Genomic DNA, 144,179 nt, shown 5'->3' on the forward strand with positions numbered 1-144,179 from the left:
AACTGTGTCTGTTGTTCTATAGAGCTGTATGGACCCTCACTCCTCATCACACAAACCAACAACAGTCACACCACTCTGTCCTGTTCTGTTACTGGACGACCTGTTCCTACAGTAACCTGGGAAGACACAGAAATTCTAGAAAATTCCACAATGGCCAATGTCACCCATCTCAATGGAACTGTCACGGTCACCATAACTTCTATGCTGGCAGCATTCAGTCTACCTGACAAAGACACCAGGGTTGGCTGTATGGTATCACTGTTCTCTGGAGGTGTCACCAAGAACGTATCCATGGTTATTCCAGCTAGAACTCAAGCTTCATTTCCTGGTGAGAAATGGTTCTATACATGCCTACAGTAACAATCAACATGCTGGTGTCATTCTGAAGTACTGTCTCTGTATGTTCTGTGCTAGATGTACCTGAGGTCACTGATGGTGACAGGATCAGAGGTAAGTCATTAATCTAATAACCACAACTAATCTCTGACACTTATGTGTGAATTGTACCATTCTCATCTTGTCATCTTTCACATGTAACCCAACAGGGATTGGTGCAGTGATGGGTTCACTGTGTTTCATTGCTGTGTGCTGTGGAGCTGCTGTGGCACTGTGGTGCAAACTGAGAAATAAAACAAGAAGGTAAGTTTTACTGTTCAAATGACAAAGAGAAAATACTGTATTACTTTGACATTGTTTTTGTAAGTTTGACAATCTTTAGCCCAAATCCCACAGCCAATGACAGAGAACAGGAAGAACCATCAACACTCAACCCTCAACATGATGACCCTGAAACAAGTTAACAGTGTTTGTACTTACTGTAGGTAATAGATTAGAAAACATTGAATTGCTATTCAGTATCAAATGCCCTCCCTGGAGAATATGTAACTGTAAATACCCACAATGCTGTTATATCAGTACACTACTACAACATGATCTGACTCTGATCAGTATCATTGATGTTAATATCTTTCAGGACCACAACAATATCCAGTACATTCTAAATGTGTTAGTACAACCTTATTGGATCATCCTGATAGTGCTTGAAACATAGATTGTAAATGTTAGAGTCATATTTCCTACCCAGGAAAATACTGTTTTTTGCTTTGAAATTTTACTTTAGTTTTGAGAGATGAGGTTTGTCAGTGAGGAAATATATTATATTAGAACACATGACCACCTACAATTGACTTTATGACACACCAGGAAGAAGACAGGGGAGAATATATTTGTATATGTTGGCCTTCTATTTAATTGAACTTGAATCCATTTAAACATGATTGACACAAGTGCAATGTGAGGTTTATGTTGTTATTATTACATACAGTACCTATAGTGATACATGGATGTTTTACCTCCTCTATCAATGTATGAATGTATTTCAGCCCTTAAAGTATAATGGTGATAACAATGTGTTGCACTTTGATTGTTTGATATAATGTACCTTGTTCACTAGATTTAATTGTATCACGTTTTAGTTCCTGTTTGTATTTATTCTGATCATGGATGTTGTGTTTGACCCCACTAGATTTAACACTGTTAATAAATCAGGTTATTATTCTCGCTTGATCTGTATGTTTTATATTGTTTAAGATTCAAAATCGTTCTTTAAATGTATTATGTGCTCCCCGTCACCTTGTTTTACAGTAACATCACCATTTAAAATCAGGGCTACTTTGTTATAGCTCAGTTTACAGTAACATCACAATCAGGACGAGGTTGTTTAATAGCGCTGCAACAGACTCCCTTGGCAATGTGTGTAATATGTCAGCTATCTGTTTTAAGAAGAGTTCAACTAATTAACCTTCTCAACTAAAACCGGTGATACACCAGCAGAGTTTACTTCCACTTTTAGTGTAGGGGAGGGTCCGTATGTGATAGGTCCATTCAAATCTGAGGGAAAATCATTTTCACCATGGCTCCTGCACTCCACAACTACCTGTTTATTCAGCTAATAGTCCTCCCTAAAGGTGAGTTATATCAGTTTTATGCATTATATACTGCATTAGTCCGCTTTTTATTTTAATTCATGAAGTGCTTTCAAATCAAATCAAAGTTTATCTGTGACGTGTGCCGAATACAACAGGTGTAGTAAACCTTACAGTGAAATGCTTACTGACAGGCTCTAACCAACAGTGCCATTTTTAAGTTAAAAAAAAGTATTAAGTGAACAATAGATAAGTCAATAAATAAAAAATAACAATAGCGAGGCTATATTCAGGCACCGGTTAGTCGGGCTGATTGAGGTAGAATGTACATGTATGTGTGGCGGGACCCAATTAGCCCGACTAACCGGTGCCCCCGCACATTGGCTACCCGGACTATCTGCATTGAGGTAGTATGTGCATAAATGTGTAGTTAAAGTGACTATGCATATATGATAAACAGAGAGTAGCAGCAGCGTAAAAAAACCCAGCCACCCCAGTCAGACTGTTCTCTCTCCTACCACGTGGCAAGCGCTTGCCATGTGGTAGGAGAGAGAACAGTCTGCGCTTGCCATGTGGTAGGAGAGAGAACAGTCTGCGCTTGCCATGTGGTAGGAGAGAGAACAGTCTGCGCTTGCCATGTGGTAGGAGAGAGAACAGTCTGCGCTTGCCATGTGGTAGGAGAGAGAACAGTCTGCGCTTGCCATGTGGTAGGAGAGAGAACAGTCTGCGCTTGCCATGTGGTAGGAGAGAGAACAGTCTGCGCTTGCCATGTGGTAGGAGAGAGGACAGTCTGCGCTTGCCATGTGGTAGGAGAGAGGACAGTCTGCGCTTGCCATGTGGTAGGAGAGAGGACAGTCTGCGCTTGCTATGTGGTAGGAGAGAGAACAGTCTGCGCTTGCCATGTGGTAGGAGAGAGAACAGTCTGACTGGGGTGGCTGGGTTAACCATATATATTTCAATACACTGCATTCATGATTTAATTTATCCTCCACTATACAGATATAAAAATATGTACAGATAAATGACATTATGAATGTAGTGAAAGTCACTGTCTAAACTGTAAACCAAAGGCCTCCTCCTATATACTGTAACACTTTCTATGAATCCCATATGCATGATGCATTATACAGCATTATACATATACTCATAATGCACTATGATAGGTTAATAATGCAGTATAAGTATAGTTATAGACACATAAAGACTCATTAAGTCTCTTAATTCAGTACACCAATAGTCCTAATGCATTATAATTATAACCATAAAGACTTATTTATTTATTTATTTCACCTTTATTTAACCAGATAGGCAAGTTGATGGCACTGTGATAGACTGCATCCAATATGTTGAGTAGGGTATTGGAGGCTATTTTGTAAATGACATCGCTGAAGTCGAGGATTGGAAGTATGGTCAGTTTTACAAAGGTATGTTTGGCAGCATGAGTGAAGGATGCTTTGTTGCGAAATAGGAAGCCAATTCTAGATTTAACATTGGATTGGAGATGTTTGATGTGGGTCTGGAAGGAGAGTTTACACCTAGGTATTTGTAGTTGTCCACGTATTCTAAGTCAGAGTCGTCCAGAGTAGTGATGTTGGACAGGCGGGCAGGTGCAGGCAGCGATCGGTTGAAGAGCATGCATTTAGTTTTACTTGTATTTAAGAGCAATTGGAGGCCACGGAAGGAGAGTTGTATGGCATTGAAGCTTGCCTGGAGGGTTGTTAACACAGTGTCCAAAGAAGGGCCAGAAATATACAGAATGGTGTCGTCTGCGTAGAGGTGGATCAGAGACTCACCAGCAGCAAGAGCGACATCATTGATGTATACAGAGAAGAGAGTCGGTCCAAGAATTGAACCCTGTGGCACCCCCATAGAGACTGCCAGAGGTCGGACAACAGACCCTCTGATTTGACACACTGAACTCTATCAGCGAAGTAGTTGGTGAACCAGGCGAGGCAATAATTTGAGAAACCAAGGCTGTCGAGTCTGCCGATGAGAATGTGGTGATTGACAGAGTCAAAAGCCTTGGCCAGATCAATGAATACGGCTGCACAGTAATGTTTCTTATCGATGGCGGTTATGATATCGTTTAGGACCTTGAGCGTGGCTGAGGTGCACCCATGACCAGCTCTGAAACCAGATTGCATAGCAGAGAGGGTATGGTGAGATTCGAAATGGTCGGTAATCTGTTTGTTGACTTGGCTTTCGAAGACCTTAGAAAGGCAGGGCAGGATAGATATAGGTCTGTAGCAGTTTGGGTCAAGAGTGTACCCCCCCTTTGAAGAGGGGGATGACCGCAGCTGCTTTCCAATCTTTGGAAATCTCAGACGACAATAAAGAGAGGTTGAATAGGCTAGTAATAGGGGTGGCAACAATTTCGGCAGATAATTTGAGAAAGAAAGGGTCCAGATTGTCTAGCCTGGCTGATTTGTAGGGGTCCAGATTTTGCAGCTCTTTCAGAACATCAGCTGACTGGATTTGGGAGAAGGAGAAATGGGGAAGGCTTGGGTGAGTTGCTGTGGGGGGTGCAGTGCTGTTGACCAGGGTAGGAGTAGCCAGGTGGAAAGCATGGCCAGGCGTAGAAAAATGCTTATTGAAATTCTCAATTATAGTGGATTTATCAGTGGTGACAGTGTTTCCTATCTTCAGTGTAGTGGGCAGCTGGGCGGAGGTATTCTTATTCTCCATGGACTTTACAGTGTCCCAGAACTTTTTTGAGTTAGTGTTGCAGGAAGCAAATTTCTGCTTGAAAAAGCTAGCCTTGGCTTTTCTAACTGCCTGTGTATATTGGTTTCTAGCTTTCCTGAAAAGCTGCATATCACGGGGGCTGTTCGATGCTAATGCAGAACGCCATAGGATGTTTTTGTGTTGGTTAAGGGCAGTCAGATCTGGGGAGAACCAAGGGCTATATCTGTTCCTGGTTCTGAATTTCTTGAATGGGGCATGCTTATTTAAGATGGTGAGGAAGGCATTTTTTTAAATAACCAGGCATCCTCTACTGATGTTATAATGTACAGCAACATAGTTAGTTCATAACTGCTGGTCACTTTGTCCTCAAGGATCATACATCATTATGATGACCATCAGTGTGATGCATTACTAACCCATACTGCAGTCCTCAAGGATCATACATCATTATGATGACCATCAGTGTGATGCATTACTAACCCATACTGCAGTCCTCAAGGATCATACATCATTATGATGACCATCAGTGTGATGCATTACTAACCCATACTGCAGTCCTCAAGGATCATACATCATTATGATGACCATCAGTGTGATGCATTACTAACCCATACTGCAGTCCTCAAGGATCATACATCATTATAATGACCATCAGTGTGATGCATTACTAACCCATACTGCAGTCCTCAAGGATCATACATCATTATAATGACCATCAGTGTGATGCATTACTAACCCATACTGCAGTCCTCAAGGATCATACATCATTATAATGACCATCAGTGTGATGCATTACTAACCCATACTGCAGTCCTCAAGGATCATACAGCATTATAATGACCATCAGTGTGATGCATTACTAACCCATACTGCAGTCCTCAAGGATCATACAGCATTATAATGACCATCAGTGTGATGCATTACTAACCCATACTGCAGTCCTCAAGGATCATACATCATTATAATGACCATCAGTGTGATGCATTACTAACCCATACTGCAGTCCTCAAGGATCATACATCATTATAATGACCATCAGTGTGATGCATTTTTATACATTTTTGTCAATGAGCAGAACATCATCTTTCTCATGGTGTGTTATAGCATACTTATTAGCCACTATAACAGGGGGACTCAACTACTATTTGAGGAGGTCCAGTCACACAACTTTCCGAGGTGACAAAGGTCCGGATGGATATTGTCATTTATCGGCATAGTAACAAACCCCAACCTCTACAACCCATGTGACCCCAAACTGTTCACAGCCCTCTTGTTGGTGGAGAGAACATTTAGAAGTTTTTAAGCTAATTTCCTGCAATTCTACACATTTTGCCATGTCTAATGTGTGTTCATATGATACTGTACCTGAGTGATTCAACAAAATGTCGGGCCCTTGGGGGTCGAGGCCCCTGGTTACTAAATCTGGCCATGACAACTACAAGATGTAGATAGCTGGTTAGCCTAACTTACCTATCTAGCTGACTTGGGCAAGTAGTTGATCAACTGGATATTTCTGACAGGTTAGAAAGAGCTCTGTCAGGGAATGACATAAGAGGAAAACTGTCCTTGCACTACAAACATTTTGAAATGGCACCTTGTTGATTCTGCTATTGCAGCAATCAACAGCACTAAGTTGAAAGCCTGACTGAGTTCCTAAAAAGATCTTGGGACTCCGGTCCGTATTGACCCTGTTCTAGGTGTGGTTCCGGACCGCGGTCCGTATTGACCCTGTTCTAGGTGTGGTTCCGGACCGCGGTCCACCAGTTGAGTCTGGCTGCAGTATAAAGTCATCTTTGACTGCTTTAGGTGAAGTGATGAAATGCCTCATAATAAAGTGATTGTCTGCTTTCAGTAAAGTGAAACTTTCTGCACATTTCATGATGACATCACAAACATGTTTCATTCTGTTTCACTCTTCTGTTTTCAAACAGTTGCATAACACAACGCTACGCATCGCAACACAACGCTACACAAAATAGCACTACAATACACTACACTACGCAACACAAATTGCCTCAAAATCATACAATTGGCAATTTGGCCCTCCTGCACATTGTATTAACATAAATAGTCAAAAACAGAAAAAGGCAAAGCCCAGTGCGATAAAATCTATAAATATATATTTAAAAAAAAATATGGCTTTTAGCTGACGCTTTTCTCCAAGAGACTTACATTTTTTTAATAATATGGGAATCAAACCCACAACACCACCATGCTCTACCAACTGAATGTGTGTGTGTGAGAGTTTGTAATGTAGTAAGTACTAAGTAGTGTATAACTGTCTTCATGCAGGGCTCTCTCAGTTGGTGAGAACACAGCAGGTTGTCACGGCAATCCTGGGAGAAGATGCAGTCTTAACCTGTGAGCTCATGACACCCAAAGACGTGCGGCAAGTCACCTGGCAAAAAGAGACAACTGAGGCGAATGAAAATGTGGCCACCTACAGCAAACGCGGTTCCCATGTCAACCCACCTTTTCAGAGGAACGTGGAGTTTGAAGACGAGGGTCTGCAGAGCTGCTCTATTGTCATCAGAGGAGTGTCAAGAGGAGACGAGTCCTGCTACAAGTGTCTGTTTAACGCCTATCCAGAGGGAGCTATCAGTGGAACCACCTGCCTCAAAGTCAATGGTAAAATGTGATAACATAATGTACTGTAAATGACTGACCCAGAACAACTTCTTCAGAACTTCAAGCAGCCATTTTATCAGATCATACATCCAATGTCTTGAAACCATTTATCAAAATGGAATCATTTAGTAAATCATGTAAATGGATTCATTTAGTAAATCATTTCAATGGAATCATTGTGGTCTCACTGTGAACTGTGTCTGTTGTTCTATAGAGCTGTATGGACCCTCACTCCTCATCACACAAACCAACAACAGTCACACCACTCTGTCCTGTTCTGCTACTGGACGACCTGTTCCTATAGTAACCTGGGAAGACACAGAAATTCTAGAAGATTCCACAATGGCCAATGTCACCCATCTCAATGGAACTGTCACGGTCACCATAACTTCTACGCTGGCAGCATTCAGTCTACCTGACAAAGACACCAGGGTTGGCTGTATGGTGTCACTGTTCTCTGGAGGTGTCACCAAGAACGTATCCATGGTTATTCCAGCTAGAACACAAGCTTCATTTCCTGGTGAGAAATGGTTCTGTACATGCCTACAGTAACAATCAACATGCTGGTGTCATTCTGAAGTACTGTCTCTGTATGTTCTGTGCTAGATGTACCTGAGGTCACTGATGGTGACAGGATCAGAGGTAAGTCATTCATCTAATAACCACAACTAATCTCTGACACTCTAATCTGTGAATTGTACCATTCTCATCTTGTCATCTTTCACATGTAACCCAACAGGGATTGGTGCAGTGATGGGTTCACTGTGTTTCATTGCTGTGTGCTGTGGAGCTGCTGTGGCACTGTGGTGCAAACTGAGAACTACAACAAGAAGGTAAGTTTTACTGTTCAGATGACAAAGAGAAAATACTGTATTACTTTGACATTGTTTTTGTAAGTTTGACAATCTTTAGCCTAAATCCCACAGCCAATGACAGAGAACAGGAAGAACCATCAACACTCAACCCTCAACATGATGACCCTGAAACAAGTAAACAGTGTTTGTACTTACTGTAGGTAATAGATTAGAAAACATTGAATTGCTTTTCAGTATCAAATGCCCTCCCTGGAGAATATGTAACTGTAAATACCCACAATGCTGTTATATCAGTACACTACTACAACATGATCTGACTCTGATCACTATCATTGATGTTAATATCTTTCAAGACCACAACAATATCCAGTACATTCTAAATGTGTTAGTACAACCTTATTGGATCATCCTGATAGAGTGGTAGTCATGGTGACCGCATACATGCAAATAAGTTGCATTGCTGCAGTGTTGTTCCAGTATGTTATTTGTATTTTGTATTTATTAGGGAACCCCATTAGCTGCTCTTCCTGGGTCCAAACATATTACAGTACTTACATTACATATAAAACATTATTACACCACTACATCTCTACAATACAACATGTTTAATACCACCATACAACAATATCACAATGTTTACACATGCATGTGTCTGTACCTTTGTGTCTTCACAGTCCCCGTTGTTCCAAAAGGTGTATTTTTACCTATTTTAAAAATCTGATTCTACTGCTTGTATTACATGATGTGGAATAGAGTTCCATGTCGTCATGGCTCTATGTAGTATTGTGCACCTCCCATAGTCTCTTTTGGACTTGGGTCCTGAAAAGAGACCTCTGGTGGCATGTCTTGTGGGGTATGCATCGGTGTCCGAGCTGTGTGCAAGTTTTTTAAACAGACAGCTTGGTACATTGAGCTTGTCATCACCTCTTACAAAAACAAGAAGTGATGAAGTCAATCTCTCCTCTACTTTGATCCATGAGAGATTGACATGCATGTCATTAATGTCAGCTCTCCGTGTACTTTTAAGGGCCAGCCGTGCTGCCCTGTTCTGAGCCAACTACAATTGTGGCACTTGACCACACTACTAACAGTAGTCAAGGTGCAACAAAACTAGCGCCTGTAGGACCTGCCTTGTTGATAGTGTTGTTAAGAAGGTAGAAACTATGGCCTGTAGGACCTGCCTTGTTGATAGTGTTGTTAAGAAGGTAGAAACTATGGCCTGTAGGACCTGCCTTGTTGATAGTGTTGTTAAGAAGGTAGAAACTAGGGCCTGTAGGACCTGCCTTGTTGATAGTGTTGTTAAGAAGGTAGAAACTAGGGCCTGTAGGACCTGCCTTGTTGATAGTGTTGTTAAGAAGGTAGAAACTAGGGCCTGTAGGACCTGCCTTGTTGATAGTGTTGTTAAGAAGGTAGAAACTAGGGCCTGTAGGACCTGCCTTGTTGATAGTGTTGTTAAGGAGGTAGAAACTAGGGCCTGTAGGACCTGCCTTGTTGATAGTGTTGTTAAGGAGGTAGAAACTAGGGCCTGTAGGACCTGCCTTGTTGATAGTGTTGTTAAGAAGGTAGAAACTAGGGCCTGTAGGACCTGCCTTGTTGATAGTGTTGTTAAGAAGGTAGAAACTAGGGCCTGTAGGACCTGCCTTGTTGATAGTGTTGTTAAGAAGGCAGAGCAGTGCTTTATTATGGACAGACTTCTCCCCATCTTAGCTACTACTGCATCAATATGTTTTGACCATGACAGTTTACAATCCAGGGTAACTCCTAGCAGTTTAGTCACCTTAACTTGCTCAATTTCCACATGATTCATTACAAGATTTAATTGAGGTTTATGGTTTAGTGAATGATTTGTCCCAAATACAATGCTTTTAGTTTTGGAAATATTTAGGACTAACTTATTCCTTGCCACCCTATCCGAAACTAACCGCAGCTCTTTGTTGTATAGTGTTGAGTCATCCGCGTACATAGACACACTGGCTTTACTCAAACAGCTGCCCTGGGTAATTCCTGATTCTACCTGGATTATGTTTGAGAGGCTTCCATTAAATAACACCCTCTGTGTTCTGTTAGACAATCAACTCTTTATCCACATTATAGCAGGGGGTATAAAGCCATAATACATATGTTTTTCCGGCAGCAGACTGAACGATAATGTCAAAAGCTGCACTGAAGTCTAACAAAACAGCCCCCATTATCATTTTATCATCAATTTCTCTCAGCCGCCTCCCAGGTGGCGCAGTGGTTAAGGGTGCTGTAGTGCAGCGCCAGCTGTGCCACCAGAGACTCTGGGTTTGAGCCCAGGCTCTGTCGTAACCGGCCGTGACCGGGAGGTCCGTGGGGCGACGCACAATTGGCCTAGCGTCGTCCGGGTTAGGGAGGGTTTGGCCGGTAGGGAAATCCTTGTCTCATCGCACACCAGTGACTCCTGTGGCGGGCCGGGCGCAGTGCGCGCTAACCAAGGTTGCCAGGTGCACGGTGTTTCCTCTGACACATTGGTGGGGCTGGTTCCGGGGTGGATGGCGCTGTGTTAAGAAGCCGTGTGGCTTGGTTGGGTTGTGTATCGGAGGACGCATGACTTTCAACCTTCGTCTCTCCCGAGCCCGTACGGGAGTTGTAGCGATGAGACAAGATAGTAGCTACTAAAATAATTGGATACCACGAAATTGGGGAGAAAAGGGGGTAAAATTTAAAAACAAACAAAAAAACAATTCTCTCAGCCAATCATCATTCATTTGTGTCAGTGCTGTGCTTGTTGAGTGTCCTTCCCTATAAGTATGCTGAAAGTCTGTTGTAAATTTGTTTACTATGAATTTACACTCTATCTGGTCAAATACCATTTTTCCAGAAGTTTACTAAGGGTTGGTAACAGGCTGATTGGTTGGCTATTCGAGCCAGTAAAGGGGGCTTTACTATTCTTGTGTAGTGGAATGACTGTAGCTTCCCTCCAGGCCTGAGGGCACACACTTTATAAAACCTTAAATTGAAGATGTGGCAAATAGGAGTGGCATTATCGTCCTCTATTATCCTCAGTCATTTTCCATCCAGATTGTCAGACCCTGGTGGCTTGTCATTGTTGATAGACAACAATCATTTTTTCACCTCTTCCAAACTGACTTTACGGAATTCAAAAGTACTATTCTTGTCTTTCATAACGTGGTCAGATATACTTGGATGTGTTGTGTCAGCGTTTGCTGCTGGCCTGTCACACATAAGTTTGCTTATCTTGCCAATGAAAAAGTCATTAAAGTAGTTGGCAATATCAGTTGGTTTTGGGATGAATGAGCCATCCGATTCATTGAATGATGGAGCTGAGTTTGCCTTTTTTCCCAATATTTAATTTAAGGTGCTCCAAAGCCTTTTACTATGATTCTTTATATAATTTATTTTTGTTTCATAGTATAGTTTTATTTCATTTAGTCATGATTTCTTAATTTGAAATACGTTTGCCAATCAGTTGGGCTGCCAGATTAATTGCCATACCTTTTGCCTCATCCCTCTCACCCATACAATTTTTAAATTCCTCAGCAATCCAAGGGGGTTTAATCGTTTTTACAGTAATTTTCTTAATGGGTGCATGCTAATTAGTAACTGGAATAAGCAATTTCATAAATGTGTCAAGTGCAGTGTCTGGTTGCTCCTCATTACACATCAAAGACCAGCAAATATAATTTACCTCATCAACATATGACTCACTATAAAACTTCTTGTATGACCTCTTATACACTATATTAGGCTCAGCCGTTGGAACTATTCTAAAATGGATTAAATAAAAGTGTAATGATCACTTTAATGGTACTGTATTTCAAACTCTCTGGTCAGTTATGTTTGTTTTAGACCATAGCTGTCAATACTTGACCGTTTTTACTTTTTTTGTTGTTATGAGAACTTGAGTGACTACTATACTGTCTCATACACATCTGTGTGGTTCAAAGACTGTTTCCATCCATAGGCATTGTGGGTACTGAATAGTGGACTGAATGGCTGACACACATAGGCCTGCTGTTTATTTTATACTTAAATACAGTCTGTATGTAAATATGTTTTGTAGTTGGTTAATGATGACACATGATGAATCCAAACTAGACTTATGTGTGGTTTTTATTCTTTACTGGGGGTTTTATAAATCAAATGTTAGGTACTTTCATGGTGTGGGTGGTTTTCTTAATTCTTCACTTTTTTAAATCAAATGCTGTAAGATACACAATGTTGTAATGTACTTTGTTGTGTTTTTGTTTTCTACTTTTATAAATAAAATGTTTAAACAATGTTGTGATTTACGTTGTGACATCGCTTGTTATACAATGTGTCATAAATCTATGGAGCCAGATATCTTCCTTGTGCGTATCGTAAGGATCGTAAGAAAATCCATTCTAAAGTGTTAGGATTGTAAGAATAGCAATACATGAAACATAAACGTGAACTTTCATCTGTGAACATACAAACAACATGTTACGATTACGGACTAACATTTTAGGCTTGTACAAGTCCTGTTGCAATTCTGATGTACAATAACACCTTTCAGAATGTTGGCAGTTTCATCTCACCAACAAAGAAAGCGTACACCAAACGGTCTGTGAGGAGTGCTACCCGAACAAGCATTACACAGTATAAAACAAGTCATGGAAACCGGAAAGAGGTATCCTGCACGTTTTCAAATGAAAAGTCTCCATTCTGTTATTGGCATCATTATTATTGGCATCATTTGGTTAACCCCAGTTTTTGGAATAAATTGAGGTCGCTGACAAACCAGACCATTGTCAAAGGTCTGCATAATAATGACGTCAGTGTATTCCAAACACTGGTGCCTGATGATCACAATCATTTGGATTATAAACTTTCTGGTATGTTCTATTACGAATTGTCTGGGACTCGTTATTGTTTCGTTGTTTACTACTGAAATATATTTTGCTTATTAAGTCAAATAAGACATTAACTGCAATACACTGATCTCAAATATATTTGCATAATTAAGCTAAACAGAGCCATGGCGGATCCATTGTAAAATTAGAGGCTTTTTATATTGTATTAAAACGTGTCCCGGTCCAACGTGCTAACTCTGCCCACTGCTTATGGAGGGCTCTTTAAAATACGCGCTTGTATCAATTTATTCCAACAGATCGAGTTCTCATCACACATGCACCCATTTGGACCCAATGTCAACTGGCAGAGGCTGTTCAAAGACGACTCAATGGAGAATCTTGCCACCTACAGCCCGGACTTGAAACAGGTCGAAATTCTCTGGAGAGACCTGGAAATAGCTGTGCAGTGACGATCCCCATCCAACCTGTCAGAGCTTGAGAGGATCTGAAGAGAAGAATGGAAGAAAGTCTCCAAATACAGGTGTGCCAAGCTTGCAACGTCATACCCAAGAAGACGAGGCTGTAATCACTGCCAAAGGTCCTTCAGCAAAGTACTGAGTAAAGGGTCTGAGTACTTAAAAAAAATATATATTTACAAACATTTCTAAAAACCTGTTTTTGCTTTGTCATTATGGAGTATTGTGTGTAGGTTGATGAGGGGGGAAAACATTTATCCATGTTAGAATAAGGCTGTAACAAAGTGTAGAAAAAGTCAAGGGGTCTGAATACTTTCTGAATGCGCTGTACGTCTTTACTACCTATAGCAAAGTCTAACCTTCACCTTCTCTCTGGCAGGTTACAGGCAAGCAGCAACCACAGCAGACGAGCAGGACGCTTTTGGGGAAAGTGTGTAAATGTTTGTCTGTGTTGATTGCTATACTTATGTACTTTAGCTGACAGAGGTTTTTATTGAGCATCGGAGCGCTGTTGGTATTTAGAGTTCGGTTGCAGAAGAGCCCAGTTCCTCAAGAGATGAGATCCACTAACACGTCTCAACCAGACTACTAATCCATCTTTAGAATATTACAGTATATTCTAATTGTTTGACAAAGATCATATTAAATGCATGGCGACTAGCAAGATACAGTACAACTATTCATGAATGAGGATGAGACTGTGTGGGAGTCTTGGGAGCATGAACAGTGTGGAGGCCTTCCTGTTCTTTATTAGTATTCTTTATTAGCCCAGCTCCTACGTTTAGAAGGATGTGGTTATGACAAACATTTCTAATGAGACAGGTAGATGCACTGTGTACTAGATACATATATTGAACCTTTTTGAGTTGTCTGTCACATTTCTTCCCCAGTCATATGTAAGCTAATTTATACCTGCACTATACATTATATAATGTCACAAATACTGTTTTTTGTTTTGAAATTTTACTTTAGTTTTGAGAGATGAGGTTTGTCAGTGAGGAAATATATTATATTAGAACACATGACCACCTACAATTGACTTTATGACACACCAGGAAGAAGACAGGGGAGAATATATTTGTATATGTTGGCCTTCTATTTAATTGAACTTGAATCCATTTAAACATGATTGACACAAGTGCAATGTGAGGTTTATGTTGTTATTATTACATACAGTACCTATAGTGATACATGGATGTTTTACCTCCTCTATCAATGTATGAATGTATTTCAGCCCTTAAAGTATAATGGTGATAACAATGTGTTGCACTTTGATTGTTTGATATAATGTACCTTGTTCACTAGATTTAATTGTATCACGTTTTAGTTCCTGTTTGTATTTATTCTGATCATGGATGTTGCTTGTTGTGTTTTTGCTTGTTGTGTTTGACCCCACTAGATTTAACACTGTTTATAACTCAGGTTATTATTCTCGCTTGATCTGTATGTTTTATATTGTTTAAGATTCAAAATCGTTCTTTAAATGTATTATGTGCTCCCCGTCACCTTGTTTTACAGTAACATCACCATTTAAAATCAGGGTTACTTAGTTATAACAGTTTACAGTAACATCACAATCAGGACGAGGTTGTTTAATAGCGCTGCACCAGGCTCCCTTGGCTATGTGTGTAATATGTCAGCGCCTATCTATTTTAAGAAGAGTTCAACTAATTAACCTTCTCAACTAAAACTAGTGATAGACCAGCAGAGTTTACTTTCACTTTTAGTTTAGGGGAGGGGCTTCTGCCAAAACGTCCTTATGTGACGACGGAAATCATTTATCATGGCGCCTGCACTCTGCAACTACCTGTTTATTCAGCTAATACTCCTCCCTAAAGGTGAGTAATATCAGTTTTATGCATGATCTACTGCATTTGTCAGCTTTTTATTTTAATTGATGAGGTGCTTTCAAATCAAAGTTTATTTGTGACGTGCGCCGAATACAACATGTGTAGTAAACCTGACAGTGAAATGCTTACTGACAGGCTCTAACCAACAGTGCCGTATAACAGTAGAATGAGATACCGGGTAGGGAGTGAGCTATGTAATTACGTTTTTCACTCACCACGTTTATTCTGAAAAAAATTATCTTCGTTCTAGTAGCCTCCACCATTTCTCATTCGTTGGTTTAGTTATTATTTCCGGTGTTCCTGCATTTGCGGGTGAACTCTGTTGTGCCTCAATTGGGGAATCGCTGTGGTTGAAATGTAACTAATGACCGCAAGCCCCAGTATTTTATTAGCTAGGTGGCTTGTACACAATTGTTACCGATGATACTGTATATACCTACTCGTACTACAGAAGCATGCATTGTATTTTGCCAAGTTCTCTCTGTGTTAATCCTTTTCCCCAAATATAGCAGGTAACTTGTGTCTATGTCGATGTTGTTGAGTTCATCTTGCCTAGTTAAATAAAGATAAAATAAATGAGAACATTTAAAATATATACTTTGACCTATTTCAGGTAACCCCAAGATGCTTGATTCACTACACCTGCTTTTGAATAACTTTCCAGTCGTTTTTGCTTTACATTCCGACTTTTGAACGTCTGTTTATTGGACATATATATTAGTGTCTCATAAAAAATAGCAACTTATGTAAAGCATCCCATCTGTATTAAGGTTAAAGTGTGTGTGTATATATATATATAATATATATATATATATATATATATATATATATGTGTGTGTGTAGTGTAGGTCTTCTTGATGTCCACTAGGTGTCAGCACAGCTTCAATAATGTCACACCAGGTTCACAACATGTTTTTCATGTGTAACAAATCAAATTGTATTTGTCACATGCGCCGAATACTACATGTGTAGACCTTACAGTGAAATGCTGAAATGAAGCCCTTAACCAACAATTTAGTTGTAAGAAAAATGTGTTAAGTAAAAAATAAGAAATAAAAGTAACAAATAATTAAAGATCAGCAGTAAAATAAAAATAGCAAGGCTATATACATGGGGTACCGGTGTTCCTTTCAAGTCCAGTGGTGTAAATTACTTAACAAAAATGTATTTAAACTACTCCACTACATTCTGTTTATATCTGGGGATTTTTTTGTATCTGTACTTTTACTCTTTCTTTTTCTTTACAACATTCAATTTTACTTTGCCACATTTTTAAAGAAATTAATATATTTTTTACTCCATACAGTTTCCCTGGCACCCAAAAGTACTTTATGCATTTGAATGCTAAGCCGGACAGGAAAATGGTCCAATTCACACACTTATCAAGAGAACATCCCTACTGCCTCTGATCTAGCGGACTCACTAAACACATGCTTCGTTTGTAAATTATGTCTGTGTGTTCCCATGGCTATTTCATAATTAAAAATACAAGAGAATTGTGCTGTCTGGTTTGCTTAATATATGGAAGGTCAAATAATTTATACTTTTACCACTGACACTTAAGTATCTTTTAGCAATGAGGTTTACTTAGTATTTTACTGGTTCACTTTCACTTTTACTTGAGACATTTTCTATCAACATATCTTTACTTTTACTCAAGAATGACAATTGGGTACTTTTTCAACCACTGTTCAAGACGTTTAGCACCCAATACCCAACATTCACTTGGTGGCTTGAAGTAGGAGTTCTGAACTAGGATCTGTTTAGCATTTGTGAGTAGAATGAATAACATTACTTTGACGGGGGGTGGGGGGTACTGATTCCAGTTCAGCATTCTTAGCCTGAGACATTTCATAAATGCATACAGAGGAGCACTTTTCTACGATCAGCTTTGCCTAGATCATTCTGAATCAGTTGTCTCTGGAATAACTTTATATGGACAGCGGTGGGTTTGTTTGTAGATCAGCACTCCTTCTCAACACCAGTTGCTGTACCCTAACATTTTATTATCCAATACCTCAAGTTAGCTCTTTCATGACAACAAAAGGCAACATCAAAAATGGCTGTCTAAAAAATGCTCTCCTCAGATTTGAACTCTCAAAGTCTGGTTTGGGGAGCAAATGCCATAACCACTACTCTACCAGAGAGACAGGGACTAGATGTTAAGGGGTACTTCAAAATGCACACATCAAAGACAACATTTCAGAGGTTAGAGAATGGTGTGGGGGCTTGTACTTCTTGGGTCCACCAACCGTTCCTCAATCTTCTTTTGATGACTACAAACAGAGATTATGAATCTTCAAAATCTACACTATATGATGGGTGTGTTTAGGAACGGGGGACGAAATTCGAAAGAGGCGTGTTTCCAACGACCAACAAATAGACCCTAGAAATGTTATTCCAAAATCTTAATATTGGAACTTTGGCCCTTCATTTGCCTACTACTGTCTATAAGCTATCATAACACGTGGGTTTTTTATTGGGGACAAGGTATCGGAACGCGTTTGAATGGTCTACAAAGCATGCCCCCAGGTCAAAGTTGGCTTTTGCAGACAAGGATAATATATTGTTACTCCACGACATAGTATGTTATCACAACTCTATTAAAATGACATTCTATTCAAGGTGTCAATTCAGTCCTTCTATTTGATGGGAACTACCCCCTACCCCCCAACAAACCTCAAGTTAGCTCTTTCATGCCAACAAAAGGCAACATCAAAAATGTCTCTCTAAAAAATACTCTCTTCAGATTTGAACTCTCAAACTCTGGTTTGGGGGGGCAAACACCATAACCACTACTCTACCAGACATGCTATAACCACTACTTTTCACATGCTATAACCTAACAACCTTATTCTAAAATCGATTACGTTAATATTTTCACTCAATCTACACACAATACCCTATGATCACAAAGTGAATATTGGGTTTATACATTTTAGCAAATGATTTACAAATTAAAAAACAGAAATACCTTATTTACATAATGATTCTTCCCCTTTGCAATGAGTCTCAAATTGAGCTCAGGTGCATCCTGTTTCCATTGATCATCTTAGAGCTGTTTCTACAACTTCATTGGAGTACACCTGTGGTAAATTCAATTGATTTGACATGATTTGGAAAGGCACACACCTGTCTATATAAGGTCCCACAGTTGATAGTGCATGCCAGGGCAAAAATCAAGCCAAATCAAATCCAATTTTATTTGTCACATGCGGCAAATACAACAGCTGTGGACCTTACCGTGAAGGTCTTACTTACAAGCCCAAAACCAACAATGCAGGTCAAGAAATAGAGTTAAGAAATTGTTTCCTAAGTAAACTAAAGTCAAAAAATTTAATAAATCCATAAGTAACACAAGACAATTACATAACAATAACGAGGCTATATAAATGGGGTACCGGTACCGAGTCAATGTGCGGGGGTACAGGTTAGTTGAGGTCATTTGTAAAGTGACTTTGCATTTATAATTAACAGTGAGTAGCAGCAGTGTAAAAACACTGGGGGGGTGGGGGCTCTTTGACTATTTTTTGGCCCTTCCTGTGACAACGCTTAATATATAGGTCCTTGATGTCAGGAAGCTTTGCCCCAGTGATGTACTGGGCCGTACGCACTACCCTCTGTAGCGCCTTATGGCAAGATGCCCAGCAGTTGCCGTACCAGGCGGTTATACAACCTCTCAGGATGCTCTCGATGGTGCAGCTGTAGAACTTTTTGAGGATCTGGGGATCCATGCTAAATATTGTCAGTCTCCTGAGGGGGAAAGGTTTTGTCGTGCCCTCTTCACAACTGTGTTGGTGTGTTTCGACCATGATAGTTTGTCGGTGATGTGGACACCAAGGAACTTGGAACTCTCGACTCACTCCACTTCAGCCCTGTCAATGTTAATGGGGGCCTGTTCGGCCCTCCTTTTCCTAAAGTCCATGATCAGCCCCTTTGTCTTGCTCACATTGAGGGAGAGGTTGTTGTCATCAGGCCAGGAAGTCCTGAGGCATGGTTCCAGGGCTCAGGTCCTCTGGGAGGGGAGGGAGAGGGAGAGAGAATTAGAGGGTGCATGAGACAGGAGAAATACTCCAGATATACAAGATTGACCCTAGCCCTCTGACACAAACTTTTGCAGCATAAATACTGGAGGCTGAGATACGAGGCGTAGGGAGACACTGTAGCCATGTCCTATGATTCCCCCGGACAGGGCCTATGATTCCCCCGGACAGAGCCTATGATTCCCCCGGACAGAGCCTATGATTCCCCCGGACAGGGCCTATGATTCCCCCGGACAGAGCCTATGATTCCCCCGGACAGAGCCTATGATTCCCCCGGACAGAGCCTATGATTCCCCCGGACAGGGCCTATGATTCCCCCGGACAGAGCCTATGATTCCCCCGGACAGGGCCTATGATTCCCCCGGACAGGGCCTATGATTCCCCCGGACAGGGCCTATGATTCCCCCGGACAGGGCCTATGATTCCCCCGGACAGGGCCTATGATTCCCCCGGACAGGGCCTATGATTCCCCCGGACAGGGCCTATAATCTAGTGGACCCTACCAGAAAACATTTAGTTACTTTTTGCATTTATTATGCTTTAAGTCTTACATATACACAAGAACAACACATTTCTCAATTTTGGTGAAAGTTGGCCATTAGCTAACCACAACTGTCCTGTCAAATACATTCATGACCTACAACTTGACGATCTGACAGTGTGGGGTAGAGAAATTCCAACTAACGGGTGAAAAAATTAACCAGGTTCTTTCTGTGTATATGCAGAACAGTATACAAATACACTAATAATACAACCAGTCTCTGCTTATTGGTGATACTTTCCATTCTGCCCTATTGTGACCTTTGACCCCTTGCAAAGGGCCTTAAATTTCCACATTATGGATGACATCCTGCTGAACTTTCATTGTTTGATCTAGCATGTGAAAAACAATTTCCCTCTCACTTGTCCCATGTGGGCTGACCTATGGTGCAGTTAGATGGAAAGGTGCTACTTGATGTAGACATGACATGTAATTTGGGATGAGGGGAAATGTCAATCAATGACAATTGAAATTGCTAATTTATTCTGCACATTGCTATATTTGTTCATGTAGACATTGAATATGTTTCATATGTGGGTGATGCATTTCATTTGTAGTCTTTTGTAATTTGTCCTTTTGAAATATATTTAACATCATTTGGTGGGATGTCTGTAAGACATCACTTATGATGATCAATATTTCAATTTAGTGTAATGACATCAAACACTCCCTTCTCCTGAAGGGCGTACATAATATGATTCACTATTCGCCATAAATGTAAAAGCATTAGATTGGCGTATGCATGGCCCAAAAGGTCTTTCCACCATATTTCCTGTTCATGCAGAGAATTGAAAGGGGGCACTTTGGGGGAACTGAAATGTTTGATACAAATTACTGAGCAACTCCTTCCTCCCTCCTTGAAGTAATCATTGCTTAGACAGGAATGGGCAGGTGAAACCAAGGGCTCCACTACATGGCTTTAACCTGTCTAGTCATTTCTAATCAGTGATTACTTCTAGGGAGGACAAAAGGAGGGATATATATAAAGATTGAGCGAGCTACTACTGTCAGCTACACAACCCAATCCTGTTATTTGCATATAATATACTTTTGACCTCTCACCTGTATATTGTCTGTAACCATTCCACAAATATCTTGTACAGTGGAAACACTTGAGCCTCTGCCTCGTCCACATCAGCAATAACTCATCACTCCTACTCCAGATAAATTCATTAGCATGAAGTTTGATACCCACATGACCCCACTCAACCCCAGGGGCCAAGTGTTAACATTCAATCTAACCTGGGGCCTTACGTATCAAGTGTCTCAGAGTAGGAGTGTCCCTCTCGGATCAGTTTTGCAGTTTACAACAAGAATAAGATTATAGACACATCCTAGATCAGCAATTACTGTGAGATGATTTGTGGATGAAGTCCCAGGTCCCCCTCTGTCCATGTTATGTTGTTCATTTGGATCTTAACATGGCTTTTGGGGGCCCTAACCAATATTTGGTTTGGGGGCTGCCCACCTCGCTGGCAAAGCGTTGTTGTGCCCTCCCCCCTCTTGACGGTGGAGAGAAATTGAAATTGTTGAATTATTTACATTTCAAATGTGGCCATTTTGCCATTGTGCAGGGAAAGGTTTTGCAATTTTGAATAGACCAGCGTGCTACCATCAGGAAAATGATTATTTTCTGTGCTGGTCATTGAACTGGAAAGGTCTAACACCCTCAGCTATCATTGTCAACTCTACGACGTGTGGAGGGAGGGAAGTATAGCCAATTAGCAACCCCCCTCCGTCTCCCAGATTGCCCCTACACTACCCCAGGTCCCTTGATCAAGGGATAGTATGCAGGGAAGGAAACACCAGGGCTCCCAAAAAAAAGGGAGTATGAGTTGCTGCATCAGCCTCATACTGTGCTAGTTCACTACTTTGGTTTCCGCTGTCCCCCACCGCCCCACGGCAACAGCCAACAGCAGCAAGCAAGGGATTTCATCTGATTGGCTCCCTCAATTACAGATGAAATGTCCAGGCGAAAGACTGAAACACCTGGAAAAGTATACTGACATGACCAATAACCCACCACCATCCCCAAATACATCATTCATGCCAGAGTACCAACCTCGCAACGTGGCACAAGTGAAGAACACAAATCAGTGAACAAAGTAAGAGGATTGATCTATAGCCATAGTTCCTTATATTCACTGATGTCCACACATTCTGTACTTTGTTACTTTAATAATTCAACACATGAACCCATACTGCTGTCAGTTACTAACCCATACTGCTGTCAGTTACTAACCCATACTGCTGTCAGTTACTAACCCATACTGCTGTCAGTTACTAACCCATACTGCTGTCAGTTACTAACCCATACTGCTGTCAGTTACTAACCCATACTGCTGTCAGTTACTAACCCATACTGCTGTCAGTTACTAACCCATACTGCTGTCAGTTACTAACCCATACTGCTGTCAGTTACTAACCCATACTGCTGTCAGTTACTAACCCATACTGCTGTCAGTTACTAACCCACTGCTGTCATACTGTTACTAACCCATACTGCTGTCAGTTACTAACCCATACTGCTGTCAGTTACTAACCCATACTGCTGTCAGTTACTAACCCATACTGCTGTCAGTTACTAACCCATACTGCTGTCAGTTACTAACCCATACTGCTGTCAGTTACTAACCCATACTGCTGTCAGTTACTAACCCATACTGCTGTCAGTTACTAACCCATACTGCTGTCAGTTACTAACCCATACTGCTGTCAGTTACTAACCCATACTGCTGTCAGTTACTAACCCATACTGCTGTCAGTTACTAACCCATACTGCTGTCAGTTACTAACCCATACTGCTGTCAGTTACTAACCCATACTGCTGTCAGTTACTAACCCATACTGCTGTCAGTTACTAACCCATACTGCTGTCAGTTACTAACCCATACTGCTGTCAGTTACTAACCCATACTGCTGTCAGTTACTAACCCATACTGCAGTCAGTTACAAATACCTATACTGCTGTCAGTTACTAACCCATACTGCTGTCAGTTACTAACCCATAACCCATACTGCTGTCAGTTACTAACCCATACTGCTGTCAGTTACTAACCCATACTGCTGTCAGTTACTAACCCATACTGCTGTCAGTTACTAACCCATACTGCAGTCAGTTACTAACCCATACTGGTGTCAGTTACTAACCTATACTGCTGTCAGTTACTAACCCATACTGCTGTCAGTTACTAACCCATACTGCTGTAAGTTACTAACCTATACTGCTGTCAGTTACTAACCCATACTGCTGTCAGTTACTAACCCATACTGCTGACAGTTACTAACCCATACTGCTGTCAGTTACTAACCCATACTGCTGTCAGTTACTAACCCATACTGCTGTCAGTTACTAACCCATACTGCTGTCAGTTACTAACCTATACTGCTGTCAGTTACTAACCCATACTGCTGTCAGTTACTAACCTATACTGCTGTCAGTTACTAACCCATACTGCTGTCAGTTACTAACCCATACTGCTGTCAGTTACTAACTCATACTGCTGTCAGTTACTAACCCATACTGCTGTCAGTTACTTAGCCATACTGCAGTCAGTTACTAACCCATACTGCTGTCAGTTACTAACCCATACTGCTGTCAGTTACTAACCCATACTGCTGTCAGTTACTAACCCATACTGCTGTCAGTTACTAACCTATACTGCTGTTAGTTACTAACCTATACTGCTGTCAGTTACTAAACATACTGCTGTCAGTTACTAACCTATACTGCTGTCAGTTGCTAACCTATACTGCTGTCAGTTACTAACCCATACTGCTGTCAGTTACCAACCTATACTGCTGTCAGTTACTAACCCATACTGCTGTCAGTTACTAACCCATACTGCAGTCAGTTACTAAAACATACTGCTGTCAGTTACTAACCCATACTGCAGTCAGTTACTAATCCATACTGCTGTCAGTTACTTAGCCATACTGCTGTCAGTTACTAACCCATACTGCTGTCAGTTACTAACCCATACTGCTGTCAGTTACTAACCCATACTGCTGTCAGTTACTAACCCATACTGCAGTCAGTTACTAACCCATACTGCTGTCAGTTACTAACCCATACTGCTGTCAGTTACTAACCTATACTGCTGTCAGTTACTAACCCATACTGCAGTCAGTTACTAACCCATACTGCTGTCAGTTACTAACCCATACTGCAGTCAGTTACTAACCCATACTGCTGTCAGTTACTAACCCATACTGCTGTCAGGTACTAACCCATACTGCTGTCAGTTACTAACCCATACTGCTGTCAGTTACTAACCCATACTGCAGTCAGTTACTAACCCATACTGCTGTCAGTTACTAACCCATACTGCTGTCAGTTACTAACCTATACTGCTGTCAGTTACTAACCCATACTGCTGTCAGTTACTAACCCATACTGCAGTCAGTTACTAACCCATACTGCAGTCAGTTACTAACCCATACTGCTGTCAGTTACTAACCCATACTGCTGTCAGTTTAAAAGCCACTTCATTCATAACTTCCTCCTACTGTACCTAGACTAGTTCTGTACTCCCCCCTGCTGACCATTCTGAGTACTACACCACTACATTATGTATACAGGGAATCCAGAAAGTATTCAGACTCCACTTTTTCCACATTTTGTCAAAACATGAACCCATGCTGCGGTCGTGTTAAAATCCCCTTCATGCAAGACTTCCTTTGGGCTCCTGAGTGGTGCAGCGGTCTAAGGCACTGCATCTCAGTGATCAACAGTGATTGTGAGTCCCATAGGGCGGTGCACAATTGGCCCAGCTTCGTCCAGGTTTGCCTGGGGTAGGCCGTCATTGTAAATAAGAATTTGATCTTAACTGACTTGCCAAGTTAAATAAAGGTGAAATAAATACGATACCTAGACTAGATTTTAGACTAGTAATGTACTTCCCCTTCTGACCATTCTGAGTACTACACCACAATATGTTGTGTGTATATATACTGCGTATTGGCTAAAACTTTCTATGAATTCCATATACATAATGCATTATACAACATTATACATGTACTCATAATGCACTATGATAGGTTAATAATGCAGTATAGACACAGACTCATTAAGTCTCATAATTCCATATACCAATACTCCTAATGCAAAACCGACTTTGCATACATTTTTTTATAATATGGTCCCAGCTGGAATCAAGCCCGCAACACACCATACTCTACCAACTGAGTGTGTGTGTGTGTGTTGCAGTACTAGTTTTAAGTAGTGTGTAACTGTCTTCATGCAGGGCTCTCTCAGTTGGTAAGAACACAGCAGGTTGTCACAGCAACCCTGGGAGAAGATGCAGTCTTAACCTGTGAGCTCATGACACTCAAAGACGTGCGGCAAGTCACCTGGCAAAAAGAGACAACTGAGGCGAATGAAAATGTGGCCACCTACAGCAAACGAGGTCCTGATGTCAACGTACGTTTTAAGGGGAAAGTGGAGTTTGAAGACGAGGGACTGCAGAACTGCTCTATCGTCATCAGAGGAGTGTCAAGAGGAGACGAGTCCTGCTACAAGTGTCTGTTTAACACCTTTCCAGAGGGAGCTATCAGTGGAACCACCTGCCTCAAAGTCAATGGTAAAATGTGACAACATAATGTACTGTAAATGACTGACCCAGAACAACTTCTTCAGAACTTCAGGCAGCCATTTTATCAGATCATACATCCAATGTCTTGAAACCATTTATCAAAATGGAATCATTTAGTAAATCATTTAAATGGAATCATTTAGTAAATAATTTCAATGGAATCATTGTGGTCTCACTGTGAACTGTGTCTGTTGTTCTATAGAGCTGTATGGACCCTCACTCCTCATCACACAAACCAACAACAGTCACACCACTCTGTCCTGTTCTGCTACTGGACGACCTGTTCCTACAGTAACCTGGGAAGACACAGAAATTCTAGAAGATTCCACAATGGCCAATGTCACCCATCTCAATGGAACTGTCACGGTCACCATAACTTCTACGCTGGCAGCATTCAGTCTACCTGACAAAGACACCAGGGTTGGCTGTATGGTGTCACTGTTCTCTGGAGGTGTCACCAAGAACGTATCCATGGTTATTCCAGCTAGAACTCAAGCTTCATTTCCTGGTGAGAAATGGTTCTGTACATGCCTACAATAACAATCAACATGCTGGTGTCATTCTGAAGTACTGTCTCTGTATGTTCTGTGCTAGATGTACCTGAGGTCACTGATGGTGACAGGATCAGAGTTAAGTCATTCATCTAATAACCACAACTAATCTCTGACACTCTACATTTACATTACATTTAAGTCATTTAGCAGACGCTCTTATCCAGAGCGACTTACAAATTGGTGCTTTCACCTTATGACATCCAGTGGAACAGCCACTTTACAATAGTGCATCTAGGTCTTTTAAGGGGGGGGGGGAGAAGGATTACTTTATCCTATCCTAGGTATTCCTTAAAGAGGTGGGGTTTCAGGTGTCTCCGGAAGGTGGTGATTGACTCCGCTGTCCTGGCGTCGTGAGGGAGTTTGTTCCACCATTGGGGGGCCAGAGCAGCGAACAGTTTTGACTGGGCTGAGCGGGAACTGTACTTCCTCAGTGGTAGGGAGGCGAGCAGGCCAGAGGTGGATGAACGCAGTGCCCTTGTTTGGGTGTAGGGCCTGATCAGAGCCTGGAGGTAGTGAGGTGCCGTTCCCCTCACAGCTCCGTAGGCAAGCACCATGGTCTTGTAGCGGATGCGAGCTTCAACTGGAAGCCAGTGGAGAGAGCGGAGGAGCGGGGTGACGTGAGAGAACTTGGGAAGGTTGAACACCAGACGGGCTGCGGCGTTCTGGATGAGTTGTAGGGGTTTAATGGCACAGGCAGGGAGCCCAGCCAACAGCGAGTTGCAGTAATCCAGACGGGAGATGACAAGTGCCTGGATTAGGACCTGCGCCGCTTCCTGTGTGAGGCAGGGTCGTACTCTGCGGATGTTGTAGAGCATGAACCTACAGGAACGGGCCACCGCCTTGATGTTATTTGAGAACGACAGGGTGTTGTCCAGGATCACGCCAAGGTTCTTAGCGCTCTGGGACGAGGACACAATGGAGTTGTCAACCGTGATGGCGAGATCATGGAACGGGCAGTCCTTCCCGGGAGGAAGAGCAGCTCCGTCTTGCCGAGGTTCAGCTTGAGGTGATGATCCGTCATCCACACTGATATGTCTGCCAGACATGCAGAGATGCGATTCGCCACCTGGTCGTCAGAAGGGGGAAAGGAGAAGATTAATTGTGTGTCGTCTGCATAGCAATGATAGGAGAGACCATGTGAGGTTATGACAGAGCCAAGTGACTTGGTGTATAGCGAGAATAGGAGAGGGCCTAGAACAGAGCCCTGGGGACACCAGTGGTGAGAGCACGTGGTGAGGAGACGGATTCTCGCCACGCCACCTGGTAGGAGCGACCTGTCAGGTAGGACGCAATCCAAGCGTGGGCCGCGCCGGAGATGCCCAACTCGGAGAGGGTGGAGAGGAGGATCTGATGGTTCACAGTATCGAAGGCAGCCGATAGGTCTAGAAGGATGAGAGCAGAGGAGAGAGAGTTAGCTTTAGCAGTGCGGAGCGCCTCCGTGATACAGAGAAGAGCAGTCTCAGTTGAATGACTAGTCTTGAAACCTGACTGATTTGGATCAAGAAGGTCATTCTGAGAGAGATAGCGGGAGAGCTGGCCAAGGACGGCACGTTCAAGAGTTTTGGAGAGAAAAGAAAGAAGGGATACTGGTCTGTAGTTGTTGACATCGGAGGGATCGAGTGTAGGTTTTTTCAGAAGGGGTGCAACTCTCGCTCTCTTGAAGACGGGAGGGACGTAGCCAGCGGTCAGGGATGAGTTGATGAGCGAGGTGAGGTAAGGGAGAAGGTCACCGGAGATGGTCTGGAGAAGAGAGGAGGGGATAGGGTCAAGCGGGCAGGTTGTTGGGCGGCCGGCCGTCACAAGACGTGAGATGTCATCTGGAGAGAGAGGGGAGAAAGAGGTCAGAGCACAGGGTAGGGCAGTGTGAGCAGAACCAGCGGTGTCGTTTGACTTAGCAAACGAGGATCGGATGTCGTCGACCTTCTTTTCAAAATGGTTGACGAAGTCATCTGCAGAGAGGGAGGAGGGGGGGGGAGGGGGAGGAGGATTCAAGAGGGAGGAGAAGGTGGCAAAGAGCTTCCTAGGGTTAGAGGCAGATGCTTGGAATTTAGAGTGGTAGAAAGTGGCTTTAGCAGCAGAGACAGAGGAGGAAAATGTAGAGAGGAGGGAGTGAAAGGATGCCAGGTCTGCAGGGAGGCGAGTTTTCCTCCATTTCCGCTCGGCTGCCCGGAGCCCTGTTCTCTAATCTGTGAATTGTACCATTCTCATCTTGTCATCTTTCACATGTAACCCAACAGGGATTGGTGCAGTGATGGGTTCACTGTGTTTCATTGCTGTGTGCTGTGGAGCTGCTGTGGCACTATGGTGCAAACTGAGAACTACAACAAGAAGGTAAGTTTTACTGTTCAGATGACAAAGAGAAAATACAGTATTACTTTGACATTGTTTTTGTAAGTTTGACAATCTTTAGCCTAAATCCCACAGCCAATGACAGAGAACAGGAAGAACCATCAACACTCAACCCTCAACATGATGACCCTGAACCAAGTAAACAGTGTTTGTACTTACTGTAGGTAATAGATTAGAAAACATTGAATTGCTTTTCAGTATCAAATGTCCTCCCTGGAGAATATGTAACTGTAAATACCCACAAAGCCGTTTGTATTTTGTATTTATTAGGGAACCCCATTAGCTGCTCTTCCTGGGTCCAAACATATTACAGTCCTTACATTACATATAAAACATTATTACACCACTACATCTCTACAATACAACATGTTTAATACCACCATACAACAATATCACAATGTTTACACATGCATGTGTCTGTACCTTTGTATGTGTCTTCACAGTCCCCGTTGTTCCATAAGGTGTATTTTTACCTGTTTAAAAAAATCTGATTCTACTGCTTGTATTACATGATGTGGAATAGAGTTCCATGTCGTCATGGCTCTATGTAGTATTGTGCACCTCCCATAGTCTGTTTTGGACTTGGGGACTGAAAAGAGACCTCTGGTGGCATGTCTTGTGGGGTATGCATCGGTGTCCGAGCTGTGTGCAAGTGTTTTAAACAGACAGCTTGGTACATTGAGCTTGTCAACACCTCTTACAAAAACAAGAAGTGATGAAGTCAATCTCTCCTCTACTTTGATCCATGAGAGATTGACAGGCATGTAATTAATGTCAGCTCTCCGTGTACTTTTAAGGGCCAGCCGTGCTGCCCTGTTCTGAGCCAAATACAATTGTGGCACCTGGCCACACTACTGAACAGTAGTCTAGGTGCGACAAAACTAGCGCCTGTAGGACCTGCCTTGTTGATAGTGTTGTTATGAAGGTAGAAACTAGGGCCTGTAGGACCTGCCTTGTTGATAGTGTTGTTAAGAAGGTAGAAACTAGGGCCTGTAGGACCTGCCTTGTTGATAGTGTTGTTATGAAGGTAGAAACTAGGGCCTATAGGACCTGCCTTGTTGATAGTGTTGTTATGAAGGTAGAAACTAGGGCCTGTAGGACCTGCCTTGTTGATAGTGTGGTTATGAAGGTAGAAACTAGGGCCTGTAGGACCTGCCTTGTTGATAGTGTTGTTATGAAGGTAGAAACTAGGGCCTGTAGGACCTGCCTTGTTGATAGTGTTGTTAAGAAGGTAGAAACTATGGCCTGTAGGACCTGCCTTGTTGATAGTGTTGTTATGAAGGTAGAAACTAGGACCTGCCTTGTTGATAGTGTTGTTATGAAGGTAGAAACTAGGGCCTGTAGGACCTGCCTTGTTGATAGTGTTGTTATGAAGGTAGAAACTAGGACCTGCCTTGTTGATAGCGTTGTTAAGAAGGTAGAAACTATGGCCTGTAGGACCTGCCTTGTTGATAGTGTTGTTATGAAGGTAGAAACTAGGACCTGCCTTGTTGATAGTGTTGTTAAGAAGGTAGAAACTATGGCCTGTAGGACCTGCCTTGTTGATAGTGTTGTTATGAAGGTAGAAACTAGGGCCTGTAGGACCTGCCTTGTTGATATTGTTGTTATGAAGGTAGAAACTAGGACCTGCCTTGTTGATAGTGTTGTTATGAAGGTAGAAACTAGGGCCTGTAGGACCTGCCTTGTTGATAGTGTTGTTATGAAGGTAGAAACTAGGGCCTGTAGGACCTGCCTTGTTGATAGTGTTGTTATGAAGGTAGAAACTAGGGCCTGTAGGACCTGCCTTGTTGATAGTGTTGTTATGAAGGTAGAAACTAGGGCCTGTAGGACCTGCCTTGTTGATAGTGTTGTTAAGAAGGTAGAAACTAGGGCCTGTAGGACCTGCCTTGTTGATAGTGTTGTTATGAAGGTAGAAACTAGGGCCTGTAGGACCTGCCGTGTTGATAGTGTTGTTAAGAAGGTAGAAACTAGGGCCTGTAGGACCTGCCTTGTTGATAGTGTTGTTAAGAAGGTAGAAACTATGGCCTGTAGGACCTGCCTTGTTGATAGTGTTGTTATGAAGGTAGAAACTAGGGCCTGTAGGACCTGCCTTGTTGATAGTGTTGTTAATTAAGAAGGTAGAAACTAGGGCCTGTAGGACCTGCCTTGTTGATAGTGTTGTTAATTAAGAAGGTAGAAACTAGGGCCTGTAGGACCTGCCTTGTTGATAGTTAAGAAGGCAGAGCAGTGCTTTATTATGGACAGACTTCTCCCCATCTTAGCTACTGTTGTATCAATATACATTTACATTTACATTTAAGTCATTTAGCAGACGCTCTTATCCAGAGCGACTTACAAATTGGTGCTTTCACCTTAAGACATCCAGTGGAACAGCCACTTTACAATAGTGCATCTAGGTCTTTTAAGGGGGAGGGGGGTGAGAAGGATTACTTTATCCTATCCTAGGTATTCCTTAAAGAGGTGGGGTTTCAGGTGTCTCCGGAAGGTGGTGATTGACTCCGCTGTCCTGGCGTCGTGAGGGAGTTTGTTCCACCATTGGGGGGCCAGAGCAGCGAACAGTTTTGACTGGGCTGAGCGGGAACTGTACTTCCTCAGTGGTAGGGAGGCGAGCAGGCCAGAGGTGGATGAACGCAGTGCCCTTGTTTGGGTGTAGGGCCTGATCAGAGCCTGGAGGTACCGAGGTGCCGTTCCCCTCACAGCTCCGTAGGCAAGCACCATGGTCTTGTAGCGGATGCGAGCTTCAACTGGAAGCCAGTGGAGAGAGCGGAGGAGCGGGGTGACGTGAGAGAACTTGGGAAGGATGAACACCAGACGGGCTGCGGCGTTCTGGATGAGTTGTAGGGGTTTAATGGCACAAGCAGGGAGCCCAGCCAACAGCGAGTTGCAGTAATCCAGACGGGAGATGACAAGTGCCTGGATTAGGACCTGCGCCGCTTCCTGTGTGAGGCAGGGTCGTACTCTGCGGATGTTGTAGAGCATGAACCTACAGGAACGGGCCACCGCCTTGATGTTATTTGAGAACGACAGGGTGTTGTCCAGGATCACGCCAAGGTTCTTAGCGCTCTGGGACGAGGACACAATGGAGTTGTCAACCGTGATGGCGAGATCATTGAACGGGCAGTCCTTCCCCGGGAGGAAGAGCAGCTCCGTCTTGCCGAGGTTCAGCTTGAGGTGATGATCCGTCATCCACACTGATATGTCTGCCAGACATGCAGAGATGCGATTCGCCACCTGGTCGTCAGAAGGGGGAAAGGAGAAGATTAATTGTGTGTCGTCTGCATAGCAATGATAGGAGAGACCATGTGAGGTTATGACAGAGCCAAGTGACTTGGTGTATAGCGAGAATAGGAGAGGGCCTAGAACAGAGCCCTGGGGGACACCAGTGGTGAGAGCACGTGGTGAGGAGACGGATTCTCGCCACGCCACCTGGTAGGAGCGACCTGTCAGGTAGGACGCAATCCAAGCGTGGGCCGCGCCGGAGATGCCCAACTCGGAGAGGGTGGAGAGGAGGATCTGATGGTTCACAGTATCGAAGGCAGCCGATGGGTCTAGAAGGATGAGAGCAGAGGAGAGAGAGTTAGCTTTAGCAGTGCGGAGCGCCTCCGTGATACAGAGAAGAGCAGTCTCAGTTGAATGACTAGTCTTGAAACCTGACTGATTTGGATCAAGAAGGTCATTCTGAGAGAGATAGCGGGAGAGCTGGCCAAGGACGGCACGTTCAAGAGTTTTGGAGAGAAAAGAAAGAAGGGATACTGGTCTGTAGTTGTTGACATCGGAGGGATCGAGTGTAGGTTTTTTCAGAAGGGGTATGTTTGGACCATGACAGTTTACAATCCAGGGTAACTCCTAGCAGTTGAGTGTTGAGTGTGTTGTGTTGAGTCATCCGCATACATAGACACACTGGCTTTACTCAAACAGCTACCCTGGGGAATTCCTGATTCTACCTGGATTATGTTTCCATTAAATAACACCCTCTGTGTTCTGTTAGACAATCAACTCTTTATCCACATTATAACAGGAGGTGTAAAGCCATAATACATGTGTTTTTCCAGCAGCAGACTATGACCGATAATATCAAAAGCTGCGCTGAAGTCTAACAAGACAGCCACCACAATCATTTTATCATCAATTTCTCTCAGCCAATAAGTCATTTGTGTCAGTGCTGTGCTTGATGAGTGCCCTTCCCTATAAGCGTGCTGAAAGTCTGTTGTCAATTTGTTTACTATGAATTTACACTCTATCTGGTCAAATACCATTTTTCCAGAAGTTTACTAAGGGTTGGTAACAGGCTGATTGGTTGGCTATTTGAGCCAGTAAAGGGAGCTTTACTATTCTTGTGTAGTGGAATGACTGTAGCTTCCCTCCAGGCCTGAGGGCACACACTTTATAAAACCTTAAATTGAAGATGTGGCAAATAGGAGTGGCATTATCGTCCTCTATTATCCTCAGTCATTTTCCATCCAGATTGTCAGACCCTGGTGGCTTGTCATTGTTGATAGACAACAATCATTTTTTTCACCTCTTCCAAACTGACTTTACGGAATTCAAAAGTACTATTCTTGTCTTTCATCATGTGGTCAGATATACTTGGATGTGTTGTGTCAGTGTTTGCTGCTGGCCTGTCACACATAAGTTTGCTTATCTTGCCAATGAAAAAGTCATTAAAGTAGTTGGCAATATCAGTTGGTTTTTGGATGAATGAGCCATCCGATTCAATGAATGATGGAGCTGAGTTTGCCTTTTTTCCCAATATTTAATTTAAGGTGCTCCAAAGCTTTTTACTAGGATTCTTTATATAATTTATTTTTGTTTCATAGTATAGTTTTATTTAATTTAGTCATGATTTCTTGATTTGAAATACGTTTGCCAATCAGTTGGGCTGCCAGATTAATTGCCATACCTTTTGCCTCATCCCTCTCGCCCATACAATGTTTCAATTCCTCAGCAATCCACAGGGATTTAACAGTTTTTACAGTCATTTTCTTAATGGGTACGTGCTTATTAGTAACTCGATTAAGCACTTTCATAAATGTGTCAAGTGCAGTGCCTGGTTGCTCCTCATTACACATCAAAGATCAGCAGATATTATTTACCTTATCAACATATGATTCACTACAAACTTCTTGTATGACCTTATACACTATATTAGGCTCAGCCGTTGGAACTATTCTAAAATGGATTAAATAAAAGTGTAATGATCACTTTAATGGTACTGTATTTCAAACACTGGTCAGTTATGTTTGTTTTAGACCATAGCTCAAATCAAATCAAATCAAATTTTATTTGTCACTTCCACATGGTTAGCAGATGTTAATGCGAGTGTAGCGAAATGCTTGTGCTTCTAGTTCCGACAATGCAGTAATAACCAACGAGTAATCTAGCTAACAATTCCAAAACTACTACCTTATACACACAAGTGTAAAGGGATAAAGAATATATACATAAAGATATATGAATGAGTGATGGTACAGAGCAGCATAGGCAAGATGCAGTAGATGGTATAGAGTACAGTATATACATATGAGATGAGTATGTAAACAAAGTGGCATAGTTTAAAGTGGCTAGTGATACATGTATTACATAAAGATGATATAGAGTCTGTAGTGGAAAATCGGTTCAAATATGACGCAATCAAGAACTGATGAATTCAATAGACTTTTAATACAAAAGTATCGCAAGCCGGAGTGGTCCGCGGAACACACACTTTTTCAGAGCACTCGCTCTGATTTTATACACACACACACCATATGAGTTCATCCTACATGCAAATGAAGTTACATCCCAATCCGTGCGTCCTGCTTGTTCAGCCCAATAATGCCCATATCTGCTTTCCGTCAGATTATAATGATGACAAGACCCTTGCTTTGCCCCTGCACTCAGCTCAATGCGTTCTTCTGTATGTGTGTTATCTAGGGTCAGTCAGCAGACTATGAAACCCCACCTCTTTAAGGAATACCTAGGATAGGATAAAGTAATCCTTCTCCCCCCCCCCCCCCCCCCCCCTTAAAAGACCTAGATGCACTATTGTAAAGTGGCTGTTCCACTGGATGTCATAAGGTGAAAGCACCAATTTGCAAGTCGCTCTGGATAAGAGCGTCTGCTAAATGACTTAAATGTAAATGTATGTGTCTCCTCTGTTTTTAGCGTGCTCAGCTATACTAAAAATACTATACATTCCTCTATTTTCTAGGCTTGCTTTGTCCCTGCACTTAGCTCAATGTGTGTCTTTATCTTGGATCAGCAGACTATGTGTCTCCCCTGTCATTCCTTCAGCATCTCCATGTCCTAAGAATATGTGAGTCATGTCTATAATCCATCAGTTGGTCATTTGGCTGACCCCCTCCTTTGTATATCCCTCTGACCTTTGTATGTCCAGCTGTCCTGGCGCCTGTGTGTCTCCTCTAGTTCTCCTCTCCTAGACAATAGACAATGCATTTTACCAGAATGGCAAATGCACTCTATAAGTGTATCTCTCTTTTGTGTTACATTATTTATGGTCTTCCATATATGTACATAATTTTTCCCATAAGTACAGTATATATGTATACATGGGGCGGCAGGGTAGCATAATGGTTAGAGCGTTGGACTAGTAACCGGAATGTTGCAAGTTCAAATCCCCGAGCTGACAAGGTACAAATCTGTCGTTCTGCCCCTTAACCCACTGTTCCTAGGCCGTCATTGAAAATAAGAATTTGTTCTTAACTGACTTACCTAGTTAAATAAAGGTAAAATATGAGATAAATAATGTAGGGTATGTAAACATTAAGTAGCATTGTTTAAAGTGGCTAGTGATATAATTCCCATCATTTCCCATTATTAAAGTGGCTGGAGTTGAGTCAGTGTGTTGGCAGCAGCCACTCAATGTTAGTGGTGGCTGTTTAACAGTCTGATGGCCTTGAGATAGAAGCTGTTTTTCATTCTCTCGGTCCCAGCTTTGATGCACCTGTACTGACCTCGCCTTCTGGATAATAGCGGGGTGAACAGGCAGTGGCTCAGGTGGTTGTTGTCCTTGATGATCTTTATGGCCTTCCTGTGACATCGGGTGGTGTAGGCCTCCTGGAGGGCTGGTAGTTTGCCCCCGGTGATGTGTTGTGCAGACCTCACTACCCTCTGGAGAGCCTTACGGTTGTGGGCGGAGGAGTTGCCGTACCAGGCGGTGATACAGCCCGACAGGATGCTCTCGATTGTGCATCTGTAGAAGTTTGTGAGTGCTTTTGGTGACAAGCCGAATTTCTTCAGCCTCCTGAGGTTGAAGAGGCGCTGCTGCGCCTTCTTCACGATGTTGTCTGTGTGGGTGGACCAATTCAGTTTGTCTGTGTAACTGACAGTTAGACTTACAGGTTATGTCGTTGTCTTTTGTTTGAATTGTTTACGTGTCCGCTGTGCGGGGGAAATTATAATACAAGCGGAACTACGTAGCTAATACTGTTGTAATGGGGATCCTTATTGTAGCACACTTTTGGAGGGAAGGCAATCCTGCGTTGCGTTAGCTAAGTTTTCATGTCATCGGGTGTAGTTCATAAAGGTTGAAGAGTGTATGTTAGGATGAAGTGTGAATTCATGCCAGGAATAATAAGTGTGAAGTTTGATTTCCTCCCTTCTGTAATAAGCAGCCAATGAGGTATTTGTTCCTTTATTCATGTGTTTAATCTGAACCCGTTATAACGCCGATTAAACTGTTATGTATGTAAGCACTTCAGAGTTATACCAAGCTAATAAGTCACTCGTAAGATACGGTTGTAAGAGTGTGCTTAACTGTATTTTTCATTTACTTTATAGTTCTCACGGAAGGTGATAATTCTGACTAAAACTACAGAATTAAGCCGCCAGTTAAAATCAAGGAACGGTTGTGCTCGTGGTTACTGAAGGGAGCTACAGTCTGTGATGTCAATACTTGACCGTTTTTACTTGTTTTAATCTTATAAAAGTTTTAGAGGGTTATGAGAACTTGTGTGACTACTATACTGTCTCACACACATCTGTGTGGTTCAAAGACGGTTTCTATCCATAGGCATTGTGGGTACTGAATAGTGGACTGAATGGCTGACACACATAGGCCTGCTGTTTATTTTATACTTAAATACAGTCTGTATGTAAATATGTTTTGTAGTTGGTTAATGACGACACATGATGAATCCAAACTAGACTTGTTTGTGGTTTTTATTCTTTACTGTTTTTAAAAAAATCTAATGTTTATAAATCAAATGTTAGGTACTTTCATGGTGTGGGTGGTTTTCTTAATTCTTCACTTTTTTAAATCAAATGCTGTAAGATACACAATGTTGTAATGTACTTTGTTGTGTTTTTGTTTTCTACTTTTATAAATAAAATGTTTAAACAATGTTGTGATTTACGTTGTGACATCGCTTGTTATACAATGTGTCATAAATCTATGGAGCCAGATATCTTCCTTGTGCGTATCGTAAGCATCGTAAGAAAATCCATTCTAAAGTGTTAGGATTGTAAGAATAGCAATACATGAAACATAAACTTTCATCTGTGAACATACAAAAAACATGTTACGATTACGGACTAACATTTTAGGCTTTTATACAAGTCCTGTTCAATTCTGATGTACAATAACACCTTTCAGAATGTTGGCAGTTTCATCTCACCAACAAAGAAAGCGTACACCAAACGGTCTGTGAGGAGTGCTACCCGAACAAGCATTACACAATATAAAACAAGTCATGGAAACCGGAAAGAGGTATCCTGTGCGTTTTCAAATGAAAAGTCTCCATTCTCTTATTGGCATCATTATTATTGGCATCATTTGGTTAACCCCAGTTTTTGGAATAAATTGAGGTCGTTGACAAAACAGACCAGACCAGATCAAAGGTCTGCATAATAATGACGTCAATGTATTCCAAACACTGGTGCCTGATGATCACAATCATTTGGATTATAAACTTTCTGGTATGTTCTATTACGAATTGTCTGGGACTCGTTATTGTTTCGTTGTTTACTACTGAAATATATTTTGCTTATTAAGTCAAATAAGACATTAACTGCAATACACTGATCTCAAATATATTTGCATAATTAAGCTAAACAGAGCCATGGCGGATCCATTGTAAAATTAGAGGCGTTTTATATTGTATTAAAACGTGTCCCGGTCCAACGTGCTAACTCTGCCCACTGGGGCGTGGCTTATGGAGGGCTCTTTAAAATACGCGCTTGTATCAATTTATTCCAACAGATCGAGTTCTCATCACACATGCACCCATTCGGACCCAATGTCAACTGGCAGAGGCTGTTCAAAGACGACTCAATGGAGAATCTGGCCACCTACAGCCCGGACTTGAACCAGGTCGAAATTCTCTGGAGAGACCTGGAAATAGCTGTGCAGTGACGCTCCCCATCCAACCTGTCAGAGCTTGAGAGGATCTGAAGAGAAGAATGGAAGAAAGTCTCCAAATACAGGTGTGCCAAGCTTGCAACGTCATATCCAAGAAGAAGAGGCTGTAATCACTGCCAAAGGTCCTTCAGCAAAGTACTGAGTAAAGGGTCTGAGTACTTAAAAAATATATATATTTACAAACATTTCTAAAAACCTGTTTTTGCTTTGTCATTATGGAGTATTGTGTGTAGGTTGATGAGGGGGGAAAACATTTATCCATGTTAGAATAAGGCTGTAACAAAGTGTAGAAAAAGTCAAGGGGTCTGAATACTTTCTGAATGCGCTGTACGTCTTTACTACCTATAGCAAAGTCTAACCTTCACCTTCTCTCTGGCAGGTTACAGGCAAGCAGCAACCACAGCAGACGAGCAGGACGCTTTTGGGGAAAGTGTGTAAATGTTTGTCTGTGTTGATTGCTATACTTATGTACTTTAGCTGACAGAGGTTTTTATTGAGCATCGGAGCGCTGTTGGTATTTAGAGTTCGGTTGCAGAAGAGCCCAGTTCCTCAAGAGATGAGATCCACTAACACGTCTCAACCAGACTACTAATCCATCTTTAGAATATTACAGTATATTCTAATTGTATGACAAAGATCATATTAAATGCATGGCGACTAGCAAGATACAGTACTACTATTCATGAATGAGGATGAGACTGTCTGGGAGTCTTGGGAGCATGAACAGTGTGCAGGCCTTCCTGTTCTTCATTAGTATTCTTTATTATCCCAGCTCCTACGTTTAGAAGGATGTGGTTATGACAAACATTTCTAATGAGACAGGTAGATGCAATGTGTACTAGATATATTGAACCTTTTTGAGTTGAGTGTCACATTTCTTCCCCAGTCATATGTAAGCTAATTTATACCTGCACCATACATTACATAATGTCACTAATACTGTTTTTTGTTTTGAAATTGCATTTTAGTTTTGAGAGATGAGGTTTGTCAGTGAGGAAATCTAATAGATTATATTGTAACACAGCACCACCTACAGTTGACTTTATGACACAACAGGAAGAAGACGGGAGAATATATTTGTATTTAATATAACTTGAATCTATTTAAATATGATGCACTTGTTTATGCTGTTATTACATACTGTATCTATAGTAATACAGATACATGGATGTTTTACCTCCTTTATATCAATGCAATGTATGAATGTATTTGAGCCCTTAAAGTATAATGGTGATAACAATGTTTTGAACTTTGATAGTTTGATATACTGTACCTTGTTCACTAGATTTAAGTGTATCAAGTTTTAGTTCCTGTTTGTATTTATTCTGATCATGGATGTTGCTTGTTGTGTTTGACCCCACTAGATTTAACACTGTTTATAACTCAGGTTATTATTCTCGCTTGATCTGTACAATGTTTTAGATTGTTTAAGATTCAAAAGCATTCTTTAAATGTATTGTGTTCTCTCCCGTTTGAAATAAAACTATATGCTGTAATTTAAAAAATCACCCATTGTCACCTTGTTTTACAGTAACATCCTCATTTAAAATCAGGGCTACTTTGTTATAACTCTGTTTACAGTAACATCACAATCAGGACTAGGTTGTTATAGCATGACAAGAGAGACAACACTACATAAAGAGTGGCCTAAGACAACAACATAGCATGGCAGCAACACATGGCAACACCACATGACAACAACATGATAGAAACACAAAACATGGTACAAACATTATTGTGCACAGACAACAGCACAAAGGCATGAAGGTAGAGACAACAATACATCACGTGAAGCAGCCACAACTGTCAGTAAAAGTGTCCATGATTGAGTCTTTGAAGAGATGGAGATAAAACTGTCCAGTTTAAGTGTTTGTTGCAGCTCATTCCAGTCGCTAGCTGCAGCGAACTGAAAAGAGGAGCAACCCAGGGATGTGTGTGCTTTGGGGACCTTTAACAGAATGTGACTGGCAGAAGGGGTGTTGTATGTGGAGGATGAGGGCTGCAGTAGATATCTCAGATAGGGGTGAGTGAGGCAAAGAGGGATTTATAAATAAGCATCAACCAGTGGGTCTTGCGACGGGTATACAGAGATGACCAGTTTACAGAGGAGTATAGAGTGCAGTGATGTGTCCTATAAGGAGCATTGGTGGCAAATCTGATGGCTGAATGGTAAAGAACATCTAGCCGCTCCTGTCGATCTATAAACTACGTCTCTGTAATCTATTAAAGAGTTCCCGAGTGGTGCATCGGTCTAAGGCACTGCATCGCAGGGCTAGAGGTGTCACTACAGACCCGAGTTCGATCCCTGGCTGTATCACAACTGGCCATGATCGGGAGTCTCATAGGTGGCACACAATTGACCCAGCGTCATCCGGGTTTGGCCAGGAGGGGGGGCTTTACAATAGGCCTGACATTGTAAATAAGAATGTGTTCTTAACTGACTTGCCTAGTTAAATAAAATAAAAAAATCTAGCATGGGAAGGAATCTGGTTTAGTATGATTTAATCAGTGAGCAAAGTAAGAGGATTGATAATAGTTCCTTATATTCACTTATGTCCACACATTCTGTAGTTTGTTTCTTTAATAATTCAATACATGAACCCATACTGCTGTCAGTTACGAACCCATACTGCTGTCAGTTACTAACCCATACTGCTGTTAGTTACTAACCCATACTGCAGTCAGTTACTAACCCATACTGCTGTCAGTTACTAACCCATACTGCTGTCAGTTACTAACCCATACTGCTGTCAGTTTAAAAGCCCCTTCATTCATAACTTCCTCCTACTGTACCTAGACTAGTTCTGTACTCCCCCCTGCTGACCATTCTGAGTACTACACCACTACATTATGTATACAGGGAATCCAGAAAGTATTCAGACTCCACTTTTTCCACATTTTGTTAAGTTACAGCCTTATTCTAAAATTGATTCAATAGTTTTTTCACTCATCAATTTACACACAATACCGCATAATAACAAAGCATAGAAAAGATTTTCAGAATTGTTTGCAAATTTATAAAAAATAAATAAATATGAAATATTGCATTTCTATACTACAGTACTTTGTTGAAGCACCTTTGGCAGCGATTACAGCCTTGAGTCTTCTTGGGTATGACACTACAAGCTTGGCACACCTGTATTTGGGTAGTTTCTCCCATTCTTCTCTGCAGATCCTCTCAAGCTCTGTCAGGCTGGATTGGGAGCGTCGCTGCACAGCTGTTTTCAGGTCTGACCAGAGATGTTTGCATTGTCTTGGCTGTGTGCTTAGGGTCGTTGTCCTGTTGGAAGGTAAACCTTCGCCCCAGTCTGAGGTCCTGAGCACTCTGGAGCAGGTTTTCATCAAGGATCTCTCTGTACTTTTGTCCATTCATCTTTCCCTCGATCCTGACTAATCTCCCAGTCCATGTCGCTGAAAAACATCCCCACAGCATGATGCTTCTACCACCATGCTTCACCATAGGGATGGTGCCAGGTTTCCTCAGAAGTGACGCTTGGTGTTCAGGCCAAAAAGTTCAATCTTGGTTTCATCAGACCAGAGAATCTTGTTTCTCATGGTCTGAGAGTCCTTTAGATGCTTTTTGGCAAACTCCAAGTGGACTTTCATGTGTCTTTTACTGAGGAGTGACTTCTGTCTGGCCACTCTACCATGAAGGCCTGATTGGAAGAGTGCTGCAGAGATGGTTGTCCTTCTGGAAGGTTCTCCCATTTCCACAGAGGAACTTTGGAGCTCTGTCAGAGTGACCATCGGGTTCTTGTCACCTCCCTGACCATGGCCCTTCTCCCCTGATTGCTTAGTTTGGCCGGGCAGCCAGCTCTAGGAAGAGCCTTGATGGTTCCAAACTCCTCCCATTTAAGAATGATGGAGGCCCCCTTCAATGCTGTAGACATTTTTTGGAACCCTTCCCAGGATCTGTGCCTCGACACAATCCTGTCTCTGAGCTCTACGGAGAATTCCTTCGACCTCATGGCTTGATTTTTGCTCTGAAATGCACTGTCAACTGTGGGACCGTTTATAGACAGGTATGTGCCTTTCCAAACCATGTTCAATCAATTGAATTTACCACAGGTGGACTCCAATCAAGTTGTAGAAACATCTCAAGGATGATCAATGAAAACAGGTTGCACCTGAGCTCAATTTCGAGTCTCATAGCTAAGGCTCTGAATACTTATGTAAATAAGGTTTGTGTTTTTTATTTTTAATACATTTCCAAACATTTATAAAACCTGTTTTCGCTCTGTCATTATGGGGTATATTGTGTGTAAACTGATGATATTTTTTGAAAAATATATTCCATTTTAGATCAAGGCTGTAGCGTAACTTTCCTAATGTACAGTATATACTGTATATACTCTAACACTTTCTATGAATCCCATATGTATTATGCATTATACAGCATTATATATGTACTCATAATGCACTATGATAGGTTAATAATGCTGTATAAGCATAGTTATAGACACATAAAGACTCATTAAGTCTCTTAATTCAGTACACCAATACTCCTAATGCATTATAATTATAACCATAATGACTTATAATGTACAGCAACATAGTGCTTCATAACTGCTGGTCACTTTGTCCTCAAGGATCATACAGCATTATAATGACCATCAGTGTGATGCATTACTAACCCATACTGCAGTCCTCAAGGATCATACATCATTATAATGACCATCAGTGTGATGCATTACTAACCCATACTGCTGTCCTCAAGGATCATACATCATTATAATGACCATCAGTGTGATGCATTACTAACCCATACTGCAGTCCTCAAGGATCATACAGCATTATAATGACCATCAGTGTGATGCATTACTAACCCATACTGCTGTCCTCAAGGATCGTACAGCATTATAATGACCATCAGTGTGATGCATTACTAACCCATACTGCAGTCCTCAAGGATCATACATCATTATAATGACCATCAGTGTGATGCATTACTAACCCATACTGCAGTCCTCAAGGATCATACAGCATTATAATGACCATCAGTGTGATGCATTACTAACCCATACTGCAGTCCTCAAGGATCATACAGCATTATAATGACCATCAGTGTGATGCATTACTAACCCATACTGCTGTCAGTTACTAACCCATACTGCAGTCCTCAAGGATCGTACAGCATTATAATGACCATCAGTGTGATGCATTTTTAATGGGTTTTTTTTGTCAATGAGCTGCACATCATCTTTCTCATGGTGTGTTATAGAATACTTATTAGCCACTATAACAGGGGGACTCAACTACTATTTGAGGAGGTCCAGTCACACAACTTTCCGAGGTGACAAAGGTCCGGATGGATATTGTCATTTATCGGCATAGTAACAAACCCCAACCTCTACAACCCATGTGACCCCAAACTGTTCACAGCCCTCTTGTTGGTGGAGAGAACATGTAGAAGTTTTTAAGCTAATTTCCTCCAATTCTACACATTTTGCCATGTCTAATGTGTGTTTATATGATACTGTACCTGAGTGATTCAACAAAATGTCGGGCCCTTGGGGGTCGAGGCCCCTGGTTACTTAATCTGACCATAACAACTACAAGATGTAGATAGATCGGTAAGTTAGGCTAACCAGCTATCTGACTTGGGCAAGTAGTTGATCAACTGGATATTTCTGACAGGTTAGAAAGAGCTCTGTCAGGGAATGACATAAGAGGAAAACTGTCCTTGCACTACAAACATTTTGAAATTGCACCTTGTTGATTCTGCTATTGCAGCAATCAACAGCACTAAGTTGAAAGCATGACTGAGTTCCTAAAAAGATCTCGGGACTCCGGTCCGTATTGACCCTGTTCTAGGTGTGGTTCCGGACCGCGGCCCGTATTGACCCTGTTCTAGGTGTGGTTCCGGACCGCTGTCCGTATTGACACCGTTCTAGGTGTGGTTCCGGACCGCGGTCCTTATTGACCCTGTTCTAGGTGTGGTTCTGGACCGCGGTCCGTATTGACCCTGTTCTAGGTGTGGTTCCGGACCGCAGTCCGTATTGACCCTGTTCTAGGTGTGGTTCTGGACCGCAGTCCGTATTGACCCTGTTCTAGGTGTGGTTCCGGACCGCGGTCCGTATTGACCCTGTTCTAGGTGTGGTTCCGGACCACGGTCCGTATTGACCCTGTTCTAGGTGTGGTTCCGGACCACGGTCCGTATTGACCCTGTTCTAGGTGTGGTTCCGGACCGCAGTCCGTATTGATAGAGGAATTCTAAATTCCTTTATGCTTTAATTGCCAAAACCAATTCGCACTCATTTCTAATTCATTAATGAATTGTAAGTTCATTAATTATGCATGAAGTAGATCGAGACCAGTCTTAAAAGCCAGGTAAAGAGCGTTTAATTCCAGAGAGTACTGAATGCTTACACGCATTTCCACAGGTTATAAACTGAAAATGACGTCAGCGTTTTCCAAACGTTCCATTTCACAAACAGAGGGCCCCTCTAGCTCTCGAGCCTTCGCGTTATCAGCACGAAGTCAAGGCCAGTCAGCATAAATCAACATTCCCGACAATCTGGAGATGGCCCGTTCCCACCACCTGGAGATTTGTACAACTGAATGAACTAAGGAACAGACCTTCATTGTTACTAACTCCTGACTACATTATATACAATTGGGAAAGGGAGCAAGAGAGAAAACTCACATGTACAGTACATTATAGCATTTGGACTAGTCAGTTTCTGATTGGAATGTATACATAATTAGTCATTTCAACCATATTTTCCTCTATCAATCCTCCCTTTGATCAAATATTATACATTCAAATCTACAAAATAAAAATATTATTATAAATGTTTACCCGACTCTTACCCATCATTAATCAAATCTAACCTTAACTCCAACTGTTTTTAAACCTACATCAGAATCATAACTCCTCTTTCAGGATTTTTTTTCTTTTTACAACCTTTATTAAAACACAGTTTAATCATTGAAACAAATTACAATCTAATTCCCCTTCATCTCAACACTATTCTCATCAAACATAAATTCCCCACAAATGACAGATCCAGATTCGTCCACTTCCTCTGTAGACATGCCTTCAGTCCTCCACGGGTCAGAACCTGGAATCGGCCCATAACGCACCATCTGTAGTGTCATTGATCTCTCCAGAGTCCTGGAAACAAGGCCTCGCACACAGGGAATTAGACAACAGCCGCATAAAATTAAAACAGTCATGCAGGTGGATACAGCCCAAAACACCACATTTTTCCATAAATACTGTCAACCCAATTTAGTTCAGAGAAGTATCCACCCCAGAGTTTCTGCCAACCCGTGAGCGAGGGTGGTCAAAACAGCTGAGGCTTCGGGCACTGATTCGTCCGGAGCTGTGCTACCTGGGATGTAAGACATGGTCCCGATTACCACGCCCACTTCCTCCTTTTATCTAATGCAATTCTATTCTGTCAGGTCTTCCAGCTGGTTGCTTCAGTCTGTTCTACAAAACCTTTAATAACACTTCTGGTAACTATAATTAATCCAGTCTACATTCTTATTGAGAGTAGACCACCAGAAAATGCTTAACTCTAATCCTGCTAGGATCTGATTTCTTGCTTTGACTCATCTGACACCTCGTGGAACCCCAATGTTATCAATATATACTCTGTCGTCAAAAGACCCAGATGGAGCATCTCTTCTCTCTCGTTTGGCTAACTTCATGTCTTGGTGTTGTATGAGTGTAAAAGGCATTCCTACCAGTCCAATCAGTCGGCAATACTGGCCACAAACTCATTCCCCCGCACAACCACCAGATGGCGACACTGGCCCATTTTATTTTATTGAAATCCCCAGAGTTCAACCAGCCTGTCAATTCAGACATGGTCTCGTCAGTGGTCATATTCTCTGTACTAACTTGGTGCCTGGGGATATAAATAGTGCAAATCAATACCACTGTCATTATCTGGCATTCCTGCTTTCATGAACAGTTTTACCATACATGCCATTCCCTTAGGGGAATTAATTCCGTTCAGTGGGAAAGGGATAGTTGTTAACTGGGGTTTAGCGTTCGCACAGGCATAACATTCTTCTTTAGCCACTGATCTGGCCGTATATTGAATCCATTCCAACCATAAGTTGGACTCCCCAAACCCAGTCTCCACCTCTATAACTTCCTTGAGGTCTTTGGTCTGAACTATTCATACTGGTCCTTTACCCTGGATGATTACACTAGGAATAGCCGTTGTGTTAGAGGGATTGGTTGAACTTCGGCCAATCATATTCTCCTTATCGACTCTAACTTCCGCCACCTGGAACGGTACCATAGTATCAGTTGAAAACTGGTCGAAGCCCACATACCATAACCCAAGGTCCTGAGTATTGACCGCCTTAATGTTAATTCACACCTTTATACAATACTTCCTCTGCTCGGGAACACAGTCCAAAACGCCAACCCTTACTATACTCCACCTGGTCCCAAATTGAGTGTATGGGTTTACGTAGACATCCCTTTCAGTGTGAGCTATGACCTGGCTCCACGACTTACACTGTGATTTACACAAATACTTCCCATAGAGTCCCATGGTTCTAGACTGCCAAGGAGTGAATGACCCCAATTGGTCTACACAAAATTCTACTGAGAGATCCTTGCCCAATTCCACCCTCACTTCCTTACTATTTTGTTTCAGTGACCTTTTGAGAATCTTTGGTAACATCCCATTTCCCTCATCTAGCACATGAGTCAAATTATCCTCTTTGGCACTCTCCGGGGGATCATGGTGAATCAGGAATATGGCCCCCACAATAAAACAGCTCAGGACGGTCAGCGCACACGTGAAGCCCCACCCTCTCCCCGAGAACATATCAACAGCCAGAGGCCAAGCCATCACTTCACTTCTATGAACGCTCACAGCTGGGGAAAGGTCGGGTATAGGGAATCTTCAGAAGGAGTTTGACCCCCGTTCCATATGGGTCACGGTTCCTCTCCTACTCCTATGATCGTCCGACAGTGCTAGCGTGCCTTACCCTCTTACAATGTGTGATATGCACCCAGGTAGCTCTTTCGGCTAATCTCACAGCGAAGGCAGTCACCAGTAGTACTTGGAATGGTCCCTCCCACCGAGGCTGCTTCCAGTTTTTTTTCTTTAGTGATCGGACCCAGCTCCAGTCTCCTGGTTGAATCTTGTGTGCCACCTCCTTCTGTAGTTCTCCTGCTGGGCATACAATCTTTTGACATACGGGTTTGGTTAATAAAACAGTTTCTTATTCGTTCTGTTTATTAGCCCAATTTTTTTTATAGTTAATTATCCCGTAGGTCACATCCTATTCTAGAACACTATTTACCCATCCCCCCTTTTGTTACCTGGCTCTGCCCAGGTAACAACCTTGCCTTATTCTTACACAATGACTTAGGTGAGATTTAGTGAATTATCCTTATGTCTGACATTATCATTGAGGAGTGTCCCTTTCATTTTCCAAATTTGAACTACATGCCTCACTGTTTGGTTTCCTAAACTCATGGATTTTCTTTTAGAAAGAACATGTCTATGAGCGGCTTTTCTCTAAAGTCCTTAATCAATCTATCTTAATCCTAACAATAATCCTACATCATCATAGATGTCCTATATTCCTGTTAAATATAATACTATTTAAAAACTTATAATCTAATAAATGCTAACCATATTAAAAATCCTTCCTACACTAACAAGCCCTCTCCTTGGGGACCCTCAGTATTCTATCTGACAATAACATGGATTTAATATGTGTTGCCAAGTGTGGAATAAAACTTTGGTCATGGATAACAGAGTAAAGCAGAACAAAGCATTCTTATAACCCATCCGGTCCTCTCAGCTATTCTTATCCAGCACCAGGTGGGCACCATGCCACCCTTCACGACAGGGAGAACAAACATACATGGGTCATCCTCAGTCAGTCTTATCCTCCCCTGAAAGCATGCTTCACCTCAGCCTCTCCAACTGGAGCATCAAGCAAAGGCATCATGCCTGAAGCCTTCACCACATCTGTAACAGACTTCTTAAAACACGGTATGATGCAAGCAGCACATCACATCAATAACAAATAATACAATAATTAGGGTCAGAAATCCAGTAACCACCATACCAGTATACTTACCAAACCAGGCTCCCAACCAGGTGGACAGTCAGACTCCTCTACCCCCGCCATGGTCCTCATCTCAGCAGATAGTGCATCAAGCCCATTAAGGCCCTTAGATATACTACCATCTGGACTGGTGTTATTAGGGATATACGTACAACATTGTTCACCGAACATCTTGCAGACTCCCCCCTGACTAGCAAGAAGCATATCCTAAGCAAGTCTATTCTGTATAAGACAGCCACAATTTGTCCCTACCATCAAAACCAGTCTCCGTGCCTAATTGATCAATAGCTGAATAGTCTAACATTAATTACCTGAATGGGATTTTTAACACAGAGGTGGCAGGTTCGGTCCAGGGGTGGTAGAGGAGTGTGTCTGGCCCTCTGGTTCGTCTGGGACCTCTGGCTTTGGCAGTACCTTAATAGAAAACACACCCACCGTGTCTGTCCCAGTCCTTTGTAGTCCGGGGGTGTAAGTGCCTGCATCAGAGAGCTTAATAGTTTTGATGGTTAGTAGGATTTCATCACCTTTACAAAGTTCAACAGTGCTCCCAGGTTTCCCCCATATCATGGAAAACCTATCCACCTTTGTGGGATTCCCTATGCTATAAGGATATCCTCTTCTCCAGTCCCAGAACTGTCCCAAGTTGGTTATCATGTAATCCCCATACGGACACCCTCCCCCATTACACAGGTAATGTCCCCCGTCTTTTGACACTCCTGTACACGGGTGTTAAAATCAAACAAAAATACCTCAATTTGTTCCCTGCCCTGTTGGCTCAAAATATGTTATCTTCCCCTATTTATTCTCAATGATGAATATGACTTTCTCTCTGTTACAATACCAACTCCCTAATAGCCCATTCAAAAAACTTCACAGCTAATTGTTATAAGACGGAATCCCGAACCACTTTCTCATTTGCGGTTCAAACAGTAATTTTAACCTTTCAACCAAAACTGCTTAATTTCTAATGAATTTACCTTAAAACTAGTAACTCAATATGACTCCATTCATTATACAAATGACTCTCCCCTGAGGCTGATCAGACCTCAGAAGCCAGTCATGATAAGGTCAAAAGGTCATACCATATTAGACATAAAGATCCCTTTATCCTTACAATAGAAATAGTCACCTGTGTGAGCGTGCCTCTAAAACCTAATGACAATTCCCCTTTGACTCAAATCAATAATCATAAGTTTTAAACATCGTCTACGGATATGTTTACTTAAATGACCATGCTACCTTTAGATACAATTAACCCGATAACATTATTATTCAATGCATTACTTTTTCTCTCTGCCGCAAATGTCGTACATTTCGCAGTGTAAGGAATCCGTAATTTAATCCCCGATATTTAATAAATATGTATTCGCATTCTCTCATGGCTCCTTTAATTGACTTATTTTGGGTAACTCTCATCCGTTCCGGAACAAAGAGTTCTATCTAAAACCCGCCAGAACACACTGTTCAACTAAGTTAAATCAAACCCTAAAATTGACTATAACCAATAAACAAATAAACAAAACACTTTTATCTCAACTTCTGAAAGGTTACTCGAAGCCTCGATACACACACTAACAGCCATACAGTTTGCTCCGTTATCCCCAGTCCCTGGTGACAAAAGTCTCTCGCTAGTGACGTCATCATCAAGTGCTCAACCTGCCAATTCGTAGCGACTTCAAATGGATTGTAAATAATTCTTGTTTGATTAACCAAACCTAATTTATCACATCTGTTCTAATCCTGAATTATAATTTACCACCCCAACCAACATCTCTAAATTCGCCAATTTTATAAAAGCTTTTACCGAACAGAACTTCTGCACTCAACAATCCGGTCGCATTTCGCTTCACTCCACAGGTAGTATCACGTGGAGTTCCAGGTCTCCGGTAGCCTCTGGAACTGCCGATCTGCGGCCAACAAGGCAGAGTTCATCTCAGCCTATGCCTCCCTCCAGTCCCTCGACTTCTTGGCACTGACGGAAACATGGATCACCACAGACAACACTGCTACTCCGACTGCTCTCTCTTCGTCTGCCCACGTGTTCTCGCACATCCCGAGAGCTTCTGGTCAGCGGGGTGGTGGCACCGGGATCCTCATCTCTCCCAAGTGGTCATTCTCTCTTTCTCCCCTTACCCATCTGTCTATCGCCTCCTTTGAATTCCATGCTGTCACAGTTACCAGCCCTTTCAAGCTTAACATCCTTATCATTTATCGCCCTCCAGGTTCCCTCGGAGAGTTCATCAATGAGCTTGATGCCTTGATAAGCTCCTTTCCTGAGGACGGCTCACCTCTCACAGTTCTGGGCAACTTTAACCTCCCCACGTCTACCTTTGACTCATTCCTCTCTGCCTCCTTCTTTCCACTCCTCTCCTCTTTGACCTCACCCTCTCACCTTCCCCCTACTCACAAGGCAGGAAATACGCTCGACCTCATCTTTACTAGATGCTGTTCTTCCACTAACCTCATTGCAACTCCCCCAAGTCTCCGACCACTACCTTGTATCCTTTTCCCTCTCGCTCTCATCCAACACTTCCCACACTGCCCCTACTCGGATGGTATCGCGCCGTCCCAACCTTCGCTCTCTCTCCCGCGCTACTCTCTCCTCTTCCATCCTATCATCTCTTCCCTCTGCTCAAACCTTCTCCAACCTATCTCCTGATTCTGCCTCCTCAACCCTCCTCTCCTCCCTTTCTGCATCCTTTGACTCTCTATGTCCCCTATCCTTCAGGCCGGCTCGGTCCTCCCCTCCCGCTCCGTGGCTCGACGACTCTTTGCGAGTTCACAGAACAGGGCTCCGGGCAGCCGAGCGGAAATGGAGGAAAACTCGCCTCCCTGCGGACCTGACATCCTTTCACTCCCTCCTCTCTACATTTTCCTCTTCTCTCTCTGCTGCTAAAGCCACTTTCTACCACTCTAAATTCCAAGCATCTGCCTCTAACCCTAGGAAGCTCTTTGCAACCTTCTCCTCCCTCCTGAATCCTCCTCCCCCTCCCCCTCCTCCCTCTCTGCAGATGACTTCGTCAACCATTTTGAAAAGAAGGTCGACGACATCCGATCCTCGTTTGCTAAGTCAAACGACACCGCTGGTTCTGCTCACACTGCCCTACCCTGTGCTCTGACCTCTTTCTCCCCTCTCTCTCCAGATGAAATCTCGCGTCTTGTGACGGCCGGCCGCCCAATGACTGACCCAGAACAACTTCTTCAGAACTTCAAGCAGCCATTTTATCAGATCATACATCCAATGTCTTGAAACCATTTATCAAAATGGAATCATTTAGTAAATCATGTAAATGGATTCATTTAGTAAATAATTTCAATGGAATCATTGTGGTCTCACTGTGAACTGTGTCTGTTGTTCTATAGAGCTGTATGGACCCTCACTCCTCATCACACAAACCAACAACAGTCACACCACTCTGTCCTGTTCTGCTACTGGACGACCTGTTCCTATAGTAACCTGGGACAACACAGACATTCTAGAAAATTCCACAATGGCCAATGTCACCCATCTCAATGGAACTGTCACGGTCACCATAACTTCTACGCTGGCAGCATTCAGTCTACCTGACAAAGACACCAGGGTTGGCTGTATGGTGTCACTGTTCTCTGGAGGTGTCACCAAGAACGTATCCATGGTTATTCCAGCTAGAACTCAAGCTTCATTTCCTGGTGAGAAATGGCTCTGTACATGCCTACAGTAACAATCAACATGCTGGTGTCATTCTGAAGTACTGTCTCTGTATGTTCTGTGCTAGATGTACCTGAGGTCACTGATGGTGACAGGATCAGAGGTAAGTCATTCATCTAATGACCACAACTGTTCTCTGACACTTTTATCTGTGAATTGTACCATTCCCATCTTGTCATCTTTCACAGTTAAGCCAACAGTGATTGGTGCAGTGATGAGTTCACTGTGTTTCATTGCTGTGTGCTGTGGAGCTGCTGTGGCACTGTGGTGCAAACTGAGAAATACAACGAGAAGGTAAGTTTTACTGTTCAGATGACAAAGAGAAAATACTGTATTCATTTGACATTGTTTTTGTAAGTTTGACAATCTTTAGCCCAAATCCCACAGCCAATGACAGAGAACAGGAAGAACCATCAACACTCAACCCTCAACATGATGACTCTGAAACAAGTAAACAGTGTTTGTACTTACTGTAGGTAATAGATTAGAAAACATTGAATTGCTTTTCAGTATCAAATGTCCTCCCTGGAGAATATGTAACTGTAAATACCCACAATGCTGTTATATCAGTACACTACTACAACATGATCTGACTCTGATCAGTATCATTGATGTTAATATCTTTCAAGACCACAACAATATCCAGTACATTCAAAATACATTAGTAAAACCTTATTGGATCATCTTGGTAGTGCTTGAAACAGAGATGTAAATGTTAGTGTCCAGTTGCAGAAGAGCCCAGTTCTTCAAGAGATGAGATCCACTAACACGTCTCAACCAGACTACTAATCCATCTTTAGAATATTACAGTATATTCTATTTGTATGACAAAGATCATATTAAATGCATGGTGACTAGCAAGATACAGTACTACTATTCATGAATGAGGATGAGACTGTCTGGGAGTCTTGGGAGCATGAACAGTGTGGAGGCCTTCCTGTTCTTTATTAGTATTCTTTTATATCCCAGCTCCTACGTTTAGAAGGATGTGGTTATGACAAACATTTCTAATGAGACAGGTAGATGCAATGTGTACTATATATATTGAACCTTTTTGAGTTGACAGTGTCACATTTCTTCCCCAGTCATATGTAAGCTAATTTATACCTGCACTATACATTACATAATGTCAGTAATACTGTTTTTTGTTTTGAAATTGTACTTTAGTTTTGAGAGATGAGGTTTGTCAGTGAGGAAATACAATTTAATCTATTAGAACACAGCACCACCTACAGTTGACTTTATGACACAACAGGAAGAAGACGGGAGAATATCCTTCTATTTAATTTAACTTGAATCTATTTAAATATGATGCACTTGTTTATGCTGTTATTACATACTGTATCTATAGTAATACAGATACATGGATGTTTTACCTCCTTTATATCAATGCAATGTATGAATGTATTTGAGCCCTTAAAGTATAATGGTGATAACAATGTTTTGAACTTTGATAGTTTGATATACTGTACCTTGTTCACTAGATTTAAGTGTATCAAGTTTTAGTTCCTGTTTGTATTTATTCTGATCATGGATGTTGCTTGTTGTGTTTGACCCCACTAGATTTAACACTGTTTATAACTCAGGTTATTATTCTCGCTTGATCTGTACAATGTTTTAGATTGTTTAAGATTCAAAAGCATTCTTTAAATGTATTGTGTTCTCTCCCGTTTGATATGAAACTATATTCTGTACTTAAAAAATCACCCATCGTCACCTTGTTTTACAGTAACATTTCAAATCAGGGCTACTTTGTTATAGCTCGGTTTACAGTAACATCACAATCAGGACTAGGTTGTTATAGAGCTGCACCAGGCTCCCTTGGCTATGTGTGTAATATGTCAGCTATCTGTTTTAAGAAGAGTTCAACTAATTCACCTTCTCAACTAAAACTGGTGATACACCAGTAGAGTTTACTTTCACTTTTAGTGTAGGGGAGGGGCTTCTGCCCAAAAGGTGATAGGTTCATTCAAACCAGGAGGGAAATTCAAAAAAGAGAAGTCCCATTTTCACCATGGCTCCTACGTTCTACAACTACCTGTTTATTCAGCTAATAGTCCTCCCTAAAGGTGAGTTATATCCATTTTATACATGACTTAGTGCATCTGTCAGCTTTTTATTTTAATTGACACAGTATTGCTGATACTGTTGCTTTTCTTAATGAAATGAGGTGTGTTCAAACCTATTTATTTCAATACACTGCATTCGTCATTTAATTTCTCTTCCACTATACAGATAAATGAAATGATGAATGTAGTGAGTCACTGTATAACCTGTATAGTGTAGTGAAAGTCACTGTAAACTATGATTTAATCAGTGAACAAAGAGGATTGATCTATAGCCATAGTTCCTTATATTCACTGATGTCCACACATTCTGGAGTTGATGTTACTTTAATAATTCAACACACGGTCCTGTACTGCAGTCAGTTACTAACCCATTCTGCTGTCAGTTACTAACCCATACTGCAGTCAGTTAGTTACTAACCCATACTGCAGTCAGTTACTAACCCATACCGCAGTCCGTTACTAACCCATACTGCTGTCAGTTAGTTACTAACCCATACTGCAGTCAGTTAGTTACTAACCCATACTGCAGTCAGTTACTAACCCATAATGCAGTCAGTTACTAACCCATACTGCTGTCAGTTACTAACCCATAATGCTGTCAGTTACTAACCCATACTGCTGTCAGTTACTAACCCATAATGCTGTCAGTTACTAACCCATAATGCTGTCAGTTACTAACCCATACTGCAGTCAGTTAGTTACTAACCCATACTGCAGTCAGTTACTAACCCATACTGCTGTCAGTTACTAACCCATACTGCAGTCAGTTACTAACCCATACTGCTGTCAGTTACTAACCCATTCTGCTGTCAGTTACTAACCCATACTGCTGTCAGTTACTAACCCATACTGCTGTCAGTTACTAACCCATACTGCTGTCAGTTACTAACCCATACTTCTGTCAGTTACTAACCCATACTGCTGTCAGTTACTAACCCATACTGCTGTCAGTTACTAACCCATACTGCAGCAAATGTAAAAGCCCTTTCATTCATAACTTCCTCCTACTGTACCTAGACTAGATTAGTTCTGTACTCCCCCTTCTGACCATTCTGAATACTACACCACTATAACTAATACACACTGAATGCACAAGTTATTAAGAACACCTTCCTAATATTGAGTTGAAGCCCCCCTCAGAACAGCCTACATTTTTGGGGGCATTGATTCTACAAGGAGAAAACGTTCCACGGGGATGCTGGCTTATGTTAACTCCAATGCTTCCCGCAGTTGTGTCAATTTGGGTGGTGGACAATTCTTGATACACATGGGAAATTGTTGAGTGGGAAAATCCCAGCAGCGTTACAGTTCTTGACACAAACTGATGAACCTGGCACCTACTACCATACCCCGTTCAAAGGCACTTATATCTTTTGTCTTGCCCATTCACCCTCTGATTGGCACACATACACAATCCATGTCTCAATTGTCTCAAGGCTTAAAACTCCTTTAACATGTCTCCCCCCCTTCATCTACACTCATTGAAGAGATTTAACAAGTGACATTAATAAGGGATCATAGCTTTCACCTGGATTCACCTGGTCAGTCTATGTCATGGAAAGAGCAGGGTTTCCTAATGTTTTGTACAATCAGTGTATGTTGTATCCTAAAGATGGATAATTGTAGTTTTCTATGATTTAATCAGTGAACAAAGAGGATTGATCAATAGACATAGTTCCTTATATTCACTGATGTCCACACATTCTGTAGTTGATGTTACTTTAATAATTCACTACATGAACCCATTCTGCTGTCAGTTAGTTACTAACCCATACTGCTGTCAGTTACTAACCCATACTGCTGTCAGTTACTAACCCATACTGCAGTCAGTTAGTTACTAACCCATACTGCAGTCAGTTAGTTACTAACCCATACTGCAGTCAGTTAGTTACTAACCCATACTGCAGTCAGTTACTAACCCATACTGCAGTCAGTTAGTTACTAACCCATACTGCAGTCAGTTAGTTACTAACCCATACTGCAGTCAGTTACTAACCCATACTGCAGTCAGTTAGTTACTAACCCATTCTGCAGTCAGTTACTAACCCATACTGCTGTCAGTTAGTTACTAACCCATACTGCAGTCAGTTACTAACCCATACCGCAGTCCGTTACTAACCCATACTGCTGTCAGTTAGTTACTAACCCATACTGCAGTCAGTTAGTTACTAACCCATACTGCAGTCAGTTACTAACCCATAATGCAGTCAGTTACTAACCCATACTGCTGTCAGTTACTAACCCATAATGCTGTCAGTTACTAACCCATACTGCTGTCAGTTACTAACCCATAATGCTGTCAGTTACTAACCCATAATGCTGTCAGTTACTAACCCATACTGCAGTCAGTTAGTTACTAACCCATACTGCAGTCAGTTACTAACCCATACTGCTGTCAGTTACTAACCCATACTGCAGTCAGTTACTAACCCATACTGCTGTCAGTTACTAACCCATTCTGCTGTCAGTTACTAACCCATACTGCTGTCAGTTACTAACCCATACTGCTGTCAGTTACTAACCCATACTGCTGTCAGTTACTAACCCATACTTCTGTCAGTTACTAACCCATACTGCTGTCAGTTACTAACCCATACTGCTGTCAGTTACTAACCCATACTGCAGCAAATGTAAAAGCCCTTTCATTCATAACTTCCTCCTACTGTACCTAGACTAGATTAGACTAGTTCTGTACTCCCCCTTCTGACCATTCTGAGTACTACACCACTATAACTAATACACACTGAATGCACAAGTTATTAAGAACACCTTCCTAATATTGAGTTGAAGCCCCCCTCAGAACAGCCTACATTTTTGGGGGCATTGATTCTACAAGGTGAAAACGTTCCACGGGGATGCTGGCTTATGTTAACTCCAATGCTTCCCGCAGTTGTGTCAATTTGGGTGGTGGACAATTCTTGATACACATGGGAAATTGTTGAGTGGGAAAATCCCAGCAGCGTTACAGTTCTTGACACAAACTGATGAACCTGGCACCTACTACCATACCCCGTTCAAAGGCACTTATATCTTTTGTCTTGCCCATTCACCCTCTGATTGGCACACATACACAATCCATGTCTCAATTGTCTCAAGGCTTAAAACTCCTTTAACATATCTCCCCCCCTTCATCTACACTCATTGAAGAGATTTAACAAGTGACATTAATAAGGGATCATAGCTTTCACCTGGATTCACCTGGTCAGTCTATGTCATGGAAAGAGCAGGGTTTCCTAATGTTTTGTACAATCAGTGTATGTTGTATCCTAAAGATGGATAATTGTAGTTTTCTATGATTTAATCAGTGAACAAAGAGGATTGATCAATAGACATAGTTCCTTATATTCACTGATGTCCACACATTCTGTAGTTGATGTTACTTTAATAATTCACCACATGAACCCATTCTGCTGTCAGTTAGTTACTAACCCATACTGCAGTCAGTTACTAACCCATACCGCAGTCCGTTACTAACCCATACTGCTGTCAGTTAGTTACTAACCCATACTGCAGTCAGTTAGTTACTAACCCATACTGCAGTCAGTTACTAACCCATAATGCAGTCAGTTACTAACCCATACTGCTGTCAGTTACTAACCCATAATGCTGTCAGTTACTAACCCATACTGCTGTCAGTTACTAACCCATAATGCTGTCAGTTACTAACCCATAATGCTGTCAGTTACTAACCCATACTGCTGTCAGTTACTAACCCATAATGCTGTCAGTTACTAACCCATACTGCTGTCAGTTACTAACCCATAATGCTGTCAGTTACTAACCCATAATGCTGTCAGTTACTAACCCATACTGCTGTCAGTTACTAACCCATACTGCTGTCAGTTACTAACCCATCCTGCTGTCAGTTACTAACTCATAATGCTGTCAGTTACTAACCCATACTGCTGTCAGTTACTAACCCATAATGCTGTCAGTTACTAACCCATAATGCTGTCAGTTACTAACCTATACTGCTGTCAGTTACTAACCCATACTGCAGTCAGTTTTAAAGCCCCTCCATTCATAACTTCCTGCCGACTAGACTAGACTTCCGTTAAAGTTCCAATGCAGCGTATTATATCTCAATGTCAAATAATTTATTGTTAACGAGGATGTAGCTTACTGTGATGGTTTTAAATGAAAATGGTCAAAAAGATACAAAAATGGCTTCTTAACAAAGAACAATATCTGGTCACTTTGTCCTCAAGGATCATACAGCATTATAATGACCATCAGTGTGATGCATTACTAACCCATACTGCAGACCTCAAGGATCATACATCATTATAATGACCATCAGTGTGATGCATTACTAACCCATACTGCAGTCCTCAAGGATCATACATCATTATAATGACCATCAGTGTGATGCATTACTAACCCATACTGCAGTCCTCAAGGATCATACAGCATTATAATGACCATCAGTGTGATGCATTACTAACCCATACTGCAGTCCTCAAGGATCATACAGCATTATAATGACCATCAGTGTGATGCATTTTTAATGTTGTTTTTTTGTCAATGAGCAGCACATCATCTTTCTCATGGTGTGTTATAGAATACTTATTAGCCACTATAACAGGGGGACTCAACTACTATTTGAGGAGGTCCAGTCACACAACTTTCCGAAGTTACAAAGGTCCAGATGGATATTGTCATTTATCGGCATAGTAACAAACCCCAACCTCACAACCCATGTGACCCCAAACTGTTCACAGCCCTCTTGTTGGTGGAGGGAAAATGTTGCAGTTTTAAAGCTAATTTCCTGCAATTTTAACACATGTCTTATGTGTGTTCATATGATACCTGAGTGATTCAACTAAATCAATGTGGGGCCCCAGGGGGTCGAGGCCCCTGGTCACTTAATCTGGCCAGGACAACTACAAGATGTAGATGGGTAAGTCAGGCTAACCAGCTATCTAGCTGTAGTTGATGAACTGGATATTTCTGACAGGTTATAAATAGCTCTCTAAGGTCTGTCAGGGAATGACATAAGAGGAAAACTGCCCTTGCACTACCATATTTCAAAATTGCACCTTGTAGATTCTACTATTGCAGCTATCAACAGCAGTAAGTTGAAGAGTTCTGACTGAGTTCCTAAAAAGGTCTTGGGACCCGCGGTCCGTACTGACCGTGTTGTAGGTGTGGTTCCGCACCGCGGTCCGTACTAACCCCGTTCTAGTTACGGATCTGGACACTCCTCTTTATTCAAACGGTTGCATAACACAACGCTACACTACGCATCGCAACACAACGCCACACTACGCATCGCAACACAACGCCACACTACGCATCGCAACACAACGCTACACTACGCATCGCAACACAACGCTACACTACGCATCGCAACACAACGCCACACTACACTACAATACACTACACAAATTGCTTCAAAGTCATACAATTGGCAATTTGGCCCTCCTGCACATTGTGATAACATAGTCAAAAACAGAAAAAGACCAAATCTATACATTTTTTGCTGACGCTTTTCTCAAAAGCGACGTACATTTTTTCTTTTATAATATGGGAATCAAACCAACAACGCGTCAGGCTCTACCGACTGAGTGTGAGTTTTTGTAATGTAATAAGTATTACGTAGTGTGTAACTGTCTTTATGTAGGGCTCTCTCATCTGGTGAGAACACAGCAGGTTGTCACAGCAACCCTGGGAGAAGATGCAGTCTTAACCTGTGAGCTCATGAAACCCAAAGACGTGCGGGAAGTTACTTGGCAAAAAGTGACAACTGGGGCGAATGAAAATGTGGCCACCTACAGCAAACGAGGTCCCGATGTCAACGTACGTTTTAAGGGGAAAGTGGAGTTTGAAGAGGGGGGACTGCAGGACTGCTCTATTGTCATCAGAGGAGTGTCAAGAGGAGACGAGTCCTGCTACAAGTGTCTGTTTAACACCTATCCAGATGGAGCTATCAGTGGCAGGACCTGTCTCCAAGTTAATGGTAAAATGTGATTGCATAATGTAATGAGTAGGTGTTGACAGGAACAATGATCATCAATGAAAATCAATATGTCATTTATTTGATTTCCCACATTAGATACCTGCTTTATGACTCATGCTGTTCACTGTGACCTGTGTCTGTTGTTGTCCTATAGAGCTGTATGGACCCTCACTCCTCATCACACAAACCAACAACAGTCACACCACTCTGTCCTGTTCTGCTACTGGACGACCTGCTCCTACAGTAACCTGGGAAGACACAGAAATTCTAGAAGATTCCACAATGGCCAATGTCACCCATCTCAATGGAACTGTCACGGTCACCATAACTTCCACGCTGGCAGCATTCAGTCTACCTGACAAAGACACCAGGTTTGGCTGTATGGTGTCACTGTTCTCTGGAGGTGTCACCAAGAGCGTATCCATGGTTATTCCAGCTAGAACTCAAGCTTCATTTCCTGGTGAGAAATGGTTCTATACATGCCTACAGTAACAATCAACATGCTGGTGTCATTCTGAAGTACTGTCTCTGTATGTTCTGTGCTAGATGTACCTGAGGTCACTGATGGTGACAGGATCAGAGGTAAGTAATTCATCTAATAACCACAACTAATCTCTGACACTCTTATCTGTGAATTGTACCATTCTCATCTTGTCATCTTTCACATGTAACCCAACAGGGATTGGTGCAGTGATGGGTTCACTGTGTCTCATTGCTGTGTGCTGTGGAGCTGCTGTGGTACTGTGGTGCAAACTGAGAAATACAACGAGAAGGTAAGTTTTACTGTTCAGATGACAAAGAGAAAATACAGTATTACTTTGATATTGTTTTGGTAAGTTTGACGATCAATCTTTAGCCAAAATCCCACAGTCCATAATAGAGAACAGGAAGAACTATCAACAGTTAACCATCAACATGATGACTGAAATCCACAGGTCTAGTAAGACACACATTCTAATTAACAGTAGGGTTTATGATTTCAAGTCGACAGTGTTTGTACTTACTGTAGGTAAGGAATAGAGTGGAAAACATTGAATTGTTTTGCCATGGGATGATTTTGGTAGTGGCCTGGGACCACACAGAACACATTGCTTTGGAAAAGTCTACTATGGTCAGTGTCACCCATCCTAATGGAACTGTCACTGTGACAACTACTGCAACGGTGTCCAGTCTACCTTACAAAGACACCAAGGTTAAGTGTGTAGTGTCTTCTGGTGGTGCCACTGAGGTTTCTATGGTGATTCCAGTCCGTGATTAAGTCTCATTGGCTGGTGAAGGAGGCCATGGTTTGTAAATACATACACAATCATGACCATGTTCACATGTGTTTATACTGTATGTGTGTGTGTGCGTGTGTGTGTTTATTCTTTGTGGGCTAGCTCAATCAAGTCTCCAATATCTGGATCAGTGGTAACTCAGTGATTCTTATTGTTATATTGCCAAGACATAGTCACCCTATTTACTTATTGTTATAGTCAACCTATTTACTTATTGTTATAGTCAACCTATTTACTTATTGTTATAGTCAACCTGTTTACTTGCCTTCTTATGCTATGCCTGTGAATCATACCATTGTACTGATCACTTTCAATATATGTCATCCACAGCTGGGTCAGTGATTGGTTCGTTCTGTCTCTTTAATGTATGAAAATAACAAATTACCCAAACTTACCCTTCATAAACCCTCAATCTTTAGCTGGGTGATTGAAGATCGGGTCTTTATTCAGATACAGGGTCTGAGAGAAAGTACAAGTTTTACTATGATCTTGATTGTCAAACTTCCATGTGTTTTTCCCTAAAACCATGAATGCTGTTATGCTGGAATATGTGCTGTACCTTCCAGTGGAATATGTGCTGTACCTTCCAGTGGAATATGTGCTGTACCTTCCAGTGGAATATGTGCTGTACCTTCCAGTGGAATATGTGCTGTACCTTCCAGTGGAATATGTGCTGTACATTCCAGTGGAATATGTGCTGTACCTTCCAGTGGAATATGTGCTGTACCTTCCAGTGGAATATGTGCTGTACCTTCCAGTGGAATATGTGCTGTACCTTCCAGTGGAATATGTGCTGTACATTCCAGTGGAATATGTGCTGTACCTTCCAGTGGAATATGTGCTGTACCTTCCAGTGGAATATGTGCTGTACCTTCCAGTGGAATATGTGCTGTACCTTCCAGTGGAATATGTGCTGTACCTTCCAGTGGAATATGTGCTGTACCTTCCAGTGGAATATGTGCTGTACCTTCCAGTGGAATATGTGCTGTACATTCCAGTGGAATATGTGCTGTACCTTCCAGTGGAATATGTGCTGTACCTTCCAGTGGAATATGTGCTGTACCTTCCAGTGGAATATGTGCTGTACCTTCCAGTGGAATATGTGCTGTACATTCCAGTGGAATATGTGCTGTACCTTCCAGTGGAATATGTGCTGTACCTTCCAGTGGAATATGTGCTGTACCTTCCAGTGGAATATGTGCTGTACCTTCCAGTGGAATATGTGCTGTACCTTCCAGTGGAATATGTGCTGTACCTTCCAGTGGAATATGTGCTGTACCTTCCAGTGGAATATGTGCTGTACCTTCCAGTGGAATATGTGCTGTACCTTCCAGTGGAATATGTGCTGTATCTTCCAGTGGAATATGTGCTGTACCTTCCAGTGGAATATGTGCTGTATCTTCCAGTGGAATATGTGCTGTACCTTCCAGTGGAATATGAGATTTGACTTCTTTCAGATTACTTCATTAAAAGTTCTCTTTTTTGCACAGAGCCTGATAGACCTGAAATCAGAAGGACTACCGTAACTAGATTCATTATGATTATATTACTTAAATGTTGTGTATGTGGACAAAATATCATATTTGAACGTTTTTGTCTGTTTCAAAAACAATCGATTTGCACATATTCCTTTTGAAGGTTGCATTGCAAATTCCAACATTTCATCAAACTATGTTTCACAGTGGTTCCAAGGTTCCACAATGACTGTACGCCCATTGGGAGGTTTTGTATTAAACCTTTATGGTAGACTGTATAGACACAATATTCGCCACAAAGATCTCTGAATTTACCAAATTGAAATGTGACAATTCTTCTTTGTTCTTTCTCAGAAACTACTGAGCATGGTGTTGGTTGAACAGGAGTGGCACTACTTCAAGTCTGAGGCAGAGTTACTGCACAATGTCTGCTCTGGTGCTCAGCTTACCTACTTATCTTTATATAAATATGTATCTGTCTGTCTGTCAGTCTTTCTTTGTCTCTGTCTCTCCCTCTGTCTGTCAGTCTATCAGGCTCTCTCTGTCTCTGTCTGTCTGTACTTCTGAGTTTCAAGTTAAAGCTTCTACAACTTGAGCAGAGGCTTTGACAAGAAGCTGGTTTTATAGAAAGTAGATCAACTCAAGGTAACATCAGAAGAATCCTCCATGTCAAGAATAATGTAGACAATGAAAATACAGTGACATTGAAGAGCTCCATTCTCATTTAGCATCTACATAAAAAAGCACTTGACTCTGAAACTGGAACTTCCCCCATAGAAAAAATTGGACTTCAACAACAAATCAAGGAGGATCATTCAAACACTTTATTCATAGAAAATACAAAGTTGTTATCCTATTGGCTTTGAGTGTAAGAGTCAAATAAAATACTTCAAATGTTTTATTATCTATTATTACTAAGCATGTAGGGCAGCTGTAACACAGAGCAACTGACTTGGAAATGTGCTGATCCCTGTTAGGTAGGTGTGTGTGATCGAAAGGAGGGGGGGGGGGTTATTTGATCTCCTCAGTGTCGTTAGAGTAAATATTATGAAACGTTATACTGGCACCAGTTTCTGTTTCTCTTGCAGATTGAGGTGCCTTGGTCTGGTGCTGAGATGATGTCCCCTGGAACGCCTGAGCCCCTCACCACACCTAGTGACATCGTCTGGACAGGAACTACTACGGCAGGTAGCCTAGTGGTTAGAGCACTGGGACAGCAACCAAAAGGTCACTAGTTTGAACTTGAGCAAGGCAGTTAACCCTAATTGCTCCAGGGTCGCCGTTGATAGTGGCAAACCCTGGCAGGTGTCTCAGGGGGAGCATGGATATGAAGAAAAACACATTTCCAATTCAGACAAGCTTATAATACATACTGTGTGAAATAGGACGAATATAAGCACCCACCTAATTATTATTAATCACTTCACCTTGGGTCATCTCTGTAAATCAGAGTTATTTATTTATTTATTTATATGTATTTATTTATTAGTTGTGGGAGGCGTCACACTTCATCGTCTATTGACGCTTCCAGTTTGGCATGGAAAGCAGCTGCAGTATAGAAAGTTTACATCCAGCAGATTACATTCAGCAGATTACATCCAGTAGATTACATCCAGTAGATTACATCCAGTAGATTACATTCAGCAGATTACATTCAGCAGATTACATCCAGTAGATTACATCCAGCAGATTACATCCAGTAGATTACATCCAGTAGATTACATTCAGCAGATTACATTCAGCAGATTACATCCAGCAGATTACATTCAGCAGATTACATCCAGTAGATTACATCCAGTAGATTACATCCAGTAGATTACATTCAGCAGATTACATTCAGCAGATTACATTCAGCAGATTACATTCAGCAGATTACATCCAGTAGATTACATCCAGCAGATTACATCCAGTAGATTACATCCAGTAGATTACATCCAGCAGATTACATCCAGTAGATTACATCCAGTAGATTACATTCAGCAGATTACATTCAGCAGATTACATCCAGCAGATTACATCCAGCAGATTACATACACCATGTTCTAAATTTGTGAGTTCCTGGGGTGGATGAGGTAAACATGGTTGGCTTTCATCGTCTACACATGCACCCCCATTCTGATCCTTTGCCCAATCCAAAAACCAATATCTGAATTGGGCTGCCTGTGTAAATGCCGCTTTATTGCAGCCCAATTCAGATTTTTTGACAGTTATTTCCATATATGATACCCATCTGTTATTTTCCCTAATGTGTAAATAGCAAAAAAACACATTGAATCTGATCTTTTGATTTCCTATTTATAAAACCTCCATATGTGGAGCAGAATCCTGATACAAACCCCATCCTCCATATGTGACCTCTGTCTGAACGCTCAGATTTTTTTGTTGTTGGCACGTGATGTTACCATGACCACCACCCCAAAATGTAAAGGAACAGTGACAGGAAATGAGAATTGCATTTGTGTGCTACTTCTGAGTGTGAATGCCGAAATCTGATATGGGTCTGAAAAAAAGATTGGATATAGAAAGGAAATCAGATTTGGGGTCTTAGACTGCCTGTGTAAACACAGTCATATAACTTCAGAGGAAGCACTCTGCTGCATCCCAACTGTGATATGTGTAACTTCTGACTGTTCTACAACACACCATACCTCTAGTCAGCCGCTTATCAGAACCTTGAATAGTCAAATCAGGTGTGGTAGAACTGGGCTGGAGAAAAAAGCCTGCACAACCATTTTGGCCACCCCTGATTTATATGTACAACAGTTTCCTATGTCTGATGATTTGGCTGTAAATTATGTATTTTTTGATAACTCACTTTTGCTGACAGGTACAGTATTTTAGTACTAGGAGTGTCTTCAATAAACTTTAAAGTAACTTACAAAGTTTATGTTGAAGATTGTTGTATTTTCCAGGAGCTTGTTCGATTGTCTTGTTAAAAGAGATCAGGGAATAATTTTCCAGTTTATCCCATATTGGCTTAAATGGGTTTCTGGTTTTTCGCTTCCCTCTGGAAAATCAGCTGTTAGTATTTCACAGTAATATTGAATAAATACTAATAACTACTTTATTTCTATTTCCATTTGTCATTATTGTGTACTTTTACTTCAGATAGATGACACACCTTATTAACAGCTTTTTACATGTGGAAATGTTGTGTAATGTAAATCAGCTTTTGATGTAAAAACCATTAACATTAAACACAAAAACAATGTTTTAAATGAGATCAAAATCTGACAAAGACAGGAAATTCTAATGAGTCCCACGGTCCACTTCACCCATACACTTCCAAGATTTTCCAGCAGTCAGTTTTTTTTGTACACATCCTTCGCTTTAAACAGGTGAAGGGTCTTAATTTGAGCCAGTTTGCTACAGTAGGAACATAATCCTGCAGCAACAGGAAATGTGGATTATAATGAATGGACATTTTTTGTAGGGGTTGATCCATTTTTCGTCAGGGCAAATCAAGTCTGACATTTTAAAGTGGAAATTACTAACTTTAGAAGCTTTTTTAAACCTAAAATACACAAGTTTGCATGTCCTGCTATGCAGGAAATTCACATTCACTTTTCCCTACATAACTTCTATACAGTACTTATGTATTCACATCCACACCATGTGCATCCTATGCACCATATGTATCTTCAACGGTTCTCCAGCCTCCCAGAGACTATGGTACAGTGGTCCCAGACCATAAACAATTCCCATAAATGCTATAGACCGCTACCTCCTATACATATAAAACAACAGCCGTGCTCAATAACACTACGTGCTATTATTACAGTGGGGAGAACAAGTATTTGATACACTGACGATTTTGCAGGTTTTCCTTCTTACAAAGCATGTAGAGGTCTGTAATTTTTATCATAGGTACACTTCAACTGTGAGACGGAATCTAAAACAAAAATCCAGAAAATCACATTGTATGATTAAGTAATTAATTTGCATTTTATTGCATGACATACGTATTTGATCACCTACCAACCAGTAAGAATGCAAGACAATGCTAGACCTCATGTGGCTGGAGTGTGTCAGCAGTTCCTGCAAGAGGAAGGCATTGATGCTATGGACTGGCCCGCCCGTTCCCCAGACCTGAATCCAATTGAGCACATCTGGGACATCATGTCTCGCTCCATCCACCAACGCCACGTTGCACCACAGACTGTCCAGGAGTTGGCAGATGCTTTAGTCCAGGTCTGGGAGGAGATCCCTCAGGAGACCATCCGCCACCTCATCAGGAGCATGCCCAGGCATTGTAGGGAGGTCATACAGGCACGTGGATGCCACACACACTACTGAGCCTCATTTGGACTTGTTTTAAGGACATTACACCAAAGTTGGATCAGCCTGTAGTATGGTTTTCCACTTTAATTTTGAGTGTGACTCCAAATCCAGACCTCCATGGGTTGATAAATTTGATTTCCATTGATAATTTTTGCGTGATTCTGTTGTCAGCACATTCAACTATGTAAAGAAAAAAGTATTTAATAAGAATATTTCATTCATTCAGATCTAGGATGTGTTATTTTAGTGTTCCCTTTATTTTTTTGAGTAGTGTATATATCAAACTAGGCTACACTGCAATGGATAGGCGTTCCCAATCCAGGCTGCATCACATCCGGCTGTGATTGGGAGTCCCATAGGGTGGCGCACAATTGGCCCAGGGTCGTCTGGGTTTTAAATAATAATTTGTTCTTAAGTGCCTTGCTCAAGGGCACTTCGACAGATTTTTCACTTTTGGTTTCACTGGCCCAATGCTCTAACCGCTAGGCTACCTGCCACTCTTACATAGATGTGCAGGGCTCAATGATGTTGATGGCTGTCGATAGCATGAATCTGTAACAACAACGGTGTATTAGCTAATGCGGCCATTACATCTAGCGCATGCTAGCTAACTCACTTATATAGCAATACCATACATTGCCTGTAGAGCATGCTAGCTAACTCACTTATATAGCAATACCATACATTGCCTGTAGAGCATGCTAGTTAACTCACTTATACAGCAATAACATACATTACATTTATAGTATGCTAGTTAACTCACTTATAGAGCAATTCCATTACATTTATAGCATGCTAGCTAACTCACTTATAAAGCAATAACATACATTACAAATAAAACATGCTAGCTAACTCACTTATACAGCAATACCATACATTGCCTCTATAGCATGCTAGCTAACTCACTTATACAGCAATAACATACATTACATCTAAAACATGCTAACTCACTTATACAGCAATAACATACATTACCTCTAGAGCATGCTATTTAACTGACTTGCCTAGTTAAATAAAATAAAAATGTAATCTGTTGCCCTGTTCCTGCTGAGGTAAACCCTTCAGTGCTACCTACCAATGACTGTGCTGTGTACGGTGGCACTTTCTTAAAACTGCATTGTTGGTTAAGGGCTTGTAAGTAAGCATTTCACTGTTGTATTCAGCGCATGTGACAAATAACATTTGATTTGAAAAAAATAAAAAATCTGTGTGCGGACTAGGCCTACTGATGTCCTGTTCAGTTGGAGAGGGGGAACCTGAAGACGAGGAAAACTAGAGCTACGGCTATAATCGATTTGAATTAAAACAATATGTTTCATTGCATATAATGAAGCTATTTCTTTAGAGTTATTGATCTCCATAAGCCATATTAGAGTAATTTACATTACAGATGGACAACGGATGAGTGCTGAAAGTAGACTAATTCGAGAAGGTCTAATTCAGTTAAACGGTTTTCAAATGAAAATGGCTTTAGGCTACTAACAACAAGAGCGCTTTGTGTTGGAGAATATATCTTCTAATTTAAGAAATAAGAGGTAGGCAATTTGATGTTATTTTAAATGGGCAATAAATGTGCTTTTCTTCCAAAAACAAGGACGTTTCTAGGTGACCCCAAACTTTTACAACGATAGTGTGTGTGCCACAATTATTGACACCCCTTCAATTCAATACTTTGTGCAACCTTCCTTTGCCAAGATAACAGCTCTGAGTCTTCTCCTATAATGAGGTTGGAGAACACATGGCAAGGGATCTGAGTCCATTCCTCCATACAGAATCTCTCCAGATACTTCAGATTCCGAGGTCCACACTTGTGGATTCTCCTCTTCAGCTCATCCCACAGGTTTTCTATGGGGTTCAGGTCAGGGGACTGGGATGGCCATGGCAAAACCTTGATTATGTGGTCAGTAAACCATTTTTTGTGTTAATTTTGAGGTGTACTTTGGATCATTATCTGCTGGTACTTGATGGAGTTCATGATACCATGTATCCTCACAAGTGGTCCAGGGCCTTTGGAAGAAAAACAGCCCCACAACATCAAATGGCGTTTTTATGGCAACCCTCCCAAACAACTTGTGGTTATGTAGGTGGCGTCTGATCGTAGTTTTGGAGACTTTCTGACCCCAAGACCCAACTAACGTCTGTAATTCTCCAGCTGTGATCCTTGGAGATGTTTTTGCCACTGGAACCATCCTCCTCACTGTGCGTGGGGTCAATATAGACACGTCCTCTTCCAGGCCCATTGTTAACATCTCCGGTAACTTTACATTTCTTAACGATTGCAACACATGTTTTGAAGAAAAACATTTATTTTACATGTATTTTTTTCAATCATTTTACTTTAATTCAAAGGTTTGATTTTTGTAAATATTTTGAATGAAACACCAAGAGGATAAACAGCAAACACATTTTTTTCTCAGCCCGTTTTGCTCATATTTACCAAGTGTCCCAATATTAGTGGAGGGACCTGTATGTTCACCCCTACCCTTATTCACGGTGTTCTGCGAAACCACAACCTTCTGGCTACTTTGCCATGTAACGCTTACAAAACGAAGAACAGTTTCTAAAACGGCATATCTAAGACTCTGGTCTGTCCAAGGAGTGAGGGTAAACAGTAGGCATGTTCTCTGCAATCCACTTCATATTTAAATTATTATTTTGAGTATAGTGGAGGGTGTTGGGGAATAATCAGAATTAGTTGGGTAACATAGATAAGATGTTTTATATTCATGATATGCTTATGAGTTATTTCTCATAAGAATGTATTTTGTTGTACTATAGTGGTGGCCATTGGCAGTTATCTGTTCTATGTCAAGATTAAGTTGCATGGGCTGCAGAGAGGGGAGAGGTCAAGGGGTCATCATGTGTAAACATATCTTTTGCTCTTTTGCTCCACTGTGTCTGTGTGCCAGTCACTCCCTACTTTTCCCATCGGGGAAAGGAGGATGGCAGTGTCTGGAATCATTCTATGCTCCCTCTTTGTTGACCTATAGGGTCACTCTCCTCTCCGTGAGTTTGTCCAGGATTGGTTGTATTTAGAATTGGAATCTCAATTTGATATATATCATAGGGTGGGGGTAATGTCTTGGTAGCATTTTGTACCAAGGACGAGATAAGAGCTTTGTTTAGGAGACCAAACTGAACGATAATTTATAGCCAACTCTGTCTGACTAGGGGATACTCCTCTCTGAAGTAAAGTCTTTCTTTGTGTAAGTTCCTAAGACCTGTGTTTTGTCATGTCGTCTAGGAGGGGGTGGATCTTTGCTATAAAGGAACCCATTTGCCATTATGTTGGGCACTCTCAACTTTTCATTAGAGATAGTGAACTGTTGAAAGTCAAAATGCTATTGCAAAAGCTTAATTATTATTAAAGGTGAAGATTAAGCATAACTCTGACTCATGTGTGATTTGCTCTCTCATCAGTTGGTAATTAAGGAAATGTCCACGACAAGGGTCACTTGTTTTTGTTGTTGTCAAGTGTTCAGGGAGGGTCGGGTAAAAATATATTTAACTGAAGGGAGGGCCATCCATTTCCATTTCAGAGAGATATGATTTTCTCCAGGTATCCCTTATTATAAATACCTTACAGTCCCTTAGTAGTCAAAAAATATATATCCACCCAAACAAAAGGTGAAAACTGATCCTCACACCATCTCTATCTGATACATGTTGTGTCTACTAGCTTATTCCCACAGAGAACTGCAGAGGGAAGCAGTACCACCAGGTCAACCGTCAGACTCCGTATTTTCAACAAGAGAAACCGCAGAGGTTATTCAACCTTAAGGACAAATCCAAGGTCATCTCAATATCTTTACAGTAGAAGCTAACAAAACACACCAAAACTGACAAGGTGTCCACTGATTAGTAAAGAGAGGCTAACATTCTCCATTTCCTCTGCACAGTTCTCACAGTGAGAAACAATAGGATCCAATTCAGTGTTACCACTTACTTTATGACATGAGAATTAAGTGATGGACTTTAATCTTAGCTGGTCTGAGAGAACTGATGAGGCTTTTCTCCTTTATGTATACGTTGGTGTTTCTTTAAGCTGCTGTGTTGAGAGAATTTTTTCCCACAGTCAGAGCAGGAGTAAGGCTTCTCTCCTGTATGTATACGCTTGTGACATGTTAAGGTATATAATTGGGTAAAACAATTCCCACAGTCAGAGCAGAAGTGAGGCTTTTCTCCTGCATGTAAACATTGGTGTTTTTTTAAGTTGCTCTGTTGAGAGAAACTCTTCCCACATTCAGCGCAGGAGTAAGGCTTTTCTCCTGTGTGCGTTCTCTGGTGAACTGTTACCTCAGATGATGTTTTGAAGCATTTTCCACAGTCAGAGCAGAAGTAAGGCTTCTCTCCTGTGTGTGTTCGCTGGTGAACTGTTAGCTCAGATGATGTTGTGAAGCATTTTCCACAGTCAGAGCAGAAGTAAGGCTTTTCTCCTGTGTGTATACGTTGGTGTTTCTTTAAGCTGCTGTGTTGAGAGAAATTTTGCCCACAGTCAGAGCACGAGTAAGGCTTCTCTCCTGTATGTATTCGCTTGTGACTATTTAACTTATCCAATTGGGAAAAACTCTTTTCACAGTCTGAGCAGGAGTAAGGCTTTTCTCCTGTATGTGAACGTTGGTGTCTTTTTAAGTTACTCTGTTGAGAGAAACTCTTCCCACAGTCAGAGCAGGAGTAAGGCTTTTCTCCTGTATGTATACGTTCATGTTTGATTAAGGTATCCAATAGGGAGAAACTCTTCCCACAGTCAGAGCAGAAGTAAGGATTCTCTCCTGTGTGTGTTCTCCGGTGAACTGTTAGCTCATATGATGTTGTGAAGCATTTTACACAGTCAGAGCAAGAGTAAGGCTTCTCTCCTGTGTGTATATGTTGGTGGTTTTTTAAGTTTCTCCGTTGAGAGAATCTGCACCCACAGTCAGAGCAGGAGTAAGGCTTCTCTCCAGTGTGCACGCTCTGATGAACTGTCAGAGCCCCTGATGTTCTAAAGCTCTTCCCACAGTCAGAACAGGAGTAAGGCTTCTCTCCCGTATGAATACGCTGGTGTGTTTGTAAGCTTCCCAGTTGAGAGAAACTCTTCCCACAGTCAGAGCAGGAGTAAGGCTTCTCTCCTGTGTGCATACGCTGGTGAGATTTTAAGGTATTAAATTGGGCGAAACAATTCCCACAGTCAGAGCAGAAGTAAGACTTTTCTCCTGTGTGTATTAGTTGGTGCCTATTTAACTTATCCAATCGGGAGAAACTCTTTTCACAGTCAGAGCAGGGGAAAGACTTCAATCCCGTGTGCCATCTCTGATGAACTGTCAGAGCCCTTGATGTTGTGAAGCTCTTCCCACAGTCAGTGCAGGAATACAGATTCTCTCCTGTGTGTATTTTCAGGTGTATTTTTAGCTTTGATAGCATTGGGAAAATCTCCTCACAATGTGGGCAGTGGTGAGACGTCTTAGCTCTGTGATCTTCCTGCTGCTTTCTGGATGTAGAGAATGTCTCAACGTCACCTGTGTGAACAGCATCAGGAAAAAAAAGTCAAGTTTTTGTGACATACGCAGAATGAGAAAAACATTAAGAACACCTGCTCATTCCATGACATAGACTGACCAGGTGCAAGTTATGATCCCTTATTGATATCACTTGTTAAATCCGCTTTAAAATCAGTGTAGATGAAGGGACAGGTTAAATAAGGATTTTTAAGTCTTGAAACAGCTGAGACATGGATTGTGTATGTGTGCAATTCAGAGGGTGAATGGGCAAGACAAAAGATTTAAGTGCCATTGAATGGGGTATGGTAGTAGGTGCCAGGCACCCCGGTTTGTGTCAAGACCTCCAATGCTGCTAGGTTGACGCTGAACAGTTTAACTTATGTATCAAGAATGGTCCACCACCCAAAGGACATCCAACCAACTTAACACAACTGTGGGAAGCATTTGAGTCAACATGGGCCAGCCTCCCTGTACAACGCTTTCGACACCTTGTAGAGTCCAATAGGGCTGTCCCCAACAACAACAAAAATATGTGGTTAACCAAGAGTAGTTTGTTCTATCAACTAATCAATTGGTCAAAAATGTTTAAACATGTATTTCTCCAGTGCATTCGGTTAATTATTCAGACTCTTAGACTTTTTCCACATTTTGTTACGTAACAGCCTTAATCTAAAATGGATTACATTGTATGTTATTTAATCTAAAATGGATTACATTGTATGTTATTTCTCATCAATCTACACATATTACCCCATGACAAAGCAAAAACAGTTTTTTTTAGAAATGTATTAATAATAAAAAACAGAAACATCACATTTATATAAGTATTCAGACTAGGGATGCACGATATAATCGGTGAACATATCGGAATCTGTCGATATTAGCGAAAAATGCCAACATCAGTATCGGCCTGATGTGTAGTTTAACGCCGATGTTAAAAAGCAATGTCAAAGCTACCGTGCATACCTACGTAATGATGCCACGTAAAATGAAGCTACCGTGCATACCTACGTAATGACGCCACGTAAAATGAAGCTACCGTGCATACCTACGTAATGACGCCACGTAAAATGAAGCTACCGTGCATACCTACATAATGACGCCACGTAAAATGAAGCTACACATGCGACACAGCATTCCTAACCTAGCCCATTCAATGTCTGCTGTGTGGATCGAGCCGTCAACAAGTCGAGCAGTCATTTGAAAGAGTAAGAACATTTCAGTGAGACAACTTAATGGCTAAATCCATTAAAGCCAAGATAATGGAATTCATTGCCCTTGACAATCAATTGTTCTCTGTAGTGGGTGATGTTGGCTTTCGCCGACTGGTCGAGCACCGGTACACATTACCAAGTGCGCTATTTTTCAGGATGCTGCACTACCGGAGTTACACAGGAATAGTCACTGCTATTAACTTCTCAACATACATACTATGGAACGCCATTTGAGTCTTTACGTGTCAAAAATGATACAGTAGCACTGTCAAAGCTGTACAAAAAAGTCTAACAAGCAAACACCGCTAACAAGCAAACACCGGCCACGAACGAACGATGTGTTTATTACCGCGTTGGTAATAAAGCATAATTTGTTCTTCTGGGGTAGCTAGCTAGCTTTAGCTTGGTACCTAGTTAGCACCAATACAACCAGCCTGAAAACAATGACCAGTAGAAACTGCAGTCCTTTTCATTATTCTTAGCAATAATTTAGGAATTCTAGCTAGGTATTAGCTAGGTTGTCACTTGTGGTTCGCCTATTAAATTGAACTTCAGTTCATGAAAATAAATAGCTAGCCAGCTACTTAACCCTGTTGCCCAAAGCTAACGTTATAAGCAGCCAGCTAGCTAGTGAGGCTCGACCCTGACCGGGTTATGTGTTGTGAAGCTAGCCACAATAAGGATTAGGCACAATAGTGAACTTTGCGGTTTGCCTACAAAATAAAAGTATGTCATTGACAGTGATGCAAATTAATACAAATAGTAGAATTATGCCATACCTTTATTTTGAAGGCTAACCGCAAAGTCCACTTTGTGGCTAATCCTTATTGTGGCTAGCTACACATAGATGGGTCCAACCACCATTAATCAAATAAGAACAGTCTTATAAATTAGGGTTATTTTAGATGACACCTAGCTATATAGTTAACTAGCTAACTTTAGCTACTGAAACAGATGTCATTTTGCTATGTTTTTGGGGAAGAACATTGTTTGCATCCATGAGCTAGCTGGCTTTTTTTTCTGACCAGCACTGTACCTGCGCGAGACAACTTTACCAGCATCATAGCTATCAGCATACCTATCGATGAATCGTTGTGACATATGAAATACGAGTGATAGTTATTACACATTGATTACACTATGTAAAACATTTATGAATGTGTAAAATTATTGTGATGTGGAGTCATATTCAGGTCCTGATTGGTCAACAAGATAATTTGACACATCAAATAGTGTTATTTGATGTGTATCTTATTTGACACGCAAAAACCCAAACGGCGTTCCATAGAAATCTTGGTTGCGAATGAAACAGCACAGCAAGTAAGTGAAAGAAATAGGTTTTGATGATGTTTTACTGGTAATGGGGACATACTTAAATGCCAATAAAATAACATTTTGGTCAGTGTGTGTGTGTGTGTGTGTGTAAAACCATTATATAACTAGGCAAGTCAATTAAGAACAAATTCTTATTTACAATGACTGCCCAGACAACACAAGACCAATTGTGCGCAGCCGGATGTGATACAGCCTGGATTCGAACCAGGGAATGTTGTTACGACTCTTGCACTGAGATGCAGTCACTAATTCAGACGCTTAACTCAGTACTTTGTTGAAGCACCTTTGACAGCTATAACAGCCTCAAGTCTTCTTCGGAAGCACACCTGTATTTGGGGAGTTTCTCCCATTCTTCTTTGCAGATCCTCCCAAGCTCTGTCAGGTTGGACAGCTATTTTCAGGTCTCTCCAGAGATTTTTGATCGGGTTAAAATCCGTGCTCTGTCTGGGCAACTCAAGGACATTGAGAGACTTGTCCCGAAGCCACTCCTGTGTTGTCTTGACTGTATGCTTAGGGTCGTTGTCCTGTTGGAAGGTGAACCTTCTCCCCAGTCAGAGGTCCTGAGCAGGTTCTCACCAAGGAGCTCTCTGTTCATTACTCTGTTCATCTTTCCATCGATCCTGACTAGTCTCCCAGTCCATGGTGCAGAAAAACAGCCCTACAGCATGATTCTGCCACCACCATGCTTCACCGTAAGGATGGTGCCAGGTTTCCTCCAGACGTGACGCTTGACATTCAGGCCAAAGACTTATACAAGATTATTATACTAAGCCTACTAATGATAACGGCATTACCTATTATCATAATGATGGTCATAATAATAGTAATAATCAAGAAAGATCAAGAAAAGGGAGGGGTATTATTATTATTATTATTATCGGACACTACATGAATCATAAATAATACCAAAGGGGCTATTTAAACAGAGAGAGAAAGTAAAGCCTTTATTTAAACAGACAAATTAGTGAAATTGTTTATCCAACATGTGGTTGCGTGAGGCTCGGTGCTCATGGAATCAGTATGCTATTAAACAAACAGTCAAACAGGAAACACAAGCAGTAACTGTAGTCCATTAGTCCATTCAGACAGGCGTGAATCAAACAGGTGTCTTGTACACCATGATTTTTTTTTGTTGATATTTGCTACTGCTTGACTAAAGAAATCTTGGTGGACCAACAGCCTATCGACCAAATAATCTACTAAATGGTGTCAGCCCTAGAGTCCATGCTACATATCTGTGGATTGACTGTGTCTTTAAACAGCTTGGAAAATTTAGAAGCTTCATGACTTTAGAAGCTTCTGGTAGGCTAATTGACAGGTGTACCTGTGGATGAATTTCAAGGCCTACCTGCAAACTCAATGCCTCTTTGCTTGACATCATAGGAAAATCAAAAGAAATCAGCCAAACCTCAGAAAAAAAAATTGTAGACCTCCACAAGTCTGGTTCAATCTTGGGAGCAATGTTGGGAGCAATTTCAAAACGCCTGAAGGTACCACATTCATCTGTACAAACAATAGTACACATGTATAAACACCATGGGACCAGGCAGCCGTCATACCGCTCAGGAAGGAGATGCGTTTTGTCTCCTAGAGATGAATGTACTTTGGTGTGAAAAGTATAAATCAATCCCAGAACAACAGCAAAGGACCTTGTGAGGATGCTGGAGGAAACGGGTACAAAAGTATCTATATCCACAGTAAAACGAGTCCTATATCGACATAACCTGAAAGGCCGCTCAGCAAGTGAGAAGCAGATCATACTTTTTGGAGAAATGTCCTCTGGTCTGATGAAACAAAAATGGAACTGTTTGGCCATAATGACCATTGTTATGTTTGGAGGAAAACGGGGGAGGCTTGCAAGCCGAAGAACACCATCCCAACCGTGAAGCACGGGGGTGGCAGCATCATGTTGTGGGGGGGCTTTGCTGCAGGAGGGACTCATGCACTTAACAAAATAGATGGCATCATGAGGAATTGAAAATTATGTGGATATATTGAAGCAACATCTCAAGACATCAGTTAAAGCTTGGTCGCAAATGGGTCTTCCAAATGGACAATGACCCCAAGCATACTTCCAAAGTTGTGGCAAAATGGCTTAAGGACAACAAAGTCAAGGTATTGGAGTGGCCATCACAAAGCCCTGACCTCAATCCCATAGAAAATGTGTGGGCAGAACTGAAAAAGCATGTGCGAGCAAGGCCTACAAACCTGACTCAGTTACACCAGTTCTGTCAGGAGGAATGGGCCAAAATTCACACAACTTATTGTGGGAAGCTTGTGGAAGGCTACCTGAAACATTTGACCCAAGTTAAACAATTTAAAGGCAATGCTATCAAATACTAGTTGAGTGTATGTAAACTTCTGACCCACTGGGAATGTGATGAAAGAAATAATAGCTGAAATAAATCATTCTCTCTACTACTATTCTGACATTTCACATTCTTAAAATAAAGTGGTGATCCTAACTGAACTAAGACAGGGAATTTGTACTAGGATTAATTGTCAGGAATTGTGAAAAACTGAGTTTAAATGTATTTGGCTAAGGTGTATGTAAACTTCCAACTTCAACTGTACATATCAATCAAATGTATTTTAAGAAGCCCTTTTTTACATCAGCAGTTGTCACAAAGTCCTTCACAGGAACCCAGCCTAAGACCCCAAACAGCAAGCAACGCAGATGTAGAAGCTCAGTTTCTAGGAAAAACGCCCTAGAAGGGAGGAACCTAGACAGAAACCTAGCGAGGAAAAAAGCTCCAAGGGTGACCTTGGAGCCTTTATACAAATATGAGCTTTTTTTTTTAATCAAATAAATAGTTTCAACGATATTGAAAAACCATCCCGTGGCGTTTTCCAAATACCCTGGTATACAGTATACCACCCAAGCCTAGTAACTACACAGACTCATTACATACAACTTCAAAACACTGTCAGTTTGTCTACTTCACTTCTTTAGTCTACTCTCTGATCACTCCAGATAGACCAGTTGTTCAGGGATGTGTGATGTTGAATTATAGAATTCAACCTAGCAACAGACTGGGTCATAACTTGTGGAGGTCTAACTTCTGAAGATAACTTATAGACAGAACCTGCTCTTACCATGAGAAACAGATTTCCCAATCTTCTCCTCCTCCTCTTCATCTTTAATGTTGACATCCAGATCTAGCGTTTGACTGCAGTCTTCCAGCTTCACTGATGCCATCTCTGGATCCTGCAGTGCAAACTGGGCTCAACTGTCAAAATCAGGACCCAGTGACTGTACGTTTGGACTCAGTGTGAAAGGAGAGAGGCAGGCTGGGTTTGTCCTCACTGTTGATGTTACTGGCCTCGGACTTAATCTGAGTCGGGCTGTAGTAATAAAGAGAAACAGACACAAAGTTATTGACTTGACAGTTCTAGCGCTTTCTCTATTCTCTAAAAATATATTATATTTATTCTCTTGGGTTCTAACTTGAAATATCCTCATTCATATTTACATATTAGAACTGGGTGTATGCAAATGTACTGAGGGAGAAAGGGGAGTGCAGAAGGTTTACATTCTGTCAGAACATGTTATGGTTAAATCTCATGTATGATATGGAGAGGAGAAGGGCAACGGTCTGGTTTCAGTCACTGATAAGGTTGTATAGCCGTGGATTAGGGAGGAGTGAGGAATGTGGGCCGAGGTCAGGTCAGATGAAGGAACACTCCTATGACATACACACATAGGAGGCAGGGCCATGACTACACCAATGAGAGGAACCACTTAAGTTTCTGCCTTGCAACAGAGATGAGTTGTCTGTCTAGATGGGCAAGGAGTTTGTGTAAACATGTATGTCTAGATGGGCAAGGAGTTTGTGTAAACATGTCTGTCTAGATGGGCAAGGAGTTTGTGTAAACATGTTTGTCTAGATGGGCAAGGAGTTTGTGTAAACATGTCTGTCTAGATGGGCAAGGAGTTTGTGTAAACATGTCTGTCTAGATGGGCAAGGAGTTTGTGTAAACATGTTTGTCTAGATGGGCAAGGAGTTTGTGTAAACATGTCTGTCTAGATGGGCAAGGAGTTTGTGTAAACATGTCTGTCTAGATGGGCAAGGAGTTTGTGTAAACATGTCTGTCTAGATGGGCAAGGAGTTTGTGTAAACATGTCTGTCTAGATGGGCAAGGAGTTTGTGTAAACATGTTTGTCTTATGCAGCTGTTTGACCCAGTGGGTGAATATATTTGTTTGGAGCTTTGACTAGTTGTCTGTTAGTTTTTTACACTGTTTATTTAGAACCAAACACTTCTTATTCACTTATCTAATTTCAATAGATCAGGCAGCTAAACATTGACAACAAAACATGCATTCATTTACATTAGACAAAGTGCACACTTTAAATGACAAAGTAAATACATGTAACCTATAGTAGATTAAATAAATTAATATAAATGCATAACTGACTCAAAAAAACATTTAGTACAAGGTTGCAGTTTGTTTTAGGCAGTACTATGTACTATTTTACTGAATAACCGTGTCTTCATTGTATATTTTCACTCTCAAAAACCACATCGTCAGTGGTGGAAAAATAAGTAAATTGTCATTCTTGAGTCAAATCAAATGTATTTATATAGCCCTTCGAACATCAGCTGATATCTCAAAGTGCTGTACAGAAACCCAGCCTAAAACCCCAAACAGCAAGCAATGCAGGTGTTGAAGCACGTTGGCTAGGAAAAACTCCCTAGAAAGGCCAAAACCTAGGAAGAAACCTAGAAAGGAACCAGACTATGAGGGGTGGCCAGTCCTCTTCTGGCTAAAAGTAAATGCTATACATCAAATTCCTTATATCAAAGCAACAATATGTAACTTATTGGGCAACCCGACCAAATGCTCATTTGTGAGTTATAGATCTTTCAGTCTCATTGAAAGCAAGTCTAAGAAGCAGTAGATACATTCTATGTGCGCCATTTCTGTGTTTTTGAGTCCTTTACTTTCGGTCTTGTACTGTACACCAGCGTCAAACAACTGAATATACATTATTTTTAGATGGTACAATGATTCTCTACACAATGGCTGCTTGTTTTGCCACAAACTGAAATTAGGTGAACTATTCACATTTTTGCAACCAGGGATTTCTGCAAAGGCGAAACTTTAAACAAACCAGATGGCATGATTTTCCAGTTGTTTTATTTCATTTACGGATAGCCGGGGGCACACTCCAACACTAAGATATCATTGAAAAATGCATTTGTGTTTAGTGAGTGTTTAGGGTGTTTAGTGTGTCTGCCAGATCAGAGGCAGTAGGAATGACAACATGTGAATTGGACGATACTGCTGTGTAGCAGTATGGGGCCACGGAAAAAACATCAACAAAGGCGGCACAAAAACACCCAAATTGGTCCTTTTAGAGACTACAAAGCTCTAAGTATAGTGATACAGGTCTTTAGATGTTGTACGCATGAAATTGTGTCATTCCAAACTTCATCCGCAACTTTATTTTCCATTTTGTTTTGCAACTCCAGCAATAACTGGAGCTTCTACACCTGCATTGCTTGCTGTTTGGGGTTTTAGGCTGGGTTTCTGTACAGCACTTTGAGATATCAGCTGATGTACGAAGGGCTATATAAATAAATTTGATTTGATTTGATAACTCTGTCCATTTTATATGTAATAAAGGAAACATTTTGAATAAATGAGGGATACAAAGTATATTGCAAGCATGAAGTGCTTCCACACAGGAAGTTCCAGACACTTGTAGAATCTATGCCAAGGCGCATTGAAGCTGTTCTGGCATCATATCTGGAGGACACCTGGCACCATCCCTACGGTGAAGCATCATGCTGTGGGCATATTTTTCAGCAGCAGGGACTGGGAGACTAGTCAGGAAAATATGAACAATGCAAAGTACAGCGAGATCCTTGATGAAAACCTGTTCCAGAGCACTCTGGACCTCAGATTAGGGTGACGGTTTACATTCCAACAGGACAACGACCCGAAGCACACAGCCAACACAACGCAGGAGTGGCTTCGGGGCAAGTCTCAATGTCCTTGAGTGGCCAAAGCAGAACCCAGATTTGAACCCGATCTAACATCTCTGGAGGGACCTGAAAATACCTGTTCAGCCACACCCTACATCCAACCTGACAGAGATGAGAGGATCTGCAGAGAACAAGGGGAGAAACTCCCCAAATACAGATGTGCCAAGCTTGTAGCGTCATACCCAAGAAGACTCAATGCTGTAATCGCTGCCAAGGGTGTTTCAACAAAGTACTGAGTACAAGGTCTGATTTATGTAAATACGTTTTTTATAAACCTTATTAAATAAATTAACTAATATTTAAGATAAACTATTTTTGCTTTGTTATTATGGGGTATTGTGTGGCTGTAACGTAATAAAATGTGGGAAAAGTAAAGGGGTCTGAATACTTTCCGAATGCACTGTAGTATGCTAATGTTACCTAGCAAGGCATATGAACTAACAGATTATAGTGCAAACAATGCAATTATTACATAGGTTATAATATATTTTGGGCTTCCACAGTGATTTTACTGATAAAAAGGTATTTCTATTCTGATTTCAGATGATCAATCCTTACAAAATAATGGTGGCAGAATATCCTACATTTTTCTCAATCATCATTAGAAAGTTGTGTTAATGGCAGTTGTTTAGGAGAAAAGCACAGATTTTCGTCTAAGATACACATTTTCACAGGTGTTTTTCTTGACTGACTACAATTTGATTGATGTGGTGTTTTTACTGTGTCATAACACTAAACACAGACAGAATGGTCACCGCCATTTTACATGCTCCTGAGCCTTTTTTTAACAAAAAAACAATAACATCTCAATTAAATTGATTCTTTATTAAATTACCTTGAAATAACGTACAGTACATTCAAAAAGACAAACCCCAAATCTCTAGCTATGTGACATGTAAAATATTTGTTCACGTTCTTCTCTCACTCGGTTTGACACACAAAAAAATAACAACCTCTGTTACGGATTTGTTACCGACATGTTATGACATGTTCTTTCGATATTAGAAAGTACAAACGTGCAAAGACATACCTGTAGTAATACATACAACGGTTATCGTCTTGACAGCACAGTTCTAACGCTTTCGTTATTTTGAAGAATGGTCCACGCCTACCCGGAACTTCTTCTTCTTCTTCTCCTCTGGATTTTTACGGTGGTTGGGATCAAAAATGTGGCATTACCGCCCCCAACTGGATGATAATATATACCCATTATACTTTGTCTTGCAAAATGGAAAAAACATAAAATAGATGTTCTATACCCCCCAAAAATATATACCCCCCAAAAATACCATTCCAACTAACTCTACACTCATTAAAAACCCACTACCCCATTCCACTACTGTGATCCTATCTGCTCCTGCACCATGCCAATGGGCTCGGAGGGCGGAACACCACCCCTCAACACACCCTGTAACTCTTCTGGAATGAAATCAGATCTTGTATACCCAAATACTTCACTGCGGCTGCCACCACAACATCTATATTCTGTGATTTACATTCCATCTCTGCAGTACAGTTGATAACCATTGCTATGAACGCTAAGAAGCCAACCATATGACTCGTTGGCCTATCCCTCTGTGCTGGCACAGATCTCACACAGATCCTCTCAGGATCCCTCCCCCTTGACCCATCCTCCTCTACTTTCTTCACTGCTTCAGCATACCACACCTCCTGTACTACTCTAACCACACCCCCTACACTACATTGAGGACCTGGTGGACCTATTGGATAACAGCACATTCACTTGGGATTTTTTGGGGCTAGGGCTCATTAAATGTGGTTAATGTAGGGCTCATTAAATGTTGTTAATGTAAGGCTCATTAAATGTGGTTAATGTGGTTAATGTAATTCAAAAATACAAACCCCAAATCTCTAGCTATGTGACATGTAAAATATTTGTTCACGTTCTTCTCTCACTCGGTTTGACACACACATTAAATGTCTTTAATGTAAGGCTCATAAAATGTGGTTAATGTAGGGCACATTAAATGTCTTTACTGTAGGGCTCATTAAATGTGGTTAATGTAGGGCTTCATTAAATGTGGTTAATGTAGGGCTCATTAAATGTTGTTAATGTAGGGCTCATTAAATGTGGTTAATGTAGGGCTCATTAAATGTGGTTAATGTAGGGCTTCATTAAATGTGGTTAATGTAGGGCTCATTAAATGTGGTTAATGTAGAGCTCATTAAATGTGGTTAATGTAGGGCTTCATTAAATGTGGTTAATGTAGGGCTCATTAAATGTGGTTAATGTAGGGCTTCATTAAATGTGGTTAATGTAGGGCTTCATTAAATGTGGTTAATGTAGAGCACATTAAATGTGGTTAATGTAGGGCTCATTAAATGTGGTTAATGTAGGGCTCATTAAACGTGGTTAATGTAGGGCTCATTAAATGTATTTAATATATGTCTCATCACGCTCAGGTAGCATCAGGTTTGAATGTTCATGCTGATCAAAGCTCTATTCAAATCCAGACATTTATATGCTTTATAATGCTTTTGAATGATACTTCCGGTTTTGGCGGAAAATATTGCTTTACCTGGGAGAATAATGTGCATACAGGTTGATTCACAAGACACCAACCTTGTAACTTATAGATACGGTATCTTCATTAGGCCTAAAGGCATTTTATGTCCATGATATGAAGTTTGTTGTAGTGACTGAGTAAGCCTAATTGTAAAAGTAAGCCTCAAAAGTGGCATGTTTGTACAGTTTTTTATGTGGAGGAAAAATGGAGGCAGTCAGGAACAAATGCCAGGACTTCTCAGTACTGTAGGTCGCACTGTAGGCCGAGCTCTTATTGCAGTCCAGTGCCATGGACAGCTTTGAAGTTTGGCCTCTAGTAAGTCAGGAGGCAACTTTATGAATGCCGCCTCACAATGGCTTTATCATACATGGCTCTACAGAAAGATTTAAAAAACGACAGATTGTTATTGGCCTATGTCTTGTCAGCCGCCTGGCTAGGGACACAATTAAAAGGTTTAGACAACAGACTGAAAGATCTTAATTGGCTTGTTTTACACAGACATCTTCCGGTCCGCTCAACATTATATGATCCTAATTTGACCCTGAATAAATGTTGTATTTGTCAGGGACCAGTTTACATTTAAAATATATATTTCAGTAAGATGACATATGATGCATTACATCAGCTATAGCAATCATTTATTTTTATTTTTTTATTTTATTTATCCGTTATTTTACCAGGTAAGTTGACTGAGAACACGTTCTCATTTGCAGCAACGACCTGGGGAATAGTTACAGGGGAGAGGAGGGGGATTAATGAGCCAATTGTAAACTGGGGACTATTAGGTGACCATGATGGTTTGAGGGCCAGATTGGGAATTTAGCCAGGACACCGGGGTTAACACCCCTACTCTTACGATAAGTGCCATGGGATCTTTAATGACCTCAGAGAGTCAGGACACCCGTTTTAACGTCCCATCCGAAAGACGGCACCCTACACAGGGCAGTGTCCCCAAACACTGCCCTGGGGCATTGGGATATTGTTTTTTTAGACCAGAGGAAAGAGTGCCTCCTACTGGCCCTCCAACACCACTTCCAGCAGCATCTGGTCTCCCATCCAGGAACTGACCAGGACCAACCCTGCTTAGCTTCAGAAGCAAGGCAGCAGTGGTATGCAGGGTGGTATGCTGCTGGCTATAAATCAAGTGGACTTGATGTCAGGACAGAAAAAAAACACTGTCCAGTCAGTTAATTGGATAATAACTGAAACTAGAAAGGAGTCAAGGGGGACTCTAAGTACAACATTAACATATGTGTCTCAAACTTAATACAAATATAACAACCTGCAAAATAATTTCCATACCAACATCTATCAAACACATGATTTAAAGATGATTGAACTTCAACCCAACTTGTCTAGTGAAGTTGGAACAAAGTTTTTGCCAACTTGTCTAATTGATTTAGAAACGTTTATCTTAAAATGTGAAGCTTATGCAACGCTGACTGAAAAAGGCTGTGGGACTAGTTACTAAAAGATCTTGAGTTGGGCCACCTTGAAATTTTGTTTTTACAGTGTGGTTCTCGCAGAAATCCCTCCGCCATTTCCTGGTTTCTAAAATTCTAGTTCTTGTGACAAAACCAGCAATGCTTAGTGTAAGGAATCATTCTACCATCTAAACAGCATGAATATTTATTTTCCATAACCAAAAACCTTTTTATTTTGAGCTACAAAACATGTGAAGCATAGAAATAACACACATAGAACAGATCTACCGCTTCTTAGACTTGCTTTCAATGAGGATGACAGATCTATCATTTCTATGTGAATTTGGTCGGGTCGTCCAAAATGTTGCATATTGCAGGTCTCTCCAGAGATGTTCGATCGGGTTCAAGTCCGGACTAGCAGGGCCTCTCAAGGACATTCAGAGACTTGTCCCGTAGCCACTCCTGCCGTGTCTTGGCGGTGTGCTTAGGGTCATTGTCCTGTTTGTTGGAAGGTGAACCGTCGCCACAGTCTGAAGTCCTGAGTGCTCTGGAGCAGGTTTTCATCAAGGATCTCTCTGTACTTTGCTCTGTTCATATTTTTCACGATCATGACTAGTTTCCCAGTCCCTGCCGCTGAAAAACATCCCCACATTATGATGTTGCCACCACCATGCTCCACCATAGGGAGTGTGCCAGGTTTCCTCCAGACGGGACTCTTGACATTCAGGCCAAAGAATCTTGTTTCTCATGGTCTGAAAGTCTTTAGGTGCCTTTTGCCAAACTCCAAGCGGGCTGTCATGTGCCTTTTACTGAGGATGGGCTTCCGTCTGGCCACTACCATAACTGCCTGATTGGTGGAGTGCTGCAGAGATGGTTGTCCTTCTGCAAGGTTCTCCCATCTCCACAGAGGAACTCTAGAGCTCTGTCAGAGTGACCATTGGGTTCTTGGTCGCCTCCCTGACCAAGGCCCTTCTTCCTCGATTGCTCAGTTTGGCCGGGCGGCCAGCTCTTGGAAGAGTCTTTGTTGTTCCAAACTTCTTCCATTTAAAAATGTTGGAGGCCACTGTGTTCTTGGGGAGCTTCAATGCTGCAGAAATGTTTTGGTACCCTTCCCCAGATCTGTGCCTCGGCACAATCCTGTCTCAGAGCTCTCAGAGTCCTTCGACCGCAAGGCTTGGTTTTTGCTTTGACATTCACTGTCAACTGTGGGACCTTATATAGACAGGTGTGTGCCTTTCCAAATCATGTCAAATCAATTGAGTTTACCACAGGTGGACTCCAATCAAGTTGTAGAAACATCTCAAGGATGATCAATGGAAACAGGATGCACCTGAGCTCAATTTCGAGTCTCATAGCAAAGGGTCTGAATACTTATGTAAATAAGGTATTTCAGTTTTTTCCCAAAAAATCCCCAAAACTTGTTTCACTTTATCATTATGGGGAATTGTGTGTAGATTGCTGAGGATTTTTTTCTCTCCATTTAGTCCATTTTAGAATAAGGCTGTAAGGTAACAAAATGTGGAAAGTCAAGGGGTCTGAATACTTTCCAAAGGCACTGTATTTATGCAGTTGGTTAGTTCCTTCACAGTGTGCACTGCAGGTTGCTAAAGTGTAGTGCTGTATTAGATGTGTGTACTAAACAGCCTGAAACTGGTGAGGACACAGCAGGTTGTCATAGCAACCCTGGAAGCTCACTTCAGCTGCAGGCTCATGTAACCCGATGATGAGCTTCAAGCCAGCTATTTAGCGCGAACACCGCTAACTAAGCTAGCCATTTCACATCCGTTACACTCACCCCCCTTTTCCGCAGCAACCAGTGATCCGGGTCAACAGCATCAATGTAACCCGGGCGCGAACCAGGGACCCTCTGCACACATTAACAATAGTCACCCACGAAGCATCGTTAGCCATCGCTCCACAAAAGCCGCGGCCCTTGCAGAGCAAGGGGAACTACTACTTCAAGGTCTCAGAGCAAGTGACGTCACCGATTGAAACGCTATTTAGCGCGAACACCGCTAACTAGCTAGCCATTTCACATCCGTTACAGAAGCAACATCAGCACAATAACATTTCGTTGGGAGCTTCATGAAATGGGTTTCCATGGCCGAGCAGCCGCACACAAGTCTAAGATCATCGTGCACAATGCCAAGCGTCAGCTGGAGTGGTGTAAAGTTCGCCGCCATTGGACTCTGGAGAAGGGAAAATGCCTTTTCTGAATCACGCTTCATCATCTGGCAGGTCGACCGACAAATCTGGGTTTGGCGGATGCCAGGAGAACACTACCTGACCCAATGCATAGTGCCAACTGTAAAGTTTGGTGGAAGAGGAATAATGGTTTGGGGCTGTTTTTCATGGTTCAGGCTAGGCTCCTTAGTTCCAGTGAAGGGAAAGCTTAATGATACAGCATACAATGACATTCTAGATGATTCTGTACTTTGTGGCAATAGTTTGGGGAAGGCCCTTTCCTGTGTCAGCATGACAATCCCCCCGTGCACAAAGCGAGCTCCACATAGAAATGATTTGTCGAGATCGGTGTGGAAGAACTTGACTGGCCTGCACAGAGCCCTGACCTCAACCCCCTTGAACACCTTTAGGATGAATCGGAATGCCAACTGCGAGCCAGGCCTAATCGCCCAACATCAGTGCCCGACCTCACTAATGCTCTTGTGGCTGAATGGAAGCAAGTCCCAGCAGCAATGTTCCAACATCTAGTGGAAAGCCTTCCCAGAAGAGTGGAGGCTGTTATAGCAGCAAAGGGGGGACCAACTCAATATTAATGCCCATGATTTTGGAATGAGATGCTCGATGAGCAGGTGTCCACATACTTTTGGTCATGCAGTGTATGTCCTAATAGCTGTCATTACTATGTTACCCAACTGTCTTACCACATCATAACCACACATATATTCTTCATTTTATGGTATTATTGCAGTATCCATGCTTGTAATGTTACCTTTCTCCATCCCCATCCCTCAGCTAATGTAGCTATCATTGGGCTGAAACACAAACTCCAGATTGTGGTTATATCAAGACAGCAGCACCACCTGCTGTTTGTTTACTTATTGAAAGACCAAAGAGAAGAGGAGCGTAGATAATGTTCACTTCTCTCACAAAATATAACATTAGTCGTCTTATTTTCTTTGTCTGCAATATTTTATCCTTCATTTATTTAACCTCATTCCATTTCAAAATGATAGCACGTGTTGAACTTTTATTGATGTAAGGTGTAAGAGTTCTTGTTTTAGTAAAAAAAAAGAAGACTTATGGTGTGTGTTTGGTTGAGTAAATATTGGGTATCAATTAAGTACTAGTAATTATTACATAAGTAAAGTAATGCTTTTGGCGTCATTAGTGCCTAGGATCGGCCAAAGTTCGGAACGTCCCAGAGCCCTTGAGAAACAATATCGTTATCTGAACATGTTGCCATGACAACATTGTTGATTTACCCTACACCACAGATACAAAAGCTGAAGCCAGGCCCACTGTCTTCAGATATGGTGTATGTTCTCATGTGCTCCATCTCTCCAATGCATTTTAACAAACTTGTCCTACATCATGTATTATTGAGTTACATTGCAGTCTGATCTCATCTATGATTCCTCTGTCAGTGGAATGCATACAACTTAAACCCCTACAACTCATCCAGAACGCCGCAGCCCGTCTGGTGTTCAACCTTCCCAAGTTCTCTCACGTCACCCCGCTCCTCCGCTCCCTCCACTGGCTTCCAGTTGAAGCTCGCATCCGCTACAAGACCATGGTGCTTGCCTACGGAGCTGTGAGGGGAACGGCACCTCAGTACCTCCAGGCTCTGATCAGGCCCTACACCCAAACAAGGGCACTGCGTTCATCCACCTCTGGCCTGCTCGCCTCCCTACCACTGAGGAAGTACAGTTCCCGCTCAGCCCAGTCAAAACTGTTCGCTGCTCTGGCCCCCCAATGGTGGAACAAACTCCCTCACGACGCCAGGACAGCGGAGTCAATCACCACCTTCCGGAGACACCTGAAACCCCACCTCTTTAAGGAATACCTAGGATAGGATAAAGTAATCCCTCTCACCCCCCCTCCCCCTGAAAAGATTTAGATGCACTACTGTTCCACTGGAGGTCATAAGGTGAATGCACCAATTTGTAAGTCGCTCTGGATAAGAGCGTCTGCTAAATGACTTAAATGTAAATGTAAATGTAACTTCAAAATCAAATCAAATGTCACATACTTCGTAAACAACATATGTAGACTAACAGTGAAATGCTTACTTAGGGGCCCTTCACAACAATGTAGAGAGAAAGAAAATAGAGAAATAATAGAAATGTAATAACACGTAATAATAAAAATAACAATAAATACACATTGACTAAGGATAATATGGCTATATACACGGGGCAGCGAGTCGATGTGCAGGGGTACACGGTAATTGAGGTAGATATTTACATTTAATCTAGGAATAAAGTGACTGCAACAGGATAGATAATAAACAGTAACAGCAGCAAAACGTGACGAGTCAAAATAGTTAGTGTAAAAATAGTCATCGCAGATAGTCCGGGTAGCTATTTGGTTAACTATATAACTAACTATTTAGCAGTCTTATGGTTTGGGGGTAGAAGCTGTTCAGGGTCCAGACTTGGTGCATCGGTACCGCTTTCATGTCATGTTGAGGACGATTGTTTGATATCCTATTTTCATTAGATTGAAGTGTGTCGAGTTTGAGTTCATATCGTAATTTATTTTATTATGTAAATACAGAATTTCCAGATGCTTGTTGTGTTAGATTCCACAGTTAATTTAACAATTTTATTATGTTCACGCTTCTGAAGAAAAAGCCTTAGCAAATTTCCCCAGCAGATATACACAATACTAAATTGATTGAGTTTAACTGTGACTGTAGACAGAATACAGAGAGCAAGTTTACTTTCACTTTTATGCAGGAGGTAGCCTGGTCCCAGATCTGTTTGTGCTTTTGCCTACTCTATTGTCATTGACAAGCTAAACATTGTTGCTATGGCAATTCAATGAGGCGTTGGCAAGAGAGCATAAACAGACGGTTACCCAGGCTATGGAGCAGGTGTAAGGGAATAAGGAATTTCCCGCTCTTTTTCTCTTGTTTCATTACTGTAGTAAATTACATTTTCACCATGTCTCCTGCACTCTTCAAGTCTCTGTTTATTCTGCTCATATTCCTCCCTAATGGTGAGTTATATCAGTTTTATGCATGATAATACCGCATTTGACTACCACTTTGAAAGTGGCGCGATATTGTTAGTGCCCATGTCGTGATCTAATTGTGTGCTTTCACAACTATTGACAAGCCTGTTAATTTCACAACACGAAATACATGTCATATTGAAGCTGTAGCTCAATCTTCTTGTTGCATGGGTAAATAGCCTCCAACTCTGAATTGTTAAATAATTCGTATTTATTAGCAAAAAGTAGTACGACAAAGGCCTGGCACAGCACAACGCGTTTTGGTTTCACAGAACTAGGACAAGATTCATGAGGCTTTAAGCCACTAGGTCGTGCTACTAGACTATGAGACTAATGTAACTAATGGATGCAAGGATTGACCATCCATGATATCAAAATAAATGTTGAGGCTATACAGTGTTTGATCATATTTGATCTGTAAAGTTGACTAATTCAATATATACAAGAGTGTGACATACTTGAAAATCATTGGGTTCTTGAGTGTCGCAGTGATCTAAGATTCTGCACCTCAGTACAAGAAGCGTCACTGTAGGACATGGTTTGAATCCAGGCTGCGTCACATCCAGCCGTGATTGGGTGTCCCATAGGGCATAGCACAATTGGCCCACCGTCGTCCGGGTTTGGCTGGGGTAGTCCGTCACTGTAATTACGAATTTGTTCTTAAATGACTTGCCTAGTTAAATAAAGGTTAATAAACAAAAGCTATACAAAAAGGTGTTTGTAAACAATTCTGGGCATATTTTTTTTTATTAGTGCGCACCCCTGTAACTAGCTAGCCATTTCACACCGGTTACACATACGTATTGTGTGTTAACTGTTGACAAACCAGTTCATTTGACTAGAGGATTGGCCAAGATGGCTGCTTGAACAGATGCTTTTTTACCGAGCTCCGTACCAAACTTCAGAAAGATTGTGAAAATTGTTTTAAAAAAAAAAGTTTAGTCATTATTATTTTTATTTGTTCAAGATATAAGACCTTTCCTGTGACTGGAATGATAATTGGATAATTTATTTCAGCATGTCCATGCAAAGTCGTGACAAAAAAAGAAAGGAAAAAGTTAGCCGTTCTATTGCTAATCAACAAGAGAGAAACGTGCTTATAGACAACTGCCATAACTACATTTGGCCTATGGATAATATCATGCTTTCGAATGCTGAAGATGACGAATTCCCCTCTTTACCGGTTACTCCGTGCAAACCTCCACCCTCCAAAAAACCCAACATGAACTCTGACATCGTGGCTACCCTCTCCTTACTCATCAACTCCAGGTGTGACGCCATTGAGAAAATGGTAGCCGCGAACACCATGGTTATCGAAGGCTTGAAAAAGACTGTGGGGTTTGCATGTGGTGAAATTAATGATGTGAAAACGAGAGTGACAAAAGTTGAAAAAAACGTGGAAAGGGTGGAAAAGAATAACAATGTCTACCATAGACGTCTCACTGATCTGGAACAATACACAAGAAAATGGAACCTGAGACTCTACGGCTTGCCAGAGGTGGAGAATGAAGATGTACGAGGAGAGGCTATCCGTATCTGCCAAGAAGTTTTGCCTGCAGAGAAGAACAAAGTTGGTGATACCATCGACGTTGTACATCGCCTCGGCAAGAAGCAACAGCAAAGCTATTCAAGACCCAGGGGTATCATCATCCTATTCACTACCAGATTCTACAGGGATGCTGTCTGGAAAGCTGCTAGGAAGAACGCCTTCCTTCAGAGCCACGGTATGCGTTTCGCCGAGCATCTCAGCCCGGAAGACATAGAAAGAAGGAACAAGTTGTGGCCAACGATCAAGATAGCACGAAGTGAGGGGAAGGCTGCTTACTTCGTCGGAGGACGAGGTTTCATCAACGGTTCAGAAATCCATATTCCTCCCTAAAATCTCACAAGAAGGAACAGGTTGATGGTTTCAACCATGGTATTCTCATTTTCCTTATGTGGTTTACCTAACAAGCATCAGGTGACTATTTTAAAGGAATACTCAGGTATTTCAATTCATTAGTTTGTTCTTGTATGACCAGAAGTCCTATTTTGTTTATAAACTTACGAAGAAGATTGAAAGCTGAATTTATGTTTTATATATACAGTAACTAAGATACTGTTTTAAAGGGCATACAGGTCTGCTCTGACTTTACACGGTTATTGTTCTATTTAGTTATTAATACTTATTTCCAAAAAAGGTCTTAGGAACGTTTATATGTAAAACATTTTGTTATTCAATTATTTTATGATCAGATTTCATATGTACTTAAAATAGTAGGTACCCTTTTATTTAAATTATTATTTGTTTTATTTCTCAGAATAGTTCCTGATTACACTAAAGAGGGTTTTTAGTCTCTCTTACTACAAGAACCCTTGGTTTGGTCTTGAACATAATTTCCAGTTGAGTTGAATTTCAAAGGTTATGGAATAAGCTATTTTCACTTTAAATTGACTTAAATGGTGCAGATCTCGGTTCCTTATGGTTTACGTTCACTGCTCCTACGTCTTTGACTCATCCTACTACAGTTTATACTTTTATATAATCTTTGTTGTTTTGTCTTTGTCTATATTATCTCTTAATGCTAGGGGGTTACGAAACAGTGTGAAGCGCAAGGCCTTATTTTTATTTGCTAAACAATTTCGAACAGATTTTTGCTTTTTTCAAGAGTCTCACTCAATTTCTGCTGATGCCAACTTCTGGAGGTCACAGTGGGGCAACAATATTTGGCTTTCCCATGGATCTGAACGCTCTGCTGGTGTCACTACAATGAAAAATACCTTTGGTGGTAATATTCTACACTCGGAATGTGACCCCTTTGGTCACTTTATTTGTCTTGTGATCAGTTACAATGACATTACACTCATTACTGTAAACTTATACGGGTACAACACCAAACATGAGAATGATGAGTTGCTTGAATCTATAGAGAAACATATACTTCATTGGTTATCTAAATTTCCCAATTCGTTATTATTGATAGGAGGGGACTTTAACATTACAATAGATAACTCAACTGATAGATGGCCCCCAGGTAGGCCAACCAATCAGAATTTGGGTTTAATACTTTTTATGGAAAAGTTTGATCTTACTGATATATGGAGAGAGAGGTTTCTGGCCGAAAGATCATTCACTTGGAGTAACAAAACAGGCTCCAGACAATCCAGAATATATTTTTGGCTTATATCCAAATGTATTGATAGTGAGTGTGTTACTACAAATATTTGTACTACTCCCCTCACAGACCATAAGGCTATTTACATTGATATCAAAATATTTACCCCTGATACGAACCTTGGTAGAGCATCCTACTGGAAGATAAATAGCTCATTATTAAATAATGATATAGTTACATTTGAGGTTAAAGATCTGCTCTCACACTTTTGGGAAAGGGCTTGTGAAGAAAAATCTTATTGCAAGAACTGGGAGCTCTTTAAATTTGAGGTGTCCAAATATCTTAGAAAATATGGTAGTAATCTTGCTAAGACCAGAAGAGCTGAGGAGGAAAAGGTGATCATTAAGATAACTTCCCTTTCTCAGAGGTCCCCAGCCGACCTCTTGGGGGAGGAGAAGATGGAACTAATTGAGTTACAAAATAAACTGGATAATATATATAAATTAAAAGCAGAAGGAGCCTTTATTAGATCTAGGAAAAAATGGATTGAGGAAGGAGAACAGAATTCATCCTATTTCTTTAGACTTGAGAAATTTCACTCTAAAAATAACACTATCCATAAGTTAAACATTGATGGTGTTATTACAGATGACCAAAAATTAATCGCTAAATACTGCAGCAATTTTTACAGAAAATTGTATAGCTCTATAGTCAGGAGTCCACAGATATGTTTTTTAACTCACTGAATAATGTTCACTCTATCAGTGATATAGCATCTAAACAGTGTGATGAACCCATCAAAGTTGAAGAGATTATAGAGTCTATCAAACATCTAAAGAACAATAAATCACCAGGTGTTGGTGGAATTACATCAGAATTTTACAAATTATTTTCTGAACAAGTAGCTCCCTTCCTATTTGAAGTCTTTTTAGAGAGTATTAAAAACAATGTTCTCCCTCCTACAATGAGTCAGGGGTTAATAACACTGATACCTAAGCCTAAAAAAGAAGTGCTGCTCATCGATAACTGGCATCCAATTTGTCTTCTTAATAATGACTATAAGATATTAGCCTCACTACTTGCAAAAATAATTAAAGAAGTTCTGGATGCAATCATTGATGAAACACAGTCTGGCTTCATGAGGAACAGACATATTTCTAACAATGTCAGACTAGTATTAGACGTACTTGACTACTCAGACCTAATAACTGAGGATAGCTTCATATTATTTTTTAGATTTTTATAAAGCATTTGACACAGTAGAGCATCAGTTTCTCTTCCACTCCCTTGAGAGACTTGGCTTTGGGGATTTTTTCTGTAAGGCTGTTAAGACTCTCTATGCAAATGGTAACAGCTCTATCAAATTGAAATATGGCACCTCACCTAGATTTGAGTTAAAGAGAGGAATTAGGCAAGGTTGTCCTATCTCTCCGTACCTGTTTTTATTAATCACCCAACTTCTTGCAAATTCTTTAAATAATAGTCCTGTACAAGGTATTTCCATAGCTGGTAAAGAAATTATTATAAGCCGCTAACCAAATTCCCATATCGATCAATGTGATACAATCCTTTTCCAAAGCGTCTGGTCTATATCTTAACATTAAGAAATGTGAACTCATGGCTGTCAAAGATTGTGTGACACCTTCATATTATGGTATTCCAGTAGAAGAAGAACTTACATATTTAGGCATAACCATTACAAAGGATCAGAAGTCTAGAGGCTTACTAAATTTTAACCCTCTTATTTAAAAAAAAAACCCAGAAGAAACTAAATCAATGGCTACAGAGGGACTTATCTTTAAAAGGTAGAGTCCTGATAACCAAGGCTGAAGGTATCTCTAGACTAACATATGGTGCTCTATCTTTATATCTTGACCGTAAAATAAGCAAGGAGATAGACCAGATGCTTTTCAACTTTCTTTGGAGAAACCGTACCCATTACATTAGGAAAACTTGTAATGAACACTTATGAGAATGGTGAACTGAATTTTCTGGATTTTACTACTTTAAATAATACTTTCAAGATCAATTGGATAAAACAATTCCTAAGAAGACCCACTTCTATCTGGAATTTTATTCCTCATCATGTCTTCTCTACTTTTGGTGGCCTTAACTTCATGTTGTTTTGCAATTATAATATTGACAAAGTTCCAGTGAAACTTTCTGCTTTTCATAAGCAGGTTTTCTTGTCATGGTCCTTAATTTATAAACACAATTTTTCTCCACACAGATATTATATATGGAATAATCGGGATATATTGTATAAAAATACCTCTCTGTTTTTAGAATATTGGTTCAGAAATAATATCCTATTGGTGAGCCAACTGGTAAATGCAGAGGGTCTTTTACTCCGTTATAAAGAATTCTTATCACTTTACAAGGTCCCTGTAACACCTAAAGATTTTGCAATTGTTTTAGATGCCATTCCCTCAGGTGTTGCTCTGTTATTCAGGAACATGTCAAGACCTGACCCTCAGAACCTACCTTCTATTGACCCTGTTGACTCATCAGTAGGAAAGATTTGTTTCTCTTTTGGTCCATTCAACAACAGAGCGATACGATCCTTGTTTCAGCAGGATGTTGTATCTATACCTTATGTCATGCCTTATTGGAATGGATTTATTGATAATATCTGTTGGGAAAAAGTTTGGATGTTGCCACAAACATACCTACTTGTTAACAAAATTAAGGAAGTTTCCTTTAAAATGATTCATAAATATTATCCTGCCAACCACTATATGAAGAAGTTTAAGGAAAACATCAACTCAAATTGTTCCTTTTGTAATGACCACCCAGAAACAGTTGTGCATCTTTTTTGGCATTGTATGCATGTAAGAAAACTATGGCAAGACATCAGTAGGTTTATAATTGAACACATTTATGAAGATTTTACACTATTGTGGAGAGATGTACTGTTTGGATTCTTTACATACAATAGAAATAAGCGGAATCATTTTTATGTAATTAATTTCATTATTCTTTTGGCCAAATTTCATATACACAAATGTAAATTTACAAACAGAAAACCACATTTTCGTACCCTACAAAAATAAATTTAACTGTATTTTAAGACGGTTAAATGCTCTACTAACAAAAAAGCTGTTAGAATTGTAAGTATATGCATGTCCCTTAAGGTCCTTGTGTAATTGTAATGTGATATTGTACCCCCTAGCTCGATTGTCCATTGTTTGTAATCTATGTATGCTTGTGTTCCCTCATGTGCTTTATGTATTGATTTGTTGTTAATAAAATTAAAAATTAAAAAATAAAGTTCATTTGACTATAGGAAATGCATGATTTCACCTGCAGCTCCATGCCCTTACTGTATGGAATGATTGATGTCGCTTTAAAGAGTACTTTAATGGTGATGTATGCTGTGGCCGTAGGCACATATCATGTATATTCTATCCTGAAATTGATAGAAATTGATAGTTTTACAACAGGTGCCATAACTTCCTCCCGCCAAGACTGCCCTTACCACTGTAGTCCCCCTTCTGACCGTTCTGAGTACTACTAGTGTCTAATAACTATTGTAACTGTCTTCATGCAGGGCTCTCTCAGTTGGTAAGAACACAGCAGTTTGTCACAGCAACCCTGGGAGAAGATGCAGTCTTAACCTGTGAGCTCATGAAACCCAAAGATGTGCGGCAAGTCACCTGGCAAAAAGAGACACCTGGGGTGAATGAAAATGTGGCCACCTACAGCAAACGCGGTTCCCATGTCAACCCACCTTTTCAGAGGAAAGTGGAGTTTGAAGACGAGGGACTGCAGAACTGCTCTATCATCATCAGAGGAGTGTCAAGAGGAGACGAGTCCTGCTACAAGTGTCTGTTTAACACCTTTCCAGATGGACCTATCAGTGGAACCACCTGCCTCAAAGTCAATGGTAAAATCTGATAACATAATGTACTGTAAATGACTGACCCAGAACATCTTCTTCAGAACTTCAGGCAGCCATTTCATCAGCTCATATTTCCAATGTCGTGCAACCATTTATCAAAATGTGATCATTTAGTAAATCATTTAAATGGATTCATTTAGTAAATAATGTGCATGAAACCATTTTGGTATTTACATTCACTGTAAACTGTGTTTATTGTTGTTCTATAGAGCTGTATGGACCCTCACTCCTCATCACACAAACCAACAAAAGTCACACCACTCTGTCCTGTTCTGCTACAGGACGACCTGTTCCTATAGTAACCTGGGATGACATCATGATAGAACATTCCACCATGGTTGATGTCACCCATCCCAATGGGACTGTCACTATGACAACTACTGTAACAGTGGTAGTGTCCAGTCTAACTGACAAAGAGGTTAGGTGTGTTGCTTCTATGTCCTTCAGTGATGTCACCAAGAATGTTTCCATGGTGATTCCAGCTTCAATTACTGGTGAGAAATGTCTATAGATCAATGTGTAATATATTGACATGATCAGGAACATGATGTCATGGTGATTTACGGCCTGTGTTCATGATGAAGTACTGCCTGGGTTCATGATGAAGTACTTCCTGTGTATTTCTGTGCTAGGTCAATCTCAGGTCTCTGATGACAGGATCAGTGGTAAGTGGTTGTTATTCTAATAATGACAGGTCATAATCAACCTATTGACTGGCTCTTTTCCTATTCAACTTTCAGGTGTGGTGCAGTACCATATTTACATGTATGAGGCTTTGGTGTAGTGTACCTGGGAAGTTGACCTCTGTCTTCTCTTGTCATCTCTCTCATTCACAGGTACAGTGGTTGGTGGAGTGATGGGTGCAGTGTTGTGTTTAATGTGTCTCATTGCTGTATTCTGTGTAATATGGCGGCAAAAGAGGAGAAAAGATACCTCTTCCAGGTAGATAAAAAAAACAATTTCCTTCCTTGATACTGAAAACAGCTATTCTGAATTTAATGTGATTTGACTGCCAGTTGTTTACTAGTTGATCTCTAACTTAATGTAGAAAACCCCCAGTTCCTGACCCTGAAATCAGCAGAACTCCCTTAAAGACACCACCAAGATCCAAACAGTAAGATGCTCATTCTAAAGATCATTCTTCATCATAAATAATTGTTATAAAATAATAATGAATCAGATGCTGTGGTTCTTGTCAGTACAGTGTTGATTTAGATGTATTTCAGTGTCACACCAACCTCCAGTCCATCACACATGTGAGTATCTCTTTAACACTTTTAACAGCTATTTAAGATAAGTAATAATTTTATTACCTTTTGTTTTTTCAGGTCACAATCGTCAACTAGCTCAACAACTAGCTCACCAAACAACTCAACAACCAGCTCACCAAACAACTCAACAACCAAGTGGAGGATGACTAAGAAGTAGGTTTATCTTCTCATACTTTCATAGTCTTAACGTCTTCTGTAATCTCTCTCATTGAGCAAGAAACTTACATTTACATTTACATTTAAGTCATTTAGCAGACGCTCTTATCCAGAGCGACTTACAAATTGGTGCATTCACCTTAAGACATCCAGTGGAACAGCCACTTTACAATAGTGCATCTAAATCTTTTAAGGGGGGGGAGGGTGAGAAGGATTACTTTATCCTATCCTAGGTATTCCTGAAAGAGGTGGGGTTTCAGGTGTCTCCGGAAGGTGGTGATTGACTCCGCTGTCCTGGCGTCGTGAGGGAGTTTGTTCCACCATTGGGGGGCCAGAGCAGCGAACAGTTTTGACTGGGCTGCGCGGGAACTGTACTTCCTCAGTGGTAGGGAGGCGAGCAGGCCAGAGGTGGATGAACGCAGTGCCCTTGTTTGGGTGTAGGGCCTGATCAGAGCCTGGAGGTACTGAGGTGCCGTTCCCCTCACAGCTCCGTAGGCAAGCACCATGGTCTTGTAGCGGATGCGAGCTTCAACTGGAAGCCAGTGGAGAGAGCGGAGGAGCGGGGTGACGTGAGAGAACTTGGGAATGAAACTTGGAAATATGTTTCTGTGGTGTATGTTTCCTGCCGCTACATTGTCTATTTGGATCTTTTTCACACCAAGCTCCAGTCCGTCACAAATGTCAGTATTTTTACAACTTCATTTGATTATCCCGATAGAAAGCGTGAAACAGACCAATATTGAGAATGTTACAAAGCTTTTAGTATAAATTACAGTTACCCAAAAATCGAAACATAATTCAAATATGTCCTCTTGTTTCTGGATAAAATCCCTCAGCTCGTCTGACAAGCTCAGGATGCATCAAGCTCAGGAGGCTGTAAAGAGGTAGGTTTACACCTTCATTCTCTCACTGTCTGCTGTAGTCTCTCTCTTGAGGAAGAAGCTCTGAAATGATGTCATTTTGTGGTGGTCATAGAGTAGTCATGGTGACAGCATCATGCACTCAGCTGCATGTTAATATCTGTTCTGTAATGTTTGTCACAATGGCTGTCAGACCATCTTATTACCTCACAATGACCTGTGTTTTCATCCAATTGAAATATTATGATTTTCTTTCCCCCTCTTTTCTTTCTCAGGAACCTTTTCAATGACTACTGAGTGACTGTACTCACATTGCCACACACACACCTGATCATTACTGACTAATCTGGTTCATGTTATTTTATCTTTAAAAGTCTGTGATAATCTGTGAGAGTTGTGCAGGTCAGTTTAAAGATTGTAAGGAGAAACCAAAAATCTCTCTGAGACATTTACAAAGACCACACACGTAAGAGGGGAACATCAATCGTATTGGACACTTCCACTGAACAATCAATATGCAGTTCTGCCATTAGGTAACACTCAGGTTTTGACCTCTTAAAACCAAGAGACGGCATCAGTACAGCTTTAAATGTTTATCTAGTATATACCTTGTAAGCATGTGCATCTGTCATGTGTGTTGCTGTTTCTTTATCTTGTGTGACGTGCCACAACTAATGTTCCTTCTGGATAATGTTTAATTTAATCTATTCAATTTAAGGTTTCAAAGGGAGGGTATATTACCCTTAAACTACCAAAATTTTGGCAACTTTCAAGTTTTGGGGGTGAATTTTATAAGATCTAGTGAGTTTTTGTTCAGATTATCACTTCAGATTATCACATGTCTAATTATCTTTGGCCCTCTGTGTGGCCTTATCACATGTCAAATATATACAATTAGAGTTAATAAAAAATAATGTTATTGTTGATTAGATGATTTTTCATTAGACAATTTTCTCTTGAACCTTATGGCCTATCCACTAGAAATTCATGGACAATAAGGATATAGATATATGTGAATACAGTTTTTCAAAGTTATTCAAGTATAAATGACAAAAGTTGCCATACTAGAAATAATTTGTGCTGACATCAAAATAAATTAACCAGCAATTAGAAGTTTAACCAATCAGAGTATCAAAGCCAATTACATGATTCATGTAAGCCAACTCTTGCTCAACCCATCAGTTTCTGGGACCAATCAGAATGGTGAGAATGTTTTCACATTCTTAAGACGTTGGGAAGGAAAGAAAATCCAGACTCATGGTGGAGAAGAAACGCTAGTGGGCGTGGTGTTTGGCCGGAGCGATGTGGTTAGGTAGTCAGGCTAACTGATGTGCAGGAAGGAAAGCAAATGGAGAAGAAACGCTAGTGGGCGTGGTGTTTGGCCGGAGCGATGAGGATAGGTAGTCAGGCTAACTGATGTGCAGGAAGGAAAGCAAATGGAGAAGAAACGCTAGTGGGCGTGGTGTTTGGCCGGAGCGATGTGGTTAGGTAGTCAGGCTAACTGATGTGCAGGAAGGAAAGCAAATCCAGATTCATGGTGGAGAAGAAACGCTAGTGGGCGTGGTGTTTGGCCGGAGCGATGAGGATAGGTAGTCAGGCTAACTGATGTGCAGGAAGGAAACGACAGACCTGCCACCATGAAACAACTATCTCATGCTTTAAATAGACTGGCCTTGCATCCACAGAAGTACATAGGCTACAGCATACATACATTTTGTGGGAAAAACAGTTGTAATAAATCATATCCAGCTCGTTACTAGTTGTTGTGTTTTTTTTATTAAGATATGCACTTAAACATGTAGACTAATTCATGTAGCCAGGCCTATATAGGAAACAGAAAACTACAAAACAGGTCTACATTAATATTCTGTATTTTAAAGTTACAGTTTGAATACAGTGTCAGTTGGGACTTTTACTGATTTCTCCATTCATGTTTATGACAGGACAATGTTAGTATTTTACAACAGTACACTGACACCTGGTGGAAAAGATAGTGACTTTGGGATCAGGTGATCTCCACAGAAACATACTTTGTTCTATCCACAAACACAACAGCTATACTTTTTTAGACATGTAACACTTGTATTTCCATAACAGATGTGCAGCCTGCAGACAGTATGTGTTGATATTTAAAACAACCACAGAACATCTACAGTAAAGGAGAGGCTGATATATGGCAAGTCAGACAAGGGAAAATGCATTTTCACTAATCAAAATATTCACAGTAAATGCATATCTACCACTCTATCATATAGCTGTATAGCTAGCTGTATGTTACGAGAAGGTGTCTAATGCCATGTCGTCAACGGTGCCAGAGGTCAGGGGTTAGGATGCGGCAGCTGCAGAGTTGAGTAAAGCCCATTGTCTCTCCTTGTGAACGTGTTGTAGGGCTCATTGTCCTGTGGCTCCTCCTACAAAGACATTAACAATAGTCACCATATTACACTGTAGAATAACATATGGCTCTGTGGAAAATTCTATTGAAAATGTGAAAGAGCGTAGTCTGCAGGGGCCTCATTAATAAACGCTGCGTACGCACAAAATATCCCCCATAACGTGCCTGCGTCCGTTTCCACGCAAAAGTTGTCATTTATAAAAACTGAACTTGACATGAGAATGTGCTTATCCTCATGCTAACTTTAGACCATGAGTTCAAGTGGTGAAGTATTGCAATGCAAGAAGCCTAGTAGTAGCATTGTGCAGGAATATATGATAACACACTTATTCAGAACAATAAAACATGTAGCTAATTAATGCAATCATTCACGGTTAGTGAGAAGTGCAAAAAATCTCTTTATTTTATATTTGCATTCTAAAATAATTAGGTGTCCTTGCTAAGCAAAGCACAACTCTATATTTCTTCTTCCTATAATTATAATTATATTTATTCTGCTCACTCTCTAAAGTTTAAAAGATTTAAGCTTTTAAAAAATAAACCAACTTCCAAATGTCCAGACTGCCCCAGTTTAGATTGCTTGTCAAAGGATTTTTGATGCTGTGTTTACTTTTTGAGCTATAGCCATTTAAAATGTTCTTAAATTAACACGGGTTTGAATGAGAACCATAGGAATAAATATATTTGTTATGTATTACTTTTATTTATACAGGGTGGGTCAGTATTGAGACCAGGGTCTATTTTGTAAGGGAGCCCTGTGAACATGAACATACATAATATTAATACAGTAAATACAACAAGATCAATCAAAACAAACACTCATTTCAAAGTTGCCTGAAGGATATTCCATGAGCTGAGGCATAAAAACTAAAATAATTTGTCCCCAGGTCAGTGGAGACCCGTGGGTCCTCTAGAACCAGCCAGTCCAGAGAGCGAGTCTGAAAATGGCTGGATCTCCAGTCAATACATGAGCCGAGGTAGTGGGGGAGTCTCTGAAGAACCGCTTTATATACAAAAAATAGCCAATTCTGGGCTCTTCTGGTAGTCAGAGACTCCCAGCTAAGAAAACTATACAAAATGCAGTGATGTGTATGAAAATAGTGAAGAGAACAGGGACCAAAAATGGACCTCTGTGGCACACCTTTCATAATATTGAGGAAACTAGATTTGATAGCGTCAGTAAGCAAACAATGTGTCCTTGTCTGTTAGATAGTTGTTGAACCAATTGCAAAATGCCTGATCTAGGCCCATTTCAGACAACCTTAGAGTAAGTAAGAAATGGTCAACTGTATCAAATGCCTTCGACAAGTCAAAACATAAGGCAGCACAATGATGTTATGGTCTAAACAATGTAGCACATCATCTAAGTGTTGCTGCTGAAACAATGCTATGTCCACGTCTAAAGCCAGATTGGTGTTCATTAAGAATAGAATGAGAAGTTAATAAAAAAGCATTCTAAATTCTAGTTTTCAGAAGCTATTTTATGAAATAGGTGGCCCGCTGAGGCAAAGTGGTTCTTAAAAGCACTACAAATGTCCATCTTATCTGTTATGGAGAGGCTGTTATAACCTGCTGGGGTAATGAGGGGGTGGAGTTTTGTTTCAGAGATTTCACTACCTTCCAGACGGCAGCTGAATTCCCAGCATTCTCAGATGCACAGTTCAAGAAGTATGTTGATTTCGCTTTTCTAATCATGGATAAACATGTATTTCTCATGCGTCTGAAGGACTGCCAGTCATACGTAGAATCAGTTAGCCTAGCTGTAGCCCACGCTAAATTTCTCTCCTGAAGTTTCTCTGATAGTTAATGCGTGAACCAGGGATTAGCTCTATCTCTTACCCTTAGTTTCTTGAACAGAGCAGGCGTATCTGCAATAGAGTTGAGAAAAGAAGTAAAATAATTTAGGGCCTGATCTGAGTCAGAGGTATCGGACACAACCCCCCTTTCAACAAGAATTGTTGCTAATTGAAATTCCTATAATTTCTCTTTGTAATAAAGCGAGGGCAAGATTTGGGTAGATTTGCAGCTCTTATACAGGCAATGGGACAATAGTCACTGAACTCACTAGAAAAAATTGTCTGTATACTTATGAGGAGCATTTGTCAAAATAATACCTAAAAGAGTAGATTTTTCCGGGTGTTTAAAGTTGGGGCGTTTTGGTTCAGCTGAGTTAGATTTAGATCAATAAAGATAACTTTCAGCCAATCAGAAACTGGCATCAAACAATCCAGATTAAGATCACCCCCAAATTAATAATTCAGAGTTAGTATAGTTAGATAGCAAGTCAGACAATTGGCTAAGAGCACATGTTGAGGCAGAGGGAGGGCAATAAATTCCCACTAGTGTTATTTGGGCATTATTACAGAATTATTATTACAGTAGCTATTAAAAATGATCCTGCTCCTTGGCCAGCGTGTCCAGAGATGCAACCTCTCTTATCATCACTCAGTGCCTGGGTTTATCTCCACTGTACCCGCACCCCACCATACCCCTGTCTGCACATTATGCCTTGAATCTATTCTACCACGCCCAGAAATCTGCTCCTTTTATTCTCTGTCCCCAACGCACTAGACGACCAGTTTTACTAGCCTTTAGCCGTACCCTCATCCTACTCCTCCTCTGTTCCTCGGTTGATGTGGAGGTTAGCCCAGGCCCTGCGTGTCCCCAGGCACTCTCATTTGTTGACTTCTGTAATCAAAAAGGCCTTGGTTTCATGCATGTTAACATCAGAAGCCACCTCCCTAAATTTGTTTTACTCACTGCTTTGGCACACTCCACTAAACCTGATGTCCTTGCTGAATCCTGGTTTAGGAAGAAAAAAAAACCTGACATTTACTGCAATATACTGCAGAGATAGCTTGCAAAATTCTGTTATACTTTCAAGGTCTATGCCCAAACAGTCCGAGCTTCTAATTTTAAAAATTAATATCTCCAGAAATAAATCTCTCACTGTTTCCGCCTGTTATAGACCCCCCTCAGCTTCCAGCTGTGCCCTGGACACCATATGTGAATTGATTGCCCCCCATCTATCTTCAGAGTTCGTTCTGTTAGGTGACCTAAACTGGGATATGCTTAACACCCCAGCAGTCCTACAATCTAAGCTAGATGCCCTCAATCTCACACAAATTATCAAGGAAACCACCAGGTACAACCCTAAATCCGTAAACACGGGCACCCTCATAGATATCATCCTGACCAACTTGCCCTCCAAATACACCTCTGCTGTTTTCAATCAGGACCTCAGCAATCACTGCCTCATTGCCTGCATCCGCTATGGGTCCACAGTCAGACGACCACCCCTCACACACGCTCCCTAAAACACTTCTGCGAGCAGGCCTTTCTAATCGACCTGGCCCGGGTATCCTGGAAGGATATTGGCCTCATCCCATCAGTCGAGGATGCCTGGTAGTTCTTTAAAAGTCATTTATTCACCGTCTTAAATAAGCATGCCCCTTTCAAAAAATGTAGAACTAAGAACAGATATATCCCTTGGTTCACCCCAGACCTGACTGCCCTTGACCAGCACAAAAACATCCTGTGGCGGACTGCAATAGCATCGAATAGTCCCTGCGATATGTAACTGTTCAGGGAAGTCCGGAACCAATACACGCAGTCAGTCAGGAAATCAAAGGCTAGCTTTTTCAAACAGACATTTGCATCCTGACTCCAAAACGTTTTGGGACACTGTAAAGTCCATGGAGAACCAGAGCACCTCCTCCCAGCTGCCCACTGCACTGAGGCTAGGTAACACGGTCACCACCGATAAATCCATGATAATCAAACATTTCAAAAAGCATTTCTCTACGGCTGGCTATGCTTTCCTCCTGGCTACTCCAACCCCGGGCAAACAGCTACACACCCCCCGCAGCTTCTTGCCCGAGCCTCCCCAGCATCTCCTTCACCCAAATCCAGATACCAGATGTTCTGAAAGAGCTGCAAAACCTGGACCTGTACAAATCAGCTGGGCTAGATAATCTGGATCCTCTCTTTCTAAAATTATCCGCCGCCATTGTTGCAACCCCTATTACCTGTTCAACCTCTCTTTCGTATCGTCTGAGATTCCTAAAGATTGGAAAGCTGCCACGGTCATCCCCCTCTTCAAAGGGGGTGACACTCTAGACCCAAACTGTTATAGACCTATATCCATCCTGCCCTGCCTTTCTAAAGTCTTTGAAAGCCAAGTTAATAAACAGATCACTGACCATTTCGAATCCCACTGTACCTTCTCCGCTGTGTAATCCGGTTGCGGAGATGGTCATGGGTGCACCTCAGCCACGCTCAAGGTACTAAACGATATCATAACTGCCAACAATAAAATACAGTACTGTGCAGCCATCTTCATCGACCTGGCCAAGGCTTTCGACTCTGTCAATCACTGTATTCTTATCGGCAGAATCAATAGCCTTGGTTTCTCAAATGACTGTCTTGCCTGGTTCACCAACTACTTCTCAGACAGAGTTCAGTGTGTCAAATCGGAGGGCCTGTTGTCCGGACCTCTGGCAGTCTCTATGGGGGTGGTACCACATGGTTCAATTCTCGGGCCGACTCTTTTCTCTGTATACATCAACGATGCCGCTCTTGCTGCGGGTGATTTCCTGATCCACCTCTATGCAGACGACACCATTCTGTATACATCTGGCCCTTCTTTGGACACTGTGTTAACTAACCTCCAAACAAGCTTCAATGCCATACAACACTCCTTCCGTGGCCTCCAACTGCTCTTAAACGCTAGTAAAACCAAATGCATGCTTTTCAACCGTTCGCTGCCCACCTTAGCGCACTGGTCACGATAACAATACCCACCCATAGCACGTGCTCCAGCAGGTATATCTCACTGGTCATCCCCAAAGCCAGCACCTCCTTTGGGCGCCTTTCCTTCCAGTTCTCTGCTGCCAGTGACTGGAACAAATAGCAAAAATCGCTGAAGCTGGAGACTTACATTTCCCTCACTAACTTTAAACATCAGCTATCTGAGCAGCTAACCGATCGCTGCAGCTGTACATAGTCCATCTGTAAATAGCCCACCCAATCTACCTACATCATCCCCATTTTGTTTTTATTTACTTTTCTGCTCTTTTGCACACCAGTATCTCTACTTGCACATCATCATCTGCTCATCTAACACTCCAGTGTTAATCTGCTAAATTGTAATTACTTCGCTACTATGGCCTATTTATTGCCTTACCTCCTCACGCCATTTGCACACACTATATATAGACTTTCTTTTTTTCTATTGTGGTATTGACGGTACGCTTTTTTATTCCATGTGTAATTCTGTGTTGTTGTTTGTGTTGCACTGCTTTGCTTTATCTTGACCCGGTCGCAGTTGTAAATGAGAACTTGTTCTCAACTAGCTTACCTGGTTAAATAAAGGTGAAAAAAGTAAGCTAAAAGACTAACTTTAAAACATTCAGGCTATCCTAACTTCTAATTAATTTGTATATGCATTTGCATAAATTATCATAAACTACTCAACAACTGTAACTCTTGAACCATTCAAGCGAGAAACACTAAACAAACTTTCACATGTTCAGGCTATCCTATTCTATCAATCAATCGATTTGACCACAACTATTGACCACAACCACATAGCTACTGACCACAACTACTATCCACAACTACTAACCATAACTACTGACCACAACCACACAACTACTGACCACAACTACTGACCACAGTTACTGACCTCAACCACAAAACTACTAACAACTACTGAACCACAATTACTGACCACAATCACACAACTACTGACCACAGCTAATGATCTCAACCACAAAAGTACTGACCACAACTACTGAGTAGTACTGACCACAACTACTGACCACAAGCACAAAACGACTGACCACAATCACACAACTACTGACCACAACCCCACACCTACTGACCACAACTACTGAACCACACAACTACTGACCACAACCCCACACCTACTGACCACAACTACTGAACCACACACCAACTGACCACAATCACACACCTACTGACCACAACTACAAAATGTCTGACCACAACCACACAGCTACTGAACACAACAATTGATCGCAACCACACAACCACAAAATGACTGACCACAGAATACTGACCACACAACTACTGACCACAACTACTAACCACAACCACACAACTACTGACCACAACCGCACAACTATTGACCACACAACTACTGACCACAACCACACAACCACTGAACCTCACAACTACTGAACACAATTACTGACCACAACAACACAACCACAAAAGTACTGACCAGAAACACAGAATAGTGACCACACAACTACTGACCACAACCACACAACTACTGAACCACACAACTATTGGCTCATTAATCCCCCTCCTCTCCCCTGTAACTATTCCCCAGGTCGTTGCTGCAAATGAGAATGTGTTCTCAGTCAATTTACCTGGTAAAATAACGGACAAATAAAAAAAATAACATTACTACTGCCTTCACTACCACTACTACTACTATTTCACAACCATACTTACTTCCAGACTAGCAAACACACCACATTTGTCACGCCCTGGTCGAAGTATTTTGTGTTTTTCTTTATGTTTTGGTCAGGCCAGGGTGTGACATGGGTTTTTGTATGTGGTGTGTAGCTTAGTGGGATTGTAGCTTAGTGGGGTGTTCTGGGAGAGTCTATGGCTGTCTGAAGTGGTTCTCAATCAGAGGCAGGTGTTTACCGTTGTCTCTGATTGGGAACCATATTTAGGCAGCCATATTCTTTGGTTGTATTGTGGGTGATTGTCCTGTGTGTCTTGATGTCCTTGTTAGAGGTTTGTAGACACATGTATAGGCTGTTTTTGTTTCGTTTATTGTTTTGTTGAGTTTGTGTGTTGATTCGTGTTAAGTTGTTTTATTAAACATGGATCGAAATCTACACGCTGCAGTTTGGTCCGACTCTCCTTCACCAGTAGAAAGCCGTTACAACATTTACTTAAGTAAATGCCATTTTCTAGTTAGAAATAGGTATATTTTTACTATTTATTTCATTTCCATGATCATTGCAGAATAATTTCCTCACCTTTTCAAACTGTGATGGTTTCATTAGCCTATAGGCTTACAACAAGTTAGGATAGGCTACCATTCATCGCATCTGTTATTTAAGTCACATGTATCTCAGTTGGTAGAGCATGGCCAGGTGTCACGCCCTGACCTTAGAGAGCCTTGTTTATTCTCTATTTGGTTAGGTCAGGGTGTGACTTGGGTGGGCAAATCTATGTTTTTATTTCTTTGTTGGCCTAGTATGGTTCCCAATCAGAGGCAGCTGTTTATCATTGTCTCTGATTTGGGATCATACTTAGGCAGCCCGTTTTCCCACCTTGAGTTGTGGGGTCTTGATTTTGTATAGGTGCTGTGTAGCCTGCAGAACTTTACGGTCGTGTTGTATTTTGTTGGAGTTCAATATTAAAAATCAGAAAGTCATTTCTTTCTTTCTAGACAACGTTTCAGAATTCACGGCCAGTGGAGCATATTAAAAAGTTACAATATGTTTACGGGTCCACAACAATTTGCAATAGTTTTTTTCAGCAAATGTCACTGTAAACACCTCCAGAGACATTTTATCAAGCTTGCGAACTGCTATTTAGAAACGGCAATGGTTTCATTTCAGTACGCAGCGAACAAATTCATTCACAAGCGAACAAATTCAGGATGGGTCTGATTTATAACGGGAAACATGTGTATGCATGGCATCCGCCAAGCTGATGAATCTCAATATTTTTGTAAGTGCGCAGTCTTATGTGTGCGGTCTTTTCAGAAATGCTGCGCGCAGATATTTATTGTGAAATGTACGCAACGGTTATAAATGAAGACTCAGCTGACTAACAGGTAACAGCAAGCAGTGTTGTGGCACCTCGTTGACGGTTCCAGACACTTGTAGCAGTGTTCTCCTGTTGAGCAAAAAAGAACAAGATTGAATTAACATAGCACCAACTGAAACATGTTTTACACCGCACATTTCCCAGAGCACAATGATTGTGTGCAGTGAATCTGTTTTTTTTCACCACACTCGTTTTTGACAGGAAATGAGACGTGAGAAGCCACAACAGCGCAGCTATTGGAAACTACTCACTGGTCACAGATGTCAGTTGAACATCTAGCCTAGTTTCGATTTACATTTTGGTTGAAGCCCCCATGAACTCATAGCATTGCATGTATTTCTGACACCAATTCAGTACTATATCCTCATTGTAGAAGTAAAATGTATTTGAGAATGCATCATTTCTACAACAGTGCTTCAAAGTAATTATTCAAATGCCAAAAATCTGTCAAACACTCATTACAGCAACTCTTTTACCAATGTATTAATATCATCTTACCTGAGATGAATTTTCCTCATGATTACACCACCAATCACCAGGACAGCTACACATTCTGCAACACCTGATATCATCCCCCAATAGAAGAGACGGTTGTCTGTGGCCTGTTGCACTTTGGTCCCTGAGAAAGGGGAAAATACACATTAAGATCTTATTTGTTTCTCTTCCGCCATCTTGTTCATTTTCATTAAGGCATCGTGTTTTTGACAGTATCTACATTTTAAGACATTATTACATGAACTGATGACAAAATCCAATATTGTGACTACAGAAATGCTCAGTTCTGTCAGATGTCTATGAAACAAGACCACAAAACACTGACAGAACATCAAGGTAAGCACATGACAGGCATCCCACTAAATATGTGATGATAAGATATGCTGGGGTTCATTTTAAAATGATTGTGAACAATCCCATCAGACCAAACACTTACCATTGACCGAAATATGTATGTTTATATCAGAATTGCCTCCATCATGTGTACATACACAGGTGTAGTTCCCTTCGTCAGATGGTTGTATGTTGGTGATGTGTAGAAACACACTGTCATTCTCTGTCTGCAGTGTGACTCTGGGGTCACAAGTGCTGTTGGTATGATTTGTCTCAACGTCGTATGAAACTCTACACTCGTGACCCTCACTTATAACTCTATTTTTGTGACATACTACAGTAAGGATGTCAGTGAGTGTTTGGTTTGGGCAGAGAAGAGTGGAATCTGCTCCTCCGGTCTCCAATGTTTTCTCCTGAGTCACTGTAAACAGGAAGGGAAACAGATTGTGGGTATATTATTTCATGAGATCGGTTTGATTGAGCATGAGTAGTTCTATCAATCCTCATGAATAAAAAGTCCCATTTCAGTCTACAGACATTTCTACAGACCCAAAATGACGTTTTATAATGGTAGAAAGAAACCTGACACAAGAAAAAGCCACTTTACTGAACTGTTAATGTCCAAATGAAGACGACCCAAAGTGAATTCATGACCTCATACGATCTCAATGGAACAGGAATATTATATGGGGGGGGTTTAACTGTGTACGGGATGCAACTCTAGACAAGTCATCAACTAAACTAAATCCTTTTCCTAACATGTCTAAGGTATTAAACCACAATATCAAAGAGATGGGTCTGTGTGAACTGTGGAGATAGAAACATTCAACTGAAAGACAATACTCTTATTACTCTTACCTCCAACTCATATTCAATCATTTACTTTTTTTATTGTAAACTTGGCTTTAATTGACTGTGTTTCTGAATGTAAATACCTTCCTAGAATAATTACAGACAATAGCCCATTGTCTTTCACGTTTAAGCACAAACCTCCTATGCCAATAGCAGAGACATAGCGATCCAACACAATGTTTCTTGGAGATAAGGAGTTTATCTCATATAGACACGCAACACACAGATAGACACGTTTTTGGAAATAAATGTAGGCAATGAAGTATGTCCAACTGTAGTCTGGGAAGGTCTTAAATCATACATGAGAGGTTGTATCATGTCTTACTCTTCACATTAGAAAAAAAAGACCAATAAAGAATTAGAAATACTAGAACAGAAAATCCACGACTCAAAGAAAACACAGTTTAGATAGAAATGTTGACACCCTTCAACAGTTGAACACTTTTAAGCTTGAATATAACACAATAAACTCTCGAACTGCAGAGATTGCTGCCATGAAATCCAAGCAACAATATGTTGAGCAAGGTGAAAGTGCAGGGGAAATGCTGGCTTGGCAAATGAAGAAAGAGGAATGAACCATCCATAGCATTCAAACCCCCCGTAACAATGGATCCTTCTGAAATTAACTTTGACTTTAAAACATTTTATCACAAACTGTATCAATCCCAAAACAAAAGTTCAAAGGAAGATACAGACAATTTCCTTAAGGCCATTTGACCAATTATAAATGAACCAGAGAAAAGGAATATGGATAAAACATCACCCCAGGTGAACTGTTGGAGGGCATCAATTATCTTCATACTGGGAAATCTCCTAGTAATGATGGATTCCCAGTGGAACTTTATAGACACCTTTATCCCAGATTACTAAGGCCTATGTTACTTATGCTCACAGCAGCTCTAGAGAAAAATGAACTTCCCCAGTCACTATGTTTGGCTACAATCACCCTACTTAAAAAGAAAGATAATGATCCATTGTTAATACAGAACAATGAAATGAACAAAGACACATATGAAGTACCTGGGTGTACTGATACCATGCAATCTGGAGGAGGCATAAAACATCAATTACTCTCCTTTTAATAGATGGGTATGAATCTGATGTTCAGAGATGGAGATCTCTCCCTATTTTTATGTTCGGTAGGGTCAAAATATTTCAAATGTTTATATTACCAAGGTTGATGTATTTATCCAGGCCTTGCCCGTTTCAATTCCATCAAACCTCTTTAATAAAATAAATGTCCTGCTCTCCAAGTGTATGGAATGAAAAGACCTCGAGAGTCAAATGGACTGTTTTATACTTCTCCTATGAAGCTGGAGGTCTTGGACCACCTCACATGAAGATGTATGACTGGGCTGCACCACGGCGTTCACTAATACAATGGACAGGAGACTATCCTTGTGGAATGGAGGAGTATTAAAGCCACAAATGTAACATTGTATGATCTAAAACATATTCACTACTTCAGCTCCAAGGCATTAAAAAAAACAGACAATGGAATGATTCTCAAATCTATTCATATTTGGGGCAATGTATGTAAATTCATGAGGTGGAAAGAACCAATATAGCCAATCACCCCTATTTGGAATAACCCCACCTTACCTCCAGTGTTTAATGATGACCCCTTTAAGTCCTGCTTACAAATTGGCATCATGAATATTTATCATGTTTACTATGATGGATCTCTGCTGTTATTTAATCAATTACACAATCCAAGGCCGATTTTTTTAAGTTCTCAAAACTCAGAAATCATATTCAATCACTTCAACAGAATATGGAGGAACCTAAGGCATCTAGCATGAAAAAAATCCTGAAAGAAGCTGCTACGACAAAGAAGTTGATTGCCAAGTTATATCAAGGGCTGATTGAAACTTTACCTGGTGGTTCAGAACCTATAATGAACAAATGGTAAACAGATCTAAATGAAGAAATCGAGGAGAATCATTGGTCACAGATATGTTCAAATGTTCATACCTGCTCCTACAAAGACATGAACTAATCCAATGTAAGATAATTCATAGGACTTACTATAGTCCTGCCAGAATGCATGTAATGTCACCCAGAAATGTCACATCTCTGTTGGAGATGCAAAAAGCACAAAGGAACTATATTACATATGCTGTGGTCCTGTGACAAACTGACACCATTCTGGGATAATGTATGTGCTACCATTTCATTAGGTCTAGGAAGTTATATCCATTCATCTCCACGATTATGTTTGTTGGGAAATGTAAATATTGGTGATCAATATCAGAGAACTTTTGGTCATCTAGGTCTACTTGCTGCAATAAAAAATAAAGCCATCAATTGGAAAGCTCCATATCCACGCTCAATAACAAACTGGAATTAAACCATACATATTAAACCATACATATTAAACCATACATATTAAACCATACATATTAAACCATACATATTAAACCATACATATTAAACCATACATGTTAAACCATACATATTAAACCATACATATTAAACCATACACATTAAACCATACATATTAAACCATACATATTAAACCATACATATTAAACCATACATATTAAACCATACATATTAAACCATACATATTAAACCATACATATTAAACCATACATATTAAACCATACATATTTGACAGAATTTGGAAATGTTATGCTGACCATCTTAGAGAATGATTTGTATTGTTTCCATTTTGTTTTTGTGTTGCTTGTGATAAAACATAAGATGAGTAGCTAGTGGTAGTGAAGTAAAAATTAAAGTTTATTCTTGTTGAGTAACTGCATTAAAACTGTAGTGAGCAATTACACTTTACAATACAGTGCACGAGTAGCTAGTGAAGTAAAGCAAAGTGAAGTTTATTCATATTGACTAACTGCATTAAAACTGTAGTGAGCAATTACACTTTACAATACAGTGCACGAGTAGCTAGTGAAGTAAAGCAAAGTAAAGTTTATTCATATTGACTAACTGCATTAAAACTGTAGTGAACAATGTGGTTATCTTTACAATGCAGTGTCCTTATTACTGTGTAGGTCTAACTCCTGTAAGTACTCCTGTAAGTACTCCTGTAAGTACTCCTGTTAGGTTCAGGGCTAGTGGACAAATTAAATACATAATGGCATACATCTCTCTTACCGTTAACAGCTGTGCATAGACCCCACAGCACCAGAAGCAGAGCAAGTCTGGATACGCTTCCACACATACTGACCAACTGCAGAACCAAACGTTGACCCAACACTGCCTGCTGAGACCGACTACAGATGTGACGCCAATGCAACGTTATTTACTCAGTAGAGGAACAAAATAAAACTAAATCAAACCAAAGTGAAGCTCATTTGCCTGGGTTGACTTGGTTATAATGGGCCTTGAGAGCTGAGTGTAGGAAGTTCTGCTGTCGTCTAGCTTGTATTCGTGTTACTCCTATGCAGAAACAATGGCACCTCTGCTAGTGCAACCTAGTTTTTGTGACTGGGGTCTTTGTAGAGCACCACAGAGAGGTCTTATGATCTACCACAGACACATCAACAGGTCCACTTCCTTCTTTAGACACAAAAAAGTATAGATTTTGCACCACCACAAGGCTGAAGGTTGCTTTATAACTGATTTTTCATTTTATTTTTTATTTCACTTTTATTTAACTTGGCAAGTCAGTTAAGAACAAACTCTTATTTACAATGACGGCCTACCAAAAGGCAAAAGCCTCCTGTGGGGTTGGGGGCTGGGATTAAAAATATAAATAAATAAAATAAAATGTAGGACAAAACACACATCACGACAAGAGAGACAACACAACACTACATAAAGATAGACCTAAGACAACAACATAGCATGGCAGCAACACATGACAATACAACATAAAAACACATGGTAGCAACACAACATGGTAGTAGCAACACATGGTAGCAGCACAAAACAGGGTACAAACATTATTGTGCGCAGACAACAGCACAGAAGGGAAAAAAGGTAGAGACAACAAAACATCACGCAAAGCAGCCATAACTGTCAGTAAGAGTGTCCATAATTGAGTCTTTGAATGAAGAGATGGAGATGAAACTGTCCAGTTTGAGTGTTTTTTGCAGCTCATTCCAGTCGCTAGCTGCAGCGAACTGAAAAGACGAGCAACCCAGGGATGTGTGTGCTTTGGAGATCTTTAACAGAACGTGACTGGCAGAATGGGTGTTGTATGTGGAGGATGAGGGCTGAGGTAGATATCTCAGATAGGGGGGAGTGAGGCCTAAGAGGGTTTTATAAAGAAGAATCAACCACTGGGTCTTGCGACGGGTATACAGAGATGACCAGTTTACAGAGGAGTATAGAGTGCTGAGGTAGATATCTCAGATAGGGGGGAGTGAGGCCTAAGAGGGTTGAGGTAGATATCTCAGGTAGGGGGGAGTGAGGCCTAAGAGGGTTTTATAAAGAAGAATCAACCACTGGGTCTTGCGACGGGTATACAGAGAGGAGAGAGCTTAGGTCACCTAGCAGGATATTCAGACTTAGTGTAAGGGGGCCAGGAGAGAGCTTAGGGCACCTAGCAGGATATTCAGACTTAGTGTAAGGGGGCCAGGAGAGAGCTTAGGGCACCTAGCAGGACATATTCAGACTTAGTGTAAGGGGGCCAGGAGAGAGCTTAGGGCACCTGTTCAATGATCTTACATTGAATGATCTTAAGGAGCATTGGTGGCAAATCTGATGGCAGAATGGTAAAGAACATCTAGACGCTCAAGAGAGCACCATTACCTGCAGATCTATACATTACGTCTCCGTAATCTAGCATGAGTAGGACGGTCATCTAAATCATGGTTAGTTTGGTAGCTGGGGTGAAAGAGGAGCGATTACGATTAACTTTTACCTGCAGCTTTGATATGTGCTGAGAGAAGGACAGTGTACCATCCAGCCATACCCCCATGTACTTGTATGATGTGACTACCTCAAGCTCTAAACCCTCAGTAGTAATCACACCTGTGGCGAGAGGGGCATTTTTCTTACCAAACCACATGGCCTTTGTTTTGGAGGTGTTCAGAACAAGGTTAAGGGAAGAGAAAGCTTGTTGGACACTAAGAAAGCTTTGTTGTAGAGCGTTTAACACAACATTCGGGGAGGGGCCAGGTGAGTATAAAACTGTATCATCTGCATATAAATGGATAAGAGAGCTTCCTACTGCTGGAGCTATGTTGTTTATGTAAATTGAGAAGAGCGGGGGGCCTAGGATCGAGCCTTAGGGTACACCCTTGGTGACAGGCAGTGGCTGAGACAGCAGATGTTCTGACTTACACTGCACTCTTTGAGAGAGGTAGTTAGCAAAGAGACACCAATACTCCTTAGCCGGCCCACAAGAATGGAATGGTCTACCGTAATCAAAAGCTTTGGCCAAGTCAATAAAAATAGCAGCACAACATTGCTTAGAATCAAGGGCAATGGTGACATCATTGAGGACCTTTAAGGTTGCAGTGACACATCCATAACCTGAGTGGAAACCAGTTTGCATACCAGAGAGAATACTATAGGCATCAAGAAAGCCAGTCAGTTGATTATTGACAAGTTTTTCCAACACTTTTGATAAACAGGGCAAAATAGAAATAGGCCTATAACAGTTAGGATCAGCTTGATCCCCCCCTTTAAATAAAGGACAAACCGTGGCTGCCTTCCAAGCAATGTGAACCTCCCCAGAGAGCAGAGACAGGTTAAAAGGTCAGAGATGGGCTTGGCGATGATAGGGGCAGCAACCTTAAAAAAGAAAGGGTCTAAACCCTCTGACCCAGAAGTTTTTTGGGGGTCAAGTTTAAGGAGCTCCTCTAGCACCTCGGACTCAGTGACAGCCTGCAGGGAGAAACTTTGTAGCGGGGATAGGAAAAAAGAGGGGCTAGTCGCATTAGGAAAGGTGGGAGATTAGGAAATGTTGGATGGGTGAGGAGGCATGGCTCAGTCAAATAGGAATCCCAACTTAATGAAGTGGTGATTAAAGAGCTCAGCCATGTGCTTCATGACAGTAACAACCACATCATCAACTTTAAGGGACATGGGCAGCTGTGAGGAGGAGGGTTCATTCTTCAGGTCTTTAACTGTTTACAGAACGTCTTGGGATTAGACCCACAGAGAGAGAACTGCTCCTTATAGTAACTAACTTTGGCCTTCCGGATAGCCTGAGTGCACTTATTTCTCATTTGCCTGAACGAGAGCCAGTCAACCTGAGTACACGTGTGCCGAGCCTTTCGCCAAATGTAATTCTTGAGGTGGGGTAACTCCGCAAGATCACGGTCAAACCAGGGGCTGAACCTGTTTTTAATTCTCATTTTCTTTATGGGGGCGTGTGTTTGTTAGCAATACCACTGACATGTATAAAAAGAAGGTCCAAGTGTCTTCGACAGAGGGGATCAAGCTGATTCTATACCAATTTACAGAGGCCACGTCATGAAGGAAGACTTGCTCATTAAAGTTTTTTTACCAAGCGTCTATGACAAATCATGACAGGACGTTTCACTGAGCAGCCATTACAAACACAGGCTGTAAAACAGTGATCACTAAGGTCATTACTGAAAACACCAGACTGATACCTATCAGGATTATTTGTGAGGATAACATTGAGCAACGTATCCTTTGTTGGGTGTTTGGAGTCATACTTTGTGGGATTGTTAATAATCTGAGAAAGATTTAGGGAGTCCCATTGCTTTAGGACTTGGTCAGGTGGTTTAGGCATGTCCCAGTTTAGGTCACCTAGCAGGATATTCAGACTTAGTGTAAGGGGGCCAGGAGAGAGCTTAGGGCACCTAGCAGGATATTCAGACTTAGTGTAAGGGGGCCAGGAGAGAGCTTAGGGCACCTAGCAGGATATTCAGACTTAGTGTAAGGGGGCCAGGAGAGAGCTTAGGTCACCTAGCAGGATATTCAGACTTAGTGTAAGGGGGCCAGGAGAGAGCTTAGGTCACCTAGCAGGATATTCAGACTTAGTGTAAGGGGGCCAGGAGAGAGCTTAGGGCACCTAGCAGGATATTCAGACTTAGTGTAAGGGGGCCAGGACAGAGCTTAGGGCACCTAGCAGGACATATTCAGACTTAGTGTAAGGGGGCCAGGAGAGAGCTTAGGGCACCTAGCAGGATATTCAGACTTAGTGTAAGGGGGCCAGGAGAGAGCTTAGGGCACCTAGTAGGATATTCAGACTTAGTGTAAGGGGGCCAGGAGAGAGCTTAGGGCACCTAGCAGGATATTCAGACTTAGTGTCAGGGGGCCAGGAGAGAGCTTAGGGCACCTAGCAGGACATATTCAGACTTAGTGTAAGGGGCCAGGAGAGAGCTTAGGGCACCTAGCAGGATATTCAAACTTAGTGTAAGGGGGCCAGGAGAGAGCTTAGGGCACCTAGCAGGATATTCAGACTTAGTGTAAGGGGGCCAGGAGAGAGCTTAGGGCACCTAGCAGGATATTCAGTCTTAGTGTAAGGGGGCCAGGAGAGAGCTTAGGGCACCTAGCAGGATATTCAGACTTAGTGTAAGAGGGCCAGGAGAGAGCTTAGGTCACCTAGCAGGATATTCAGACTTAGTGTAAGAGGGCCAGGAGAGAGCTTAGGGCAGGTAGGGTACAGGCCAGTGCTTATGGAGGACGATAGCACCCAGCAACAGTCAACAAAGAGCTATTTGAAACTTTAACGCTAAAATCCAGCAACTCAAATTGTTTGGGGACAGACTTGGTTGAGCACTGAAGGTGATCCTTGGAAAAGATTGCCACTCCCCCACCTTTGGAAGATCTGTCTTGACGAAAAAGTTTATAACCAGAAAGGTTAACATCAGTATTTAGAACACTCTTCCTTAATCACGTCTCAGGAATGACCAACACGTCTGGATTTAAGCTGTGAACCCACACTTTCAATTGATCCATTTTAGGTAATAAGCTTCTAGTGTTAACGAGCTGAAAACCCAGGCTTTTACGAGAGCAGCAATCACCAAAGCAGATATCAGCAGGCAACGGGAGTAGGTGTCACACCCACTTGGGAGAAGCTTTTATTTCTGGAGATGATTTCTTGTAGAAAATGGCTTACACATTGCTAACAGGCCACATAGTCAATGTACCTGCTAGACCAAGCCTAACTTAGTGAAGACCTTGATTCGTCTCTGTCTTTACAGTTCCTGAAACATGTCTATGGCCACCCACTCAGTTACCAGGGACCTATTCTGCCACATCCCAGGGAATGGAGAGAGCAGAACCACCCCTCCTTAAATCCATAGTCATTGACAGTAAGATGTGTGAAAAATGTTGTTTGGTACTGAGATTTTCTATGTGTATTGATTCCTACGAACCAACTTTGTAAGAGCCTTGTGTCCTGATTCAACAGACACCTCCCCTGGTGAGTCATGTAAAGTTTCCTGATTCAACAGACACCCCCCCTGGTGAGTCATGAAAAGTTTCCTGATTCAACAGACACCTCCCCTGGTGAGTCATGAAAAGTTTCCTGATTCAACAGACACCTCCCCTGGTGAGTCATGTAAAGTTTCCTGATTCAACAGACACCTCCCCTGGTGAGTCATGTAAAGTTTCCTGATTCAACAGACACCTCCCCTGGTGAGTCATGTAAAGTTTACTGATTCAACAGACACATCCCCTGGTGAGTCATGTAAAGTTTACTGATTCAACAGACACCCCCCCTGGTGAGTCATGTAAAGTTTCCTGATTCAACAGACACCTCCCCTGGTGAGTCATGTAAAGTTTCCTGATTCAACAGACACCTCCCCTGGTGAGTCATGTAAAGTTTACTGATTCAACAGACACATCCCCTGGTGAGTCATGTAAAGTTTACTGATTCAACAGACACCCCCCCTGGTGAGTCATGTAAAGTTTCCTGATTCAACAGACACCCCCCCTGGTGAGTCATGTAAAGTTTCCTGATTCAACAGACACCTCCCCTGGTGAGTCATGTAAAGTTTCCTGATTCAACAGACAGCTCCCCTGGTGAGTCATGTACAATTTCCTGATTCAACAGACACCTCCCCTGGTGAGTCATGTAAAGTTTCCTGATTCAACAGACACCTCCCCTGGTGAGTCATGTAAAGTTTCCTGATTCAACAGACACCTCCCCTGGTGAGTCATGTAAAGTTTCCTGATTCAAAAGACACCTCCCCTGGTGAGTCATGTAAAGTTTCCTGATTCAAAAGACACCTCCCCTGGTGAGTCATGTAAAGTTTCCTGATTCAACAGACACCTCCCCTGGTGAGTCATGTAAAGTTTCCTGATTCAACAGACACCTCCCCTGGTGAGTCATGTAAAGTTTACTGATTCAACAGACACCCCCCCTGGTGAGTCATGTAAAGTTTCCTGATTCAACAGACACATCCCCTGTTGAGTCATGTAAAGTTTCCTGATTCAACAGACACCTCCCCTGGTGAGTCATGTAAAGTTTCCTGATTCAACAGACAGCTCCCCTGGTGAGTCATGTACAATTTCCTGATTCAACAGACACCTCCCCTGGTGAGTCATGTAAAGTTTCCTGATTCAAAAGACACCTCCCCTGGTGAGTCATGTAAAGTTTCCTGATTCAAAAGACACCTCCCCTGGTGAGTCATGTAAAGTTTCCTGATTCAACAGACACCTCCCCTGGTGAGTCATGTAAAGTTTCCTGATTCAACAGACACCTCCCCTGGTGAGTCATGTAAAGTTTACTGATTCAACAGACACCCCCCCTGGTGAGTCATGTAAAGTTTCCTGATTCAACAGACACATCCCCTGTTGAGTCATGTAAAGTTTCCTGATTCAACAGACACCTCCCCTGGTGAGTCATATAAATTTCTTCCATTTCTCTCTTGCTCATTCTCTCTGTTGCTCACTCAGACTCACACACGTGCAGTTACACCCATTTCCAACACTGTTTGTTGCAGGAATGATATGACAGACGCATCACTTTTGAAAAATATAATATTATATTGTATCTTTACACATACTTACATTTTTGCATCATTTTTTTAAGACTGCCAAGCTGTCCTATATTGGGGTACCTCTGTCCAGGACAATGTCCTCAGGATTATGGAGCTGTGCTTATAATAAGTTGTTTGAATATCACAATGTGAATTAGGATTAAGCTAAACTTGACCATTTAAAGAGGAGTTCAGATAAAAAATGCTTCAGATTGATGAGCAATGAATTAATGTCCCACCTCGATATGAAGGGACAGAGGAGCAAACATGCCTTTGCTACCACTTTTAGTAGATTCTGACTGTTAAATATATTTGACTGTGTGTTAATATTATATCCTACAAGCCCACATTATGGAAAACATATATTTTATGCTTACAGAAAGTGTCATGAAAAGCCAGAAGAGTCAGGAGGTTGATGTGTTTGGTGCCTTCTGGAAAGTCCTAAAATATGCCCCTGAGCCGTGTGGGAGAAGGACGCTAAGTATGTATATGATCAAGTTGCTCTTTTTTAAAGACGTCTCTAAGCCACAACATTATTCTACTAGTACCATGGAAATACTTTCAGCCAGCTGAGTACAAAGTTTCTTCAAGAGTGTCCTCTTCTAGTTTGCTTATAAAATATCAACTTGATAAAGTTGTAATGCGCTGATTGTCTTCACTTCATCTGATCCATCACACCACTCTTCAAGAGGACCACTATGCTCCAGATCTGACCCATCACACCACTCTTCAAGAGGAACACTATGCTCCAGATCTGACCCATCACACCACTCTTCAAGAGGACCACTATGCTCCAGATCTGACCCATCACACCACTCTTCAAGAGGATCACTATGCCTCATATCTGACCCATCACACAACTCTTCAAGAGGACCACTATGCCTCATATCTGACCCATCACACCACTCTTCAAGAGGACCACTATGCCTCATATCTGACCCATCACACCACTCTTCAAGAGGACCACTATGCCTCATATCTGACCCATCACACCACTCTTCAAGAGGACCACTATGCCTCATATCTGACCCATCACACAACTCTTCAAGAGGACCACTATGCTCCAGATCTGACCCATCACACCACTCTTCAAGAGGACCACTCTGCTCCAGATCTGACCCATCACACCACTCTTCAAGAGGATCACTCTGCTCCAGATCTGACCCATCACATCACTCTTCAAGAGGACCACTATGCTCCAGATCTGATCCATCACACAACTCTTCAAGAGGATCACTATGCTCCAGATCTGACCCATCACATCACTCTTCAAGAGGATCACTATGCTCCAGATCTGACCCATCACACCACTCTTCAAGAGGATCACTATGCTCCAGATCTGACCCATCACACCACTCTTCAAGAGGACCACTCTGCTCCAGATCTGACCCATCACACCACTCTTCAAGAGGCTCACTATGCTCCAGATCTGACCCATCACACCACTCTTCAAGAGGGCCACTATGCTCCAGATCTGACCCATCACACCACTCTTCAAGAGGATCACTATGCTCCAGATCTGACCCATCACACCACTCTTCAAGAGGACCACTCTGCTCCAGATCTGACCCATCACACCACTCTTCAAGAGGATCACTAGGCCTCATATCTGACCCATCACACCACTCTTCAAGAGGACCACTATGCTCCAGATCTGACCCATCACACAACACTTCAAGAGGACCACTACGCTCCAGATCTGACCCATCACACCACTCTTCAAGAGGACCACTATGCTCCAGATCTGACCCATCACACCACTCTTCAAGAGGAACACTATGCTCCAGATCTGACCCATCACACCACTCTTCAAGAGGACCACTATGCTCCAGATCTGACCCATCACACCACTCTTCAAGAGGATCACTATGCCTCATATCTGACCCATCACACAACTCTTCAAGAGGACCACTATGCCTCATATCTGACCCATCACACCACTCTTCAAGAGGACCACTATGCCTCATATCTGACCCATCACACCACTCTTCAAGAGGACCACTATGCCTCATATCTGACCCATCACACCACTCTTCAAGAGGACCACTATGCCTCATATCTGACCCATCACACAACTCTTCAAGAGGACCACTATGCTCCAGATCTGACCCATCACACCACTCTTCAAGAGGACCACTCTGCTCCAGATCTGACCCATCACACCACTCTTCAAGAGGATCACTCTGCTCCAGATCTGACCCATCACATCACTCTTCAAGAGGACCACTATGCTCCAGATCTGATCCATCACACAACTCTTCAAGAGGATCACTATGCTCCAGATCTGACCCATCACATCACTCTTCAAGAGGATCACTATGCTCCAGATCTGACCCATCACACCACTCTTCAAGAGGATCACTATGCTCCAGATCTGACCCATCACACCACTCTTCAAGAGGACCACTCTGCTCCAGATCTGACCCATCACACCACTCTTCAAGAGGCTCACTATGCTCCAGATCTGACCCATCACACCACTCTTCAAGAGGGCCACTATGCTCAGATCTGACCCATCACACCACTCTTCAAGAGGATCACTATGCTCCAGATCTGACCCATCACACCACTCTTCAAGAGGACCACTCTGCTCCAGATCTGACCCATCACACCACTCTTCAAGAGGATCACTAGGCCTCATATCTGACCCATCACACCACTCTTCAAGAGGACCACTATGCTCCAGATCTGACCCATCACACAACACTTCAAGAGGACCACTACGCTCCAGATCTGACCCATCACACCACTCTTCAAGAGGACCACTATGCTCCAGATCTGACCCATCACATCACTCTTCAAGAGGACCACTCTGCTCCAGATCTGACCCATCACACCACTCTTCAAGAGGACCACTACGCTCCAGATCTGACCCATCACATCACTCTTCAAGAGGACCACTCTGCTCCAGATCTGACCCATCACATAACTCTTCAAGAGGACCACTCTGCTCCAGATCTGACCCATCACACCACTCTTCAAGAGGACCACTATGCTCCAGATCTGACCCATCACACCACTCTTCAAGAGGACCACTACGCTCCAGATCTGACCCATCACATCACTCTTCAAGAGGACCACTCTGCTCCAGATCTGACCCATCACACCACTCTTCAAGAGGACCACTATGCTCCAGATCTGACCCATCACATAACTCTTCAAGAGGACCACTACGCTCCAGATCTGACCCATCACATAACTCTTCAAGAGGACCACTCTGCTCCAGATCTGACCCATCACACCACTCTTCAAGAGGACCACTATGCTCCAGATCTGACCCATCACATAACTCTTCAAGAGGACCACTACGCTCCAGATCTGACCCATCACATAACTCTTCAAGAGGACCACTCTGCTCCAGATCTGACCCATCACATAACTCATCAAGAGGACCACTCTGCTCCAGATCTGACCCACACACAACTCTTCAAGAGGACCACTCTGCTCCAGATCTGATCCATCACACCACTCTTCAAGAGGACCACTCTGCTCCAGATCTGACCCATCACACCACTCTTCAAGAGGACCACTATGCTCCAGATCTGACCCATCACACAACTCTTCAAGAGGACCACTCTGCTCCAGATCTGATCCATCACATCACTCTTCAAAAGGATCACTATGCCTCATATCTGACCCATCACACCACTCTTCAAGAGGACCACTATGCTCCAGATCTGACCCATCACACCACTCTTCAAGAGGATCACTATGCCTCATATCTGACCCATCACATCACTCTTCAAGAGGATCACTATGCCTCATATCTGACCCATCACACCACTCTTCAAGAGGACCACTATGCTCCAGATCTGACCCATCACACCACTCTTCAAGAGGACCACTATGCTCCAGATCTGACCCATCACATAACTCATCAAGAGGACCACTCTGCTCCAGATCTGACCCACACACAACTCTTCAAGAGGACCACTCTGCTCCAGATCTGATCCATCACACCACTCTTCAAGAGGACCACTCTGCTCCAGATCTGACCCATCACACCACTCTTCAAGAGGACCACTATGCTCCAGATCTGACCCATCACACAACTCTTCAAGAGGACCACTCTGCTCCAGATCTGATCCATCACATCACTCTTCAAAAGGATCACTATGCCTCATATCTGACCCATCACACCACTCTTCAAGAGGACCACTATGCTCCAGATCTGACCCATCACACCACTCTTCAAGAGGATCACTATGCCTCATATCTGACCCATCACATCACTCTTCAAGAGGATCACTATGCCTCATATCTGACCCATCACACCACTCTTCAAGAGGACCACTATGCTCCAGATCTGACCCATCACACCACTCTTCAAGAGGACCACTATGCTCCAGATCTGACCCATCACATCACTCTTCAAGAGGATCACTATGCTCCAGATCTGACCCATCACACCACTCTTCAAGAGGACCACTATGCCTCATATCTGACCCATCACACAACTCTTCAAGAGGACCACTATGCTCCAGATCTGACCCATCACACAACTCTTCAAGAGGATCACTATGCTCCAGATCTGATCCATCACATAACTCTTCAAGAGGACCACTATGCTCCAGATCTGACCCATCACACCACTCTTCAAGAGGATCACTATGCTCCAGATCTGACCCATCACACCACTCTTCAAGAGGACCACTATGCTCCAGATCTGACCCATCACACAACTCTTCAAGAGGACCACTATGCCTCATATCTGACCCATCACACAACTCTTCAAGAGGATCACTACGCTCCAGATCTGACCCATCACACCACTCTTCAAGAGGACCACTACGCTCCAGATCTGACCCATCACACCACTCTTCAAGAGGATCACTACGCTCCAGATCTGACCCATCACACCACTCTTCAAGAGGATCACTACGCTCCAGATCTGACCCATCACACCACTCTTCAAGAGGACCACTATGCTCCAGATCTGACCCATCACACCACTCTTCAAGAGGACCACCACGCTCCAGATCTGATCCATCACACCACTCTTCAAGAGGACCACTACGCTCCAGAACTGACCCATCACACCACTCTTCAAGAAGATCACTACGCTCCACATCTGACCCATCACACCACTCTTCAAGAGGACCACTACGCTCCAGATCTGACCCATCACATAACTCTTCAAGAGGACCACTATGCTCCAGATCTGACCCATCACACCACTCTTCAAGAGGATCACTATGCTCCAGATCTGACCCATCACACCACTCTTCAAGAGGATCACTATGCCTCATATCTGACCCATCACACCACTCTTCAAGAGGACCACTATGCTCCAGATCTGACCCATCACATCACTCTTCAAGAGGATCACTATGCTCCAGATCTGACCCATCACACCACTCTTCAAGAGGACCACTATGCCTCATATCTGACCCATCACACAACTCTTCAAGAGGACCACTATGCTCCAGATCTGACCCATCACACAACTCTTCAAGAGGATCACTATGCTCCAGATCTGATCCATCACATAACTCTTCAAGAGGATCACTATGCTCCAGATCTGACCCATCACACCACTCTTCAAGAGGACCACTATGCTCCAGATCTGACCCATCACACAACTCTTCAAGAGGACCACTATGCCTCATATCTGACCCATCACACAACTCTTCAAGAGGATCACTACGCTCCAGATCTGACCCATCACACCACTCTTCAAGAGGACCACTACGCTCCAGATCTGACCCATCACACCACTCTTCAAGAGGATCACTACGCTCCAGATCTGACCCATCACACCACTCTTCAAGAGGATCACTACGCTCCAGATCTGACCCATCACACCACTCTTCAAGAGGACCACTATGCTCCAGATCTGACCCATCACACCACTCTTCAAGAGGACCACCACGCTCCAGATCTGATCCATCACACCACTCTTCAAGAGGACCACTACGCTCCAGAACTGACCCATCACACCACTCTTCAAGAAGATCACTACGCTCCACATCTGACCCATCACACCACTCTTCAAGAGGACCACTACGCTCCAGATCTGACCCATCACATAACTCTTCAAGAGGACCACTATGCTCCAGATCTGACCCATCACACAACTCTTCAAGAGGACCACTATGCTCCAGATCTGACCCATCACACCACTCTTCAAGAGGACCACTATGCTCCAGATCTGACCCATCACACCACTCTTCAAGAGGATCACTATGCTCCAGATCTGACCCATCACACAACTCTTCAAGAGGACCACTATGCTCCAGATCTGACCCATCACACAACTCTTCAAGAGGATCACTATGCTCCAGATCTGACCCATCACACCACTCTTCAAGAGGACCACTATGCTCCAGATCTGATCCATCACACAACTCTTCAAGAGGATCCCTATGCTCCAGATCTGACCCATCACATCACTCTTCAAGAGGATCACTATGCTCCAGATCTGACCCATCACACCACTCTTCAAGAGGACCACTATGCTCCAGATCTGACCCATCACACCACTCTTCAAGAGGATCACTATGCTCCAGATCTGACCCATCACACCACTCTTCAAGAGGACCACTCTGCTCCAGATCTGACCCATCACACCACTCTTCAAGAGGATCACTATGCTCCAGATCTGACCCATCACACCACTCTTCAAGAGGACCACTATGCTCCAGATCTGACCCATCACACCACTCTTCAAGAGGACCACTCTGCTCCAGATCTGACCCATCACACCACTCTTCAAGAGGATCACTATGCTCCAGATCTGACCCATCACACCACTCTCCAAGAGGACCACTCTGCTCCAGATCTGACCCATCACACCACTCTTCAAGAGGATCACTATGCCTCATATCTGACCCATCACACCACTCTTCAAGAGGACCACTATGCTCCAGATCTGACCCATCACACCACTCTTCAAGAGGACCACTACGCTCCAGATCTGACCCATCACATCACTCTTCAAGAGGACCACTCTGCTCCAGATCTGACCCATCACACCACTCTTCAAGAGGATCACTATGCTCCAGATCTGACCCATCACACCACTCTTCAAGAGGACCACTATGCTCCAGATCTGATCCATCACACAACTCTTCAAGAGGATCCCTATGCTCCAGATCTGACCCATCACATCACTCTTCAAGAGGATCACTATGCTCCAGATCTGACCCATCACACCACTCTTCAAGAGGACCACTATGCTCCAGATCTGACCCATCACACCACTCTTCAAGAGGATCACTATGCTCCAGATCTGACCCATCACACCACTCTTCAAGAGGACCACTCTGCTCCAGATCTGACCCATCACACCACTCTTCAAGAGGATCACTATGCTCCAGATCTGACCCATCACACCACTCTTCAAGAGGACCACTATGCTCCAGATCTGACCCATCACACCACTCTTCAAGAGGATCACTATGCTCCAGATCTGACCCATCACACCACTCTCCAAGAGGACCACTCTGCTCCAGATCTGACCCATCACACCACTCTTCAAGAGGATCACTATGCCTCATATCTGACCCATCACACCACTCTTCAAGAGGACCACTATGCTCCAGATCTGACCCATCACACCACTCTTCAAGAGGACCACTACGCTCCAGATCTGACCCATCACATCACTCTTCAAGAGGACCACTCTGCTCCAGATCTGACCCATCACACCACTCTTCAAGAGGACCACTATGCTCCAGATCTGACCCATCACACCACTCTTCAAGAGGATCACTCTGCTCCAGATCTGACCCATCACACCACTCTTCAAGAGGATCACTATGCTCCAGATCTGACCCATCACACCACTCTTCAAGAGGACCACTATGCTCCAGATCTGACCCATCACACCACTCTTCAAGAGGATCACTATGCTCCAGATCTGACCCATCACACCACTCTCCAAGAGGACCACTCTGCTCCAGATCTGACCCATCACACCACTCTTCAAGAGGATCACTATGCCTCATATCTGACCCATCACACCACTCTTCAAGAGGACCACTATGCTCCAGATCTGACCCATCACACAACTCTTCAAGAGGACCACTACGCTCCAGATCTGACCCATCACACCACTCTTCAAGAGGATCACTATGCTCCAGATCTGACCCATCACACCACTCTTCAAGAGGACCACTATGCTCCAGATCTGACCCATCACACAACTCTTCAAGAGGACCACTATGCCTCATATCTGACCCATCACACAACTCTTCAAGAGGATCACTACGCTCCAGATCTGACCCATCACACCACTCTTCAAGAGGATCACTACGCTCCAGATCTGACCCATCACACCACTCTTCAAGAGGACCACTACGCTCCAGATCTGACCCATCACACCACTCTTCAAGAGGATCACTACGCTCCAGATCTGACCCATCACACCACTCTTCAAGAGGATCACTACGCTCCAGATCTGACCCATCACACCACTCTTCAAGAGGACCACTATGCTCCAGATCTGACCCATCACACCACTCTTCAAGAGGACCACCACGCTCCAGATCTGACCCATCACACCACTCTTCAAGAGGATCACTATGCTCCAGATCTGACCCATCACACCACTCTTCAAGAGGACCACTCTGCTCCAGATCTGACCCATCACACCACTCTTCAAGAGGATCACTATGCTCCAGATCTGACCCATCACACCACTCTTCAAGAGGACCACTATGCTCCAGATCTGACCCATCACACCACTCTTCAAGAGGATCACTATGCTCCAGATCTGACCCATCACACCACTCTCCAAGAGGACCACTCTGCTCCAGATCTGACCCATCACACCACTCTTCAAGAGGATCACTATGCCTCATATCTGACCCATCACACCACTACTCTTCAAGAGGACCACTATGCCCCAGATCTGACCCATCACACAACTCTTCAAGAGGACCACTACGCTCCAGATCTGACCCATCACACCACTCTTCAAGAGGACCACTATGCTCCAGATCTGACCCATCACACCACTCTTCAAGAGGACCACTACGCTCCAGATCTGACCCATCACATCACTCTTCAAGAGGACCACTCTGCTCCAGATCTGACCCATCACACCACTCTTCAAGAGGATCACTAGGCCTCATATCTGACCCATCACACCACTCTTCAAGAGGACCACTATGCTCCAGATCTGACCCATCACACCACTCTTCAAGAGGATCACTATGCTCCAGATCTGACCCATCACACCACTCTTCAAGAGGACCACTATGCTCCAGATCTGACCCATCACACCACTCTTCAAGAGGATCACTATGCTCCAGATCTGACCCATCACACCACTCTCCAAGAGGACCACTCTGCTCCAGATCTGACCCATCACACCACTCTTCAAGAGGATCACTATGCCTCATATCTGACCCATCACACCACTCTTCAAGAGGACCACTATGCTCCAGATCTGACCCATCACACCACTCTTCAAGAGGACCACTACGCTCCAGATCTGACCCATCACATCACTCTTCAAGAGGACCACTCTGCTCCAGATCTGACCCATCACACCACTCTTCAAGAGGACCACTATGCTCCAGATCTGACCCATCACACCACTCTTCAAGAGGATCACTCTGCTCCAGATCTGACCCATCACACCACTCTTCAAGAGGATCACTATGCTCCAGATCTGACCCATCACACCACTCTTCAAGAGGACCACTATGCTCCAGATCTGACCCATCACACCACTCTTCAAGAGGATCACTATGCTCCAGATCTGACCCATCACACCACTCTCCAAGAGGACCACTCTGCTCCAGATCTGACCCATCACACCACTCTTCAAGAGGATCACTATGCCTCATATCTGACCCATCACACCACTCTTCAAGAGGACCACTATGCTCCAGATCTGACCCATCACACAACTCTTCAAGAGGACCACTACGCTCCAGATCTGACCCATCACACCACTCTTCAAGAGGATCACTATGCTCCAGATCTGACCCATCACACCACTCTTCAAGAGGACCACTATGCTCCAGATCTGACCCATCACACAACTCTTCAAGAGGACCACTATGCCTCATATCTGACCCATCACACAACTCTTCAAGAGGATCACTACGCTCCAGATCTGACCCATCACACCACTCTTCAAGAGGATCACTACGCTCCAGATCTGACCCATCACACCACTCTTCAAGAGGACCACTACGCTCCAGATCTGACCCATCACACCACTCTTCAAGAGGATCACTACGCTCCAGATCTGACCCATCACACCACTCTTCAAGAGGATCACTACGCTCCAGATCTGACCCATCACACCACTCTTCAAGAGGACCACTATGCTCCAGATCTGACCCATCACACCACTCTTCAAGAGGACCACCACGCTCCAGATCTGACCCATCACACCACTCTTCAAGAGGATCACTATGCTCCAGATCTGACCCATCACACCACTCTTCAAGAGGACCACTCTGCTCCAGATCTGACCCATCACACCACTCTTCAAGAGGATCACTATGCTCCAGATCTGACCCATCACACCACTCTTCAAGAGGACCACTATGCTCCAGATCTGACCCATCACACCACTCTTCAAGAGGATCACTATGCTCCAGATCTGACCCATCACACCACTCTCCAAGAGGACCACTCTGCTCCAGATCTGACCCATCACACCACTCTTCAAGAGGATCACTATGCCTCATATCTGACCCATCACACCACTCTTCAAGAGGACCACTATGCCCCAGATCTGACCCATCACACAACTCTTCAAGAGGACCACTACGCTCCAGATCTGACCCATCACACCACTCTTCAAGAGGACCACTATGCTCCAGATCTGACCCATCACACCACTCTTCAAGAGGACCACTACTCCAGATCTGACCCATCACATCACTCTTCAAGAGGACCACTCTGCTCCAGATCTGACCCATCACACCACTCTTCAAGAGGATCACTAGGCCTCATATCTGACCCATCACACCACTCTTCAAGAGGACCACTATGCTCCAGATCTGACCCATCACACCACTCTTCAAGAGGACCACTACGATCCAGATCTGACCCATCACATCACTCTTCAAGAGGACCACTCTGCTCCAGATCTGACCCATCACACCACTCTTCAAGAGGACCACTATGCTCCAGATCTGACCCATCACATAACTCTTCAAGAGGACCACTACGCTCCAGATCTGACCCATCACATAACTCTTCAAGAGGACCACTCTGCTCCAGATCTGACCCATCACACCACTCTTCAAGAGGATCACTATGCTCCAGATCTGACCCATCACATAACTCTTCAAGAGGACCACTACGCTCCAGATCTGACCCATCACATAACTCTTCAAGAGGACCACTCTGCTCCAGATCTGACCCATCACACCACTCTTCAAGAGGACCACTATGCTCCAGATCTGACCCATCACATAACTCATCAAGAGGACCACTCTGCTCCAGATCTGACCCACACACAACTCTTCAAGAGGACCACTCTGCTCCAGATCTGATCCATCACACCACTCTTCAAGAGGACCACTCTGCTCCAGATCTGACCCATCACACCACTCTTCAAGAGGACCACTACGCTCCAGATCTGACCCATCACATCACTCTTCAAGAGGACCACTCTGCTCCAGATCTGACCCATCACATAACTCTTCAAGAGGACCACTCTGCTCCAGATCTGACCCATCACACCACTCTTCAAGAGGACCACTACGATCCAGATCTGACCCATCACATCACTCTTCAAGAGGACCACTCTGCTCCAGATCTGACCCATCACACCACTCTTCAAGAGGACCACTATGCTCCAGATCTGACCCATCACATAACTCTTCAAGAGGACCACTACGCGCCAGATCTGACCCATCACATAACTCTTCAAGAGGACCACTCTGCTCCAGATCTGACCCATCACACCACTCTTCAAGAGGATCACTATGCTCCAGATCTGACCCATCACATAACTCTTCAAGAGGACCACTACGCTCCAGATCTGACCCATCACATAACTCTTCAAGAGGACCACTATGCTCCAGATCTGACCCATCACATAACTCATCAAGAGGACCACTCTGCTCCAGATCTGACCCACACACAACTCTTCAAGAGGACCACTCTGCTCCAGATCTGATCCATCACACCACTCTTCAAGAGGACCACTCTGCTCCAGATCTGACCCATCACACCACTCTTCAAGAGGACCACTACGCTCCAGATCTGACCCATCACATCACTCTTCAAGAGGACCACTCTGCTCCAGATCTGACCCATCACACCACTCTTCAAGAGGACCACTACGCTCCAGATCTGACCCATCACACCACTCTTCAAGAGGATCACTACGCTCCAGATCTGACCCATCACACCACTCTTCAAGAGGACCACTACGCTCCAGATCTGACCCATCACACCACTCTTCAAGAGGATCACTACGCTCCAGATCTGACCCATCACACCACTCTTCAAGAGGATCACTACGCTCCAGATCTGACCCATCACACCACTCTTCAAGAGGACCACTATGCTCCAGATCTGACCCATCACACCACTCTTCAAGAGGACCACCACGCTCCAGATCTGACCCATCACACCACTCTTCAAGAGGATCACTATGCTCCAGATCTGACCCATCACACCACTCTTCAAGAGGACCACTCTGCTCCAGATCTGACCCATCACACCACTCTTCAAGAGGATCACTATGCTCCAGATCTGACCCATCACACCACTCTTCAAGAGGACCACTATGCTCCAGATCTGACCCATCACACCACTCTTCAAGAGGATCACTATGCTCCAGATCTGACCCATCACACCACTCTCCAAGAGGACCACTCTGCTCCAGATCTGACCCATCACACCACTCTTCAAGAGGATCACTATGCCTCATATCTGACCCATCACACCACTCTTCAAGAGGACCACTATGCTCCAGATCTGACCCATCACACAACTCTTCAAGAGGACCACTACGCTCCAGATCTGACCCATCACACCACTCTTCAAGAGGACCACTATGCTCCAGATCTGACCCATCACACCACTCTTCAAGAGGACCACTACGCTCCAGATCTGACCCATCACATCACTCTTCAAGAGGACCACTCTGCTCCAGATCTGACCCATCACACCACTCTTCAAGAGGATCACTAGGCCTCATATCTGACCCATCACACCACTCTTCAAGAGGACCACTATGCTCCAGATCTGACCCATCACACCACTCTTCAAGAGGACCACTACGATCCAGATCTGACCCATCACATCACTCTTCAAGAGGACCACTCTGCTCCAGATCTGACCCATCACACCACTCTTCAAGAGGACCACTATGCTCCAGATCTGACCCATCACATAACTCTTCAAGAGGACCACTACGCTCCAGATCTGACCCATCACATAACTCTTCAAGAGGACCACTCTGCTCCAGATCTGACCCATCACACCACTCTTCAAGAGGATCACTATGCTCCAGATCTGACCCATCACATAACTCTTCAAGAGGACCACTACGCTCCAGATCTGACCCATCACATAACTCTTCAAGAGGACCACTCTGCTCCAGATCTGACCCATCACACCACTCTTCAAGAGGACCACTATGCTCCAGATCTGACCCATCACATAACTCATCAAGAGGACCACTCTGCTCCAGATCTGACCCACACACAACTCTTCAAGAGGACCACTCTGCTCCAGATCTGATCCATCACACCACTCTTCAAGAGGACCACTCTGCTCCAGATCTGACCCATCACACCACTCTTCAAGAGGACCACTACGCTCCAGATCTGACCCATCACATCACTCTTCAAGAGGACCACTCTGCTCCAGATCTGACCCATCACATAACTCTTCAAGAGGACCACTCTGCTCCAGATCTGACCCATCACACCACTCTTCAAGAGGACCACTACGATCCAGATCTGACCCATCACATCACTCTTCAAGAGGACCACTCTGCTCCAGATCTGACCCATCACACCACTCTTCAAGAGGACCACTATGCTCCAGATCTGACCCATCACATAACTCTTCAAGAGGACCACTACGCGCCAGATCTGACCCATCACATAACTCTTCAAGAGGACCACTCTGCTCCAGATCTGACCCATCACACCACTCTTCAAGAGGATCACTATGCTCCAGATCTGACCCATCACATAACTCTTCAAGAGGACCACTACGCTCCAGATCTGACCCATCACATAACTCTTCAAGAGGACCACTCTGCTCCAGATCTGACCCATCACACCACTCTTCAAGAGGACCACTATGCTCCAGATCTGACCCATCACATAACTCATCAAGAGGACCACTCTGCTCCAGATCTGACCCACACACACTCTTCAAGAGGACCACTCTGCTCCAGATCTGATCCATCACACCACTCTTCAAGAGGACCACTCTGCTCCAGATCTGACCCATCACACCACTCTTCAAGAGGACCACTACGCTCCAGATCTGACCCATCACATCACTCTTCAAGAGGACCACTCTGCTCCAGATCTGACCCATCACATAACTCTTCAAGAGGACCACTCTGCTCCAGATCTGACCCATCACACCACTCTTCAAGAGGACCACTACGATCCAGATCTGACCCATCACATCACTCTTCAAGAGGACCACTCTGCTCCAGATCTGACCCATCACACCACTCTTCAAGAGGACCACTATGCTCCAGATCTGACCCATCACATAACTCTTCAAGAGGACCACTACGCGCCAGATCTGACCCATCACATAACTCTTCAAGAGGACCACTCTGCTCCAGATCTGACCCATCACACCACTCTTCAAGAGGATCACTATGCTCCAGATCTGACCCATCACATAACTCTTCAAGAGGACCACTACGCTCCAGATCTGACCCATCACATAACTCTTCAAGAGGACCACTCTGCTCCAGATCTGACCCATCACACCACTCTTCAAGAGGACCACTATGCTCCAGATCTGACCCATCACATAACTCATCAAGAGGACCACTCTGCTCCAGATCTGACCCACACACAACTCTTCAAGAGGACCACTCTGCTCCAGATCTGATCCATCACACCACTCTTCAAGAGGACCACTCTGCTCCAGATCTGACCCATCACACCACTCTTCAAGAGGATCACTACGCTCCAGATCTGACCCATCACACCACTCTTCAAGAGGACCACTATGCTCCAGATCTGACCCATCACACCACTCTTCAAGAGGACCACCACGCTCCAGATCTGATCCATCACACCACTCTTCAAGAGGACCACTACGCTCCAGAACTGACCCATCACACCACTCTTCAAGAAGATCACTACGCTCCACATCTGACCCATCACACCACTCTTCAAGAGGACCACTACGCTCCAGATCTGACCCATCACATAACTCTTCAAGAGGACCACTATGCTCCAGATCTGACCCATCACACAACTCTTCAAGAGGACCACTATGCTCCAGATCTGACCCATCACACCACTCTTCAAGAGGACCACTATGCTCCAGATCTGACCCATCACACCACTCTTCAAGAGGATCACTATGCTCCAGATCTGACCCATCACACAACTCTTCAAGAGGACCACTATGCTCCAGATCTGACCCATCACACAACTCTTCAAGAGGATCACTATGCTCCAGATCTGACCCATCACACCACTCTTCAAGAGGACCACTATGCTCCAGATCTGACCCATCACACCACTCTTCAAGAGGATCACTATGCTCCAGATCTGACCCATCACACCACTCTTCAAGAGGACCACTCTGCTCCAGATCTGACCCATCACACCACTCTTCAAGAGGATCACTATGCTCCAGATCTGACCCATCACACCACTCTTCAAGAGGACCACTATGCTCCAGATCTGACCCATCACACCACTCTTCAAGAGGATCACTATGCTCCAGATCTGACCCATCACACCACTCTCCAAGAGGACCACTCTGCTCCAGATCTGACCCATCACACCACTCTTCAAGAGGATCACTATGCCTCATATCTGACCCATCACACCACTCTTCAAGAGGACCACTATGCTCCAGATCTGACCCATCACACAACTCTTCAAGAGGACCACTACGCTCCAGATCTGACCCATCACACCACTCTTCAAGAGGACCACTATGCTCCAGATCTGACCCATCACACCACTCTTCAAGAGGACCACTACGCTCCAGATCTGACCCATCACATCACTCTTCAAGAGGACCACTCTGCTCCAGATCTGACCCATCACATAACTCTTCAAGAGGACCACTCTGCTCCAGATCTGACCCATCACACCACTCTTCAAGAGGACCACTATGCTCCAGATCTGACCCATCACACCACTCTTCAAGAGGACCACTACGATCCAGATCTGACCCATCACATCACTCTTCAAGAGGACCACTCTGCTCCAGATCTGACCCATCACACCACTCTTCAAGAGGACCACTATGCTCCAGATCTGACCCATCACATAACTCTTCAAGAGGACCACTACGCTCCAGATCTGACCCATCACATAACTCTTCAAGAGGACCACTCTGCTCCAGATCTGACCCATCACACCACTCTTCAAGAGGATCACTATGCTCCAGATCTGACCCATCACATAACTCTTCAAGAGGCCCACTACGCTCCAGATCTGACCCATCACATAACTCTTCAAGAGGACCACTCTGCTCCAGATCTGACCCATCACACCACTCTTCAAGAGGACCACTATGCTCCAGATCTGACCCATCACATAACTCATCAAGAGGACCACTCTGCTCCAGATCTGACCCACACACAACTCTTCAAGAGGACCACTCTGCTCCAGATCTGATCCATCACACCACTCTTCAAGAGGACCACTCTGCTCCAGATCTGACCCATCACACCACTCTTCAAGAGGACCACTACGCTCCAGATCTGACCCATCACATCACTCTTCAAGAGGACCACTCTGCTCCAGATCTGACCCATCACATAACTCTTCAAGAGGACCACTCTGCTCCAGATCTGACCCATCACACCACTCTTCAAGAGGACCACTATGCTCCAGATCTGACCCATCACACCACTCTTCAAGAGGACCACTACGATCCAGATCTGACCCATCACATCACTCTTCAAGAGGACCACTCTGCTCCAGATCTGACCCATCACACCACTCTTCAAGAGGACCACTATGCTCCAGATCTGACCCATCACATAACTCTTCAAGAGGACCACTACGCTCCAGATCTGACCCATCACATAACTCTTCAAGAGGACCACTCTGCTCCAGATCTGACCCATCACACCACTCTTCAAGAGGATCACTATGCTCCAGATCTGACCCATCACATAACTCTTCAAGAGGACCACTACGCTCCAGATCTGACCCATCACACCACTCTTCAAGAGGCTCACTATGCTCCAGATCTGACCCATCACACCACTCTTCAAGAGGGCCACTATGCTCCAGATCTGACCCATCACACCACTCTTCAAGTGGATCACTATGCTCCAGATCTGACCCATCACACCACTCTTCAAGAGGACCACTCTGCTCCAGATCTGACCCATCACACCACTCTTCAAGAGGATCACTAGGCCTCATATCTGACCCATCACACCACTCTTCAAGAGGACCACTATGCTCCAGATCTGACCCATCACACAACACTTCAAGAGGACCACTACGCTCCAGATCTGACCCATCACACCACTCTTCAAGAGGACCACTATGCTCCAGATCTGACCCATCACATCACTCTTCAAGAGGACCACTCTGCTCCAGATCTGACCCATCACACCACTCTTCAAGAGGACCACTACGCTCCAGATCTGACCCATCACATCACTCTTCAAGAGGACCACTCTGCTCCAGATCTGACCCATCACATAACTCTTCAAGAGGACCACTCTGCTCCAGATCTGACCCATCACACCACTCTTCAAGAGGACCACTATGCTCCAGATCTGACCCATCACACCACTCTTCAAGAGGACCACTACGCTCCAGATCTGACCCATCACATCACTCTTCAAGAGGACCACTCTGCTCCAGATCTGACCCATCACACCACTCTTCAAGAGGACCACTATGCTCCAGATCTGACCCATCACATAACTCTTCAAGAGGACCACTACGCTCCAGATCTGACCCATCACATAACTCTTCAAGAGGACCACTCTGCTCCAGATCTGACCCATCACACCACTCTTCAAGAGGACCACTATGCTCCAGATCTGACCCATCACATAACTCTTCAAGAGGACCACTACGCTCCAGATCTGACCCATCACATAACTCTTCAAGAGGACCACTCTGCTCCAGATCTGACCCATCACATAACTCATCAAGAGGACCACTCTGCTCCAGATCTGACCCACACACAACTCTTCAAGAGGACCACTCTGCTCCAGATCTGATCCATCACACCACTCTTCAAGAGGACCACTCTGCTCCAGATCTGACCCATCACACCACTCTTCAAGAGGACCACTATGCTCCAGATCTGACCCATCACACAACTCTTCAAGAGGACCACTCTGCTCCAGATCTGATCCATCACATCACTCTTCAAAAGGATCACTATGCCTCATATCTGACCCATCACACCACTCTTCAAGAGGACCACTATGCTCCGGATCTGACCCATCACACCACTCTTCAAGAGGATCACTATGCCTCATATCTGACCCATCACATCACTCTTCAAGAGGATCACTATGCCTCATATCTGACCCATCACACCACTCTTCAAGAGGACCACTATGCTCCAGATCTGACCCATCACACCACTCTTCAACAGGACCACTATGCTCCAGATCTGACCCATCACATAACTCATCAAGAGGACCACTCTGCTCCAGATCTGACCCACACACAACTCTTCAAGAGGACCACTCTGCTCCAGATCTGATCCATCACACCACTCTTCAAGAGGACCACTCTGCTCCAGATCTGACCCATCACACCACTCTTCAAGAGGACCACTATGCTCCAGATCTGACCCATCACACAACTCTTCAAGAGGACCACTCTGCTCCAGATCTGATCCATCACATCACTCTTCAAAAGGATCACTATGCCTCATATCTGACCCATCACACCACTCTTCAAGAGGACCACTATGCTCCAGATCTGACCCATCACACCACTCTTCAAGAGGATCACTATGCCTCATATCTGACCCATCACATCACTCTTCAAGAGGATCACTATGCCTCATATCTGACCCATCACACCACTCTTCAAGAGGACCACTATGCTCCAGATCTGACCCATCACATCACTCTTCAAGAGGATCACTATGCTCCAGATCTGACCCATCACACCACTCTTCAAGAGGACCACTATGCCTCATATCTGACCCATCACACAACTCTTCAAGAGGACCACTATGCTCCAGATCTGACCCATCACACAACTCTTCAAGAGGATCACTATGCTCCAGATCTGATCCATCACATAACTCTTCAAGAGGACCACTATGCTCCAGATCTGACCCATCACACCACTCTTCAAGAGGATCACTATGCTCCAGATCTGACCCATCACACCACTCTTCAAGAGGACCACTATGCTCCAGATCTGACCCATCACACAACTCTTCAAGAGGACCACTATGCCTCATATCTGACCCATCACACAACTCTTCAAGAGGATCACTACGCTCCAGATCTGACCCATCACACCACTCTTCAAGAGGACCACTACGCTCCAGATCTGACCCATCACACCACTCTTCAAGAGGATCACTACGCTCCAGATCTGACCCATCACACCACTCTTCAAGAGGATCACTACGCTCCAGATCTGACCCATCACACCACTCTTCAAGAGGACCACTATGCTCCAGATCTGACCCATCACACCACTCTTCAAGAGGACCACCACGCTCCAGATCTGATCCATCATCCATCACACCACTCTTCAAGAGGACCACTACGCTCCAGAACTGACCCATCACACCACTCTTCAAGAAGATCACTACGCTCCACATCTGACCCATCACACCACTCTTCAAGAGGACCACTACGCTCCAGATCTGACCCATCACATAACTCTTCAAGAGGACCACTATGCTCCAGATCTGACCCATCACACAACTCTTCAAGAGGACCACTATGCTCCAGATCTGACCCATCACACCACTCTTCAAGAGGACCACTATGCTCCAGATCTGACCCATCACACCACTCTTCAAGAGGATCACTATGCTCCAGATCTGACCCATCACACAACTCTTCAAGAGGACCACTATGCTCCAGATCTGACCCATCACACAACTCTTCAAGAGGATCACTATGCTCCAGATCTGACCCATCACACCACTCTTCAAGAGGACCACTATGCTCCAGATCTGATCCATCACACAACTCTTCAAGAGGATCCCTATGCTCCAGATCTGACCCATCACATCACTCTTCAAGAGGATCACTATGCTCCAGATCTGACCCATCACACCACTCTTCAAGAGGACCACTATGCTCCAGATCTGACCCATCACACCACTCTTCAAGAGGATCACTATGCTCCAGATCTGACCCATCACACCACTCTTCAAGAGGACCACTCTGCTCCAGATCTGACCCATCACACCACTCTTCAAGAGGATCACTATGCTCCAGATCTGACCCATCACACCACTCTTCAAGAGGACCACTATGCTCCAGATCTGACCCATCACACCACTCTTCAAGAGGATCACTATGCTCCAGATCTGACCCATCACACCACTCTTCAAGAGGATCACTATGCCTCATATCTGACCCATCACACCACTCTTCAAGAGGACCACTATGCTCCAGATCTGACCCATCACATCACTCTTCAAGAGGATCACTATGCTCCAGATCTGACCCATCACACCACTATGCCTCATATCTGACCCATCACACAACTCTTCAAGAGGACCACTATGCTCCAGATCTGACCCATCACACAACTCTTCAAGAGGATCACTATGCTCCAGATCTGATCCATCACATAACTCTTCAAGAGGATCACTATGCTCCAGATCTGACCCATCACACCACTCTTCAAGAGGACCACTATGCTCCAGATCTGACCCATCACACAACTCTTCAAGAGGACCACTATGCCGCATATCTGACCCATCACACAACTCTTCAAGAGGATCACTACGCTCCAGATCTGACCCATCACACCACTCTTCAAGAGGACCACTACGCTCCAGATCTGACCCATCACACCACTCTTCAAGAGGATCACTACGCTCCAGATCTGACCCATCACACCACTCTTCAAGAGGATCACTACGCTCCAGATCTGACCCATCACACCACTCTTCAAGAGGACCACTATGCTCCAGATCTGACCCATCACACCACTCTTCAAGAGGACCACCACGCTCCAGATCTGATCCATCACACCACTCTTCAAGAGGACCACTACGCTCCAGAACTGACCCATCACACCACTCTTCAAGAAGATCACTACGCTCCACATCTGACCCATCACACCACTCTTCAAGAGGACCACTACGCTCCAGATCTGACCCATCACATAACTCTTCAAGAGGACCACTATGCTCCAGATCTGACCCATCACACAACTCTTCAAGAGGACCACTATGCTCCAGATCTGACCCATCACACCACTCTTCAAGAGGACCACTATGCTCCAGATCTGACCCATCACACCACTCTTCAAGAGGATCACTATGCTCCAGATCTGACCCATCACACAACTCTTCAAGAGGACCACTATGCTCCAGATCTGACCCATCACACCACTCTTCAAGAGGATCACTATGCTCCAGATCTGACCCATCACACCACTCTTCAAGAGGACCACTATGCTCCAGATCTGATCCATCACACAACTCTTCAAGAGGATCCCTATGCTCCAGATCTGACCCATCACATCACTCTTCAAGAGGATCACTATGCTCCAGATCTGACCCATCACACCACTCTTCAAGAGGACCACTATGCTCCAGATCTGACCCATCACACCACTCTTCAAGAGGATCACTATGCTCCAGATCTGACCCATCACACCACTCTTCAAGAGGACCACTCTGCTCCAGATCTGACCCATCACACCACTCTTCAAGAGGATCACTATGCTCCAGATCTGACCCATCACACCACTCTTCAAGAGGACCACTATGCTCCAGATCTGACCCATCACACCACTCTTCAAGAGGATCACTATGCTCCAGATCTGACCCATCACACCACTCTCCAAGAGGACCACTCTGCTCCAGATCTGACCCATCACACCACTCTTCAAGAGGATCACTATGCCTCATATCTGACCCATCACACCACTCTTCAAGAGGACCACTATGCTCCAGATCTGACCCATCACACCACTCTTCAAGAGGACCACTACGCTCCAGATCTGACCCATCACATCACTCTTCAAGAGGACCACTCTGCTCCAGATCTGACCCATCACATAACTCTTCAAGAGGACCACTCTGCTCCAGATCTGACCCATCACACCACTCTTCAAGAGGACCACTATGCTCCAGATCTGACCCATCACACCACTCTTCAAGAGGATCACTCTGCTCCAGATCTGACCCATCACACCACTCTTCAAGAGGGTCACTATGCTCCAGATCTGACCCATCACACCACTCTTCAAGAGGACCACTATGCTCCAGATCTGACCCATCACACCACTCTTCAAGAGGATCACTATGCTCCAGATCTGACCCATCACACCACTCTCCAAGAGGACCACTCTGCTCCAGATCTGACCCATCACACCACTCTTCAAGAGGATCACTATGCCTCATATCTGACCCATCACACCACTCTTCAAGAGGATCACTATGCTCCAGATCTGACCCATCACACAACTCTTCAAGAGGACCACTACGCTCCAGATCTGACCCATCACACCACTCTTCAAGAGGATCACTATGCTCCAGATCTGACCCATCACACCACTCTTCAAGAGGACCACTATGCTCCAGATCTGACCCATCACACAACTCTTCAAGAGGACCACTATGCCTCATATCTGACCCATCACACAACTCTTCAAGAGGATCACTACGCTCCAGATCTGACCCATCACACCACTCTTCAAGAGGACCACTACGCTCCAGATCTGACCCATCACACCACTCTTCAAGAGGATCACTACGCTCCAGATCTGACCCATCACACCACTCTTCAAGAGGATCACTACGCTCCAGATCTGACCCATCACACCACTCTTCAAGAGGACCACTATGCTCCAGATCTGACCCATCACACCACTCTTCAAGAGGACCACCACGCTCCAGATCTGACCCATCACACCACTCTTCAAGAGGATCACTATGCTCCAGATCTGACCCATCACACCACTCTTCAAGAGGACCACTCTGCTCCAGATCTGACCCATCACACCACTCTTCAAGAGGATCACTATGCTCCAGATCTGACCCATCACACCACTCTTCAAGAGGACCACTATGCTCCAGATCTGACCCATCACACCACTCTTCAAGAGGATCACTATGCTCCAGATCTGACCCATCACACCACTCTCCAAGAGGACCACTCTGCTCCAGATCTGACCCATCACACCACTCTTCAAGAGGATCACTATGCCTCATATCTGACCCATCACACCACTCTTCAAGAGGACCA

The 144,179-nt window shown here is 42.7% G+C and overlaps 6 protein-coding genes and 1 long non-coding RNA gene across 14 annotated transcripts in view; 5 read left to right on the plus strand and 2 right to left on the minus strand.

Annotated features, from left to right (window-relative positions):
• Positions 1–1,564, plus strand: part of LOC115127003 (uncharacterized) — a 25,697-nt gene extending 24,133 nt beyond the window's left edge. The window contains exons 6-9 of the mRNA XM_065022841.1: positions 23–328; positions 415–450; positions 546–639; positions 733–1,564. Of these exons, the coding sequence (XP_064878913.1) occupies positions 23–328; positions 415–450; positions 546–639; positions 733–739 (443 nt within the window). The 3' untranslated portion in view covers positions 740–1,564. The remainder of the gene's footprint in view (positions 1–22; positions 329–414; positions 451–545; positions 640–732) is intronic.
• A 332-nt stretch (positions 1,565–1,896) lies between these two features.
• On the plus strand, positions 1,897–12,316 carry LOC115127001 (OX-2 membrane glycoprotein-like). Its single transcript, XM_065022874.1, has 6 exons — positions 1,897–1,967; positions 6,903–7,238; positions 7,453–7,758; positions 7,845–7,880; positions 7,978–8,071; positions 8,165–12,316. The coding sequence occupies exons 1-6, from the start codon at positions 1,913–1,915 to the stop codon at positions 8,169–8,171; spliced, it is 834 nt and encodes a 277-aa protein (XP_064878946.1). The 5' UTR covers positions 1,897–1,912; the 3' UTR covers positions 8,172–12,316.
• LOC135573600 (OX-2 membrane glycoprotein-like) lies at positions 8,073–29,413 on the plus strand. 2 transcript variants are annotated; one of them, XM_065022866.1, is made up of 9 exons: positions 8,073–8,227; positions 12,573–12,686; positions 13,167–13,390; positions 13,705–15,163; positions 25,006–25,341; positions 25,556–25,861; positions 25,948–25,984; positions 28,134–28,238; positions 28,332–29,413. In XM_065022866.1, the coding sequence occupies exons 4-9, from the start codon at positions 15,109–15,111 to the stop codon at positions 28,336–28,338; spliced, it is 846 nt and encodes a 281-aa protein (XP_064878938.1). In that variant the 5' UTR covers positions 8,073–8,227; positions 12,573–12,686; positions 13,167–13,390; positions 13,705–15,108; the 3' UTR covers positions 28,339–29,413. The 2 variants fall into 2 exon arrangements, with proteins under 2 accessions (XP_064878938.1, XP_064878935.1); XM_065022863.1 differs by having other exon boundaries at positions 12,573–13,390.
• A 21,523-nt stretch (positions 29,414–50,936) lies between these two features.
• LOC135572544 (uncharacterized) lies at positions 50,937–52,019 on the plus strand. Its single transcript, XR_010464382.1, has 4 exons — positions 50,937–51,339; positions 51,426–51,461; positions 51,559–51,652; positions 51,746–52,019. It is a non-coding gene; the product is annotated as an uncharacterized LOC135572544 (long non-coding RNA).
• An 87-nt stretch (positions 52,020–52,106) lies between these two features.
• LOC135573590 (OX-2 membrane glycoprotein-like) lies at positions 52,107–100,628 on the plus strand. 4 transcript variants are annotated; one of them, XM_065022858.1, is made up of 10 exons: positions 52,107–53,427; positions 96,235–96,570; positions 96,795–97,079; positions 97,218–97,250; positions 97,422–97,527; positions 97,634–97,699; positions 97,914–98,009; positions 98,675–98,692; positions 98,849–98,896; positions 99,148–100,628. In XM_065022858.1, the coding sequence occupies exons 1-10, from the start codon at positions 53,373–53,375 to the stop codon at positions 99,167–99,169; spliced, it is 1,065 nt and encodes a 354-aa protein (XP_064878930.1). In that variant the 5' UTR covers positions 52,107–53,372; the 3' UTR covers positions 99,170–100,628. The 4 variants fall into 4 exon arrangements, with proteins under 4 accessions (XP_064878930.1, XP_064878932.1, XP_064878925.1 ...); XM_065022853.1 differs by lacking the exon at positions 52,107–53,427 and adding an exon at positions 89,453–89,574; XM_065022855.1 differs by lacking the exons at positions 52,107–53,427; positions 98,675–98,692 and adding an exon at positions 89,455–89,574.
• On the minus strand, positions 62,940–81,561 carry LOC115117145 (gastrula zinc finger protein XlCGF26.1-like). Its single transcript, XM_065022844.1, has 3 exons — positions 81,469–81,561; positions 77,542–77,790; positions 62,940–71,914 (listed from the first exon to the last, which is right to left on the minus strand). Exons 2-3 carry the CDS (start codon positions 77,642–77,644, stop codon positions 70,401–70,403), a joined length of 1,617 nt encoding a protein of 538 aa, XP_064878916.1. The 5' UTR covers positions 77,645–77,790; positions 81,469–81,561; the 3' UTR covers positions 62,940–70,400.
• A 1-nt stretch (position 100,629) lies between the features above and the next one.
• On the minus strand, positions 100,630–117,140 carry LOC135573622 (uncharacterized). 4 transcript variants are annotated; one of them, XM_065022903.1, is made up of 6 exons: positions 113,886–117,124; positions 110,020–110,337; positions 109,587–109,707; positions 109,121–109,157; positions 106,071–106,166; positions 100,630–101,283 (listed from the first exon to the last, which is right to left on the minus strand). In XM_065022903.1, exons 1-6 carry the CDS (start codon positions 113,950–113,952, stop codon positions 101,191–101,193), a joined length of 732 nt encoding a protein of 243 aa, XP_064878975.1. In that variant the 5' UTR covers positions 113,953–117,124; the 3' UTR covers positions 100,630–101,190. The 4 variants fall into 4 exon arrangements, with proteins under 4 accessions (XP_064878975.1, XP_064878984.1, XP_064878992.1 ...); XM_065022896.1 differs by lacking the exon at positions 100,630–101,283 and adding an exon at positions 101,294–103,955 and having other exon boundaries at positions 113,886–117,140; XM_065022912.1 differs by lacking the exon at positions 106,071–106,166 and having other exon boundaries at positions 109,094–109,157; positions 113,886–117,117.
• Between the last annotated feature and the right edge of the window lie 27,039 nt (positions 117,141–144,179).

Source organism: Oncorhynchus nerka, linkage group LG2, assembly GCF_034236695.1.
Source record: "Oncorhynchus nerka isolate Pitt River linkage group LG2, Oner_Uvic_2.0, whole genome shotgun sequence".
Classification (NCBI taxonomy): domain Eukaryota; kingdom Metazoa; phylum Chordata; class Actinopteri; order Salmoniformes; family Salmonidae; genus Oncorhynchus; species Oncorhynchus nerka.

Coding starts and splice junctions, on each gene's coding strand:
- LOC135573622 (XM_065022896.1), bottom strand. CDS start 113,952: ATGTGTGGAAGCGTATCCAGACTTGCTCTGCTTCTGGTGCTGTGGGGT. Junction 109,158..109,586: donor ATGAGGAAAATTCATCTCAG/GTAAGATGATAT, acceptor TTTGCTCAACAG/GAGAACACTGCTACAAGTGT. Junction 106,167..109,120: donor TGTCTGGAACCGTCAACGAG/GTGCCACAACAC, acceptor TATTTGTTCCAG/TCACTGGCAGCAGAGAACTG.
- LOC135573600 (XM_065022863.1), top strand. CDS start 15,109: ATGGCGCCTGCACTCTGCAACTACCTGTTTATTCAGCTAATACTCCTC. Junction 15,164..25,005: donor GCTAATACTCCTCCCTAAAG/GTGAGTAATATC, acceptor GTCTTCATGCAG/GGCTCTCTCAGTTGGTAAGA. Junction 25,985..28,133: donor GATGGTGACAGGATCAGAGT/TAAGTCATTCAT, acceptor ATCTTTCACATG/TAACCCAACAGGGATTGGTG.
- LOC135573590 (XM_065022858.1), top strand. CDS start 53,373: ATGGCTCCTACGTTCTACAACTACCTGTTTATTCAGCTAATAGTCCTC. Junction 97,080..97,217: donor GATTCCAGCTTCAATTACTG/GTGAGAAATGTC, acceptor TTTCTGTGCTAG/GTCAATCTCAGGTCTCTGAT. Junction 97,700..97,913: donor ACACCACCAAGATCCAAACA/GTAAGATGCTCA, acceptor TTGTTTTTTCAG/GTCACAATCGTCAACTAGCT.
- LOC115117145 (XM_065022844.1), bottom strand. CDS start 77,644: ATGGCATCAGTGAAGCTGGAAGACTGCAGTCAAACGCTAGATCTGGAT. Junction 71,915..77,541: donor TGGGAAATCTGTTTCTCATG/GTAAGAGCAGGT, acceptor CTGTTCACACAG/GTGACGTTGAGACATTCTCT.
- LOC115127001 (XM_065022874.1), top strand. CDS start 1,913: ATGGCTCCTGCACTCCACAACTACCTGTTTATTCAGCTAATAGTCCTC. Junction 1,968..6,902: donor GCTAATAGTCCTCCCTAAAG/GTGAGTTATATC, acceptor GTCTTCATGCAG/GGCTCTCTCAGTTGGTGAGA. Junction 7,759..7,844: donor AACACAAGCTTCATTTCCTG/GTGAGAAATGGT, acceptor GTTCTGTGCTAG/ATGTACCTGAGGTCACTGAT.